The 109,507-nt window shown below is 47.2% G+C and overlaps 6 protein-coding genes and 1 pseudogene across 19 annotated transcripts in view; all 7 read left to right on the plus strand.

Annotated features, from left to right (window-relative positions):
- Positions 1-1,873: 1,873 nt before the first annotated feature.
- LOC134729564 (killer cell immunoglobulin-like receptor 2DL3) lies at positions 1,874-16,724 on the plus strand (annotated as a pseudogene).
- A 2,156-nt stretch (positions 16,725-18,880) lies between these two features.
- LOC134728424 (killer cell immunoglobulin-like receptor 3DL2) lies at positions 18,881-33,496 on the plus strand. Of its 7 annotated transcripts, none has more exons than XM_063599645.1 (9): positions 18,881-18,977; positions 19,725-19,760; positions 20,504-20,788; positions 22,252-22,551; positions 24,307-24,606; positions 27,786-27,836; positions 32,096-32,200; positions 32,662-32,714; positions 32,813-33,496. In XM_063599645.1, the coding sequence occupies exons 1-9, from the start codon at positions 18,944-18,946 to the stop codon at positions 32,987-32,989; spliced, it is 1,341 nt and encodes a 446-aa protein (XP_063455715.1). In that variant the 5' UTR covers positions 18,881-18,943; the 3' UTR covers positions 32,990-33,496. The 7 variants fall into 7 exon arrangements, with proteins under 7 accessions (XP_063455715.1, XP_063455717.1, XP_063455719.1 ...); XM_063599647.1 differs by having other exon boundaries at positions 18,944-18,977; positions 22,468-22,551; positions 32,813-32,989; XM_063599649.1 differs by having other exon boundaries at positions 18,944-18,977; positions 22,519-22,551; positions 32,813-32,989.
- Positions 33,497-35,485: 1,989 nt separating this feature from the next.
- Positions 35,486-67,585, plus strand: LOC134729568 (putative killer cell immunoglobulin-like receptor like protein KIR3DP1). Its single transcript, XM_063599658.1, is given in 10 exon segments — positions 35,486-35,519; positions 36,210-36,245; positions 36,973-37,254; positions 38,709-38,788; positions 38,790-39,015; positions 40,544-40,837; positions 62,082-62,132; positions 66,468-66,572; positions 67,033-67,085; positions 67,186-67,585. Coding segments are annotated over 10 exon segments (1,431 nt in total). The 3' UTR covers positions 67,456-67,585.
- Positions 56,891-58,360, plus strand: LOC134729574 (killer cell immunoglobulin-like receptor 2DL4). The gene is made up of 3 exons (XM_063599675.1): positions 56,891-56,955; positions 57,155-57,190; positions 58,032-58,360. Exons 1-3 carry the CDS (start codon positions 56,916-56,918, stop codon positions 58,358-58,360), a joined length of 405 nt encoding a protein of 134 aa, XP_063455745.1. The 5' UTR covers positions 56,891-56,915.
- Positions 67,586-69,793: 2,208 nt separating the features above from the next.
- LOC134729569 (killer cell immunoglobulin-like receptor 3DL1) lies at positions 69,794-84,246 on the plus strand. 7 transcript variants are annotated; one of them, XM_063599662.1, is made up of 9 exons: positions 69,794-69,873; positions 70,412-70,447; positions 71,193-71,477; positions 72,942-73,241; positions 74,996-75,295; positions 78,479-78,529; positions 82,790-82,895; positions 83,407-83,459; positions 83,558-84,246. In XM_063599662.1, the coding sequence occupies exons 1-9, from the start codon at positions 69,840-69,842 to the stop codon at positions 83,563-83,565; spliced, it is 1,173 nt and encodes a 390-aa protein (XP_063455732.1). In that variant the 5' UTR covers positions 69,794-69,839; the 3' UTR covers positions 83,566-84,246. The 7 variants fall into 7 exon arrangements, with proteins under 7 accessions (XP_063455732.1, XP_063455734.1, XP_063455735.1 ...); XM_063599659.1 differs by having other exon boundaries at positions 69,840-69,873; positions 82,790-82,892; positions 83,405-83,459; positions 83,558-83,826; XM_063599664.1 differs by lacking the exon at positions 71,193-71,477 and having other exon boundaries at positions 69,803-69,873; positions 83,558-84,130.
- A 1,973-nt stretch (positions 84,247-86,219) lies between these two features.
- On the plus strand, positions 86,220-95,137 carry LOC134729571 (killer cell immunoglobulin-like receptor 2DL5A). The gene is given in 9 exon segments (XM_063599668.1): positions 86,220-86,253; positions 86,910-86,945; positions 87,708-87,992; positions 88,873-89,166; positions 91,341-91,391; positions 94,148-94,249; positions 94,812-94,864; positions 94,965-95,115; positions 95,118-95,137. Coding segments are annotated over 9 exon segments (1,026 nt in total).
- A 2,457-nt stretch (positions 95,138-97,594) lies between these two features.
- LOC117977013 (killer cell immunoglobulin-like receptor 2DS1) overlaps positions 97,595-109,507 on the plus strand; it is a 15,204-nt gene continuing 3,291 nt past the window's right edge. Inside the window, exons 1-6 of one of the 2 annotated variants that reach the window (XM_063599667.1) lie at positions 97,595-97,667; positions 99,260-99,295; positions 100,022-100,303; positions 101,738-102,037; positions 103,564-103,857; positions 107,063-107,113. In XM_063599667.1, the coding sequence (XP_063455737.1) occupies positions 97,634-97,667; positions 99,260-99,295; positions 100,022-100,303; positions 101,738-102,037; positions 103,564-103,857; positions 107,063-107,113 (997 nt within the window). In that variant the 5' untranslated portion in view covers positions 97,595-97,633. The remainder of the gene's footprint in view (positions 97,668-99,259; positions 99,296-100,021; positions 100,304-101,737; positions 102,038-103,563; positions 103,858-107,062; positions 107,114-109,507) is intronic. The other variant, XM_063599666.1, reaches the window with a different exon arrangement.

The raw sequence follows: 109,507 nt of genomic DNA on the forward strand, positions 1-109,507 counted from the left end.
GGGTAGAGCCTCATTTTTCTCTGGGACTCCAATTTCCATCCAAAGATGCAGCACATAGGAGGTTCCAAGGATCGTGAATCACATGAACAAGTGATATTCTTACTCTCTGCAACCTGGAAAGCTGGCAGAGTCACTCCACAATGAAACATTTGTAGAGTCATAGGCCTTGTTAGTCTCATCTCCATGGGGACACATATCAACACATCATCTTTCATACTATAAATATACAGTCGGTCCTCCATATCTGTGGGGTTTACAGGTGTTTATTGAACCAACTATAAATAAAAAATATTCAAAGAAAAAAATCCACAAACTTTCAAAAAGCAAAACTATGTTGAAGGGTCACAAATGAAGCAGTGTATAGGCCATATCAGGAATTATAAGTAATCAAGAGATGATTTCATGTATACAGGAGGATGTGCATGGGTTATACGCAAATGCTGTGCCGTTTCATGTAAGAGGCTTCAGCATCTGCAGATTTTGGTATCTGAGTGGAGATCCTGGAACCAATCACCCAGGAATAGTGAAGGATGACCGTATATGACGTTTATTTCTCAATTTTAAATATAAATCATAAAAAAATTATAATAACTAGATAAAAACAAGAAGTGTTTTTATAGTATGAGAATAAGTGTAGATTTATTTTATCCTATGTGTAACCCTTTGGTTTAATATTATTTATTGAGAAGACATTCTATGCCACCTTATACCACACGGCAGCCTTTGTCAACTCTAAAGGGACTGTGTGTACATGGATGTATTTTAGACACTGTTTCTGCTAAGGGGCTCTCTGTGTCCACTCTCTTGAGGATGCTGCACTTTATGTAGCCTTATAGAACCCTTTAAATTTAGTAGCCAGAGCCCTCTAATTTCTTATTATAGGCTATTTGCTATGTTTTTGGTTTTTTTCTAGAGGCGGAGTCTTGCTCTGTCACCCAGGCTGGACTGCAGTGGTGCAATCTCAGCTCACTGCAACCTCCGCCTCCCAGGTTCAAGCGATTCTCGTGCCTCAGCCTCTTGGGTAGCTGGCGTTACAGGTGCCTGACACCAGGCACAGCTAATTTTTGGATTTTTAGCAGAGACACGGTTTCACTCTGTTGGCCAGGCTGCTCTCAATCTCCTCATCTCAGTTGATCCGCCCACCTCGGCTTCCCGACGTGCTGGGGGAAACTTGATTTTCGATAGCATTATGTTACTGGATATTTCTGTAAAATTTAAAATGAGGGAGGGAAAGAGACAGAGAGAGAGCAAACTCCAGAGTTGGGACTCTGGAATCTTGGGTCATGAGACAAATTTTAGATAAAACTACAAAAATCCAGAATTTACATGTGTGGTTTTTGCTGATAACATACAATTCTAAGATTGTAAATAATTGCATAATCCTTCCCTGGGAATTTAAATCATTTTAACTGGTTCTGTTGTAATACTAGAAATACAAGCATGAACAATTCTAATGAGGTTTATTAGTCACAGTGACTCTGAAAACATTAATAATACCTATTAGATATTTTGCATATTACACAGGAAGAAGACTTTGAATCTCAGATAAAAACAATAAAAATACATGAAAAGTCTTTCACGTTAGCACAGATTTTAGTCATCTCGTGTTCAGGAGGTTGGATCTGAGACGTGTTTTGAGTTGGTCATAGTGAAGGATGCGAGGTGTCAATTCTAGTGAGAACAATTTCCAGGAAGCCGTGTTCCGCTCTTGAGAGAGCACCCACTGGGCCTCATGCAAGGTAGAAAGAGCCTGCGTACGTCACCCTCCCATGATGTGGTCAACATGTAAACTGCATGGGCAGGGCGCCAAATAACATCCTGTGCGCTGCTGAGCTGAGCTGGGGCGCGGCCGCCTGTCTGCACCGGCAGCACCATGTCGCTCATGGCCGTCAGCATGGCGTGTGTTGGTGAGTCCTGGAAGGGAATAGAGGGAGGGAGCGCGGGGATGGAGATCTGGGCCCAGAGGTGGAGATATGGGTCTGGAGGTGGAGTTATGGGCCTGGAGTGGAGATCTGGGCCTGGAGTGGATATATGGGCCTAGAGATGGAGTGATGGGGCTAGAAGTGGAGATATGGGTCTGGAGTGGAGATATGGGCCTGGAGGTGGAAATATGGGCCTAGAGTGGAGATCTGAGCCTGGAGTGGAGATAGGAACCTGGAGGGGAGATAGGAGCCTGGAGTGGAGATATGGGCCTGGGGTGCAGATATGGGCCTGGAGTGGAGACATGGGCCTGGAGGTGGAGATATGGGCCTGGAGGTGGAGATATGGGCCTGGAGTGGAGATCTGGGACTGGAGTGGAGATCTGGGACTGGAGTGGAGATCTGGGCCTGGAGTGGACATATGGGCCTGGAGTGGAGTTATGGGCCTGGAGTGGAGATATCGGACTGGAGTGGAGATATGGGCCTGGAGTGGAGTTATGGGCCTGGAGTGGAGATATGGGCCTGGAGTGGAGATATGGGACTGGAGTGGAGATATGGGCCTGGAGTGGAGATCTGGGCCTGGAGTGGAGATATGGGCCTGGAGTGGAGATATGGGACTGGAGTGGAGATATGGGTCTGGAGTGGAGATATGGGCCTGGAGGTGGAGATATGGGCCTGGAGTGGATATATGGGCCTGGAGGTGGTGATATGGGCATGGAGTGTAGATATGGGCATGGAGTGTAGATATGGGCCTGGAGTGGAGATATGGGTCTGGAGTGGAGATATGGGCCTGAAGAGGAGATATGGGACTGGAGTGGAGATATGGGTGTGGGGTGGAGATATGGGACTGGAGTGGAGATATGGGCATGGGGTGGAGATATGGGACTCGAGTGGAAATATGGGCATGGGGTGGAGATATGGGCCGGGAGTGGAGATATGGGCGTTGGGTGGAGATATGGGACTGGAGTGGAGATATGGGCCTAGGATGGGGATATGGGCCTGGAATGGAGATATGGGCCTGGGTGTGTAGATATTGGACTGGAGTGGAGATATGGGCCTGATGTGGAGATATGGGCTTGGAGGGGAGATATGATCCTGGAGTGTAGTTATGGGCCTGGAGGTGGAGATCTGGGCCTGGGGTGGAGATATGGGCCTGGGGTGGAGATATGGGACTGGAGTGGAGATATGGGCCTGGGGTGGATATCTGGGCCTGGAGAGGAGATATGGGCCTGGAGTGGAGATATGGGCCTGGATTGGAGATATGGGCCTAGGGTGGAGATCTGAGCCTGGATTGGAGATGTGGGCCCGGATTGGCTATATGGGTCTAGGGTGGAAATATCGGCCTGGAGTGGAGATATGGGCCTGGAGTGGAGATATGGGCTTGGGATGGGGATATGGACCTGGAGGCTGGGTCTCTGCACAGCCGAGGGCACTGCTCTTGGGTGCAGGTAGGCACTGAGGATGAGTTTACCTTCAGCCCAGGAAGGGGCTGACTACCAAGACTCACAGCCCAGTGGGGGCAGCAAGGAAGGCCTTGTTTCCCTGCAGATGGATCATCCATCATGATCTTTCTTTCCAGGGTTCTTCTTGCTGCAGGGGGCCTGGCCACATGAGGGTAAGTCCTTCTCCAAACCTTAGGGTGTCATCTCCCCACATAAGAGGATTTTCCTGAAATGGGAGGGAAGTCCTGTCAGGGAGTCTCTCATAAACTAGGAAGAGGGGACCCTGGGGTGCTCGGCCCACAGTTCCGAACTCGCCTCCCCGGCCTTTCATTTCCTTGGCAGAGTCAAGTTCTGTGGGGACCAGGGTTAGACTGGGGTGCTCAAAGCTGGGGTGTGTGGTGGGGAAGTGGTGGGAACAGCAGATCCTCTGAGGACAAAGGTGTTACTCACACACTTCAGCGTTTCCATGACGGTAGGGGCTGCAGTGTGGCTGCTGTCATTCTACCAGAAGAGGTGGGAAACCACAGCCATGGCCCTGACATTCCAAATCCTCTGATGGGGGCTCAGTTGTTTATTTTCGTTCAGGCATCCACTGATATCCATTCACAAAGGACATGCCCTCCACCTCATGTCTACCCTGTGTTGTTTTATGTGAGTAATCTTACAGTATTAAAATCTAGTAGGAGTCTCTTACTCAGCACTTGCTCAAAGTTCTCAGCTGACGCTTTTGTTGTAGGGAGACACCATGTCTTTGCGGGATGGGTCCTTCCTTCAGCCCTGGGCACCAAGGTGTGATAGTAGCCATAGAAACATGGAAAGCGAGGAGAATCTTCTGAGCACAGGGAAGGAGGGGTGACTCCATATCCTCCATTCTAAAGCGGCGCCTCCTTCTCCCCAAGGTGGTCAGAACAAGCCCTTGATGTCTGCCTGGCCCAGCCTTGTGGTGCCTCTAGGACATGTCATTCTTCGGTGTCACTCTTATCTTGGGTTTAACAACTTCAGTCTGTACAAGGAAGGTGGGGTGCCTGTCCCTGAGCTCTACAACAGAATACTCTGGAACAGCCTTTTCATGGGCCCTGTGACCCCAGCACACACAGGGACATACAGATGTCGGGGTTCACACCCACACTCCCCCAGTGGGTGGCCGGCATCCAGCAACCCCCTGGTGATCGTGGTCACAGGTCAGAGGGCTCCTGTCTGGGATTCTCCTTGTCCCACCTCCTGAATCCCAGAGCTTCTGGTGAGCGTGTCCTTGAGGGTCCCATCAGGAAGGCCCTGACTGTATTTGGGGTAAAGGGGGATTGAATACAGGGAAATGGGTGCTGTGCTGGGAAGAATAATTGTCCCCAATGATGACTACATACTAATCCCTGGAGTCTGTGACTATTTATGTTATAGGGGAAGGCACTGAAGGGGAAGATGGAGTTCAGATTGTTGATGAGTTGACCTTGAGATGGGGAGACAGCCTGGACTGTCCTGCTGGGCTCAGTATAATCACAAGGGTCCACATGAAAGGAGGAGGAAGAGGGGAGTGGGGATTAGAGCAGCGTAATGGGAGTCTCCACCAGCTTTGAAGGTGGAGGAAGGCCATGAGCCATGAATGCAGGTGGCCTATAGAGGCTGGAAAAGTCAAGGAACTGATTCTCCTGAGTCTCCAGAGGGAAAGAAGCCCTGCAGATGGCTTGATTTTAGCCCAGGAAAACCAGGGTCCGATTTCTGTCCCCAGAATAGGAAGGTGTCAGGGTGCTCTCTCCTGCTGCCATGCTTCTGATAATTTTCTACAGCAGCAACAGGAAACCAACACTGGAACCCAGGTCAAGGACAAGTTAAGAAAGGACACAAGGATAGCCGGGCATGGTGGCAGGTGCATGTAATCCTAGCGACTCGGGAGGCTGAGGGCAGGAGAATCACTTGAACCCAGGAGACAGAGGTTGCAGTGAGCCTAGACCATACCACTTCACTCCAGCCTGGGCGAAGGTGTGAGACTCTGTCTCCAAAATTAATTAATTAAAGAAACCAAACAAGGAGAAGGTTGGCTACCCTGAGATCACCAAGGGTGGGATGATGATGCCACCACCAGGCTCCATCCACATAGGGAGGGGTTGATACTCCTCCAACCAGCACCAGGAGCCAGCCTATGGAAGCTGGCACAGGCATGGCAAGAGTGGCTCCCAGTCCCCACCAGGAACAGGGTGTGTGGACACTGGTGCCTGCCTTACTGATCAGTTCATACCTCCTGCCAAGGATTCCAATTCGTCCAAAAGAGATTGAACCAGGCTGCAAAGAACCTCGACGTGCAGACTATCCTGGTTCTTCTTCCACCCCCACATGGAAGCAGGAAAGACATTAGTGTGAAATAGATACAACAGCCCAAGAGATGAGGCTGAGGCCAGTGGGAAAGGAATCAGAGGCTACTAGAGACAGAGGGACAGAGAAGAGCAGGGGAGACACATGGAAGGAACTGCACCAGGAGTTGTGGGCACAGAAAAGAACATGAAGACACAGAGAGGAAGGAGAGAGACAGACACCAGTGAGGGGAAGCCTCACTCATTCCAGGTGCCATGCATGGGATGATAAAGAGACACACCTTCTAAACTCACAAACTCTCTTCCTAGCAGTCCACAGGAAACCTTCCCTCCTGGCCCACCCTGGTCCCCTGGTGAAATCAGAAGAGACAGTCATCCTGCAATGTTGGTCGGATGTCATGTTTGAGCACTTCCTTCTGCACAGAGAGGGGAAGTTTAACGACACTTTGCGCCTCACTGGAGAGCTCCATGATGGGGTCTCCAAGGCCAACTTCTCCATCAGTCGCATGACGCTAGACCTGGCAGGGACCTACAGATGCTACGGTTCTGTTACTCACTCCCCCTATCTGTTGTCAGCTCCCAGTGACCCTCTGGACATCGTGATCACAGGTGAGAGTGTCCGGACATTCTTCTCATTGTCATTGGGACACGGAGTGAATGATCCAGGAATTGGAGGCCCAGGTGACTGTAAGGAAGATGAGCTTGGTATTCTTATGGAGAGAGACTGACTTGGTGAGGTCTGTACCAACAGAGACAGAGAAACAGGAGACACAAGTACAGACCAGGTGTCATAACAGAGGACAGACACAGGGGCCATACCGAGAGTTAGAAAAGACAGAAAGATTAAAGGAGACACAGACAGACATGTCCCAGAGAGAGGTGTCCCTCCATGCTGACTTTGCTCACAGACCTGGCACAGGTTAGAAGTTTCATTTCTGTTTTACCTCCACAAAGTGTTCTCTACCAGAAGAACCCAAGGACACCCATATTTCTGACCTGAGTTGGGCCCTGTGGCCTCAGGCCGTGTGGCACCTAAAGATGCCGTGTTTATTCTGACACCTCTGCCTTCCATGCAATGGAGAGTAATCGTCGCAGGATATCATGGCCCCAGAACACCAACCCCTGTATGCTGTGTGAACATGCGGTCCCCAGACTGGATTCTGAGGCTCACATTCCAAATAACCCCACATATGATAGGATCACTGAGAGACACAGAGAAAAGTCAGGAACACCAAAAAGCAAAGACATAAACCCACAGAGAATGAGCCACAGGAAGGAGACTGAGAGACTCACAGACACATAAAGGAGAGAAAAGAGGGCAGAGAAGTGGAGAGAATGATGGAAGGGAGCAGAGACAAAGCACTAAAATTAGAGTCCTGAGGGAGAGGCACAAGGACATAGAAAGATGGAGATGTGGGGATGAATTGCAGAGATTCCAAAGAGAACTAGAGAGACCGAGAGGCAGAGCAAGACAGATGATAGATGGATAGATATAGATAGATGATAAATAGGTAGATGATGGATAATTGGTTATAGATACATAGATGATGATTGATTTATTCATTAATAGATGATACATAGACATGATGATGATGAAGATAGATAATACAAAGAGATAGAGAGGCAGACAAAGAGAGAAATCATAGAGAGAGAGAGAGAGATGACACATAGATATAGATAATAGATGATTGATAGATAGATAGACAATTGACAGACAAATAGATGATAGATAGATATAGATGGCAGGTAGAGAATTTGTAGTTAGACACTGAATAGATAAATAGATAGATCAATAGATAATAGATAGAAATATGCAGAAAGTTATGAACAGGACACAAAGTGAGAAACTCAGAATTAAAAAAAGTAACATCAAGTCAACCAATCCAAGGAGAGTCAGAGAGAATAAAGCAATCCAAAAAGGGAAAACATATCTAGAGGTGGGGAAGTGAGGTCAGACACCTAGAGAGACAGAGAAGGTGGAAGGAGGAAATAGACATGAAGAGAGATGGGTGAAGGGTGAGAGAGAGCCAGAGAGCACTAGGCCATAGAGCAGGGGAGTGAGTTCTCAGCTCAGGTGGGAGGGGAGATGTGACAAGGAAGAACCTCCCTGAGGAAACTGCCTCTTCTCCTTCCAGGTCTATATGAGAAACCTTCTCTCTCAGCCCAGCCGGGCCCCACGGTTTGGGCAGGAGAGAGCGTGACCTTGTCCTGCAGCTCCCAGAGCTCCTATGACATGTACCATCTATCCAGGGAGGAGGGGGGCCGTGAACGTAGGCTCCCTGCAGGGCCCAAGGTCAACGGAACATTCCAGGCCGACTTTTCTCTGGGCCCTGCCACCCACAGAGGGACCTACAGATGCTTCGGCTCTTTCCGTGACTCTCCCTATGAGTGGTCAGATCCGAGTGACCCACTGCTTGTTTCCGTCACAGGTGAGGAAAGCCCATGCCTGTCCCATGTCCTATGATCCTAGAGCCTTAGCTGAGGAGCTTCCTGCTGATGATGGAGAGAAGCATGGACAGATGCAGAGAGAAGATGCAGCTTCGGTGTGAGGGAGGGATCAGGGCGCAGGATGGCAGACAGGGCACCTCCAAACCCTCCTGCACGGCCTGCATGGAGGCCTGCGGCCAGGGCTCCAGGCACCCAGGCAGATGGAGAAAGCGGTCAGGAGAGACCCAGAGAAGGGGAGACTGGGCTCAGTTTGGGGAGATCAGAGGTTCCCTCAGCCCCTCAACCTTACCCATTTCCCAGAAGCCCATCCTGGCCTCTCACCTACACAGAGATGTCATCACCAGCAACCCCTACACCCTTTTCTTTTTGTTTGAAAAAATATTTATTGAGGTTAAATATACCTATATAGCTTACCACCTTTAACATTTTTTTTTTTTTTTTTTGAGGCAGAGTCTAGCTCTTTCCCCTATGCTGGAGTGCAGTGGCACAATCTCAGCTCACTGCAACCTCTGCCTCCTGGGTTCAAGCGATTCTCCTGCCTCAGCCGCCTGAGTAACTGGTACTACAGGCATGCATCACCATGCCAGGCTACTTTTTGTATTTTTAGAGAGAGGGGGTTTCACCATGTTGGTTGAGATGGTCGCTAATTCCTGACCACGTGATCCACCCGCCTCAGCCTCCCAAAGTGCTGGGATTACAGGCATGAGCCACCACACCCGGCCACGTTTACCATTTTTAAGTGTAAGGTCTAGTGGTCATAAATACATACATATATATTTGTTTGTTTGTTTGTTTTATCCTCCACCCTTTTCTTCCTGGCCTCTGGTAGCCACCATTCTACTCTCTACCTTCATGAGATCCACCTTTTAGCTCCTGTATATGGGTGAGAAATGAGAATCTTTGTAATGACTTCCAGTTCCATCCATGTGGCTGCAAATATCAGGATGTTATTCTTTCTATGGATGAGTAGTCTCCACTGTGTGAATGTACTACATTCTCTCTATCCATTCATCCACTGACGGGCAGGTAGGTTGACTCCACATCTTGGCTACTGTGAACCGTGCTGCACCAATCAGACGAGTGCAGATATCACTTCGATATATTGATTTACTTTCCTTTGGATATAAACCCAGTAGTGAAATTGCTGGATACTATGAAAGTTCTCTTTTTAGTTTTTTGTTTGTTGTTTTGTTTTTGTTTTTGTGACAGTTTCCCTCTGTTCCCAGGCTGGAGTACAAGTGATGTGATCTTGGCTCATTGCAACCTCCGCCTCCTGGGTTCAAATGATTTTCCTGCCTCAGCCTCCCTAGTAGCTGGGATTACAGGTGCACGCCACCATGCCTGGCTACTTTTTGGTTTTTTTAGTATAGATGCGGTTTCCCCATGTTGGCTGGGCTGCTCTCAAACTCATGACCTCAACTGAGGTGCCCGCCCCAGTCTCACAAAGTGCTGGGATTACAGGCATGATCCACCTCACCCAACCTCTTTTTAGTTCTTTAAAGGACTTCCACACTTTTCTCCATAATGGCTGTACTAATTTACACTCCTACCAACAGGCTACCAGGGTTCTCCTTTCTCTACACCTTGCCAGCATTTGTTTTGCCTGTCTTCCAGCTAAAAGCCATTTTATATTATTTTATTTTATTTTATTTTATTTTATTTTTGTTTTTATTTTATTTTATTTTGAGATGGATTTTCACTCTTTTCACCCAGGCTGGAGTGCAGTGGCACGATCTCGGCTCACCACAACCTCCACCTCCCAGGTTCAAGCAATTCTCCCGCCTCAGCCTCCCAAGTAGCTGGGATTACAGGCATGTGCCACCATGCCCGGCTACTTTTTGTATTTTTAGTAGAGACAGAGTTTCTCCATGTGGGTCATGCTGGTCTCAAACTCCCGACCTCAGGAGATTCGCCCACCTCGGGCTCTCAAAGTTCTAGGATGACAGATGTAAGCCACCATGCCCGGCCTAAAAGCCATGTTAATGGGGTGAGATGAAAACTCACTTCAATTTTAATTTGCATTTCTCTGATGATGAGTGATAACGAGCACTTTTTCATATGCGGGTAAATTTCATGTCTTTCGCTCCTTTTTCAATTAAATCATTTGTTTTATTGAGTTGTTTGAGCTTCTTATATTTCTAGTCATTAATCCCGTCTCAGATGCATAGTTTGCACATAGTTGCTCCCAGTCTGTGGGTTGTCTCTTCACTTTGTTGGTTTATCTTTAGCGGCGCAGAAGTTGCTGAGTTTGATGTAATCCCAATGGTCTATTTTTGCCTCGATTACTTCTGTTTTGAAGGTTTAAAACAAAATGTCTTCCTTCAGACAAATGTCATGGAGCATTTCCCCAATATTTTCTTCTACGTGTTTCATAGGTTCTGGACTTAGACTCACATCTTTAATCCATTTTCATTTGATTTTTCTGTATGGTGACAGGTAGAGGTGCAGTTTCATTCCTCTGCATGTAGATGTCCACATTTCCCTGCACTGTTTATTGAAAAGACTGTCCTTTCCTAATTGTGAGTTCTTGACACCTCGGTCAAAGTCCATTGGATGGGCTGGGCATGGTGGCTAACACCTGCAATTCCAGCACTTTGGGAGGCCGAGGCAGGTGGATCACCTGAGGCCAGGAGTTCAAGATCAGCCTGGCCAACATGGTGAAATATCATCTCCACTAAGTATATAAAAATTAGCTGAGCATGGTGGTCAGCACCTGTAATACCACTACTCAGGAGTTTGAGTCAAGAGAATTGATTGAACTCAGCAGGCTGAGGTTGCAGTGAACCGAGATTGCACCTCTGCACTCCAGCCTGGGTGACAGAACGAGATTCCATCCTAAAAGGAAAAAAAAAAAAAAACCATTGGATGTAAATTCATGGATTATATCTGTGTTCTTCATTCTGCTCCATTGTTCTATGTGCCTTTCTTCATGCCAACATCATGCTGTTTTGCTTACTATGACTCTGTAATATATTTTGAGATCAGGTAGTGTGATGCTCCTGTTTTCTCTTTATACCTTGAAGTCTCAAGACAGTGGGCGTCACATACAAAAATTATGGAAAAAAGAATCCCAGGACTCCCAGGGCCCAACATTAGATAACAGAGTGTTGGCCATGAACCAACCTCAAAGATTTCCTTTGAGTAGAGGACAGGCAGCCTCATTTCCTGACCTCTCTACTGTCTCGTGTTCTAGAAAACCCTTCAAATAGTTGGCCTTCACCCACTGAACCAAGCTCCAAAACCGGTGAGTACAGAACCCTCTTATATCTGCTTTTGGAAACTTGGAGAAGTGGAAGCCTTGGATTCAGGCATTGACTCAGCATCTCGCAGATCTGACATTGTGCGCCTGTCTTCCACCATCTCTGAACTCCAGATTCTCCAACAGCAAAAGGGATCTGGGCCCAACACAGGGCTCAGTGAAATCTCTTCATCTCTCATTTTATGGAGCTCAGACCTCCTACAAGCTAGAAGAATGATTGCCAATCTGACATCCTTCTCAGGAAAAATGCAATGTTTTTTCTGCCTGCATTCCTAACTGGAGGATAAATTCCTGGGGACTTGAGAGAGGGAAGGGAAGGAAACATCTGATGAGGGCGAGGTGTTTTAGAGAAGTTGCACTTGCCAAGGAATGAGCTCCTGTTGGTCATGAGGCAACCCTGGCTGACACAGCAGAGCAAGAGCCTTGCCGTAACAGAGAACAGAGCTCATGCACACACACTTCGGCTCACTGACTCATTCAGCCACAGCCCCATGCTCAGGCTGTGCAGTGTGGAACCTTTTCCTATTGTTGCCATAACAAATTTCCACAAGATTCATGGGTGAAAACAAAACGGTTTTTTAATTATCTTACAGTGCTGTAGCTCAAAGTATGAAGTACATCTCACTGGGCTAAAATCAAGGTGACAGCAAGGCTGCCTTCCCTCTGAAGGTTGCAGGCGAGAATCTGCTTCTCACTTGTCCCATCTTATAAAGGTTCCCAGTTCCTTGGCTCCTGATCCCCTTCCTCCTTCCTCAAAACCCACAAAGACTGATCACATCTCACATGGCATCACTCAGACCCTTCTTCCTTACCACACCTCTTTCTCTGAATGCTGCTCTCCCTTCTTCCCCTTCTTTTGAAAACTTGGGGATTCTATTGGGTTCACCAAGATGAAAATCCATCATAATCTTCCGGAAATCATTCAGGAGACCCTTGTTTTAAGTTCAGCTGATAAGCAACCATAATTCCATCTGCAATCTTCATTCCTCCTTTCCATGTAAAATAACATATTCACAAGCTATGGAGGCTAGGACAGGGACATTTTGGGGTGGGACAGCATTCTCCTGCCTTCCACAAACAGTGAACAAGATGCGTTTGGCCTCTGCTCTTGGGACACTGATATTGCGGATGGTTAAATGGGAGGGCAGAAAATGAATGCACAAGTGGACCAATAAATGAATGATCCATTGGGAAGCATCTGTGCATGAAATCTATTTGTTTGTTTGTTTGTTTGTTCATTTGTTTATTGAGACAGAGTCTCCCTCTGTCTTCCAGGCTACAGTGCAGTGTCACGATCTTGGCTCACTGCAACCTGCACCTCCTGGATCCAAGTGATTCTCCTGCCTCAGCCTCTCGAGTGGCTGGGATTACAGGCAACTGCCACCATGCCCGGCTAATTCATTTTGTATATTTTTTGTAGAGAGGATGTTTCACCATGTTGGCCAAGCTTGTCTGAAACTCCCAACCTCAAGTGATCCGACCGTCTCAGCATCCCAAAGTACTGGGATTACAGGCGTAAGCCACTGTGCCCAGCCAGAATTTAAAATAAATAATACATAATGCTGAGTGTATGATTTTGGGTGACAGAGAAGGTCTCACTAATCAGATATTTGTGACATTAATGAAAAACACGGATTGAACCCCTGAAAGATTGGCGGAAGGATTTTCCACACACAGCTGTCAGCCGTGAAGGCACAAAGGTGAAAACAATCTGATGTGGAAGAAAGAGGCTCTGCGTGAAATGCTGGGAATGAGATGGGGAGAATGACAAGACGACTGTGGAGAGACGGAGAGCACACTGGGTACACAGGAAACTAAGGAGGAACAAGGGGTGTGTGTTTGATACTCACAGCCATTGGATTCACCTCGGGGTAACCAGGAATCCGTACATGATTAATAGTGACTGACATGAAAATAAGGGAGGCCCAGGTGTGTAACTGGAATCTAGGAGACTGTGGAAAAGGCAATTCCCGCCCCACTGGTGAAATGTGGTGCTGATTTTGACACTAAGTGGATGAAGCAGATGGATATAAGATATGCTTGTGAGGTAGAATCATTGGCTGGAAAGGCTTGCTGGGTTTGATTTTCCTACTTGTTCAATCCTCGCTTAATTAAATTCTTTCTGAGATTTATTCATCCTACACATAAACCAATAACTGGCAAAGGAGTGACAGATATATGAGGGGTGGTGGAAATGAAGAGACCTATTATAGCATAATATACAAGTCTCTGAGCAGTGGCTCACGCTTGTAACCCAGCACTGCAGGAGGCCAAGGCCGGTGGATTCCATGAAGTCAGGAGTTCCAGACCAGCCTGGCCAACATGGTGAAACCCTATCTCTACTAAAAATACAAAAATTAGCCGAGCATGCTGGTGCATCTCTGTAATCCCAGCTCCTACTCTGGAGGATGAAGCAGGAGAATGACTTCAACCCAGGAGGTGGAGGTTGCAGTGAGTGGAGATCGCATCACTGCACACCAGCCTGGGCAACACAAGGAGACTCCATCTCAAAAAATAAAAATAAGAAATGCATAAATATAATATAACACACACGAATGACAAAGGCACCTGAATTCCAATCATCATTTTTCTATTTCTCTATAATTACTTCTTTGATTCTTTATCTTATCCATTAGGCAATGAGCCTAAAACCTCTTCCCTATTTGGCTGTCTGTGAGTATGAGATCACACAGAAAATGTGAAAGCTCGCTGAATCCTCCAGCACAGATCCTGGAATAGAGAAAGTGCTCTGATCATCGCAACAAAAAACTTGCCCTCTCACCCAAATCCCCCACCTCACCCCTACTTCCAATCACCTGTGGAGATTCAGATAGGCCATGGGGAGGTAAACATTAATACTCCTTGGAGTGAGTCCAGATCTTGGAATCAGAGATCAGTGCCAGCACTAGCTCCTGCTCCCCTTTCCTACTAATTCACAGGAGGACAGGTGGTATTGAAGCAATAGATGGCCGAGGGTGTGGTCCTTCCCCCAGCCTCTCGGGTAGAACAGCAGCCTAACATGTGTCTCCCGAGATCACAAAGAATAGCACGTTTCACATGGGCTTCAACACTATTTCCTGGCCTTTTGACTTAAGAGAATTCTACTTCGCTTTTTTTATCTTGATTTCACTTTTGTTTCCTTTTCTTGGAGAATGCAAATTGTTTGACTCAAGAATGCTGTGGATGTAGAAATCCTAAAGCACATTCACTGTGCATCATTCCCAGTCCAGTCTTCCCAGAGAAGACTCTAAACACCTCCTGTACTGCACCTGGGCCTATGCCAATTCCTATCACTCACCGTCACTCCAGGGAGACAGAACACACAGAGAATACGTTACATAGGCAGGTTCATTACTAACAGATAAGCAGCGAGTGACAGCAGCAGCCTACATTTCAATGTGAGCCAGTCCCTCAAGGCTCAGAAAAGCTGCTCGGGACATATGGAGTCATCCCATTTGCAGTGTAGCTGGGGGAAGCCAGAAAGCAGCCCAGCCTGGGTTTTGTACCCTGGAGCCACAGGAAGCACTCAGCTAAAGCACTGCATGACGTCCTCCTCCAGGAAGAACAGGAAGACAGCCCAGGCTGTTCTGAGACATTCCTCCTGATCTCAGGACGTTGCTGTCTTAGTCCATTTTTGTTGCTCTAAAGGAACACTTGAGCCTGGGTAACTTCTAAAGAAAAGAGATTGGTTTGCCTCACCGTTCTGCAGGCTGTACTGGAAGCATGGCACCAGCATCTATTTCTTGTGATGGCCTCAGGCTGCTCCCACTCTGACAGAAGGGAAGGAGGGTCTGTCTGTGCAGAGACCACAGAGATCACACATCAAGAGAGGGAGCAAGGGGGAGGGGGAGCGATGGAGCTTCCAAGCTCTTTTTAACAACCAGCTCTCCAAGAACTAATAGAGGGGGAACTTGCTAACCCCGTCTCCTTGGGACAGCATTGATCTGTTCATGATGGATCCACCTCCATGACCCAAACACCTCTGAAGAGGCCCAACCTCCCACAATGGGGATGAAATTTCAATGTGAGGTTTGAAGGGGTCAAACATCTCAACTAAAGTAGTTGTATCCTCAGCACATTCTATGGTTACTATGAGAGCTATAACTGAGAAAGCAGGAGGAAGCTAGGTCTCCCGCCATCTGGGTGCTTGTCCTAAACAGACGTTGTATGTGGTTACCTGTCAATCAAGAAATGCGAGACAATTCATAAAGAGGAACTGCTATGATTAGCTTCTTATTGGTGTCTCCTCTTCTTCCAGGTAACCCCAGACACCTGCACGTTCTGATTGGGACCTCAGTGGTCATCATCCTCCTCATCCTCCTCCTCTTCTTTCTCCTTCATCGCTGGTGCTCCAAAAAAAAAAGTAAGTCTCACAAAGCAGAGGCCAGAGAGCTGAGGGCCATGTGGGGAAGCAGGATGGGAGCACTCAGGTGTGTGTTCCTCACCGGCAGGATGGTCCCTGGCCCAAGGCAGCAGCCACAGAGGCAGGACTTTCTAGAGAGAGCACCAGACACCCTGCCCCTGCCTTCAGCTCACAGACCATTGCCTGACTCTGAACTGTATCCTCACGTCCCCTGCAGCCACTCACATCCAGAAGGTTCCATGACAGGCAGAAAGTGGGAGACAGATCAATGGGATGGGAACTCAGAGCTATTCATGGGATGGGTCCTTGAGCTCAGAGAGATAGAATGTCTGAGTCTGCTGTTGGCAACTGAGGGACCTCAGGCACCTATGGCCTCCCCCTGTGTGTTGGTATCTGCTTATGAAATGAGGACCCAGAAGTGCCCTCTGAGCTGTTTTGTTGACTTCCGTCTTCTACAGATGCTGCTGTAATGGACCAAGAGCCTGCAGGGAACAGAACAGTGAACAGGGAGGTAGGTGCTCTTCGGTCCAGCCTCATGGCTAGTCTTATTCCCAAAGAGTCCTGAAAAACGTGAGCACCCTCCCTCACTCAGCATTTCCCTCTCTCCAGGACTCTGATGAACAAGACCCTCAGGAGGTGACATATGCACAGTTGGATCACTGCGTTTTCACACAGAGAAAAATCAATCCCCCTTCTCAGAGGCCCAAGACACCCCTAACAGATACCAGCGTGTACATGGAACTTCCAAATGCTGAGCCCAGATCCAAAGTTGTCTCCTGCCCATGAGCACCACAGTCAGGCCTTGAGGGCGTCTTCTAGGGAGACAACAGCCCTGTCTCAAAACCGGGTTGCCAGCTCCCACGTACCAGCAGCTGGGATCTGAAGGCGTCAGTCTTCATCTTAGGGCATCGCTCTTCCTCACACCATGAATCTGAACATGCCTCTCTCTTGCTTACAAATATCTAAGGTCCCCACTGCCTGCTGCAGAGAAAACACACTCCTTTGCTTAGCCCACAATTCTCTGTTTCACTTGACCCCTGCCCACCTCTCCAACCTAACTGACTTACTTCCTAGTCTACCTGAGGCACTGATCACACTGAGGAACTCACAATTCCAAACATACAAGAGGCTCCCTCTTAGCACGGCACTTAGACACGTGCTATTCCACTTTTCCTCGTACTGTTCCACCTCCCCTCAGACTATCTTTCAGCCTTCTGTCAGCAGTAAAACTCATAAATTTTTTAAAATAATTTCAATGTAGTTTTCCCTCCTTCAAATAAACATGTCTGCCCTCATGGTTTCGGTAATGGGACTCTTTTCTTGCCTAAGGCTTCCAGTGTTATCATTACCATGTCCACATAACCCCATCTGTTCTCCATTGGGTTCTCACCCCTGGACTCTGAGCTTCTGGAAGCAGAGTGGAGCCTGACTCGTCTCTGAGACTCCAATTTCCATCCAAAGGTGCAACACATAGGAGGTTCCAAGGATCGCGAATCACATGAACAAGTGATATTCTTACTCTCTGCAGACCTGGAAAGCTGGCAGAGTCATTCCACGATGAAACATTTGTAGAGTCATAGGCCTTGTTAGTCTCATCTCCACGGGGACACATATCAACACATCATCCTTCATAATATAAATATACAGTCGGTCCTCCATATCTGTGGGGTTTACAGGTGTTTATTGAACCAACAATAAATCAAAAATATTTTGAGAAAAAAATCCCCGAAGTTTCAAAAAGCAAAAAACTATGTTGAATCGACACAAATTGAGTGGCATGTAGGCTGTGTCAGGAATTATAAGTAATCAAGAGATGATTTCATGTATACAGGAGGATGTGCATGGGTTCTATGCAATTGCTATGCTATTTTTTTTTTTTTTTGACACAGTCTCACTCACTCACCCAGGCTGGAGTGTAGTGGCGCGATCTCAGCTCACTGCAACCTCCGCCTCCCAGGTTCAACCGATTCTCTTGCCTCAGCCTCCCCAGTAGCCTCCCCTAGGATTACAGGCACGTGCCACCATGCACAGATAAATTTTTTTTTTTTTTTGTATTTTTAGTAGAGACGGGGTTTCAGAATGTTGGACGGGCTGGTCTTGAACTTCTGACCTTGTGATCTACCCAACTCAGCCTCCCAAAGTGCTGGGATTACAGGCACGAGCCACGGTGCCCAGCTTCACTATGCCATTTCATGCAAGAGGCTTGAGCATCTGCAGATTTTGGTGTCTGAATGGGGATCCTGGAACCAATCACCCAGGGATAGTGAAGGACCACGGTATATAATTTTTGTTTGTCAATCTTAAAAATAAAGCATAAAAAATTTACAACAACAAGATAAAAAATAAGAAGCGTTTTTAAAGTGTGAGGATAAGTTTAGATTTATTTTTTCCTACGTGTAACCCTATGGTCCTATGTTATTTGTTGAGAAAATATTCTATTCCACCTTAAACTACATGGCAGCCTTTGTCAACTATAAAGGGACTGTGTATCCACAGATGTATTTTAGACACACTTTTCTGTCTAGTGGTTCTCTGTATCCCCTCTCATGAGGATGCTGCATTTTATATAAACTTACAGAACCCCTTAAAATTTGGTAACCTCAGTCCTCTGATTTGTTATTATAGGTTATTTAGTTTGCTTTCTTTTTTTTTTCTTGAGACACACTCTTCCTCTGTCACCCAAGCTGGAGTTCAGTGGCTCAAGCTCAGCTCACTGCAACCTCCGCCTCCCAGGTTCAAGCAGTTCTCGTGCCTCTGGTTTAGTACTAGAAACTCAAGCAGGAAAATTAGAAAGGCTTTTTGTCACAATTACTCTGATAATGTTAATAATACCTCTTAGATATTTTGCACATTACACATGAAGAAGAGTTTGAATCTCAGATAAAAACAAAAATGCACCAAAAGTCTTTAATGTAAGCACAGAATTCAATCATCTCGTGTATGAGAGGTTGGATGCGAGACGTCTTTTGAGTATGGTCACAGTGAATGATGCAAGGTGGCAATTGTAGTCACAACAATTTCCAGGAAGCCATGTTCCGTTCTTGAGCGAGCACCCACTGGGCCTCATGCAAGGTAGAAAAAGCCTGCATACGTCACCCTCCCATGATGTGGTCAGCATGTAAACTGCATGGGCAGGGCACCAAATAACATCCTGTGCGCTGCTGAGCTGAGCTGGGGCGCGGCCGCCTGTCTGCACCGGCAGCACCATGTCGCTCATGGTCGTCAGCATGGCGTGTGTTGGTGAGTCCTGGAAGGGAATAGAGGGATGGAGAGTGGGGATGGAGATCTCGGCCTAGAGGTAAAGATATGGGACTGGAGTGGAGATATGGGCCTGGAGTGGAGATATGGGCCTGGAGTGGACATATGGGCCTGGAGGTGTAGATATGGGCCTGGAGTGGAGATATGGGCCTGGAGTGGAGATATGGGCCTGGAGGTGTAGATATGGGCCTGGAGTGGAGATATGGGCCTGGAGTGGAGATATGGGCCTGGAGTGGAGATATGGGCCTGGAGGGGAGATATGGGCCTGGAGGGGAGATCTGGGCCTGGAGTGGAGATATGGGCCTGGAGAGGAGATCTGGGTCTGATGTGGAGATATGGGCCTGGAGTGGAGATATGGGCCTGGAGGGGAGATCTGGGCCTGGAGTGGAGACAAGGGCCTGGAGTGGAGATATGGGCCTGGAGTGGAGATATGGGACTGGAATGGAGATATGGGCCTGGAGTGGAGATATGGGTCTGGAGGTGGAGATACGGGCCTGGAGTGGAGATATGGGCCTGATGTGGAGGTCTGGGCCAGGAAGTGTTGATCTGGGCCTAGAGCCTGGGTCTCTCCACAGCTGAGAGCTCTGTTCTTGGCAGCAGGTAGCAGGGAGGCTAAGTTTACCTTCAGCCCAGTAAGGGCCTGGCTGCCAAGACACACACCACAGTGGGGGCAGCAGGGTGCCCTGGTTTGCCTGCAGATGGATCGTCCATCATGATCTTTCTTTCCAGGGTTCTTCTTGCTGCAGGGGGCCTGGCCACTCATGGGTGAGTCCTTCCCCAAACCTTAGGGTGTCATCTCCCCACATAAGAGGATTTTCCTGAAACAGGAGGGAAGTCCTGTCAGGGAGTCTCTCATAAACTAGGAAGAGGGGACCCTCGGATACTCAGACCACATTTCTGACCTCGCCCTCCCTGGCCTTTCTTTCCCTTTCCTGAGTCAATCTCTGTGAAGACTGGGGTGAGTCTGCGGTGCTCCAAGCTGGGTGTGCAGGGAGGAAGTGGTATCAGCAGCAGAGAAAGAGAGGGAAGCAGTGCTAGGAACAGCAGGTCCTCTGAGGACAAAGGTGTAACTCACACCCTCCAGCGTTTCCGTGACGGTAGGGGCTGCAGTGTGGCTGTGGTCTTTCTACAAGAAGAGGTGGGGAAACCACAGCCATGGCCCTGACATTCCAAATCTTCTGATGGGGGCTCAGTTCATGAATTGGCTGATATTCCATTCACATAGGACATGCCCTCCATGCTGTGTCTACTTTGTGTTGTTTTATGTAAGTAATTTTGAAACATTAAAATCAAGTAAGAGTCACTTATTCAGCACTTGCTCAAAGTTCTCAGCTGACACTTGTTGTAGGGAGATGCCATGTCTATGCGGGATGGGTCCTTCCTGTAGCCCTGGGCACCCAGGTGTGGTAGGAGCCTTAGAAAGTGGAAATGAGAGAATCTTCTGAGCACAGGGAGTGAGGGGCGGCTCCACATCCTCCTCTCTAAGGCGGCGCCTCCTTCTCCCCCAGGGGGTCAGGACAAGCCCTTCCTGTCTGCCCGGCCCAGTGCTGTGGTGCCTCGAGGAGGACACGTGGCTCTTCAGTGTCACTATCGTCGTGGGTTTAACAATTTCATGCTGTACAAAGAAGACAGAATCCATGTTCCCATCTTCCACGGCAGAATATTCCAGGAGAGCTTCATCATGGGCCCTGTGACCCCAGCACATGCAGGGACCTACAGATGTCAGGGTTCACGCCCACACTCCCCCACTAGGTGGTCGGCACCCAGCAACCCCGTGGTGATCATGGTCACAGGTCAGAGGCTTTCTGTCTGGGCTTCTCACTGTCCCACCTCCTGAATCCCAGTGCTTCCGGTGGGGGTGTCCATCAGGGTCCCATCACCCAGGCCCCATCTGTATCTGGGGTCAAGGGGGATTGAATACAGGGAAATGGGAGCTGTGGTGGAAGGAATAACTGTCGCCAATGATGGCTACATTGTAATCCCTGGAGCCTGTCACTATTTATGTTACAGGACAGGGGACTGAAGGGGAAGATGGAACTCAGGTTGTTGATGAGTTGACCTTGAGATGGGGAGACAGCCTGGACTGTCCCGCTGGGCTCAGTATAATCACAAGGGTCCACATGAGAGGAGAAGGAAGAGGGGAGTGGGGATTAGAGCAGTGTAGTGGGAGGGAGACGCTATCAGCCACTGCGGGCTTTGAAGGTGGAGGAAGGCCACTAGTCACAGAATGCAGGTGGCCTCTAAGGGCTGGAGAAGTCAAGAGAACTGATTCGCTGATTCTCCAGAGGGAACGCAGACCTGTAGATGCCTTGATTTCAGCACAGGGAGAACTGGATCCAATTTCTGTCCCCAGAAGTGGAAGGGGTCAGTGTGTTCTCTCCTGCTGCCATGTTTGTGATAATTTTCTGCAGCAGCAACAGGAAACCGACACAGGAACCCAGGTCAAGGACAAGCTAGGAAACCAAACAAGGATAGCCAGGTGTGGTGGTGGGCGCAAGTAATTCAACGACTGGGGAGGTTGAGGCAAGAGAATCACTTGAACCAGGGAGGCAGAGGTTTCAGTGAGCCAAGACAACACCACTACACTCCAGCCTGGGTGAAAAAGTGACTGTCTCAAAAATAAATTCATTAATCAATTAATTAAAGAAACCAAACAAGGAGAAGGTTGGCTACCCTGGGATCAGCAAGGGTGGGATGCTGATGCCACCACCAGGCTCCATCCACATAGGAAGGGGTTGATGCTCCTGGAACCAGCACCAGGGGCCACCCTATGGAAGCTGGGGCCATGGAGAAGGCACACACATGGCAGGAGAGGCTCACAATCCCCATCAGGAACAGGGTGTGTGGACACTGATGTCTGCCTTACTGATGAGTTGATACCTCTGCCAGAGACTCCTATTTGATCAAAAGAGATTGATTCAGGCTGCTGAGAGCCTGGACATGCAGCCTGTCCTCTTCCACCCCCACATAGACAGCAGGAAAGAGATTAGTGGGAAACAGATACAACAGCCCAAGAGATGAGGCTCTCTTCACAGTGGGAAGGGAGTCAGGGGCTACTGGAGACAGAGGGACAGAGAAGAGGGAGGAAGACAGATGGAGGCACCTGCACCAGGGGATATGGGCACAGAAAAGACATGGAGACGCAGAGAGGGAGGAGAGAGACAGACCTCGGGGAGGGGAACCCTCACTCATTCCAGGTGCCATGGATGGGATGATAAAGAGAGATGCCTTCTAAACTCACAACTTCTCTTTCTAGGAAACCACAGAAAACCTTCCCTCCTGGCCCACCCAGGTCCCCTGGTGAAGTCAGGAGAGACAGTCATCCTGCAATGTTGGTCAGATATCATGTTTGAGCACTTCCTTCTGCACAGAGAGGGGATCTCTGAGGACCCCTCACGCCTCATTGGACAAATCCATGATGGGGTCTCCAAGGCCAACTTCTCCATCGGTCCCATGATGCCTGTCCTTGCAGGAACCTACAGATGCTACGGTTCTGTTCCTCACTCCCCCTATCAGTTGTCAGCTCCCAGTGACCCCCTGGACATCGTGATCACAGGTGAGAGTGTCCAGACATTCTTCTCATTGTCATTGGGACACAGAGTGAATGATCCAGGACTTGGAATCCCCAGGTGGTCATGAGGAAGCTAAGCGTGGGATTCTTATGGAGAGAGACTGACTCGGTGAGGTCTGTACCAACAGAGACAGGGAAACAGGAGACATAAGTACAGACCAGGTGTCATAACAGAGGACAGACACAGGGGCCATACGGGGAAGTAGAAAAGAGAGAAAGAGGTAAAGGAGACACTCAGACAGACAGACATGTGCCAGAGAGCAGTGTCCTTCCATGCTGACTTTGCTCAGAGACCTGGCACAGGTTAGAATTTTCATTTCTGTTTTATCTCCACAAAGTGTTTCTACGAGGAGAACCCAAGGACACCCATATTTCTGACCTGAGTTGGGCCCTGTGGCCTCAGGCCTTGTGGCATCTACAGATGCCGTGTTTATTCTGACACCTCTGCCTTCCATGCAGTGGAGCCATAATTGTCCCAGGATATCATGGCCCCAGAACACCAACCCCTATATACTCTGTGTACTTGGGGTCCCCAGACTAGATTCAGAGGCTCATATTCCAAATAATCCTACATATAATAGGATTACTGAGAGACACAGAGAGAAATCAGGGACGTCAAAAAGCAAAGGCATAAACACACAGAGAATGAGCCAGAAGAAGGGGATTGAGAGACTCACAGACACAAAAAAAGAAAGAAAAGAGGGCAGAGGAGTGGAGAGAATGCTGGAAGGGAGGAGAGAAAAGCCCCAAAATCAGAACCCTGAGGGAGGGGCACAAAGACAGAGAAAGATAAAGATGTGGGGATGGATTGCAGAGATTCCAAATAGAATGAGAGAGACTGAGAGGCAGAGAAAAGGAGATGGAGAGAGACAGATGATAGATGGATAGATAGATACAGATAAATGATAAATAGGTAGATGATAGATAATGGATAGGTTATAGATACATAGATGATGATTGATAGATGATACATAGAGATGATGATGATGATGATGAAGATAGATAGATAGATGACACATAGATAGATATATAGATACATAGATGATACATAGATAGAGACAGAGAGGCAGACAGATAGAGAGGTAATAGAGAGAGAGATAGATGATACATAGATATAGATAATACATAGATAGAGACAGAGAGGCAGACAGATAGAGAGGTAATAGAGAGAGAGAGAGATGATACATAGATATAGATAATACATAGATAGAGACAGAGAGGCAGACAGATAGAGAGGTAATAGAGAGAGAGATAGATGATACATAGATATAGATAATACATAGGTGATTGATGGATAGATAGATAGACAATTGATAGAGAGATAGATAAATGATACATAGATACAGATGACAGATAATTTGTAGATAGACACAAAATAGATAGATGATAGATGATAGATAGATAATAGATAGAAATATGCAGAAAGTTATGAACAAGACAGAAAGTGAGAGACTCAGATTATAGAAAAAGGAAGATCAAGTCAACCAGTCCAAGGAGGGTCAGAGAGAATAAAACAATCCAAAAAGGGAAAGCATACCTAGGGGTGGGGAAGTGAGGTCAGAGACCTAGAGAGACAGAGAAGGTGGAAAGAGGAAATAGACATGAAGAGACATGGGGTGGAGGGTGAGAGAGAGAGAGAGCATTAGGTCATAGAGCAGGGGAGTGAGTTCTCAGCTCAGGTGGGAGGGGAGCTGTGACAAGGAAGATCCTCCCTGAGGAAACTGCCTCTTCTCCTTCCAGGTCTATATGAGAAACCTTCTCTCTCAGCCCAGCCGGGCCCCACTGTTCAGGCAGGAGAGAACGTGACCTTGTCCTGCAGCTCCCGGAGCTCCTATGACATGTACCATCTATTCAGGGAGGGGGAGGCCCATGAACGTGAACTTAGGCTCCCTGCAGTGCGCAGCGTCAATGGAACACTCCAGGCCGACTTCCCTCTGGGCCCTGCCACCCATGGAGGGACCTACAGATGCTTCGGCTCTTTCCCTCACTCTCCCTACGAGTGGTCAAACTCGAGTGACCCACTGCTTGTTTCTGTCACAGGTGAGAAAAGCCCATGGCTGTCCCATGTCCTATGATCCTAGAGCCTTAGCTGAGGAGCTTCCTGCCGATAATGGAGAGAAGCATGGACAGATGCAGAGAGAAGACGCAGCATGAGTGTGAGGGAAGGATCAGGGCGCAGGATGGCAGACACGGCACCTCCAAACCCTCCTACACGGCCTGCATGGAGGCCTCCGATCAGGGCTCCAGGCACCCAGGCAGATGGAGAAAGCAGTCAGGACAGACCCAGAGAAGGGGAGACTGGGCTCAGTTTGGGGAGATCAGAGGTTCCCTCAGTCCCTCAACCTTACCCATTTCCCAGAAGCCCATCGTGGCCTCTCACCCACACAGAGAGATGTCATCACCAGCAACCCCTACACTCTTTTCTTTTCATTTTCAAAAATATTTATTGAGGTTAAATGTAACTATATAATTTACCACCTTTACCATTTTTTAAAGTAAAATCTAGTGGTCATAAATACCTTTATATGCTGGGTGTGGTGGTTCACGGTTGTAATCTCGGCGCTTTGAGAGGCCAAGAAAGGTAGATCATTTAAGATCAGGGACTCGAGATCAGCCTGGCCAACATGCGGAAAATTCATCTTTACTAAACAGAAAAGAAAAATTAGCCAAGCATGCTGGCATGCACCTGTAGTCCTAGCTACCTGGGAGGCTGAGGCAGGAGAAGCACTTAAACCCAGGAGGCAGAGGTTGCACTGAGCCGAGATCATGCCACTGCACTGCAGCCCGGGAGACAGAGAGAGACTCTGTTTCTAAATAAACAAATACATCTATATTCTTTTTTTTGTTACCCTCCACCCTTCCCTTCCTGGCCTCTAGTATCCACCATTCTATTCTCTACCTTCATGAGATCCACCTTTTATCTCCTGCATGTGGGTGAGAAATGGGAATCTTTGTAATGACCTCCAGTTCCATCCATGTGGCTGCAAATGACAGGATGTTATTGTTTCTATGGATGAGTAGTCTCCACTCTGTGTATGTACTACAGTTCTCTATCCATTCATCCACTGATGGGCAGGTAGGTTGACTCCACATCTTGGCTACTGTGAACAGTGCTGGAACAGTCATATGAGTGCAGATATCACTTCGATACACTGATGTCCTTTCCTTTGGATATAAACCCAGTAGTGAAATTGCTGGATACTATGAAAGTTCTCTTTTTTTTTTTTTTTTTTTCTTTTTTGAGAAAGAGTTTCCCTCCTTAGTCCAAGCTGGAGTCAAAGTGGTGAGATCTTGGCTCATTGCAACCTCTGCCTCCTAGGTTCAAACGATTGTCCTGACTCAGCCTCCCTAGTAGCTGTGATTACAGGTGCACGCCACCATGCCTGGCTAATTTTTGTATTTTTTTAGCACAGACGGGATATCCCAGTTTTGGGCAGGCTGCTCTCAAACTCCTGACCTCAAGTGAGGTGCCTGCCTTGGTTTCCCAAAGTGCTGAAATTACAGGCATAAGCCACTATGCCCAGCCTCCTTTTAGTTTTTTAAAGAATTTCCATACTTTTCTCCACAATAGTTGTACTAATTTACATTCCTACCAACAGGGTACCAGGGTTCTCCTTTCTCTACCATCTTGCCAGCATTTGTTTTGCCTGTCTTGCCGATAAAAGCCATTTTACTTTACTTTATTTTATTTATTTATTTATGTTGAGATGGAGTTTCACTCATAGTCGCCCAGGCTGGAGTGCAATGGTGTGATCTCGGCTCACTGCAACCTCCGCCTCCCGCGTTCAAGTGATTCTCCTGCCTCAGCCTCCCAAGTAGCTGGGATTACAGGCATGTGCCACCACGCCCGGCTAATTTTTGTATGTTTAGTAGAGAGGGAGTTTCTCCATGTTGGTCAGGCTGGTCTCCCGACCTCAGGTGATCCACCCACCTCCGCCTCCCAAAGTGCTGGGATTATAGGCGTGAGCCACCAGCCTAAAAGGCATTTTAATGGGATGAGATGAAAACTCATCGCGATTGTAATTTGCATTTCTCTGATGATGAGTGATGCCGAGCACTTTTTCATATACGTGATCGCCATTTCTATGTTTTGTTCGTGGAGAAATATCTCCTCATGTCTTCTGCTCATTTTTTAATTAAATTGTTTTATTGAGTTGTTTTAGCTTCTTATATTTCCAGTTATTAATCCCGTCTCAGATGAACAGTTTGCAAATATTTGCTCCTATTTTGTGGGTTGTCTCTTCACTTTCTTGGTTTCTCTTTTGTGGTGTAGAAGTTGCTTGGTTTGATGTAATCCTAATGGTCTATTTTTTGCTTTGATTACTTGTGTTTTGAAGGTTTTAAACAAAATGTCTTTCCTCAGACAAAGGTCTTCCCCATTATTTTCTTCTACATGTTTCATAGGTTCAGGCCTTAGACTCATGTTTTTAATCCACTTTCATTTGATTTTTGTGTATGGTGACAGGTATAGATGCAGTTTTATTCCTCTGCATGTGGATATCCAGTTTTCCCCACACCATTTATTGAAAAGACTGTCCTTTCCTGATTGTAAGTTCTTGGCACCTTTGTCAAAGTCCATTGGATGGGCTGGGCATGGTGGCTAACACCTGCAATTCCAGCACTTTGGGAGGCCGAGGCAGGTGGATCACCTGAGGCCAGGAGTTCAAGATCAGCCTGACCAACATGGTGAAACATCGTCTCTACTAAAAATACAAAAATTAGCTGAGCATGGTGATCAGTGCCTGTAATACCACTACTCGAGAGTTTGAGGCAAGAGAATCTCTTGAATCCAGGAGGTGGAGGTTGCATTGAGCTGAGATTGCACCTCTGCACTCCAGCCTGCATGACAGAGCAAGATTCCATCACACACACACACACAAAAAAGCCATTGGATGTAAATGCATGGATTATATCTGTGTTCTGCATTCTGCTCCATTTTTTATCTGCCTTTCTTTATGCCAATGTCATGCTGTTTTGCTTACTACAGCTCTGTAACATATTTCTAAGTCAGGTAGTGTGATGCTCCTGTTTTCTCTTTATACCTTCAAGTCTCAAGACAATGGGCATCACACACAAAAATTATGGAGAAGAGGATCCCAAGATTCCCAGGGTCCAACATTAGATAACAGAGTGTTGGCCATGAACCAACCTCAAAGATTTCCATTGAGTAGAGGACAAGCACCCTCATTTCCTCACATCTCTCCTATCCCGTGTTCTAGGAAACCCTTCAAGTAGTTGGCCTTCACCCACAGAACCAAGCTCCAAATCTGGTGAGCAAAGGACCCCTCTTATCTCTGCTTTTGGAAACCTGGGGAGGTGGAAGCCTTGGATGCAAGCGTTGGCTCAAACCTCCCAGCTCTGTGAATGAGGGCCTGTCTTCCACCATCTCTGAACTCCAGACACTCCAACAGTGAAAGGGATCTGGGGCCACCAAAGGGCTCAGTGAAGTCTCTTACTCTTTAATTTTCTGCAGCTGAGACCTCCTACAAGCTAGAAGAATAAGTGCAAATCTGACATCCTTCTCAGGAAAAATGCAGTGTTTTTTCTGCCTGCATTCCTAACTGCAGGATAAATTCCCGGGGGCTTGAGAGAGGGAAGGGAAGGGAACATCTGATGAGGGTGGGTGTTTTAGAGAAGTTCCACTTGCCAAAGAATGAATTACTTTTGGTCATGAGGCAACCCTGGCTGACTCAGCAGAGCAAGAGCCTTGCCGCAACAGAGAACAGAGCTCACGCATGCACACTTTGACTCACTGACTCATTCAACCACGGCCCCATGCTCAGGCTGTGCAGTGTGGAATCTTTTCCTATTGTTGCCATAACAAATTTCCACAAGATTCGTGGGTGAAAACAAAATGGTTATTTAATTATCTTACAGTGCTGTAGCTCAAGGCATGAAGTGCATCTCACTGGGCTAAAATCAAGGTGACAGCAAGGCTGCCTTCCCTCTGAGGGTTCCAGGCAAGAATCTGCTTCTCACTTGTCCCTGCTTCTAAAGGCTCCCAGTTCCTTGACTCCTGGTCTCCTTCCTCCTTCCTCAAAGCCCACAAAGTCTGGTCACATCTCACATGGCATCACTCAGACCCTTCTTCCTTACCACACCTCTTTCTCTGAATGCTGCTCTCCCTTCTTCCTTATCTTTTGAAAACTTGGGGATTCTATTGGGTTCACCAAGATGAAAATCCATCATAATCTCCCGGAAATCATCCAGGATACCCTTGTTTTAAGTTCAGCTGATTAGCAACCGTAATTCCATCTGCAATCTTCATTCCTCCTTCCATGTAAAATAACATATTCACAAGCTATGGAGGCTAGGACAGGGACATTTTGGGGTGGGACAGCATTCTCCTGCCTTCCACAAACAGTGAACAAGATGCATTTGGCCTCTGCTCTTGGGACACTGATATTGCAGATGGTTAAATGGGAGGGCAGAAAATGAATGCACAAGTGGACCAATAAATGAATGATCCATTGGGAAGCATTTGTGCATGAAATCTATTTTTTGTTTGTTCGTTTGTTTATAGAGACAGAGTCTCCCTCTGTCTTCCAGGCTACAGTGCAGTGTCACAATCTTGGCTCACTGCAACCTGTGTCTCTTTGATTGAAGTGATTCCCCTGCCTCAGCCTCTCGAGTAGCTGGGATTACAGGCAACTGCCACCATGCCCGGCTAACTCTTTTTCTATATTTTTTGTAGAGAGGATGTTTCACCATGTTGGCCAAGCTTGTCTGAAACTCCCAACCTCAAGTGATCCAACCGCCTCAGCATCCCAAAGTACTGGGATTACAGGCGTGAGCCACTGTGCCCAGCCAGAATTCAAAATCAATAATAGATAATGCTGAGTGTATGATTTTGGGTGACAGAGAAGGTCTCACTAAACAGATATTTGTGACATTAATGAAAAACACGGATTGAACCCTTGGAAGATTGGTGGAAGGATTTTCCACACACAGCTGTCAACCGTGAAGGCACAAAGGTGAAAACAATGTTATGTGGAAGGAAGACGCTCTGCCTGATACGCTGGGAATGAGATGGGGAGAATGACAAGACGACTGTGGAGAGACGGAGAGCACACTGGGTACACAGGAAACTAAGGAGGAACAAGGGGTGTGTGTTTTATATTCACAGCCATTGGATTCACCTCAGGGTAACCAGGAATCCCTACATGATTAATAGTGACTGACATGAAAATAAGGGAGGCCCAGGCACATAACTGGAATCTAGGAGACTGTGGAAAAGGCAATTCCTGCCCCACTGGTGAAATGTGGTGCTGATTTAGACCCTAAGTCGATGAAGCAGATGGATATAAGATAAGCTTGTGAGGTGGAATCATTGGCTGGAAAGGCTTGCTGGGTATGATTTTCCTAGTTGTTTAATCCTCGCTTAATTAATTTCTTTCTGAGATTTATTCATCCTACACAGAAATCAATACCTGGCAAGCAGTGACAGATATATGAGGGGTCGTGGAAATAAAGGGACCTATTATAGCATAGTATACAAGTCTGTGAACGGTGGCTCACGCCTGTAACCCAGCACTGCAGGAGGCCAAGGCGGGTGGATTCCATGAAGTCAGGAGTTCCAGACCAGCCTGGCCAACATGGTGAAACCCTATCTCTACGAAAAATACAAAAATTAGCCAAGCATGCTGGTGCATTCCTGTAATCCCAGTTCCTACTCTGGAGGATGAAGCAGGAGAATGACTTCAACCCAGGAGGTGGAGGTTGCAGTGAGTGGAGATTGCATCACTGCACTCCAGCCTGGGTGACACAAGGAGACTCCATCTCAAAAAATAAAAATAAGAAATGCATAAATATAATATAACACACATGAATGACAAAGGCACCTGAATTGCAATCATCATTTTTCTATTTCGCTATAATTACTTCTTTGATCCTTTATCTTATCCGTTAGGCAATCAGCCTAAAACCTCTTCCCTATTTGGCTTTCTGTGAGCATGAGATCATATAGAAAATGTGAAAGCTCGCTGAATCCTCCAGCACAGATCCTGGAATAGAGAAAGTGCTCTGGTCATCACAAAAAAACATGCCCTCTCACCCAAATCCCCCACCTCACCCCTACTTCCAATCACCTGTGGAGATTCAGATAGACCATGGGGAGGTAAACATTAATACTCCTTGGAGTGAGTCCAGATTTTGGAATCAGAGATCAGTGCCAGCACTAGCTCCTGCTCCCCTTTCCTACTAATTCACAGGAGGACAGGTGGTATTGAAGCAATAGATGGCCGAGGGTGTGGTCCTTCCCCCAGCCTCTCGGGTAGAACAGCAGCCTAACATGTGTCTCCCGAGATCACAAAGAGTAGCACGTTTCACACGGGCTTCAACAGTATTTCCTGGACGTTCAACATAAGAGAATTCTACTTCGCTTTTTTTAATCTTGATTTCAATTTTGTTTCCTTTTCTTGGAGAATGCAAGTTGTTTGACTCAAGAAAGCTGTGGATGTAGAAATCCTAAAGCACATTCGCTGTGTATCAATCCCAGTGCAGTCTTCCCAGAGAAGACTCTAAACACCTCCTGGACTGCACCTGGGCCTATGCCAATTCCTGTCACTCACCGTCACTTCAGGGAGACAGAACACACAGAGAACACATTACACAGGCAGGTTCATTACTAACAGATAAGCAGCGAGTGACAACAGAAACCTACATTTCAATGTGAGCCAGTCCCTCAAGGCTCAGAAAAGCTGCTCAGGACATATGGATTCACCTCATTTGCAGTGTAGCTGGGGGAAGCCAGAAAGCAGCCCAGCCTGGGTTTTGTATCCTGGAGCCACAGGAAACACTCAGCTAAATCACTGCATGACGTCCTCCTCCAGGAAGAACAGGAAGACAGCCCAGGCTGTTCTGGGACGTTCCTCCTGATCTCAGGACGTTGCTGTCTTAGTCCATTTTTGTTGCTCTAAAGGAACACTTGAGTCTGGGTAACTTCTAAAGAAAAGAGATTGGTTTGCCTCACCGTTCTGCAGGCTGTACTGGAAGCACGGCACCGGCACCTATTTCTCGTGGTGGCCTCAGGCTGCTCCCACTCTGACAGAAGGGAAGGAGGGTCTGTCTGTGCAGAGACCACAGAGATCACACATCAAGAGAGGGAGCAAGGGGAGGGGGAGCAATGGAGCTTCCAAGCTCTTTTTAACAACCAGCTCTCCAGGAACAAATAGAGGGGGAACTTGCTAACCCCGTCTCCTTGGGACAGCATTGATCTGTTCATGATGGATCCACCTCCATGACCCAAACACCTCTGAAGAGGCCCAACCTCCCACACTGGGGGGTAAATTTCAATGTGAGGTTTGAAGGGGTTAAACATCTCAACTAAAGTAGTTGTATCCTCAGCACATTCTGTGGTTACTATGAGAGCTATAATTGAGAAAGCAGGAGAAAGCTGGGTCTCCCGCCATCTGGGTGCTTGTCCTAAAGAGGTGTTTAATGTGGTTACCTGTCAATCAAAAAATGTGAGACAATTCATAAAGAGGAACTGCTATGATTAGCTTCTTATTGGTGTCTCGTCTTCTTCCAGGTAACCCCGGACACCTGCATGTTCTGATTGGGACCTCAGTGGTCATCATCCTCTTCCTCCTCCTCCTCTTCTTTCTCCTTCATCGCTGCTGCTCCAACAAAAAAAGTAAGTCTCACGAAGCAGAGGCCAGAGAGCTCAGGGCCATGTGGGGAAACAGGATGGGAACACTCAGGTGTGTGTTCCTCACCGGCAGGATGGTCCCTGGCCCAAGGCAGCAGCCACAGAGGCAGGACTTTCTAGAGAGAGCACCAGACACCCTGCCCCTGCCTTCAGCTCACAGACCATTGCCTGATTCTCAACTGTATCCTCACGTCCCCTGCAGCCACTCACATCCAGAAGAAGGTTCCATGACAGGCAGAAAGTGGGAGACAGATCAATGGGATGGGAACTCAGAGCTATTCATGGGATGGGTCCTTGAGCTCAGAGAGATAGAATGTCTGAGTCTGCTGTTGGCAACTGAGGGACCTCAGGCACCTATGGCCTCCCCCTGTATGTTGGTATCTGCTTATGAAATGAGGACCCGGAAGTGCCCTCCGAGCTGTTTTGTTGACTTCTGTCTCCTACAGATGCTGCTGTAATGGACCAAGAGCCTGCAGGGAACAGAATAGTGAAGAGGGAGGTAGGTGCTCCTTGGCCCAGCCTCGTGGCTAGTCTTATTCCCAAAGAGTCCTGGAAAACGTGAGCACCCTCCCTCACTCAGCATTTCCCTCTCTCCAGGATTCTGATGAACAAGACCCTCAGGAGGTGACATATGCACAGTTGAATCACTGCGTTTTCACACAGAGAAAAATCACTCGCCTTTCTCAGAGGCCCAAGACACCCCCAACAGACACCAGCGTGTACACGGAACTTCCAAATGCTGAGCCCAGATCCAATGTTGTCTCCTGCCCATGAGCACCACAGTCAGGCCTTGAGGGGATCTTCTAGGGAGACAACAGCCCTGTCTCTAAACTGGGTTGCCAGCTCCCATGTACCAGCAGCTGGAATCTGAAGGCGTCAGTCTGCATCTTAGGGCATCGCTCTTCCTCACACCACAAATCTGAACGTGCCTCTGTCTTGCTTACAAATGTCTAAGGTCCCCACTGCCTGCTGCAGAGAAAACACACTCCTTTGCTTAGCCCACAATTCTCCATTTCACTTGACCCCTGCCCACCTCTCCAACCTAACTGGCTTACTTCCTAGTCTACTTGAGACTGCGATCACACTGAGGAACTCACAATTCCAAACATACAAGAGGCCCCCTCTTGACATGGCACTTACCCACGTACTGTTCCACCTACCCTCATGCTGTTTCACCTTTCTTCGGACTATTTTCCAGCCTTCTGTCAGCAGTGAAACTTATAAAATTTTTTGTGATTTCAATGTAGCTCTCTCCTCTTCAAATAAACATGTCTGCCCTCATGCTTTAGGTAATGTGACACTGTACTCACTGAAAGAAACCGCTGTTATCATTACCATGTCCATATAACCCCATCTGTTCTCTACTGCGTTCTCACCCCTGGACTCTGAGCTTCTGGAAGCAGGGTGGAGCCTCATTTGTCTCTGGGACTCCTATTTCCATCCAAAGATGCAGTACATAGGAGGTTCCAAGGATCGTGAATCAGATCAGCAAGTGATATTCTTACTCTCTGCAGACCTGGAAAACTGGCAGAGTCATTCCAAGATGAAACATTTGCAGAGTCATAGGCCTTGTTAGTCTCATCTCCACGGGGACACATATCAACACATCACATTTCATACTATAAATATACAGTCGCTCCTCCATATCTGTGGGGTTTACAGGTGTTTATTGAACCAAGTATAAATCAAAAATATTCAGAGAAAATATCCACAAAATTTCAAAAAGCATAACTGTGTTGAACGGACACAAATGAAGTTGTGTGTAGGCTGTATCAGGAATTATAAGTAATCTAGAGATGATTTCATGTATACAGGAGGATGTGCATAGGTTATTTGCAAACGCTGTGCCATTTCGTATAAGAGGCTTGAGCATCTACAGATTTTGGTATCTGAGTGGAGATCTCGAAACCAATCACCCACGAATAGTGAAGGGTGACCGTATACGACTTTTATTTCTCAAATTTAAATATAAATCATAAAAAATGTACAACAACTAGATAAAAACTAAGAAGTGTTTTTATAGTGTGAGAATAAGTTTAGATTTATTCTTTCCTACATGTAACCCTTTGGTTTAATATTATTTATCGAGAAGACATTCTATGCCACCTTAAACCACACGGCAGCCTTTGTCAACTAAAAAGGGACTGTGTGTACACGGATGTGTATTTTAGACACTGTTTCTGCTAAAGGGCTCCCTGTCTCCACACTCTTGAGGATGCTGCACTTTATGAAGCCTCATAGAACCCTTTAAATTTAGTAGCCAGAGCCCTCTAATTTGTTATTATAGGCTACTTGCTATTTTTTTTTTCTGGAGGCAGAGTCTTGCTCTGTCGCCCAGGCTGGACTGCAGTGGCGCAATCTCAGCTCACTGCAACCTCCGCCTCCCAGGTTCAAGCGATTCTCGTGCCTCAGCCTCTTGGGTAGCTGGCGTTACAGGTGCCTGACACCAGGCACAGCTAATTTTTGGATTTTTAGCAGAGACACGGTTTCACTGTGTTGGCCAGGCTGCTCTCAATCTCCTCATCTCAGTTCATCCGCCCACCTTGGCTTCCCAACGTGCTGGGAGAAACTTGATTTTCTATAGCATTATGTTACTGGATATTTCTGTAAAATTTAAAATGAGGGAGGGAGAGAGACAGAGAGAGATCAAACTCCAGAGTTGGGACTCTGGAATCTTGGGTCATGAGACAAATTTTAGATAAAACTACAAAAATCCAGAGTTTACATGTGTGGTTTTTGCTGATAACATACAATTCTAAGATTGTAAATAATTGCATAATCCTTCCCTGGGAATTTAAATCATTTTAACTGGTTCTGCTGTAATACTAGAAATACAAGCATGAACAATTCTAATGGTTTATTAGTCACAATGACTCTGAAAACATTAATAATACCTATTAGATATTTTGCATATTACACAGGAAGAAGAGTTTGAATCTCAGATAAAAACAATAAAAATACATGAAAAGTCTTTCACGTTAGCACAGATTTTAGTCATCTCGTGTTCCAGAGGTTGGATCTGAGACGTGTTTTGAGTTGGTCATAGTGAAGGACACTAGGTGTCAATTCTAGTGAGAACAATTTCCAGGAAGCCGTGTTCCGCTCTTGAGCGAGCACCCACTGGGCCTCATGCAAGGTAGAAACAGCCTGCGTACGTCACCCTCCCATGATGTGGTCAACATGTAAACTGCATGGGCAGAGCGCCAAATAACATCCTGTGTGCTGCTGAGCTGAGCTGGGGCGCGGCCGCCTATCTGCACCGGCAGCACCATGTCGCTCATGGTCGTCAGCATGGCGTGTGTTGGTGAGTCCTGGAAGGGAATAGAGGGAGGGAGTGCGGGGATGGAGATCTGGGCCCAGAGGTGGATATCTGGGCCTGGAGTGGAAATATGGGCCTAGGATGGAGATATGGGCCTGGGTGTGGAGATATGGGCCTAGAGTGGAGATATGGGCTTGGGGTGGAGATCTGGGCCTGGGGTGGAGATATGGGCCTGGAGGTGGAGTTACTGGCCTTCAGTAGAGATATGGGCCTGGTGTGGAGATACAGGCCTGGATTGGAGATATGGGCCTAGGGTGGAGATCTGAGCCTGGAGTGGAGACATGGGCCTGGATTGGAGATATGGGCTTACGGTGGAGATCTTGGCCTGGATTGGCGATATGGGCCTGGATTGGCGATATGGGCCTAGGGTGGAAATATCGGCCTGGAGTGGAGATATGGGCCTGGAGTGGAGATATAGGTCTAGGGTGGAAATATTGGCCTGGAGTGGAGATATGGGCTTGTGGTGGGGATATGGGCTTGTGGTGGGGATCTGGGCTTGGAGGCTGGGTCTCTGCACAGACAACAGCCCTGTTCTTGGGTGCAGGTAGGCACTGAGGGTGAGTTTAACTTCAGTCCAGGAAGGGCCTGGCTACCAAGACTCACAGCCCAGTGGGGGCAGCAAGGGAGGGCTGGTTTGCCTGCAGATGGATCGTCCATCATGATCTTTCTTTCCAGGGTTCTTCTTGCTGCGGGGTGCCTGGCCACATGAGGGTGAGTCCTTCTCCAAACCTTCGGGTGTCATCTCCCCACATAAGAGGATTTTCCTGAAACAGGAGGGAAGTCCTGTCAGGGAGCCTCTCATAAACTAGGAAGAGGGGACCCTGGGGTGCTCGGCCCACAGTTCCGACCTCGCCTCCCTGGCCTTTCATTCCCTTGGCAGAGTCAAGTTCTGTGGGGACCAGGGTTAGACTGGGGTGCTCAAAGCTGGGGTGCGTGGTGGGGAAGTGGTAGGAACAGCAGATCCTCTGAGGACAAAGGTGTTACTCACACACTCCAGTGTTTCCATGACGGTAGGTGCGGCAGTGTGGCTGCTGTCACTCCACCAGAAGAGGTGGGAAACCACAGCCATGGCCCTGACATTCCAAATCCTCTGATGGGGGCTCAGTTTTTTATTTTCATTCAGGCATCTGCTGATATTCCATTCTCAAAGGACATGCCCTCCACCTCATGTCTACCTTGTGTTGTTTTATGTGAGTAATCTTACAGTATTAAAATCTAGTAGGAGTCTCTTACTCAGCACTTGTTTATAGTTCTCAGCTGAGGCTTTTGTTGTAGGGAGACACCTTGTGTTTGCGGGATGGGTCCTTCCTTTAGCCCTGGGCACCAAGGTGTGATAGCAGCCATAGAAACATGGAAAGCGAGGAGAATCTTCAGAGCACAGGGAGGGAGGGGCGGCTCCACATCCTCCTCTCTAAGGCAGTGCCTCCTTCTCCCCAAGGTGGTCAGGACAAGCCCTTGCTGTCTGCCTGGCCCAGCCCTGTGGTGCCTCCAGGACATGTGATTCTTCGGTGTCATTCTTATCTTGGGTTTAACAACTTCAGTGTGTACAAGGAAGATGGGGTGCCTGGCACTGAGCTCTACAACAGAATATTCTGGAAGAGCCTTTTCATGGGCCCTGTGACCCCAGCACACACAGGGACGTACAGATGTCGGGGTTCACACCCACACTCCCCCAGTGGGTGGTCGGCACCCAGCAACCCCCTGGTGATCATGGTTACAGGTCAGAGGGCTCCTGTCTGGGATGCTCCTTGTCCCACCTCCTCAATCCCAGAGCTTCTGGTGGGGGTGTCCTTGAGGGTCCCATCACCCAGGCCCTGACTATATTTGGGGTAAAGGGGGATTGAATGCAGGGAAATGGGTGCTGTGGTGGGAAGAATAATTGTCCCCAGTGATGATGACATTCTAATCCCTGGAACCTGTGACTATTTATGTTATAGGGGAAGGGACTGAAAGGGGAAGATGGAGCTCAGGTTGTTGATGAGTTGGCTTTGAGATGGGGAGACAGCCTGGACTGTCCCACTGGGCTCAGTATAATCACAGGGGTCCACATGAAAGGAGGAGGAAGAGGGCAATGGGGATTAGAGCAGCGTAATGGGAGTCTCCATCAGCTTTGAAGGTGGAGGAAGGCCATGAGCCATGAATGCAGGTGGCCTATAGAGGCTGGAAAAGTCAAGGAACTGATTCTCCTGAGTCTCCAGAGGGAATGAAGCCCTGCAGATGCCTTGATTTTGGCCCGGGAAAAATAGAGTCCGATTTCTGTCTCCATAAGTGGAAGAAATCAGTGTGCTCTCTCCTGCTGCCATGCTTCTGATTATTTTCTACAGCAAAAACAGGAAACCAACACTGGAACCCAGGTCAAGGACAAATTAAGAAACGACACAAGGATAGCCAGGCGTGGTGGCAGACGCATGTAATCTTAGGGACTCGGGAGGCTGAGGGCAGAAGAATCACTTGAACCCAGGAGACAGAGGTTGCAGTGAGCCGAGACCACACCACTTTACTCCAGCCTGGACGAAGAATTGAGACTCTGTCTCCAAAATTAATTAATTAATTAAAGAAACCAAACAAGGGGAAGGTTGGCTACTCTGAGATCAGCAAGGGTGGGATGATGATGCCACCACCAGGCTCCATCCACATAGGGAGGGGTTGATACTCCTCAAACCAGCACCAGGAGCCAGCCTATGGAAGCTGGCACCATGGAGAAGGCACAAGCATGGCAAGAGTGGCTCCCAGTCCCCACCAGGAACAGGGTGTGTGGACACTGGTGCCTGCCTTACTGATCAGTTCATACCTCCTGCCAAGGATTCCAATTCATCCAAAAGAGATTGAACCAGGCTGCTAAGAGCCTGGACGTGCAGCCTATCCTGGTTCCTCTTCCACCCCCACATACACAGCAGGAAAGACATTAGTGTGAAATAGATACAACAGCCTAAGAGATGAGGCTGAGCCCAGTGGGAAGGGAATCAGAGGCTACTAGAGACACAGGGACAGAGAAGAGGGAGGGAGACAGATGGAAGGACCTGCACCAGGAGTTATGGGCACAGAAAAGAACATGAAGACACAGAGAGGAAGGAGAGAGACAGACACCAGTGAGGGGAAGCCTCACTCATTCTAGGTGCCATGGATGGGATGATAAAGAGAGATGCCTTCTAAACTCACAACCTCTCTTCCTAGGAGTCCACACAAAACCTTCCCTCCTGGCCCACCCAGGTCCCCTGGTGAAATCAGAAGAGACAGTCATCCTGCAATGTTGGACATCCTGCAGATGTCATGTTTGAGCACTTCCTTCTGCACAGAGAGGGGAAGTTTAACGACACTTTGCGCCTCATTGGAGAGCACCATGATGGGGTCTCCAAGGCCAACTTCTCCATCGGTCGCATGACGGAAGACCTGGCAGGGACCTACAGATGCTACGGTTCTGTTACTCACTCCCCCTATCAGTTGTCAGCTCCCAGTGACTCTCTGGACATCGTTATCATAGGTGAGAGTGTCCGGACATTCTTCTCATTGTCATTGGGACACGGAGTGAATGATCCACGACTTGGAGGCCCAGGTGATTGTAAGAAAGATGAGCTTGGTATTCTTAGGGAGAGAGACTAACTTGGTGAGGTCTGTACAAACAGAGACAGAGAAACAGGAGACACAAGTACAGACCAGGTGTCATAACAGAGGACAGACACAGGGGCCATACAGGGAGTTAGAAAAGACAGAAAGAGTTAAAGGAGACACAGACAGACATGTGCCAGAGAGAGGTGTCCTTCCATGCTGACTTTGCTCACAGACCTGGCACAGGTTAGAAGTTTCATTTCTGTTTTACCTCCACAAAGTGTTCTCTACCAGGAGAACCCAAGGACACCCATATTTCTGACCTGAGTTGGGCCCTGTGGCCTCAGGTCTTGTGGCACCTACAGATGCTGTGTTTATTCTGACACCTCTGCCTTCCATGCAATGGAGAGTAATCGTCGCAGGATATCATGGCCCCAGAACACCAACCCCTGTATGCTGTGTGAACTTCGGGTCCCAGACTGGATTCTGAGGCTCACATTCCAAATAACCCCACATATGATAGGATCACTGAGAGGCACAGAGAGAAATCAAGAACACCAAAAAGCAAAGACATAAACACACAGAGAATGAGCCAGAGGAAGGAGACTGAGAGACTCACTGACACATAAAGAGACAGAAAAGAGGGCAGAGAAGTGGAGAGAATGATGGAAGGGAGCAGAGAAAAGCACTACAATTAGAGTCCTGAGGGAGAGGCACAAGGACATAGAAAGATGGAGATGTGGGGATGAATTGCAGAGATTCCAAAGAGAACTAGAGAGACCGAGAGGCAGAGCAAGACAGATGATAGATGGATAGATATAGATAGATGATAAATAGGTAGATGATAGATAATAGGTTATAGATACATAGATGATGATTGATTGATTCATTGATTAATAGATGATACATAGAGATGATGAAGATGAAGATAGATAGATAATACATAGAGATAGAGAGGCAGACAAAGAGAGAAATCATAGAGAGAGAGAGATGATACATAGATATAGATAATAGATGATTGACGGATAGACAATTGATAGATAAATAGATGATATATAGATATAGATGACAGGTAGAGAATTTGTAGATAGGCACCTAATGGATAAATAGATATATCAATAGATAATAGATAGAAATATGCAGAAAGTTATGAACAGGACACAAAGTGAGAAACTCAGAATTTAAAAAAAGTAACATCAAGTCAACCAATCCAAGGAGAGTCAGAGAGAATAAAACAATCCAAAAAGGGAAAACATATCTAGAGGTGAGAAAGTGAGGTTAGAGACCTAGAGAGACAGAGAAGGTGGAAGGAGGAAATAGACATAAAGAGAGATGGGGTGGAGGGTGAGAGAGAGAGAGAGAGCATTAGGCCATAGAGCAGGGGAGTGAGTTCTCAGCTCAGGTGGGAGGGGAGCTGTGACAAGGAAGAACCTCCCTGAGGAAACTGCCTCTTCTCCTTCCAGGTCTACGTGGGAAACCTTCTCTCTCAGCCCAGCTGGGCCCCACAGTTCAGGCAGGAGAGAGCGTGACCTTGTCCTGCAGCTCCCGGAGCTCCTATGACATCTACCATCTATCCAGGGAGGGGGAGGCTCATGAACGTAGGCTCCCTGCAGAGCCCAAGGTCAATGGAACATTCCAGGCTGACTTTCCTCTGGGCCCTGCCACCCATGGAGGGACCTACAGATGCTTCGGCTCTTTCCGTGACTCTCCCTACAAGTGGTCAGACCTTAGTGACCCACTGCTTGTTTCTGTCACAGGTGAGGAAACCAGTCTGTTCCCCAAATAGTGGGACTCAGACGGACTACAATGGCCACATTCAGGGGAGCCTCAGATGGAGGAGGTGGCCATGGGGGTGTCAGCCAGAGATGCTGGATAGAAGAGACATAAAGCAAACATACAGAAAGAGGCATAGACAGACAGACAGAGCGAGGCAGACAGATCACATTAGGGTTTGGGGTGGTAACTGCAACCCTACCTGAAGCTTGCAGATAGAGCGCAGGCCACATAAACCACTTCCCAGTCTTTGTACAGAAGCCCACCTGGGACACATGTAAACAGCATCAATGCTGACTCAGGAGCATGAAAGGCCAGGCTCAGATTGGAAAGACTAGAGGTAGAATTGGCCGCCCACCATTGCCCATTTCCAGAAGCCCCCACCTCTCACCAAAGAGTGATTTCCACATGGGGGGCACAGATGCAACCATCGTTGGGGGAGCCCCAATGTCTCTTGATGGGAGGCATTTTCCACCCTGGACATCTCTTGCTCTCTCCACACCTTGGAGACTCAGTGGGGGAGTCTTCTCTGGGGACTCGGGGAGGGCCTCCCCGGGACTCGCAGGATTTCCAAGCTAGATGACAACATGACAGGTGGAAACAGGCCCATTCCTTCACCAGGGGCCCCAAGCTCCATCCCAGGAGATGAGAAGAGGCTCTTCTCATTGGTCAGTGGATCCCTGAGGGGACAGAGGCTCAGCACTGAAGGCTGAGAAGGATCTGCCACTTCTCCGCTCAGTGGCCTCAAGCCAGACATCTTCCCTACAGACTTGCAGTGATTCTCCATCAGCATTTAGGGCTGTGGCCACCAACCTGGGTGTTGGTCTGTAGGAACTTTTCATTTCTGACCTTCCATAACTGAGTTCTCTTCCTAAATGTGGAATGCCTTGTCCTCCATGTTACTCTCTCCCCAGAAAGAATGTGTGGCTTGTCTGCTCTCCAGCCCTGTCATGGAGATTGATAATCCTTAGGGAGCAAGAGGAGAGGGAAAGAACAAAGTATGGGACCACCTAGGTGCTACTGGTTGAGGTTCCATTTGCCAGTGAAGGGACTTCACTCAGCCGAGGGGGCAACTCAGGGAAGTCAGCCGAGGGAGGGCATTAGAATAGAGAGAACTGAGCTCACCCAGTAAATGACTCCTTCACTAACTCATTCATCTAATATTTATTTCACACCTACCATCAGTTCTCTCTGTTTCATGGCCAGGAGTAAACAGCACGGCCAAGCTCCTTGGTTCATGATGCTCACATTGCTGTGGGGTGGGAGAGAGAGGCAGAACATGAATGAATGAATGAATGAGAGAATGAATGAATGAGTGAATGATGGAATGAGTGAATGAATGAATGAATGTATGAATTAGTGAGTGAATCCTTAGCACTTGGTGAAAGTGCCGTGCACAGAATGAAATGAATGAACGTGGAACGTTGTCATTTGGAGTGTACAGGAGGGAACGTCTCACTGAGACCTCATCAGAGAGATCACATTTAAACTCCGATCTTAGAGACAAGAGGGAGTGAGCCCTGGAGAGTGTGTTGAAAGGAACTTTCATGGACTTAGGACATTGGGGATGACCCTAATGTGAGAATGAGCTTGGTGTGTTCCAAGAAGTCCATGGACCTGCCATATGGTGAGGGCTGGTCAGAATCCAGACAGATTTCTAAATGCCCTTGTGCTTGTAAGGAAAGTGAGTCCTGTGGTTGGGAGTGGACTTATACCTTGGGTCAGGTCCAGCAATTATCTTTCTAAATCCTCTCTAATTGCCTGAACCACTTCTATCAACAACTGAGAAAAGAGGAGTGTTAAACACCCCACTGTGGCCGTGGATTTGCCTACCTGTCCATTTATTTCCGTGACTCTTCCTCCATGTATATTTGCAGGAATGTTACTGGGAGTGGTTAAGTGTAAACTGATTATATATTCCTGGTAAATTTAAAATGCTATAAATTTACCTGCTTTTTTCCTACATTTTATGCTTAATGTTTTCCGCTGATTTTTCCCAAAGACTAATTTTGTCTAATTTTAATATAGTTATGCCACATTTCTAACAGTTAGTGATTGCTTGGTATATTCCTACATTGTTTAATTTCAAACTCTGTGAATTGTTAAGATTGAGATGTGTCCTTTGTAAATTTCAAACAATTCGCCTTAGAAAGTAAGACTTTCTGACAATCTTTTGTTCATGTTTGAGCAGTTCTTCCAATCATATTTTTGTTATTATTACGTTGTGTTTTCCTGATTCCCTTTTTTTCCCACTGACTTCTGTGGTTTTCTATTTCAAACATTCTATTTTTGATCTATGTCGTTTAGGAATATATATATGGTGTACTCATCCTGAAGTTGTTACATATTTTTTAAATTGAAATTAATCATTTCAGAGATTAAACTGCAAATATAAAAACATATTTCCACTCTTCCTGTGTAAGAACAGGATTTTAGAGCATATTTAGTATGTATGTTTGTATTTACTTATATGATGTTTTGTTTTGTGGTATACATAATTCTATCTTTTTCAGAAATTACACAGGGGCATGTTTTCATACACTATTTTATGGTCCATATTCATTTTTGGCATAGCCATATTTTTAGTTCTTCCTCTGCTCTTAGTTATTGTCAGAATCTTCGACACCCCATCTGGTTTCACTTTCTTTATCTTTGAGGCACGGTCATCAGAATTTCCTTTAGGGTCAGTGAGAAAAGCTTTCTTTGCCCTTTTGTCTTTCAGTGCTGTTTCTTTCCTGCGTTGATCTTGGACAGTAACTGTACTATGTAAGGAATTGTCGGTGGCTGGCGACGGTATCTTAGCTGGGTAAAGATGCTATTCAACTGGCTTATGTTTTCCTTTTTTCTGTGGGGAAGACAATGCTTGGCTCCCTATAAATCCTTACCAGCTGATCCTTTCCCTCTGGCTAATTTTAAGGGTTGGTTGTGCTTTTATGCTGCTTTTCTGTAATGTTGAACGTGAGGTGTGTTTACTTCATTCTGCCTGGCATTCACTGGATTTCTTGAACCTGTGGATTGATGGATGTGTCTACTTCCTCCAAATAATCAACAATTGCCTCTTTAAAGATTGCTTCTGACCTGTTTTCTCGTTCTTTCTTTTTGGAACTCAAGTTGGGAGCATTCTAAAACTGTTGTCAATTTTTACCCTGTCACAAAACTGCTCTTTCTTGTTTCAGTTATTTTCTTTTTCTCTGCATTAATATTGACGGTTTCCTCTGTCATAGAGGATAAATACTCTCTTCACTGTTGTGTACACAACATTTTAACTAGTTATTCTGGTTTAAATTTAATATTGACTTGAGAAGAATCACTTGAACCTGCCTCTCCCCTCTCCCCTCTCCCCTGTCCCCTGTCCCCTCTCCCCTCCCCCCCTCCCCTCTCCCCTCTCCCCTCTCCCCTCTTTCCACGGTCTCCCTCTGATGCCGAGCCGAAGCTGGACGGTACTGCTGCCATCTCAGCTCACTGCAACCTCCCTGCCTGATTCTCCTGCCTCAGCCTGCCGAGTGCCTGCGATTGCAGGCGTGCGCCGCCACGCCTGACTGGTTTTCGTATTTTTTTGGTGGAGACGGGGTTTCGCTGTGTCGGCCGGGCTGGTCTCCAGCTCCTAACCGTGAGTGATCCGCCAGCCTCGGCCTCCCGAGGTGCCGGGATTGCAGACGGAGTCTCGTTAACTCAGTGCTCAATGGCGCCCAGGCTGGAGTGCAGTGGCGTGAACTCGGCTCGCTACAACCACCTCCCAGCCGCCTGCCTTGGCCTCCCTAAGTGCCGAGATTGCAGCCTCTGCCTGGCAGCCACCCCGTCTGGGAAGTGAGGAGCGTCTCCGCCTGACCGCCCATCGTCTGGGATGTGAGGAGCCCCTCTGCCTGGCTGCCAAGTCTGGAAAGTGAGGAGCGTCTCTGCCCGGCCGCCATCCCATCTAGGAAGTGAGGAGCGCCTCTTCCCGGCCGCCATCACATCTGGGAAGTGAGGAGCGTCTCTGCCCGGCCGCCCATCGTCTGAGATGTGGGGAGCACCTCTGCCCTGCCGCCCCGTCCGGGATGTGAGGAGCGTCTCTGCCTGGCCGCCCTGTCTGAGAAGTGAGGAGACCCTCTGCCTGGCAACCGCCCTGTCTGAGAAGTGAGGAGCCCCTCCGCCCGGCAGCCACCCCATCTGAGAAGTGAGGAGCGTCCTCCCTCCTCGTCTGGGAGGGAGGTGGGGGGGTCAGCCCCCCGCCCGGCCAGCCGCCCCGTCCGGGAGGTGAGGGGCGCCTCTGCCCGGCCGCCCCTACCGGGAAGTGAGGAGCCCCTCTGCCTGGCCAGCCGCCTCGTCCGGGAGGGAGGTGGGGGGGTCAGCCCCCCGCCCGGCCAGCCGCCCCGTCCAGGAGGTGAGGGGCGCCTCTGCCCGGCCGCCCCTACCGGGAAGTGAGGAGCCCCTCTGCCCGGCCAGCCGCTTCGTCCGGGAGGGAGGTGGGGGGGTCAGCCCCCCGCCTGGCCAGCCGCCCCGTCCGGGAGGTGAGGGGTGCCTCTGCCCAGCCGCCCCTACTGGGAAGTGAGGAGCCCCTCTGCCTGGCCAGCCGCCTCGTCCGGGAGGGAGGTGGGGGGGTCAGCCCCCCGCCCGGCCAGCCACCCCGTCCGGGAGGTGAGGGGCGCCTCTGCCCGGCCGCCCCTACCGGGAAGTGAGGAGCCCCTCTGCCCGGCCAGCCGCCTCGTCCGGGAGGGAGGTGGGGGGGTCAGCCCCCCGCCCGGCCAGCCGCCCCGTCCGGGAGGGAGGTGGGTGGGTCAGCCCCCCGCCCGGCCAGCCGCCCCGTCCGGGAGGGAGGTGGGGGGATCAGGCCCCCACCTGGCCAGCTGCCCCGTCCGGGAGGGAGGTGGGGGGATCAGCCCCCCACCCGGCCAGCTGCCCTGTCCAGGAGGTGAGGGGCGCCTCTGCCCGGCCGCCCCTACTGGGAAGTGAGGAGCCCCTCTGCCCGGCCAGCCGCTCTGTCCGGGAGGGAGGTGGGGGGGTCAGCCCCCCGCCCGGCCAGCCGCCCCGTCCGGGAGGGAGGTGGGGGGGTCAGCCCCCCGCCTGGCCAGCCGCCCCGTCCGGGAGGGAGGTGGGGGGGTCAGCCCCCCGCCCGGCCAGCTGCCCTGTCCGGGAGGTGAGGGGTGCCTCTGCCTGGCCGCCCCTACCGGGAAGTGAGGAGCCCCTCTGCCCAGCCAGCCACCCCGTCCGGGAGGGAGGTGGGGCGGGTCAGCCCCCCGCCGGGCCAGCCGCCCCGTCGGGGAAGTGAGGGGCGCCTCTGCCTGGCCGCCCCTACTGGGAAGTGAGGAGCCCCTCTGCCCGGCCAGCCGCCCTGTCTGGGAGGGAGGTGGGGGGTCAGCCCCCCGCCCGGCCAGCCGCCCCGTCTGGGAGGGAGGTGGGGGGATCAGCCCCCCACCCGGCCAGCTGCCCTGTCCGGGAGGTGAGGGGTGCTTCTGCCCGGCCGCCCCTACTGGGAAGTGAGGAGCTCCTCTGCCCGGCCACCACCCCATCTGGGAGGTGTACTCAACAGCTCATTGAGAACGGGCCATGAAGACAATGGCGGTTTTGTGGAATAGAAAGGAGGGAAAGGTGGGGAAAAGATTGAGAAATCGGATGGTTGCCGTGTCTGTGTAGAAAGAGGTAGACATGGGAGACTTTTCATTTTGTTCTGTACTAAGAAAAATTCTTCTGCCTTGGGATCCCGTTGATCTGTGACCTTACCCCCAACCCTGTGCTCTTTGAAACATGTGCTGTATCCACTCAGGGTTGAATGGATTAAGGGCGGTACAAGATGTGCTTTGTTAAACAGATGCTTGAAGGCAGCATGTTCGTTAAGAGTCATCACCACTCCCTAATCTCAAGTACCCAGGGACACAAACACTGCGGAAGGCCGCAGGGTCCTCTGCCTAGGAAAACCAGAGAACTTTGTTCACTTGTTTATCTGCTGACCTTCCCTCCACTATTGTCCTGTGACCCTGCCAAATCCCCCTCTGCGAGAAACACCCAAGAATGATCAATAAAAAAGAAAAAATAAAAAATAAAAAAAATAAATTTAATATTGACTTTATCTACATATCACAATTGATTACTGTGTACAGACTTTCTTTTCTATTAGTATAAATTTATGAGGTACACTTGTAATTTTGTGACATGAGTATGTTGCAGAGTGGTGAAGTCAGGACTTTTACTATATCCATCACCCAAATACCGTACATTGTACTCATTAAGCAAATTCTCATCACTCACCCACGTCCCGCCACCTTCCAGCCTTCTAGCCTCCGCTGTCCGTCATTCCACACTCTACGTCCATGTGTACACAATATTCACCTCCCATGTAGAGTGAGAAGATGTGGTATTTGTCTTTCTGAGTTGTTTTATGTAAAATAATGGCGTCCAGCTCCATCTATGTTGCTGCAAAAGACATGGTATTATTTTTATGACCAAATAGTATTTCGTTGTGTATACACGCATCCTTTTTTAAATCCAATCATTCATTCACAGACACTTAGATTGATTTCATATCTTTGCTATTGCAAACAGTGCTGCAATAAACATACAGGTGCAGGTATTTTTTGAGTAGATACCCAGCAGCGGGACCCCTAGATCGAATGGTGTTTCTATTTTTGGTTCTCTGCCAAATTTCCATACTGTCTTCCATAGAGGCTATACTAATTTACATACCGGCCAACAGTGTATAAGAGTTTCCTTTTCTCTGCATCCTTGCCAACACCTGTTATATGTTTCACTTTTTCTTTTTTTCTTTTTGAGATGGAGTCTTCCACTGTCACCCAGCCTGGAGTGCAGTGGCGCCATCTCCACGCGCTGCAACCTCCACCACCCGGGTTCAAATGATTCTCCTGCCTCAGCCTCCTGAGTAGCTGGGATTACAGAACCACTCCACCACGCCCAGCTAATCTTTTGTATATTTAGTACAGACGGGGTTTCACTATGTTGGTCAGGCTGGTCTCAAACTCCTGACCTCATGATCCACCCGCCTCAGCATCCCAAAGTGCTGGGATTACAGGCGTGAGCCACCACTCCCCACCAGCATTTTTAGTAATAGCCATTCTGACTACTGTAAGATGATATCTCTTTGTGGTTTCAATTTGCATTTCTCTGATGATTAGTGATGTTGGACATTTGTTCATATGCTGTTTGGCCATTCGTATGTCTTCTTTTGAAAAATGTCTGTGTATATCCCTTTGCCCACTTTTTAATGCTATTATTTGAGGGGTTATGTTTAGTTGTTTGAGTTGCCTAGAAATTCTGGATGTTAGTCCCCTGTTGAGTGCATAGTTTGCAAACATTTCCATTCATTCTGTGGGTTGTCTGTTCACCCTGCTACTATTTCCTTTGCTTGGCAGAAGCTCTTTCGTTTATTAAGTCCCATTGGTCTAGTTTTATTTTTATTGCCTGTGCTTTTGAGGTCTTAGTGATGAATTCTTTGCCCAGACCAATGCCCAGAAGAGTTTCTCTTTGGGTTTCCACCAGTGATTTTATAGTTCTGGATTTACATTTAAGCTGCTAATTACCTTAAGTTAATTTATGTGTATAATGACAGATACAGGTCCAGTTTTATTCTTCTGCATATGGCTATTTAGTTTTCCCAGCACCTTTTATTGAAAAGGAAATCTTTCTCCAGTGTATGTTTTGTTAACGTAGTCAATGATTATTCACTGTAGATATGAGGCTGTATTTCTGGGCTCTCTATTCTGGTCTATTGATCTCTGTTTCTGTGTCTATACCAGCACTGTGCTATTTAAGTTACTATAGCCTTACAGCATAGTTTGAAGTCAGATAGCGTGATGCCTCCAGGTTTCTACATTCACCTAGAATTGCTTTCTCTATTAGGATCTTTTTTGGTTCTGTATGAATTTTAGGATTGCTTTTTCTAATTCTGTGAAAACTGGTGTTACTATTTTCATATAAGAATTGCACTGAATCTGTAGATTGCTTTAGGCAGTATGGTCATTTTAACAATATTAATTCTTATGATCCATGAGCGTGGGATTTTTTTTTCTTTTTTTTTGTATTATCTATAATTGCTTTCATTGGTGTCTTACACCTTTCCTGGTACAGATCTTTCACCACCTTGGTTAAATGTATTCCTGAGTGTTTTAATTTTGCGTATCTATTGTAAACGGCATTGCCTTCTTGATTTGGTTCTCAGCTAGATCATTATAGGTGTAGAGAAATGCTACTGGCTTTTACATATTGATTTTGTATTCTGAAACTTTACTTAGTTCATTTATCAATCATAAGAATTTTTGGCAGGGTCTTTAGGATTTTCTAGATTTAAGATCATAGCATCAGAAATAAAAATAATTTTACTTCCTCTTTTCTAATTTGGATTTTTACTTCTTCCTGTTGCCCGATAGCTCTGACAAGGCTTCCAGTACTATACTGATAGGAAGTGGTGGATGTCCGTGTCCTTGTCTTGTGCCAGTTCTCAGAGGAGTGCTTTTAACTTTTCCTGTTCAGTATGATGTTGACTCTAGATATGTCATCTATGGCTTTTATTATTTTGAGGTATGTTCTTTCTATGCCTAAGTTTTTGAGGGTTTTCATCAGGTAAGGATGTTGAATTTTTTTCAGATGCTTTTCTTTATGTCTATTGAGATGATCATATGGTTTTTGTTCTGGATTCTGCTCGTTCTTCTAAGTGGATGAGACATGCCAGAAAAGCATTTAGTCAGCCATCTTGGAAACAAGCATCTCAGATGTTTTCTTTCTCTATAGCTCATTCTTTCTTACCAGTGTTTTCAATTTTGTACTTAATTTTGTAAAGAGAGTAAATGATATAATTTCCACATATGTTTCCTCTGCCAAATCAGACTCACTATGCTTCCTTTACTTGTATGCATAACCTACACAGCAATACACACAAACATTTATTGCTTTGGAGAATTAGTTTGGGAACATTTTTGAAATGTACAGAAAAATGTATATCTTCAAAAGAAATTTCTTTTTGTGGCAAAAGACTTCTGAAGGTGCTCATGATGATATAGGGAGAAGAGGGGTTCTGGACAGGAAGAATTTTATGAAGGTGAGATGGGGAAATAGCTCCATTTCAGAGCTTCTGGGGAGAGAGGGGCCTGGCCCACATGGAAAGGTCTCTGATCTTACCCCCACCCTCCAGCCCCTGTTCTCCAGAACTATACTGTGGAGAGTTCCATCAGGATTGTTGTGGCTGGTCTGGACTTCCTGGCTCTTTTGGCAATGCTGGCTAAGACCTGGTGGAGCCATGAGGGGCCACAGGTGGAAATGGAAGAAACATGACTGAAGCTGGCTGGAGTGAATGGGGCGACATTCTGTCTGTGGGAGATTGGCCAGATGGGTTTCAAGTGTTTTGTATCAGCTGTGACTTTTAGTGATGTTCTTGCTACCACAATATCCACTCGTCCATCCCGAATAATTGTGACGAAATATTGTCCTTGGGATAATATTCATTTGCTAAAGACAGGAATGATACCTCAAGGTGCCACTATATACATCGAGGGGATCCACAAAAGTCCATTCAGTAAAATGTAGTTGGCATCTTAGGGTAGGTTGATTCCACCTCTAAAAAAGTAGGTACAACATCAGGTTGATTTTTCCGAAGAAAAGTGGTGATTGGCCATCTTTAGTCTCAATGTAAACTGTAATACTGATGAGTGTGGAAAAGGCAGGGAAGAGGATTGACAATAAGTGACACTCGTTTTCATCTGAGCTTTGAGACTGAAAGAGGAACACAGGAGTGAGATGCAGGGGAACAAACCCCTTCTTTTTCCAGCTAAACAGAGTGGAAGTTGGACACTGAGTTTTGGCGTACAGCAAAATCCTAAGTCCATTGTTGGGTTGAACGTGGTCATGTTGTACATCCTGGTTTCACAGCAGACACTGGAGGAAAACAGCCTGTATTCATAAGAGGCTGTCCCTCGGGTCACTGCCCAGAATATCCGGAGTTGGTGCTCACAGGGTTGGGAACTCTCCTGGACCAGACAGGCTCTGGATATGGGGGGCACCAAGCTCCCCGGGGCCATGCCTCCACAGCTCTCTTCTCACCTCATTCTTGACCATTTCCCAAACCTCTGACCTCACCTTCATTCATCCATGGTGAACACATTAAATCTGGCCTTCAAAGCTTGAGACAGAGGAGAATTGGGCTTCATCTCTGGGAACTAAAGTGGGGAGTGGAGACTCAGTTCTGGCCTGAGAGGAGGGAGAAGACCCTGGATCCCCGCATGGATGGGAAGAAGTACGTGTTTCTCTTTTGTGCTTGGACCCTGTGTCCAAGCATGTCCGAGATATGATGAAGATGAATCTTCCTTTCCTTGTCTATTTTCTCATGCCAGAGAATTGGAATCTTATATTCCATTAACTCTTTCTGTTCTGTTCATCCAGATTCTATGAAGGAGAAAGGAAGAGATGTGATACTGTAATTTTGCTCCATTTGTCTAAAATGGGTAGGCTGCAACTCCTCTTGAAGTGATACCTTTTCTAACTCTTGTTGGAGGTGTCTCAGGACTCATTACTTCGGGGAACCTGCAACTGTGTCAGTCTAGGGAAACTGCAAATATTCTTGTCTTACATTTGTCTCCAGCCAATTGTGATGGACTCCAGTGACCTGCAATTGCTGTTACTGCAGGTAAAATGTACCTGAGTCAGGCCACAGTTCTCCTGGACTATGAGCCCCTGGCCATGTTCCTGAGGCAATTCTGTTCATCTAAATATAATAATAATAACACACTAAAAATGGCAAGCCATTGTTAATTCCTGAAGTCTCATTTGAAAATTACTAAATGTCTGTTATTTTTTGGTGTTTACATTATATGTAGACAGATAAACTACACACACACACACACACACACACATGCACAAAGAAGAATGGATTGGTTCATGTAGAAAAGTAAATAATTCAAGATGAGAGGATGAAATGTCATGGCACCTACTATTCTATTTTAGATAAAAGGTCTATGAAAAGATTGATTTCTTTTCATGTTTTATTTGTTGACATTTGAACACAAACTATGTAAGTGAGGGAGTCGATTTGAAAGGGAGAAGAGCAAGTTCAAACACATTCAGGTGAGGTCATGTTTTACATGTTTTAATTGAAATGATCCATCTTGGGAGTAGATCAATAACTGAGATGGTGCCAGGAATGTTAAAAAAACTTTTGTCAGTCCTAAATATTGACAAATAAAATGTAATTAAACTCTTAGAAGAAAACACAAAGGAAAGCTTCACAACATCGGATTTGGCAGTGATTCTTTAGATGTGACAACAATGGCACAGGCTACTACAGAAAAAATAAACAAATTAGACTTTATGAAAATTTTGAAATATTGTGACTCAAAAGACAACATCGGTTACTTCACATGCCAAGGAAAAAGAACTTTTAAGACGATATTATCAAAGTAAAAAGACAACCCACAGAATGGGAGAAAATGTTTTCAAACCATACCACCTGTAAGGGATTAACATCCAGAATATACAGACAACTCCTAAAACTCAGTCACAATAAACTCAATTCAAAAATGGGCAAAGTACTTAAACAGACATTTCTCCAAAGAACATACACATGAAAAGATATTCAGCATCACGAATCATTAGGGAAATACTAACTAAAACTACACCAGATGCCATTTCATACCCCTTAGGATGGGGATCATCAAAACAACAACAACAACAACAAAGTTTCTATACATTAACAACAAACTATCCAAAAAATTCACAAGAAAATAAGCCCATTTACAATAACTACAGAAAACAAAACATGCAGGAATAAATTCACCCAAGGAGTAGAAAGATCTGTACACAAAAGCTATAAAACATTGATGAAAAAACTCAAGAAAAAAACAAATAAATCGAAAGATATTCCATGTTCACGGATCAGAAGGATTAATGTTGTTAAAATGTCCATTCTATCCAAAGTGATTCAATGCAACCATTATCAAAAATCCAATGACTTTTTTTTACAGAAATAGAAAAAACAGTCCTAAAATTCATGTGGAACCACAAAACATCTCAAATAACCAAAGCCATCTAAAGGGAAAGGAACAAAGTTGGAAGCATCACATTACCTAAACACAAACTACATTACAAAGTTACAGTAATTAAAACAACACAGTACTTGCATAAAAACAGACACATAGACCAATGGAAGTGATTTGTAGCCCAGGAAAAAAATGCATGCATTTAGGGTCAAACAATTTTTGGGATGTGTCAAGAACACACAATGGAGAAGGAACAGTCTCTTTAATAAATGGGATTGGGAGACTGCATGTCCACATGCAGAAGAATGGAAGTGGACATTTGTCTCACAAAACATACAAAGTCAACTCAAGATAGATTAATGACTTAAATGTAAGATGAAAGACTATAATCCCAGCAATTAGGGAGGCCAAGGCGGGAGGATCACCTAAGGTCAGGATTCCAAGACCACCATGGCCAACATGGTGAAATCCCGCGTCTAATAAAAATACAAAAACAGCTGGGTGTGGTTGTGGGTGCCTGTAATCTCAGCTACTCGGGAGGTTGAGACAGGAGAATCACTTGAACCCAGGAAGTAGAGGTTGCAGTGAGCCGAGATCGCACCACTGCACTCCAGCCTGGGCAACAGAGTGAGACTCCATCTTAAAAAAAAAAAAAAACTACTAAAAGAAATCAAGGGAAAACTCCACTGGCTTGGGCAAAACCATTTTGGATATTAACCCAAAGGCCCAGGCAACAAAAGCAAAAGTAGACAAATGACATTATATCAAATTGAAAGTTTCTGCAAAGAAAAAAAAAACTCAACAAGTGGAAAGACAACCTATGGAATGGGAGAATATATTTGCACCCATACATCTAATAAGGAATTAATATCCAAAATATATAAGAAACTCAAACAACTCAATGGTAAGAAATCAAATAACCCAACTTAAAAAAATGGACAAAGTATCTGAATAGACATTTCTAAGAATAAGACAAATCACCAAAAGGTATATGAAAAAATGATTAGCATTACTAAACATCAGCTAAATAAAAATTAAAACTAGAATGAGATATCACCTCACACCTCTTAGAATGACCATTAACAGTCTGGGCATGGTGGCTCATGCCTGTAATTCAGGCACTTTGGGAGGCCGAGCCAGGGAGATTACCTGAGGTCAGCAGTTCGAAACCAGCCTGGCCAATATGGTGAAACCCCATCCCTACTAAAAATACAAAAATTAGCAGAGTTTGGTGGCGTGCACTTGTAGTCCCAGCTACTCTGGAGAATGAGGCAGGGGAATCGCTTGAACCCAGGAGGCAGAGGTTGCAGGACACCGAGATTGTGCCACTGCACTCCAGCCTGGGTGACACAGCAAGACTGAGTCTCAAAAAAAAAAAAACCATTATCAAAAACATAAAAAATAACAAGGGTTAATGAGGATGTGGAGAAAAGGGAACATTTGTATGCAGTTGATGGGAATGTAAATTAGTACAACCATTATGGAAAACAGTCTGGAAGTTCCTGAAAAAATTAAACATAGAATTCCCATATGTGTCTGCAATCCAACTACTGCACATATATCCAAAGGAAGTGGAATCAGTATGTTGAAGAGATATCTGCATTCCTATGTTTACAGTCGCATTATTCATAACAGCCAAGATGTGGAATCACCCTTACTGCCCATCTATGGGTACATGGACAAAGAAAACGTGGTATACAATAGGAACGTAACGAAGTATTATACAACCTTTACAACAAAGAAGGAAGTCCTGTCATTTGTGACAATGTGAAAAAACTTAGAGAACATTATGTTAAGGGAAACAATCCAGGCACAGAAAGACAAATGCCACATGATCTCACGTGTGGAGTGTAAGAAGTGGAACCTAGAGGAACAGTAAAATGGTCGTCGAAAGAACCTGGGAAGGAGAGGGATTGAAAAGATGTTGGTCAAAGGATGCAAAATTTCAGTTAGAAGAAATCGGTTCAAGAGATCTATTGTATGTCTTGGTGACTCCAGTTAATAGCAACATATGGTGTATTGAACATTACTAAGAGATTAGATTTTAAGTGTTCTCACCACACACACAAAACATACAAGTATGTGAAAAAATAAATATGATAAAGAGGTTGTTTCATCCATTCCACAATGTGTACCTATATGAAAACATCATGATGGACACCACAAATACCCTTTTCCTCATTAATTAAATTTGTTTTGGTTTTTTTTTTGAGACGCAGTTTTGCTGTTGTTGCCCAAGCTGTGGTGCAATGGCGTGATCTCCGCTCACTGCAACCTCTGCCTCCCAGGTTCAAGCGGTTCTCCTGACTCAGCCTCCCAAGCAGCTGGGACTACAGTTGCGTACCACCCCATCCGGCTATATTTGTGTTTCTAGTAGAGACAGGGTTTCGCCATGTTGGCCAGGCTGGTCTCAAACTCCAGACCTCAGGTGATCCACCCGCTTCGCCCTCCCAAAGTGCTAGATTTCAGGCTGAGACACCACGCCCAGCCTGTACATTGACTTTCTGCCCTTAAACTGTGCTGAAGTTTGTTTCTCAGATGTAGGAGCCTTTGGGCAGAGACTATGGGGTTTCTAGGTATAGAAATTATCTCATCTTCAAACAGAGGTAATTTGACTACCTCTCTCTGCTACTCTCTTCTTACTTGGATGCCTTATAATTCTTTCTCTTTCCTGATTGCTCTGTCTAGGACTTCAAGTACTATGTTGAATAGGATGGTGAGAGTGGGCATTCTTGTCTTGTTTCACTTATGAAGGGAACTTCTTCCAGCTTTTACTCATTCAGTATGATGTTGGTTGTGGGTTTGTCATAGGTGGCTCTTATTATATCGAGTTATGTTTATTCAATGCTTAGCTTGTTGAGGGCTTTTAACATGAAGAAATGCTTAGTAAAAAGCATGTTCTACATGTGTGTTGAGAAGATCATGTGGTTTTTGTTTTTAGTTTTGTTTAGGTGATGAATCACATGTATTGATTTGTGTATGTTCAACCAACATTGCACCCTAAGAATAAAGTCGACTTGATCATGGTGGATTCACTTTTTGATATGCTGCGGGATTCGGTTCTTAGTATTTTTTGTGGATTTTTGCATCTATGTTCATCAGGAATATTGGCATGTAGTTTTCTTTTGTTTAATGTTCTTTTCTGTCTTTGGTATCAGGGTGATGCCAGCCTTATAGAATGAGTAAAGGCCACCCTGGGCAAACAGTGAGACCCATCCCTTTTTAAAAATTATGAGTTTTACAAATTTAAAATGCATAGTGAAAAAGTTCTTACAAACTCCAGAAAGGTAGGTGTAAATAAGAGACATTTGTAAGAATGACAGCACATTAAATGTGTAGATTTCAACCTTCAGTTATTGCAATATTCCAGTATCAAGTTGGAGGATGTTATCAGTCTGATATTTTTTCCTCAAATGAGAGAGAGAAAGAAAGACACACGAACAACACAGGGAGAAAAAAAGCACACGTTACAGAGAGACAAAAAGGGAGACAGGGAACTGTGAATTTGGACTCTTGTGTCATAAGACAAATTCTAGATAACACGACCAGACCCTCAATTGACTTGTTGTGTTTTTGCTAATAAGGTGGAATTCTATGATGCGAAATAACTATATAGTCTTTTCTACTGGGATTTAAATCATTTTATCTGTTTCTGGCTTAACAGGAAAAATACAACCATGGAAAATTATGATGATTTATTTAATACAATTGCTCTATAGTGTTAATAAAACCTATTAGGTATTTTGCATATTACATATCAAGGAGAGTTTGAATCTCAGGTAGAAACAAAAAAAATACATCAAAAGTTCCTCATGTGAGTGCAGAATTCAATCATCCTGTGCAGGGGTAAGTGAGTCGGAAATGTGTTTTGAGTCTGGCCGTTGTGCATGATGTGAAGTGACAAGTCTAGTCTGCAGTTTTCAGAAACCCTCATTCCTCCCTTGACTGAACTCACCACTTGAACCTCATATGACGTAGAAGAAGCCTACCTATGTCCCCTTCACATGTTGTGGTCAATGTGTCAACTGCACGATCCAGGCCCCTCACCACATCCTCTGCACCAGTCAGTCGAGCGGAGTCACTGCGTCCTGGCAGCAGAAGCTGCACCATGTCCATGTCACCCACGGTCGTCATCCTGGCATGTCTTGGTGAGTTCTGGAAGGGAAGGAGCACCAGGGTTACACTATGGGCCTGCAGATTGGGTGTCTCCCCAGCAGAGAGCCATGTTCTGAAGCAAGTGAGTGGAGAGGATGAGTTAATTTTCAGTCCAGCGTGGCGCCCAGTGGCTCAGGAGGAAAGGATAGGTTGGTGCCAAGATGAATAGTTCATCATGATCTTTCTTTGCAGGGTTCTTCTTGGACCAGAGCGTGTGGGCACACGTGGGTGAGTCCTTCCCCAAATGATGGGTTGCCATCTTCACCCCAATACAAGTGAATTTTCCGGAAATGGGAGGGAGGCAGCACAGAGGGTGGGCTGATGGGCTGACCATGGAAAGGCCTGGGGGGAGTCTCTCATGAAGTAGTAAGAGGAGATCCTGGGAGTCTCTCATGAACTAGTAAGAGGAGATCCTGGTATGCTCAGCCCTCTGTTTTGTCTTAGCCCTCCCCGGCCTTTCTTCCCCATGGCTGAGTTGAGCTCTGTGTGGCCCAGGCGGGATACTGAGGTGCTCAAAGCTGGGGTGTGTTGGGGGATGTGGTGTCACCGACAGAGGAGGGAAGGGTAGCAGCGTTAGGAACAGCAGGTCCTCTGAGGAGAAGAGGGTAACTCACACCCTCCAGCGTTTCCATGACGGTAGGGGCTGCAGTGTGGCTGCTATCATTCTACCAGAAGAGGTGGGGGAACCACAGCCACGACCCTGCCATTCCAAATCCTCTGAAGGAGCTCAATTGTTTATTGTGGTTCAGGCATTAGCTGATATCCCATTCACAAAGATCATACCCTCCACCCCGTGTCTACTTTGTGTTGTTTGGTGTAACTAATCTTGCAGTATTAAAATCTAGTAAGAGTCCCTTACTCAGCGCCTGCTCAAAGTTCTCAGCTGACACTTTTGTTGTAGGGAGACACCATGTCTATGCAGGATGGGTCCTTCCTGTAGCCCTTGGCACCCACGACCCAGGTGTGGTAGGAGCCTTAGAAAGTGGAAATGGGGAGAATCTTCTGAGCACAGGGAGGGAGGGGCGGCTCCACATCCTCCTCTCTAAGGCGGCATCTCCTTCTCCCCAAGGTGGTCAGGACAAGCCCTTCTGCTCTGCCTGGCCCAGCGCTGTGGTGCCTCAAGGAGGACACGTGACTCTTCGGTGTCACTATCGTCGTGGGTTTAACATCTTCACGCTGTACAAGAAAGATGGGGTCCCTGTCCCTGAGCTCTACAACAGAATATTCTGGAACAGTTTCCTCATTAGCCCTGTGACCCCAGCACACGCAGGGACCTACAGATGTCGAGGTTTTCACCCGCACTCCCCCACTGAGTGGTCGGCACCCAGCAACCCCCTGGTGATCATGGTCACAGGTCAGAGGGCTCCTGTCTGGGCTTCTCCTTGTCCCACCTCCTGAGTCCCAGAGCTTCTGGTGGGGGTGTCCACCAGAGTCCGATCATCCAGGCCCCAACTGTATTTGGGGTAAAGGGGGATTGAATACAGGGGAACGGGTGCTGTGTTGGGAAGAATAACTGTCCCCATCGATGGCCACATTGTAATCCTTGGAGCCTGTGACTATTTATGTTATAGGGCAGGGGATTGAAGGGGAAGATGGAGCTCAGGTTGTTGATGAGTTGACCTTGAGATGGGGAGACGGCCTGGACTCTCCCACTGAGCTCAGTGTAATCACAAGGGTCCATATGAGTGGAGAAGGAAGAGGAGAATGGGGATTAGAGCAGCGTCGTGGGATACTCCACCAGCCACTGTGGGCTTTGAAGGTGGAGGAAGACCACGAGCCATGAAGGGGCTGGAGAAATCAATGGAACTGATTCTCCCGAGTCTCCAGAGGGAATGCAGCCCTGCAGATGCCTTGATTGTAGCCCAGGAAGAACAGGGTCTGATTTCCGTCTCCAGAAGTGGAAGGGGTCAGTGTGTTCTCTCCTGCCGCCATGTTTGTGATAATTTTCTCCAGCAACAACAGGAAACCAACACAGGAACCCAGGTGAAGGACAAGTTAAAAAACCAAACAAGAAGGTTAGCTACCCTGAGATCAGCAAGGGTGCACTGCTGATGCCACCACCAGGCTGGAACCACATAGGGAGGGATCGACAGGAAGAGTTGGGGGTGGAGGGTGAGAGAGAGAGAAAGAGAGCACTAGGCCATAGAGCAGGGGAGTGAGTTCTCAGCTCAGGTGTGACAGGAGCTGTGACAAGGAAGAACCTCCCTGAGGAAACTGCCTCTTCTCCTTCCAGGTCTATATGAGAAACCTTCACTCACAGCCCGGCGGGGCCCCACAGTTCGCACAGGAGAGAATGTGACCTTGTCCTGCAGCTCCCGGAGCTCCTTTGACATCTACCATCTATCCAGGGAGGGGGAGGCCCATGAACTTAGGCTCCCTGCAGTGCCCAGCGTCAATGGAACATTCCAGGCCGACTTCCCTCTGGGTCCTGCCACCCACGGAGAGACCTACAGATGCTTCGGCTCTTTCCATGAATCTCCCTACGAGTGGTCAAACTCAAGTGACCCACTGCTTGTTTCTGTCACAGGTGAGGAAAGCCCATGCCTGTCCCATGTCCTATGATCCTAGAGCCTTAGCTGAGGAGCTTCCTGCTGATGATGGAGAGAAGCATGGACAGATGCAGAGAGAAGATGCAGCATGGTGTGAGGGAGGGATCAGGGCACAGGATGGCAGACAGGGCACCTCCAAACCCTCCTGCATGGCCTGCATAGAAGCTTGCAGTCAGGGCTCCGGGTACCCAGGCAGATGGAGAAAGTGGTCAGGAGAGACCCAGAGAAGGGGAGACTGGGCTCAGTTTGGGGAGATCAGAGGTTCCCTCAGCCCCTCAACCTTACCCATATCCCAGAAGCCCACCCTGGCCTCTCACCTACACAGAGATGTCATCACCAGCAACCCCTACACTTTTTCTTTTCCTTTGAAAAAATGCTGATTGAGGTTAAATATACCTATATAATTTACCAACTTTACCATTTTAGGTGTAAAATCTAGGGATCATAAATACCTTTATATGCTGTGTGCAGTGGCTCACGCCTGTAATCTCAGCATTTTGAGATGCCAAGGCAGGTGGATCATTTAAAATCAGGTGCTGGAGACCAGCCTGGCCAACATGGGGGAACCAATCTTTACTAAAAAGACGAAAAAATAAAATTAGCCAGACATGGTGCTGGGCGCCTATAATCCCAGCGACTTGGGAGGCTGAGGCGGGAGAGCGGCTTAAACCCAGGAGGAGGAGGTTGCAGTGAGCTGAGATCATGCCACTGCACTGCAGCCTGGTGACACAGAGAGACTCTGTCTCTAAATAAACAAATAAATACTTTTATATTCTTCTTTTGTTACCCTCCACCCCTTCCTTCCTAACCTCTGGTATCCACCATTCTACTCTCTACCTTCATGAGGTCCACCTTTTACATCCTGCATGTGAGTAAGAAATGGCAATCCTTGTAATGACCTCCAGTCCATCCATGTGGCTGCAAATGACAGGACGTTACTCTTTCTATGGATGAGTTGTCTCCATTGTGTGTATGTACTACATTCTCTCTATCCATTCATCCACTGATGGGCAGGTGGGTTGACTCCACATCTTGGCTACTGTGAACAGTGCTGGAACAGTCATGGGAGTGCAGATGTCACTTCAATACACTGAAGTCCTTTTCTTTGCGTTTACACCCACTAGTGGAATTGCTAGATCCTCTGGATGTTCTCTTTTTAGGTTTTGTTTTATGCTTTTTGTTTTTTTGACATAGCGTTTCACTCTTGTTGCCCAAGCTGGAGTGCAATGGCACCATCTGGGCTCACTGCAACCTCTACCTCCAGGATTCAAGCGATTCTCCAGCCTCAGCCTCCCAAGTAGTTGGGATTACTGGTGCCTGCCACCACGCCTGGCTGATTTTTGTATTTTTAGTACAGATGGAGTTTCACCATGTTAGCCAGGCTGGTCTCGAACTCTTGACCTCCAGTGATCTGCCCACTTCAGCCTCCCAACGTGCTGGGATTACAAGCGTGAGCCACAGTGCCTAACCTCTTTTTAGTTTTTGAGGAACTTCCGTATTCTTCTCCTTTGTAATGGCTGTATTAATTTACATTCCTATCAACAGTGTATCAGAGTTCTCCTTTCTCCACCACCTTGCCAACATTTGTTTTGTCTGTCTCTGAGATAAAACCCATTGTAATGGGGTGAGATGATAGCTCATTGTGACTTCATTTGCATTTCTCTGATGATTAGTGATACTGAGCACTTTTTCATATATGCAAGGTATATATGTTCATTTGTATGTTTTGTTCATTGAGAAATGTCTGTTCAGGTCTTTTACTAATTTTGTAATTAAATTATTAGTTTTATTGAGGTGTTTGAGCTTCTTTTATATTCTAGTTATTAATCCCCTCTCAGATGCATAGTTTGCAAATATTTGCTCCCATTCTGTGGGTTGTCTCTTCTTCACTTTGTTGGTTGCTTCCTTTGCGGTGCAGAAGCTGCTTAATTTGATATAATCCCAATGGTCTATTTTATTGTTGTTGTTGTGATTACTTGTGTTTTTGAGGTTTTAAATAAAATAAAATGTCTTCCCTCAGACAAATGTCCTGGAGCATTTCTCCAGTGTTTCCTTTTAGACGTTTAATGGATTCAGGTCTTAAGTCATTAATCCATTTTCATTTGGTTTTTGTGTATGGTGAGAGGTAGAGGTGCAGTTTCATCCCTCTGCATGTAGATATCCAGTTTTCCCTGCACCATTTATTGAAATGACTGTCCTTTCCAGATTGTAGATTCTTCGAACCTTTGTCAAAGTCCATTGGATGTAAATGGGTGGATTACATCTGTGTTCTTCATTCTGCTCCATTGTTTTATGTGCTTTTCTTTATGCCAATGTCATGTTGTTTTGCTTACTACAGCTCTGTAACATATTTTTAAGTCAGGTAGTGTGATGCTCCTGTTTTCTCCTTATACCTTGAAGTCTCAAGACAGTTGGCGTCACCTACAATGATTATGGAGAAGGGGATGCCAGGACTCCCAGGGCCCAACATTAGATAATAGAATGTTGGCCATGAACCAACCTCAAAGATTTCCATTGAGTAGAAGACAGGCATCCTCATTGCCACACCTCTCTCCTGTCCCATGTTCTAGGAAACCCTTCTAGTAGTTGGCCTTCACCCACTGAACCAAGCTTCAAAACTGGTAAGTGAAGGACCCCTCTTATCTCTGCTTTTGGAAACCTGGGGAGGTAGAGGCCTTGGATTCAAGCGTTGGCTCAGCACCTGCCAGCTCTGTGATTGTGGGCCTGTCTTCCATTGTCTCTGAACCCCAGACACTCCAACAGCGAAAGGGATCTGGGCCCAGCACAGGGCTCAGTGAAATCTCTTAATCTCTAATTTTCTGCTGCTGAGACCTCAGGGTAGAAGGATGAGTGCAAATCAGACGTTCTTCTCAGGAAAAATGCGGTGTTTGTTCTGCCTGCATTCCTAACTGGGAGGACAAATGCCTGGGGGCTTGAGAAGGGGAAGGAAGGGGAACATTTTTGAGGGTGGTGTGTTTGTAGAGAAGTTCTACTTGCCAAGGAATGAGCTCCTGTCTGTCATGATCCAACCCTGGTTGACTTAGTGGAACAAGAGCTTTGCGGTAAGAGAGAACATAGTTCATCCATGCACATGACACTTCCACTCACTCGTTCAGCCACCGCCCCATGCTCAGACTGTGCAGTGTGGAACCTTTTCCTATCTTGCCATAACAAATTTCCACAAGCTTCGTGATGGAAACCACATTTTTAAAAAATATCTCATGGTGCTGTAGCTCAGAAGTATGAAATGCATCATCTCACTGGGCTAAAATCAAGGTGACAGCAAGGCTGCCTTCCCTCTGAAGGCTCCAGGCAAGAATCTGCTTCCTCACTTTTCCCAGCTCCTAGAGGCTCCCACATTCCTCGGCTCCTGGTCCCCGTCTTCCTCCCTCGAAGTCCACAGAGGCTGGTCACATCTCACATGGCATCACTCAGACCCTTCTTCCTTGTCCACACCTCTTTCTCTGAATGCTGCTCTGCCTTCTTCCTCATCTTTTAAGGACTTTGGCATTCTGTTGGAAACACCAAGATAATCCATCATAATTTCCCTAAAATCATCTAGGATACCCTCCTTTTAAGGTTAGCTGATTAGCAACCGTAATTCCATCTGCAATCTGCATTCCTTTTTTCCATGTAAAATAACATATTCACAAGATATGGCGACTAGGACAGGAACATTTTGGGGTGGGGCGGCATTCTTCTCCTTTCCACAAATGGTAAACAGGGTGCATTTGGCCTCTGCTCTTGGACACTGATATTGCAAAGGGCAGAAAATGAATGCACCAGTGGACCAATAAATGAATGATCCATTGGGAAGCATCTGTGCGTGAGAATGATTGATTGATTGGTTGTTTTTATGAGACAGTGTCTCCCTCTGTGCCCCAGGCTGGAGTGCAGTGGCGGGATCTCGGCTCACTGCAACCTCCACCTCCCAGGTTAAAGCGATTCTCTACACTCAGCTTCCCGAGAGGCTGGGATTACACCCATGTCCCACCACGCCTGGCTAATTTTTTTGGTATTTTTTTTTAGTACAGACAAGGTTTTACCATGTTGCCCAGGCTATCTCAAACTCCCAACCTTAAGGGATCCGCCCGTCTCAGCCTCCCAAAGTGCTGAGATTAGAGGCGTGAGCCAAGGCGCCGAGCCGTATTTTAAAAGAAATAATAGATAATGCTGAGTGTATAATTTCGGGTGACAGAGAAGTTCTCACTGATCAAATAATACTTGTGACCTTAACGAAAAAAATAGATCAACCCCTGGAAGATTGGCGGAAGGATTTTCCACACAGCTGTCAGCCGTGAAGGCACAAAGGTGAAAACAATGTTATGTGGAAGGAAGAGGCTCTGCCTGAAATGCTGGGAATGACATGGGGAGAATGACAAGACGACTGTAGAGAGACAGAGAGCACACTGGGTACACAGGAAACTAAGGAGGAACAAGGGGTGTGTGTTTTATACTCACAGCCCTTGGACTTACCTCGGGGCTAACTGGGAATCCCTACATGATTAATAGTGACTGACATGAAAATAAGGGAGGCCCAGGTGCATAACTGGAATCTAGGAGACCGTGGAAAAGGCAATTCCCGCCCCCCTGGTGAAATGTGGTGCTGATTTAGACACTAAATGAATGAAAGATGGACACAAGATGTGTTTGTGAGGTAGAGTAATTTGCAGGGAGGGCTTGCCTGGTTTGATTTTCCCTAATTGTTTAATCTTCACTTCATTGATTTCTTTCTGAGATTTATTTTTCCTACATGTAAATCAATACTTGGCAGAGGAGTGATAGATACATGAGGGGTGGTGCAAAGGAAGAGACCTATTATAATATAACACACAAGGTTCTGAACGGTGGCTCACACCTGTAACCCAACATTTTGGGAGGCTGAGGAGGCTGGATCAAGTGAGATCAGGAGTTCGAGATCAGCCTGGACAACATGGTGAAACCCCATCTCTACTAAATATACAAAAACTAGCTGGGCGTGGTGGCGTGTGCCTGTAATACCAGCTATTCGGGAAGTTGAAGCAGGAGAATGGCTTCAACCAGGGAGGGAGAGGTTACAGTGAGCCAAGATCGCGTCATTGCACTGCACCCTAGGTGACAGAGTGAGACTCCATCGCAAAAAATAAAAATAAAAAGTACATAAATATAATATAACATGCACGAATGACAAAGGCACACAATTCCAATCATGTTTCTATTTCTCTATAATGACTTCTTTGATCCTTTATCTTATCCGTAAGAAAATCAGGTGAAAACATCTTCCTTATTTGGCTTTCTGTGAGCATGAGATCATATGGAAAATGTGAAACCCACCAGCACAGGTCCTGGAATAGAGAACGTGATCTGTTCATGGCACAAAACTTGCCCCTTCACCCAAATCCCCCACCTCACCCCTACTTCCAATCACATTAAGTGATACAGATAGATCATGGGGAGGTAAAAACTAATATTCTTTGGAGTTCAGATCGTAGACTCAGAGACCAGTGCCAGCACTTTCTCCTGGTCACCTTTTGGAGTAATTCACAGAAAGACAGGCTGTATTGAAGCAACAGATGATGGAGGGGGTGGTCTTTCCCCCGGACTCTCGGGTGGAACAGCAGCCTAATATCTGACTCCCAAGATGACAAAAGTAGCATGTTGCCCACGAGCTTCATCATTATTTCCTGGCTGTTTGATATAAGACAGCTCAACCTCACTTATGTTGATTTCAATGTCACTGTTTTTTCCTTTTCTTGGAGAATGTAATTTGTTTGAGTCAAGAGGGTTGTGGATATAGAAACTGTAAAGCACATTCACTGTGTATCAATCCCCGTCCAGTCTTCCCAGAGAAGACTCTAAACACCTCCCATACTGCACCTGGGGCTGTGCCAATTTCTATCACTCACCGTCACTCCAGGGAGACAGAACACACAGGGAATACATTACATAGGCAGGTTCATTACTTATAGATAAGCAGAGAGTGACAACAGAAACCTTCCTTTCAGGGTGAGCCAGTCTCCCAAGGCTCAGAAAAACTGCTCAGGACACATGGAGTCACTTCATGTGCACTGTAGCTGGGGGAAGCCAGAAAGCAGCCCAGCCTGGGTTTTGTACCCTGGAGCCACAGGAAGCACTCAGCTAAAGCACTGCATGACGTCCTCCTCCAGGAAGAACAGGAAGACAGCCCAGGCTGTTCTGAGACGTTCCTCCTGATCTCAGGATGTTGCTGTCTTCACCTATTTTTGTTGCTATAAAAGAACACTTGAGCCTGGGTATCTTCTTTTTTTTTTTTTTTTTTTTTTTTTGAGACGGAGTCTCGCTCTGTCGCCCAGGCTGGAGTGCAGTGGCGCAATCTCGGCTCACTGCAAGCTCTGCCTCGAGCCTGGGTATCTTCTAAAGAAAAGAGATGTGTTTGGCTCACTGATCTGCACGCTGTACTAGAAGCAGGACACCAGCATCTATTTCTGGCTGCGGCCTCAGGCTGCTCCCACTCTGACAGAAGAGAAGGGGGTCCTGCGTGTGCAGAGACCGCAGAGATCACATGGCAAGAGAGGGAGAAAGGGGGTGTGATGGAGCTTCCAAACTCTTTTTAAGAATCAACTCTCCAGGGTACTAATAGAAGGAGAACTTGCTAACCCCGTCCTCTGGGGACAGCATTAATCTATTCATGATGGATCCACCCCCATGACCAAAACACCCCTCCCAATAGGCACAACTTCCCACACTGGGGATTAAATTTCAAAGTGGGGTTTGGAGGGGTCAAACATTGAAACTATAGCAGTTGTATCATCAGCACATTCTATTGTTATTATGAAAACTATAACGGAGAAAGCAGGAGAAAGCTGGGTCTCCCGCCTCGTGGGTGCTTGTCCTAAAGAGGTGTTTTATGTGGTTGCCTGGCAACCAAGAAATGAGAGACAATCCACAAAGAGGAACTGCTATGGTTAGCTTCTTATTGGATTCCCATCTTCCTCCAGGTATCGCCAGACACCTGCATGCTGTGATTAGGTACTCAGTGGCCATCATCCTCTTCACCATCCTCCTCTTCTTTCTCCTTCATCGCTGGTGCTCCAAAAAAAAAAGTAAGTCTCATGAAGCAGAGGCCAGAGAACTCAGGGCCCTGTGCGGAAGCAGGATGGGAGCAGGCACATGTGTGTTCCTCACAGGCAGGATGGTCCCTGGCCCAAGGTGGGAGCCACAGAGGCAGGGCTTTCTAGAGAGAGCACCAAACACCCTGCCCCTGCCTTCAGCTCACAGACCATTGCCTGATTATGAACTGTATCCTCATGTCCCCTGCAGCCACTCACATCCAGAAGGTTCCATGACAGGCAGAAAGTGGGAGATAGAATGAATGGGATGGGAACTGACAGCTATTCATGGAATGGGATCTTGCACTCAGAGAGATGGAATGTCTGAGTCTGGCTGTTGGCAGCTGAGGGACCTCAGGTACCTATGGCCTCGCCCTGTGTGTTGGTATCTGTTCATGAAAAGGGGACCCAGAAGTGCCCTCCCAGCTGTTTTGATTGCTTCCGTCTCCTACAGATGCTGCTGTAATGAACCAAGAGCCTGCGGGACACAGAACAGTGAACAGGGAGGTAGGTCCTCCTCAGCCCAGCCTCATGGATACAGTCTTATTCCCTAACAGTCCTGAAAAACGGGAACACCCTCCCTCACTCAACATTTCCCTCTCTCCAGGACTCTGATGAACAAGACCCTCAGGAGGAGACATGCGCACAGTTGGATCACTGCATTTTCACACAGAGAAAAATCACTGGCCCTTCTCAGAGGACCAAGAGACCCTCAACAGATACCAGCGTGTACATAGAACTTCCAAATGCTGAGCCCAGAGCATTGTCTCCTGCCCACAAGCACCACAGTCAGGCCTTAATGGGATCTTCTAGGGAGACAACAGCCCTATCTCAAACCCAGCTTGCCAGCTCCAATGTACCAGCAGCTGGAATCTGAAGGCGTGAGTCTCCATCGCAGAGCATCGCTCTTCCTCACACCACAAATCTGGTGCCTGTCTCTTGCTTACCAATGTCTAAGGTCCCCACTGCCTGCTGCAGAGAAAACACACTCCTTTGCTTAGCCCACAATTCTCTATTTCACTTGACCCCTGCCCACCTCTCCAACCTAACTGGCTTACTTCCTAGTCTACTTGAGGCTGCAATCACACTGAGGAACTCACAATTCCAAACATACAAGAGGCTCCCTCTTAACACGGCACTTAGACACATGCTGTTCCACCTTACTTGATGCTGTTCCACCTTTCCTCAGACTATTTTTCAGCCTTCTGTCATCAGTAAACTTACAAAATTTTTTTATGATTTCAGTGTAGTTCTCTCCTCTTCAAATAAACGTGTCTGCCCTCATTCTTTAGGTGACTCTTTTTTTGGCTGAAAGTTTCCAGTGTTATCAGTACCATGTCCATATAATCCCATCTGTTCTGCACCGGGTTCTCACCCCCGGACTCTGAGCTTCTGGAAGCAGGGTGGAGCCTCATTTGTCTCTGGGACTCCAATTTCCATCCAAAGATGCAGCACATAGGAGGTTCCAAGGATCGTGAATCACATGAACAAGTGATATTCTTACTCTCTGCAGACCTGGAAAGCTGGCAGAGTCATTCCACGATGAAACATTTGTAGAGTCACAGGCCTTGTTAGTTTCATCTCCTCCACGGTGACACATGTCAAAACGTCATCTTTCATACTATAAATATACAGTTGGTCCTCCATATCTGTGGGATTTACAGGTGTTTATTGAACCAACTATAAATCAAAAATATTCAGAGAAAAAATCCACAAACTTTCAAAAAGCAAAACTATGTTGAATGGACACAAACGAAGCAGTGTGTAGGCTGTATCAGGAATTATAAGTAATCAAGAGATGATGTCATGTACACAGGAGGATGTGCATGGGTTATATCCAAATGCTGTGCCATTTCATGGAAGAGGCTTGAGCATCTGCAGATTGTGCTATCTGAGTGGAGATCCTGAAACCAATCACCCACGAATAATGAGGGATGACTGTATATAACTTTTATTTCTCAATTTTAAATATAAAACATAAAAATTACAATAACAAGATAAAATAAACGAGTGTTTTATAGTGTGAGAATACATTTAGGTTTATTTTTCTCTATGTGTAACCCTTGGGCCCATGTTATTTATTGAGAAGACATTCTATTCCACCTTAAACCACATGGCAGCCTTTGTCAACTATAAAGGGACTGTGTGTACACGGATGTATTTTAGACACTGTTTTCTGCTCAGTGGCTCTCTCTGTGTCCACTCTCCTGAGAATGCTGCATTTTATGCAACCTTATACAACCCCTAAAATTTGGTAGCTGGAGTCCTCTAGTTTTTTATTATAGGCTGTTTGCTGTGCTTTTTTTATTTTTCTTGAGGCAGAGTCTTGCTCTATTGCCCAGGCTGGAGTGCAGTGGCACGATCTCGGCTCACTCGCCTCCCAGGTTCAAGGGATCCCATGCCTCAGCCTCTTGAATAGCTGGCATTGCAGGTGCCTGCTACCAGGCATGGCTAATTTTTGTATTTTTAGCAGAGACATGGTTTCACTATATTGGCCAGGCTGGTCTCAAACTCCTGACCTCGGTTGATCGCCCACCTCAGCTTCCAAAATGCTGGGGAAATTGATTTTCTATAGCAATATGTTACTGGATATTTCTGTAAATTTTAAAATGAGGGAGGCAGAGAGTCAGAGAGAGAGCAAACCATGAGTTGGGACTCTGGAATCTTGGGTCATGAGACAAATTCTAGATAAAACTACAAAAATCCAGAATTTACATGTTGTGATTTTTGCTGATAAATTACAATTCTAAGATTGTAAATAATTGCATAATCCTTCTCTGGAAGTTTAAATCATTTAAACTGGTTCTGCTGTAATACTAGAAATACAAGCATGAACAATTCTAATGGTTTATTAGTCACAATGACTCGGAAAACATTAATAATACCTATTAGATATTTTGCATATTACACATGAGGAAGAGTTTGAATCTCCAATAAAAACAATAAAAATTCATGAAAAGTCTTTCACGTTAGCACAGATTTTAGTCATCTCGTGTTCGGGAGGTTGGATCTGAGACGTGTTTTGAGTTGGTCATAGTGAAGGACACCAGGTGTCAATTCTAGTGAGAACAATTTCCAGGAAGCCATGTTCCGCTCTTGAGCGAGCACCCACTGGGCCTCATGCAAGGTAGAAAGAGCCTGCGTACGTCACCCTCCCATGATGTGGTCAACATGTAAACTGCATGGGCAGGGCGCCAAATAACATCCTGTGCGCTGCTGAGCTGAGCTGGGGCGCAGCCGCCTGTCTGCACCGGCAGCACCATGTCGCTCATGGTCGTCAGCATGGCGTGTGTTGGTGAGTCCTGGAAGGGAATAGAGGGAGGGAGCGCTGGGGTGAAGATCTGAATCTGGAGGTAAAGATATGGGCCTAGAGGTGGAGTTATGGGCCTGGAAGTTGAGTTATGGGCCTGAAGTGGAGATCTGGGCCTGGAGTGGAGATATGATCCTGGAGTGGAGATCTGGGCCTGGGGTGGAGTTACAGGCCTGGAGCAGAGATACAAGCCTGGAGTGGAGATATGGGCCAGGAGTGGAGATCTGGGCCTGGAGTAGAGACATCAGCCTGGAGTGGAGATATGGGCCTGGAGTGGAGATAGGGGCCTGGAGTGGAGATCTGGGCCTGTTGTGTAGATCTAGGCCTGGAGGTGGAGATCTGGGCCTGGAGGCTGGGTTTCTGCACAGCCGAGATCCTTGTTCCTGGGGGCAGGTAGGCACTGAGGATGAGTTTCCCTTCAGCCCAGCAAGGGCCTGGCTGCCAAGACGCACAGTGCAGTGGGGGCAGCAGGGTGCCCTGGTTTGCCTGCAGATGGATCGTCCATCATGATCTTTCTTTCCAGGGTTCTTCTTGCTGCAGAGGGCCTGTCCACACATGGGTGAGTCCTTCCCCATATCTTAGGGTGTCATCTCCCCACATAAGAGGATTTTCCTGAAGTGGGAGGGAAGTCCTGTCGGGGAGTCTCTCATAAACTAGGAAGAGGGGACCCTGGGTGCTCGGCCCACAGTTCTGACCTCGCCCTCCCCGGCCTTTCTTTCCCTTTCCTGAGTCAAGCCCTGTGAAGACTGGGGTGAGACTGGGGTGCTCCAAGCTGGGGTGGGCAGGGAGGAAGTGGTGTCAGCAGCAGAGAAAGAGAGGGAAGCAGTACTAGGAACAGCAGGTCCTCTGAGGACAAAGGTGTAACTCACACCCTCCAGCGTTTCCGTGACGGTAGGGGCTGCAGTGTGGCTGCTGTCATTCTACCAGAAGAGGTGGGGAAACCACAGTCATGGCCCTGACATTCCAAATCCTCTGATGGGGGCTCAGTTCATGAATTGGCTGATATTCCATTCACATAGGACTTGCCCTCCATGTCATGTCTACTTTGTGTTGTTTTATGTGAGTAATTTTGCAGTATTAAAATCTAGTAGGAGTCACTTATTCAGCACTTGCTTAAAGTTCTCAGCTGACACTTTTGTTGTAGGGAGATGCCATGTCTATGCGGGATGGGTCCTTCCCGTAGCCCTGGGCACCCAGGTGTGGTAGGAGCCTTAGAAAGTGGAAATGGGAGAATCTTCTGAGCACAGGGAGTGAGGGGCGGCTCCACATCCTCCTCTCTAAGGCAGTGCCTCCTTCTCCCCCAGGTGGTCAGGACAAGCCCTTCCTGTCTGCCCGGCCCAGTGCTATGGTGCCTCGAGGAGGACACGTGACTCTTCGGTGTCACTATCGTGGTGGGTTTAACAATTTCACGCTGTACGAAGAAGACAGAATCCACGTTCCCATCTTCCACGGCAGAATATTCCAGGAGAGCTTCATCATGGGCCCTGTGACCCCAGCACATGCAGGGAACTACACATGTCGGGGTTCACACCCACACTCCCCCACTGGGTGGTCAGCACCCAGCAACCCCCTGGTGATCATGGTCACAGGTCAGAGGCTTTCTGTCTGGGCTTCTCACTGTCCCACCTCCTGAATCCCAGAGCTTCTGGTGGGGGTGTCCATCAGGGTCCCATCATCCAGGCCCTGACTGTATTTGGGGTCAAGGGGGATTGAATACAGGGGAAATGGGTGCTGTGGTGGAAAGAATAACTGTCCTCAATGATGGCTACATTGTAATCCCTGGAGCCTGTCACTATTTACGTTACAGGGCAGGGGACTGAAGGGGAAGGTGGAACTCAGGTTGTTGATGAGTTGACCTTGAGATGGGGAGACAGCCTGGACTGTCCCGCTGGGCTCAGTATAATCACAAGGGTCCACATGAGAGGAGAAGGAAGAGGGGAGTGGGGATTAGAGCAGTGTAGTGGGAGGGAGACGCTATCAGCCACTGCGGGCTTTGAAGGTGGAGGAAGGCCACTAGTCACAGAATGCAGGTGGCCTCTAAGGGCTGGAGAAGTCAAGAGAACTGATTCGCTGATTCTCCAGAGGGAACGCAGCCCTGTAGACGCCTTGATTTCAGCACAGGGAGAACTGGATCCAATTTCTGTCCCCAGAAGTGGAAGGGGTCAGTGTGTTCTCTCCTGCTGCCATGTTTGTGATAATTTTCTGCAGCAGCAACAGGAAACCGACACAGGAACCCAGGTCAAGGACAAGCTAGGAAACCAAACAAGGATAGCCAGGTGTGGTGGTGGGCGCAAGTAATTCAACGACTGGGGAGGCTGAGGCAAGAGAATCACTTGAACCAGGGAGGCAGAGGTTTCAGTGAGCCAAGACAACACCACTACACTCCAGCCTGGGTGAAAAAGTGACTGTCTCAAAAATAAATTCATTAATCAATTAATTAAAGAAACCAAACAAGGAGAAGGTTGGCTACCCTGGGATCAGCAAGGGTGGGATGCTGATGCCACCACCAGGCTCCATCCACATAGGAAGGGGTTGATGCTCCTGGAACCAGCACCAGGGGCCACCCTATGGAAGCTGGGGCCATGGAGAAGGCACACACATGGCAGGAGAGGCTCACAATCCCCATCAGGAACAGGGTGTGTGGACACTGATGTCTGCCTTACTGATGAGTTGATACCTCTGCCAGAGACTCCTATTTGATCAAAAGACATTGATTCAGGCTGCTGAGAGCCTGGACATGCAGCCTGTCCTCTTCCACCCCCACATAGACAGCAGGAAAGAGATTAGTGGGAAACAGATACAACAGCCCAAGAGATGAGGCTCTCTTCACAGTGCGAAGGGAGTCAGGGGCTACTGGAGACAGAGGGACAGAGAAGAGGGAGGAAGACAGATGGAGGCACCTGCACCAGGGGATATGGGCACAGAAAAGACATGGAGACACAGAGAGGGAGGAGAGAGACAGACCTCGGGGAGGGGAACCCTCACTCATTCCAGGTGCCATGGATGGGATGATAAAGAGAGATGCCTTCTAAACTCACAACTTCTCTTTCTAGGAAACCACAGAAAACCTTCCCTCCTGGCCCACCCAGGTCCCCTGGTGAAATCAGGAGAGACAGTCATCCTGCAATGTTGGTCAGATATCATGTTTGAGCACTTCCTTCTGCACAGAGAGGGGATCTCTGAGGACCCCTCACGCCTCATTGGACAAATCCATGATGGGGTCTCCAAGGCCAACTTCTCCATCGGTCCCATGATGCCTGTCCTTGCAGGAACCTACAGATGCTACGGTTCTGTTCCTCACTCCCCCTATCAGTTGTCAGCTCCCAGTGACCCCCTGGACATCGTGATCACAGGTGAGAGTGTCCAGACATTCTTCTCATTGTCATTGGGACACAGAGTGAATGATCCAGGACTTGGAATCCCCAGGTGGTCATGAGGAAGCTAAGCGTGGGATTCTTATGGAGAGAGACTGACTTGGTGAGGTCTGTACCAACAGAGACAGGGAAACAGGAGACATAAGTACAGACCAGGTGTCATAACAGAGGACAGACACAGGGGCCATACGGGGAAGTAGAAAAGAGAGAAAGAGGTAAAGGAGACACTCAGACAGACAGACATGTGCCAGAGAGCAGTGTCCTTCCATGCTGACTTTGCTCAGAGACCTGGCACAGGTTAGAAGTTTCATTTCTGTTTTATCTCCACAAAGTGTTTCTATGAGGAGAACCCAAGGACACCCATATTTCTGACCTGAGTTGGGCCCTGTGGCCTCAGGCCTTGTGGCATCTACAGATGCCGTGTTTATTCTGACACCTCTGCCTTCCATGCAGTGGAGCCATAATTGTCCCAGGATATCATGGCCCCAGAACACCAACCCCTATATACTCTGTGTACTTGGGGTCCCCAGACTAGATTCAGAGGCTCATATTCCAAATAATCCTACATATAATAGGATTATGAGAGACACAGAGAGAAATCAGGGACGTCAAAAAGCAAAGGCATAAACACACAGAGAATGAGCCAGAAGAAGGGGATTGAGAGACTCACAGACACAAAAAAAGAAAGAAAAGAGGGCAGAGGAGTGGAGAGAATGCTGGAAGGGAGGAGAGAAAAGCCCCAAAATCAGAACCCTGAGGGAGGGGCACAAAGACAGAGAAAGATAAAGATGTGGGGATGGATTGCAGAGATTCCAAATAGAATGAGAGAGACTGAGAGGCAGAGAAAAGGAGATGGAGAGAGACAGATGATAGATGGATAGATAGATACAGATAAATGATAAATAGGTAGATGATAGATAATGGATAGGTTATAGATACATAGATGATGATTGATAGATGATACATAGAGATGATGATGATGATGATGAAGATAGATAGATAGATGACACATAGATAGATATATAGATACATAGATGATACATAGATAGAGACAGAGAGGCAGACAGATAGAGAGGTAATAGAGAGAGAGATAGATGATACATAGATATAGATAATACATAGATAGAGACAGAGAGGCAGACAGATAGAGAGGTAATAGAGAGAGAGAGAGATGATACATAGATATAGATAATACATAGATAGAGACAGAGAGGCAGACAGATAGAGAGGTAATAGAGAGAGAGATAGAGGATACATAGATATAGATAATACATAGGTGATTGATGGATAGATAGATAGACAATTGATAGAGAGATAGATAAATGATACATAGATACAGATGACAGATAATTTGTAGATAGACACAAAATAGATAGATGATAGATGATAGATAGATAATAGATAGAAATATGCAGAAAGTTATGAACAAGACAGAAAGTGAGAGACTCAGATTATAGAAAAAGGAAGATCAAGTCAACCAATCCAAGGAGGGTCAGAGAGAATAAAACAATCCAAAAAGGGAAAGCATACCTAGGGGTGGGGAAGTGAGGTCAGAGACCTAGAGAGACAGAGAAGGTGGAAAGAGGAAATAGACATGAAGAGACATGGGGTGGAGGGTGAGAGAGAGAGAGAGCATTAGGTCATAGAGCAGGGGAGTGAGTTCTCAGCTCAGGTGGGAGGGGAGCTGTGACAAGGAAGATCCTCCCTGAGGAAACTGCCTCTTCTCCTTCCAGGTCTATATGAGAAACCTTCTCTCTCAGCCCAGCCGGGCCCCACTGTTCAGGCAGGAGAGAACGTGACCTTGTCCTGCAGCTCCCGGAGCTCCTATGACATGTACCATCTATTCAGGGAGGGGGAGGCCCATGAACGTGAACTTAGGCTCCCTGCAGTGCGCAGCGTCAATGGAACACTCCAGGCCGACTTCCCTCTGGGCCCTGCCACCCATGGAGGGACCTACAGATGCTTCGGCTCTTTCCCTCACTCTCCCTACGAGTGGTCAAACTCGAGTGACCCACTGCTTGTTTCTGTCACAGGTGAGAAAAGCCCATGGCTGTCCCATGTCCTATGATCCTAGAGCCTTAGCTGAGGAGCTTCCTGCCAATAATGGAGAGAAGCATGGACAGATGCAGAGAGAAGACGCAGCATGAGTGTGAGGGAAGGATCAGGGCGCAGGATGGCAGACACGGCACCTCCAAACCCTCCTACACGGCCTGCATGGAGGCCTCCGATCAGGGCTCCAGGCACCCAGGCAGATGGAGAAAGCAGTCAGGACAGACCCAGAGAAGGGGAGACTGGGCTCAGTTTGGGGAGATCAGAGGTTCCCTCAGTCCCTCAACCTTACCCATTTCCCAGAAGCCCATCGTGGCCTCTCACCCACACAGAGAGATGTCATCACCAGCAACCCCTACACTCTTTTCTTTTCATTTTCAAAAATATTTATTGAGGTTAAATGTAACTATATAATTTACCACCTTTACCATTTTTAAAAGTAAAATCTAGTGGTCATAAATACCTTTATATGCTGGGTGTGGTGGTTCACGGTTGTAATCTCGGCGCTTTGAGAGGCCAAGAAAGGTAGATCAGTCAAGATCAGGGACTCGAGATCAGCCTGGCCAACATGCGGAAAATTCATCTTTACTAAACAGACAAGAAAAATTAGCCAAGCATGCTGGCATGCACCTGTAGTCCTAGCTACCTGGGAGGCTGAGGCAGGAGAAGCACTTAAACCCAGGAGGCAGAGGTTGCACTGAGCCGAGATCATGCCACTGCACTGCAGCCCGGGAGACAGAGAGAGACTCTGTTTCTAAATAAATAAATACATCTATATTCTTTTTTTTGTTACCCTCCACCCTTCCCTTCCTGGCCTCTAGTATCCACCATTCTATTCTCTACCTTCATGAGATCCACCTTTTATCTCCTGCATGTGGGTGAGAAATGGGAATCTTTGTAATGACCTCCAGTTCCATCCATGTGGCTGCAAATGACAGGATGTTATTGTTTCTATGGATGAGTAGTCTCCACTCTGTGTATGTACTACAGTTCTCTATCCATTCATCCACTGATGGGCAGGTAGGTTGACTCCACATCTTGGCTACTGTGAACAGTGCTGGAACAGTCATATGAGTGCAGATATCACTTCGATACACTGATGTCCTTTCCTTTGGATATAAACCCAGTAGTGAAATTGCTGGATACTATGAAAGTTCTCTTTTTTTTTTTTTTTTTTTTCTCTTTTTTGAGAAAGAGTTTCCCTCCTTAGTCCAAGCTGGAGTCAAAGTGGTGAGATCTTGGCTCATTGCAACCTCTGCCTCCTAGGTTCAAACGATTGTCCTGACTCAGCCTCCCTAGTAGCTGTGATTACAGGTGCACGCCACCATGCCTGGCTAATTTTTGTATTTTTTTTAGCACAGACGGGATATCCCAGTTTTGGGCAGGCTGCTCTCAAACTCCTGACCTCAAGTGAGGTGCCTGCCTTGGTTTCCCAAAGTGCTGAAATTACAGGCATAAGCCACTATGCCCAGCCTCCTTTTAGTTTTTTAAAGAATTTCCATACTTTTCTCCACAATAGTTGTACTAATTTACATTCCTACCAACAGGGTACCAGGGTTCTCCTTTCTCTACCATATTGCCAGCATTTGTTTTGCCTGTCTTGCAGATAAAAGCCATTTTACTTTACTTTATTTTATTTATTTATTTATGTTGAGATGGAGTTTCACTCATAGTCGCCCAGGCTGGAGTGCAATGGTGTGATCTCGGCTCACTACAACCTCCGCCTCCCGCGTTCAAGTGATTCTCCTGCCTCAGCCTCCCAAGTAGCTGGGATTACAGGCATGTGCCACCACGCCCGGCTAATTTTTGTATGTTTAGTAGAGAGGGAGTTTCTCCATGTTGGTCAGGCTGGTCTCCCGACCTCAGGTGATCCACCCACCTCCGCCTCCCAAAGTGCTGGGATTACAGGCATGAGCCACCAGCCTAAAAGGCATTTTAATGGGATGAGATGAAAACTCATCGCGATTGTAATTTGCATTTCTCTGATGATGAGTGATGCCGAGCACTTTTTCATATACGTGATCGCCATTTCTATGTTTTGTTCGTGGAGAAATGTCTCCTCATGTCTTCTGCTCATTTTTTAATTAAATTGTTTTATTGAGTTGTTTTAGCTTCTTATATTTCCAGTTATTAATCCCGTCTCAGATGAACAGTTTGCAAATATTTGCTCCTATTTTGTGGGTTGTCTCTTCACTTTCTTGGTTTCTCTTTTGTGGTGTAGAAGTTGCTTGGTTTGATGTAATCCTAATGGTCTATTTTTTGCTTTGATTACTTGTGCTTTGAAGGTTTTAAACAAAATGTCTTTCCTCAGACAAAGGTCTTCCCCATTATTTTCTTCTACATGTTTCATAGGTTCAGGCCTTAGACTCATGTTTTTAATCCACTTTCATTTGATTTTTGTGTATGGTGACAGGTATAGATGCAGTTTTATTCCTCTGCATGTGGATATCCAGTTTTCCCCACACCATTTATTGAAAAGACTGTCCTTTCCTGATTGTAAGTTCTTGGCACCTTTGTCAAAGTCCATTGGATGGGCTGGGCATGGTGGCTAACACCTGCAATTCCAGCACTTTGGGAGGCCGAGGCAGGTGGATCACCTGAGGCCACGAGTTCAAGATCAGCCTGACCAACATGGTGAAACATCGTCTCTACTAAAAATACAAAAATTACCTGAGCATGGTGATCAGTGCCTGTAATACCACTACTCGAGAGTTTGAGGCAAGAGAATCTCTTGAATCCAGGAGGTGGAGGTTGCATTGAGCTGAGATTGCACCTGTGCACTCCAGCCTGCATGACAGAGCAAGATTCCATCACACACACACACACAAAAAAGCCATTGGATGTAAATGCATGGATTATATCTGTGTTCTGCATTCTGCTCCATTTTTTATCTGCCTTTCTTTATGCCAATGTCATGCTGTTTTGCTTACTACAGCTCTGTAACATATTTCTAAGTCAGGTAGTGTGATGCTCCTGTTTTCTCTTTATACCTTCAAGTCCCAAGACAATGGGCATCACACACAAAAATTATGGAGAAGAGGATCCCAAGATTCCCAGGGTCCAACATTAGATAACAGAGTGTTGGCCATGAACCAACCTCAAAGATTTCCATTGAGTAGAGGACAAGCACCCTCATTTCCTCACATCTCTCCTATCCCGTGTTCTAGGAAACCCTTCAAGTAGTTGGCCTTCACCCACAGAACCAAGCTCCAAATCTGGTGAGCAAAGGACCCCTCTTATCTCTGCTTTTGGAAACCTGGGGAGGTGGAAGCCTTGGATGCAAGCGTTGGCTCAAACCTCCCAGCTCTGTGAATGAGGGCCTGTCTTCCACCATCTCTGAACTCCAGACACTCCAACAGTGAAAGGGATCTGGGGCCACCAAAGGGCTCAGTGAAGTCTCTTACTCTTTAATTTTCTGCAGCTGAGACCTCCTACAAGCTAGAAGAATAAGTGCAAATCTGACATCCTTCTCAGGAAAAATGCAGTGTTTTTTCTGCCTGCATTCCTAACTGCAGGATAAATTCCCGGGGGCTTGAGAGAGGGAAGGGAAGGGAACATCTGATGAGGGTGGGTGTTTTAGAGAAGTTCCACTTGCCAAAGAATGAATTACTTTTGGTCATGAGGCAACCCTGGCTGACTCAGCAGAGCAAGAGCCTTGCCGCAACAGAGAACAGAGCTCACGCATGCACGCTTTGACTCACTGACTCATTCAACCACGGCCCCATGCTCAGGCTGTGCAGTGTGGAATCTTTTCCTATTGTTGCCATAACAAATTTCCACAAGATTCGTGGGTGAAAACAAAACGGTTATTTAATTATCTTACAGTGCTGTAGCTCAAGGCATGAAGTGCATCTCACTGGGCTAAAATCAAGGTGACAGCAAGGCTGCCTTCCCTCTGAGGGTTCCAGGCAAGAATCTGCTTCTCACTTGTCCCTGCTTCTAAAGGTTCCCAGTTCCTTGACTCCTGGTCTCCTTCCTCCTTCCTCAAAGCCCACAAAGTCTGGTCACATCTCACATGGCATCACTCAGACCCTTCTTCCTTACCACACCTCTTTCTCTGAATGCTGCTCTCCCTTCTTCCTTATCTTTTGAAAACTTGGGGATTCTATTGGGTTCACCAAGATGAAAATCCATCATAATCTCCCGGAAATCATCCAGGATACCCTTGTTTTAAGTTCAGCTGATTAGCAACCGTAATTCCATCTGCAATCTTCATTCCTCCTTCCATGTAAAATAACATATTCACAAGCTATGGAGGCTAGGACAGGGACATTTTGGGGTGGGACAGCATTCTCCTGCCTTCCACAAACGGTGAACAAGATGCATTTGGCCTCTGCTCTTGGGACACTGATATTGCAGATGGTTAAATGGGAGGGCAGAAAATGAATGCACAAGTGGACCAATAAATGAATGATCCATTGGGAAGCATTTGTGCATGAAATCTATTTTTTGTTTGTTCGTTTGTTTATAGAGACAGAGTCTCCGTCTGTCTTCCAGGCTACAGTGCAGTGTCACAATCTTGGCTCACTGCAACCTGTGTCTCTTTGATTGAAGTGATTCCCCTGCCTCAGCCTCTCGAGTAGCTGGGATTACAGGCAACTGCCACCATGCCCGGCTAACTCTTTTTCTATATTTTTTGTAGAGAGGATGTTTCACCATGTTGGCCAAGCTTGTCTGAAACTCCCAACCTCAAGTGATCCAACCGTCTCAGCATCCCAAAGTACTGGGATTACAGGCGTGAGCCACTGTGCCCAGCCAGAATTCAAAATCAATAATAGATAATGCTGAGTGTATGATTTTGTGTGACAGAGAAGGTCTCACTAAACAGATATTTGTGACATTAATGAAAAACACGGATTGAACCCTTGGAAGATTGGTGGAAGGATTTTCCACACACAGCTGTCAACCGTGAAGGCACAAAGGTGAAAACAATGTTATGTGGAAGGAAGACGCTCTGCCTGATACGCTGGGAATGAGATGGGGAGAATGACAAGACGACTGTGGAGAGACGGAGAGCACACTGGGTACACAGGAAACTAAGGAGGAACAAGGGGTGTGTGTTTGATACTCACAGCCATTGGATTCACCTCAGGGTAACCAGGAATCCCTACATGATTAATAGTGACTGACATGAAAATAAGGGAGGCCCAGGCACGTAACTGGAATCTAGGAGACTGTGGAAAAGGCAATTCCCGCCCCACTGGTGAAATGTGGTGCTGATTTAGACCCTAAGTCGATGAAGCAGATGGATATAAGATAAGCTTGTGAGGTGGAATCATTGGCTGGAAAGGCTTGCTGGGTATGATTTTCCTAGTTGTTTAATCCTCGCTTAATTAATTTCTTTCTGAGATTTATTCATCCTACACATAAATCAATACCTGGCAAAGGAGTGACAGATATATGAGGGGTGGTGGAAATGAAGGGACCTATTATAGCATAGCATACAAGTCTGTGAACGGTGGCTCACGCCTGTAACCCAGCACTGCAGGAGGCCAAGGCGGGTGGATTCCATGAAGTCAGGAGTTTCAGACCAGCCTGGCCAACATGGTGAAACCCTATCTCTATGAAAAATACAAAAATTAGCCGAGCATGGTGGTGCATCCCTGTAATCCCAGCTCCTACTCTGGAAGATGAAGCAGGAGAATGACTTCAACCCAGGAGGTGGAGGTTGCGGTGAGTGGAGATTGCATCACTGCACTCCAGCCTGGGTGACACAAGGAGACTCTGTCCTAAAAAATAAAAATAAGAAATGCATAAATATAATAAAACACATATGAATGACAAAGGCGCCTGAATTCCAATCATCATTTTTCTATTTCTCTATAATTACTTCTTTGATCCTTTATCTCATCCGTTAGGCAATCAGCCTAAAACCTCTTCCCTATTTGGCCTTCTGTGAGCATGAGATCACATAGAAAATGTGAAAGCCCGCTGAATCCTCCAGCACAGATCCTGGAATAAAGAAAGTGCTCTGTTCATCACACAAAAAAATGCCCTCTCACCCAAATCCCCACCTCACCCCTACTTCCAATCACCTGTGGAGATTCAGATAGACCATGGGGAGGTAAACATTAATACTCCTTGGAGTGAGTCCAGATCTTGGAATCAGAGATCAGTGCCAGCACTAGCTCCTGCTCCCCTTTCCTACTAATTCACAGGAGGACAGGTGGTATTGAAGCAATAGATGGCCGAGGGGGTGGTCCTTCCCCCAGCCTCTCGGGTAGAACAGCAGCCTAACACGTGTCTCCCGAGATCACAAAGAGTAGCACGTTTCACACGGGCTTCAACACTATTTCCTGGACGTTCGACATAAGAGAATTCTACTTCGCTTTTTTTAATCTTGATTTCACTTTTGTTTCCTTTTCTTGGAGAATGCAAGTTGTTTGACTCAAGAATGCTGTGGATGTAGAAATCCTAAAGCACATTCGCTGTGTATCAATCCCAGTGCAGTCTTCCCAGAGAAGACTCTAAACACCTCCTGGACTGCACCTGGGCCTATGCCAATTCCTGTCACTCACCGTCACTCCAGGGAGACAGAACACACAGAGAACACATTACACAGGCAGGTTCATTACTAACAGATAAGCAGCGAGTGACAACAGAAACCTACATTTCAATGTGAGCCAGTCCCTCAAGGCTCAGAAAAGCTGCTCGTGACATATGGAGTCACCCCATTTGCAGTGTAGCTGGGGGAAGCCAGAAAGCAGCCCAGCCTGGGTTTTGTACCCTGGAGCCACAGGAAGCACTCAGTTAAAGCACTGCATGACGTCCTCCTCCAGGAAGAACAGGAAGACAGCCCAGCCTGTTCTGAGACATTCCTCCTGATCTCAGGACGTTGCTGTCTTAGTCCATTTTTGTTGCTCTAAAGGAACACTTGAGCCTGGGTAACTTCTAAAGAAAAGAGATTGGTTTGACTCACCGTTCTGCAGGCTGTACTGGAAGCATGGCACCAGCATCTATTTATCGTGATGGCCTCAGGCTGCTCCCACTCTGGCAGAAGGGAAAGAGGGTCTGTCCGTGCAGAGACCACGGAGATCACACGGCAACCGAGGGAGCAAGGAGGAGGGGGAGCAATGGAGTTTCCAAGCTCTTTTTAACAATCAGCTCTCCAGGAACTAATAGAGGGGGAACTTGCTAACCCCGTTTCCTTGAAACAGCATTGATCTGTTCATGATGGATCCACCTCCATGACTCAAACACTTCCCAAGAAGCCCACCCTCCCACACTGGGGGGTAAATTTCAATGTGAGGTTTGAAGGGGTCAAACATCTCAACTAAAGTAGTGGTATCCTCAGCACGTTCTATGGTTACTATGAGAGCTATAATTGAGAAAGCAGGAGGAAGCTGGGTCTCCCGCCATCTGGGTGCTTGTCCTAAAGAGACGCTGTATGTGGTTACCCGTCAATCAAGAAATGCAAGACAATTCATAAAGAGGAACTGCTATGATTAGCTTCTTATTGGTGTCTCCTCTTCTTCCAGGTAACCCCAAACACCTGCACGTTCTGATTGGGACGTCAGTGGTCAAAATCCCTTTCACCATCCTCCTCTTCTTCCTCCTTCATCGCTGGTGCTCCAACAAAAAAAAGTAAGTCTCATGAAGCAGAGGCCAGAGAGCTCAGGGCCATGTGGGGAAACAGGATGGGAGCACTCAGGTGTGTGTTCCTCACTGGCAGGATGGTCCCTGGCCCAAGGCAGCAGCCACAGAGGCAGGACTTTCTAGAGAGAGCACCAGACACCCTGCCCCTGCCTTCAGCTCACAGACCATTGCCTGACTCTGAACTGTATCCTCACGTCCCCTGCAGCCACTCACATCCAGAAGAAGGTTCCATGACAGGCAGAAAGTGGGAGACAGATCAATGGGATGGGAACTCAGAGCTATTCATGGGATGGGAACTCAGAGCTATTCATGGGATGGGAACTCAGAGCTATTCATGGGATGGGTCCTTGAGCTCAGAGAGATAGAATGTCTGAGTCTGCTGTTGGCAACTGAGGGACCTCAGGCACCTATGGCCTCCCCCTGTGTGTTGGTATCTGCTTATGAAATGAGGACCCAGAAGTGCCCTCTGAGCTGTTTTGTTGACTTCCGTCTTCTACAGATGCTGCAGTAATGGACCAAGAGCCTGCAGGGAACAGAACAGTGAACGGGGAGGTAGGTGCTCCTCGGCCCAGCCTCGTGGCTAGTCTTATTCCCAAAGAGTCCTGAAAAACGTGAGCACCCTCCCTCACTCAGCATTTCCCTCTCTCCAGGACTCTGATGAACAAGACCCTCAGGAGGTGACATATGCACACTTGGATCACTGCGTTTTCACACAGAGAAAAATCACTCGCCTTTCTCAGAGGCCCAAGACACCCCCAACAGACACCAGCATGTACACGGAACTTCCAAATGCTGAGCCCAGATCCAAAGTTGTCTCCTGCCCATGAGCACCACAGTCAGGCCTTGATGGGGTCCTCTAGGGAGACAACAGCCCTGTCTCAAAACTGGGTTGCCAGCTCCCATGTACCAGCAGCTGGAATCTGAAGGCATGAGTCTGCATCTTAGGGCATCGCTCTTCCTCACACCACGAATCTGAACATGCCTCTCTCTTGCTTACAAATGTCTATGGTCCCCACTGCCTGCTGCAGAGAAAACACACTCCTTTGCTTAGCCCACAATTCTCCATTTCACTTGACCCCTGCCCACCTCTCCAACCTAACTGGCTTACTTCCTAGTCCAATTGAGGCTGCAATCACACTGAGGAACTCACAATTCCAAACATACAAGAGGCTCCCTCTTAACGCAGCACTTAGACACGTGCTGTTCCACCTTCCCTCATGCTGTTCCACCTCCCCTCAGACTAGCTTTCAGCCTTCTGTCAGCAGTAAAACTTATATATATATTTTTTAAATTTCAATGTAGTTTTCCCTCCTTGAAATAAACATGTCTGCCCTCATGGTTTCGGTAATGGGACTCTTTTCTTGCCTAAGGCTTCCGGTGTTATCATTACTATGTCCATATAATCCCATCTGTTCTCCACCGGGTTCTCACCCCTGGACTCTGAGCTTCTGGAAGCAGAGTGGAGCCTCATTTTGTCTCTGGGACTCCAATTTCCATCCAAAGATGTAGCACATAGGAGGTTCCAAGGATCGCGAATCACATGAACAAGTGATATTCTTACTCTCTGCAACCTGGAAAGCTGGCAGAGTCATTCCAGGATGAAACATTTGTAGAGTCATAGGCCTTGTTAGTCTCATCTCCATGGGGACACATATCAACATATCATCTTTCATACTATAAATATACGGTCACTCCTCTGTATCTGTGGGGTTTACAGGTCTTTATTGAACCAAGTATAAATCAAAAATATTCAGAGAAAATATCCACAGAGTTTCAAAAAGCATAACTATGTTGAATGGACACAAATGAAGCTGTGTGTAGGCTGTATTAGGAATTATAAGTAATCTAGAGATGATTTCATGTATACAGGAGGATGTGCATATGTTATTTGCAAACTGTGTTCCATTTCATATAAGAGGCTTGAGCATCTACAGATTTTGGTATCTGAGTGGAGATCTCGAAACCAATCACCCACGAATATTGAAGGATGACTGTATATGACTTTTATTTCTCAAATTTAAATATAAATCATAAAAAATGTACAACTAGATAAAAACTAAGAAGTGTTTTTATAGTGTGAGTTAGATTTATTTTTTCCTAGGTGTAACCCATTGGTTTAATATTATTTATTGAGAAGACATTCTATGCCACCTTAAACCACACAGCAGCCTTTGTCAACTAAAAAGGGACTGTGTGTACGCGGATGTACTTTAGACACTGTTTCTGCTAAGGGGCTCTCTGTGTCCACACTCTTGAGGATGCTGCACTTTATGTAGCCTTATAAAACCCTTTAAATTTAGTAGCCAGAGCCCTCTAATTTGTTATTATAGGCTACTTGCTATTTTTTTTTCTTGAGGCGGAGTCTTGCTCTGTCGCCCAGGCTGGACTGTAGTGGTGCAATCTCAGCTCACTGCAACCTCCGCCTCCCAGGTTCAAGCGATTCTCGTGCCTCAGCCTCTTGAGTAGCTGGCATTTCAGGTGCCTGCCACCAGGCACAGCTAATTTTTGGATTTTTAGCAGAGACACAGTTTCACTCTGTTGGCCAGGCTGCTCTCAATCTCCTCATCTCAGTTCATCCGCCCACCTCGGCTTCCCAACGTGCTGGGGAAACTTGATTTTCTATAGCATTATGTTCCTGGATATTTCTGTAAAATTTAAAATGAGGGAGGGAGAGAGACAGAGAGAGAGCAAACTCCAGAGTTGGGACTCTGGAATCTTGGGTCATGAGACAAATTTTAGATAAAACTACAAAACTCCAGAATTTACATGTGTGGTTTTTGCTGATAACATACAATTCTAAGATTGTAAATAATTGCATAATCCTTCCCTGGGAATTTAAATCATTTTAACTGGTTCTGCTGTAATACTAGAAATACAAGCATGAACAATTCTAATGGTTTATTAGTCACAATGTCTCTGAAAACACTAATAATACCTATTAGATATTTTGCATATTTCACAGGAAGAAGAGTTTGAATCTCAGATAAAAACAATAAAAATACATGAAAAGTCTTTCACGTTAGCACAGATTTTAGTCATCTCATGTTTGGGAGGTTGGATCTGAGACGTGTTTTGAGTTGGTCATAGTGAAGGACGCGAGGTGTCAAATTCTAGTGAGAACAATTTCCAGGAAGCCATGTTCCGCTCTTGAGCGAGCACCCACTGGGCCTCATGCAAGGTAGAAAGAGCCTGCGTACGTCACCCTCCCATGATGTGGTCAACATGTAAACTGCATGGGCAGGGCGCCAAATAACATCCTGTGCGCTGCTGAGCTGAGCTGGGGTGCGGCCGCCTGTCTGCACCGGCAGCACCATGTCGCTCATGGTCGTCAGCATGGCGTGTGTTGGTGAGTCCTGGAAGGGAATCGAGGGAGGGAGCGCTGGGGTGGAGGTCTGGACCTGGAGGTAAAGATATGGGCCTAGAGGTGGAGTTATGGGCCTGGAGTGGAGATCTGGGTCTGGAGTGGATTTATGGGCCTAGAGATGGAGTGATGGGCCTAGAAGTGGAGATCTGGGTCTGGAGTGGAGATATGGGCCTGGAGGTGGAAATAGGAACCTGGAGGGGAGATAGGAGCCTGGAGTGGAGACATGGGCCTGGAGGTGGAGATATGGGCCTGTAGTAGAGTTATGGGCCAGGAGTGGAGATATGGGCCTAGGATGGAGATATGGGCCTGGGTGTGGAGATATGGGCTTGGGGTGGAGGTATGGGCCTGGATTGGAGATATGGGCCTAGGGTGGAAATATCAGCCTGGAGTGGATATATGGGCCTGGAGTGGAGATATGGGCTTGGGGTAGGGATATGGGCTCGGGGTGTGGATATGGGCCTGGAGGCTGGGTCTCTGCACAGCTGACAGCCCTGTTCTTGGGTGCAGGCAGGCACTGAGGGTGAGTTTCCCTTCAGCCCAGCAAGGGCCTGGCTACCAAGACTCACAGCCCAGTGGGGGCAGCAAAGGAGGCCTGGTTTGCCTGCAGATGGATGGTCCATCACGATCTTTCTTTCCAGGGTTCTTCTTGCTGCAGGGGGCCTGGCCACATGAGGGTGAGTCCTTCTCCAAACCTTAAGGTGTCATCTCCCCACATAAGAGGATTTTCCTGAAACAGGAGGGAAGCCCGGTGGGGGATTTTCTTATAAACAAGGATGACGAGACCCTGGGGTGCTCATCCCACAGTTCCGACCTTGCCGTCCCCAGCCTTCCTTTCCCTTGGCTGAGTCAGGTTCTGTGGGAACCCGGGAGGGTAGACTGGGGTCCTCCAAGCTGTGCTGTGCGGCGGGGATGTGGTGTCACTGGCAGAGGAAGGGAGCAAAGCAGTGCTAGGAACAGCAGGCCTCTGAGGACAAACGTGTAACTCACACCCTCCAGCGTTTCCATGACTGTAGGGGCTGCAGTGTGGCTGCTGTCATTCTACCTAAGAGGTGGGGGAACCCCAGCCATGGCCCTGACCTTCCAAATCCTCTGTTGGGGGCTCAGTTGTGTATTGTGGTTCACACATTGGCTGATATTCCATTCACAAAGAACATGCCCTCGACTCCATGTCTATTTGTGTTGTTTTATGTGAGTAATCTTGCAGTATTAAAATCTAGTGGGAGTCCCTTACTCAGCACTTGCTCAAAGTTCTCAGCTGACACTTTTGTTGTAGAGAGACGCCAAGTCTATGCGGGGTGGGTCCTTCCCGTAGCCATGGGCACCCAAGTGTGGTAGGAGCCTTAGAAACAAGGAAAGTGGGGAGAATCTTCTGAGCACTGGCAGGGAGGGGCGGCTCCACATCCTCCTCTCTAAGGTGGCGCCTCCTTCTCCCCCAGGTGGACAGGACAAGCCCTTGCTGTCTGCCTGGCCCAGCCCTGTGGTGCCTCGAGGAGGACATGTGACTCTTCTGTGTCGCTCTCGTCTTGGGTTTACCATCTTCAGTCTGTACAAAGAAGATGGGCTGCCTGTCCCTGAGCTCTACAACAAAATATTCTGGAAGAGCATCCTCATGGACCCTGTGACCCCTGCACACGCAGGGACCTACAGATGTCGGGGTTCACACCCGCACTCCCCCATTGAGTGGTCGGCACCCAGCAACCCCCTGGTGATCGTGGTCACAGGTCAGAGGACTCGTGTCTGGGATTCTCCTTGTCCCACTTCCTGAATACCAGAGCTTCTGGTGGGGGTGTCCACCAGGGTCCAATCATCCAGGCCCTGACTGTATTTGGTGTCAATGGGGATTGAATACAGGGGAATGGGTGCTGTGGTGGGAAGAGTAACTGTCGGCAGCATGGCTATATTGTAATCCTTGGAGCCTGTGACTATTTATGTTATAGGACAGGGGACTGAAGGGGAAGATGGAGTTCAGGTTGTTGATGAGTTGACCTTGAGATGGGGAGATGACCTGGACTCTCCCACTGGGCTCAGTGTAATCACAAGGGTCCACATGAGAGGAGGAGGAAGAGGAGAGTGGGGATTAGAGCAGTGTAGTGGGAGGGAGACTCCACCAGCCACTGTGGGCTTTGAAAGTGGAGGAAGGCCAGAAGCCACGGAATGCAGGTGGCCTTTAGGGGCTGGAGAAGTCAATAGAACTGATTCTCCCGAGTCTCCAGAGGGAATGCAGCCCTGCAGATGCCTTGATTGTAGCCCAGGAAGAACAGGGTCTGATTTCTGTCTCCAGAAGTGTTCTCTCCTGCCGCCATGTTTGTGATAATTTTCTGCAGCAACAACAGGAAACAACACAGGAATCCAGGTCAAGGACAAGTTAAAAAACCAAACAAGAGGGTTGGCTACCCTGAGGTCAGCAAGGGTGCACTGCTGATGCCACCACCAGGCTGGAGCCGCATAGGGAGGGATCCACAGGGAGAGTTGGGGGTGGAGGGTGAGAGAGAGAGAGAGAGCATTAGGTCATAGAGCAGGGGAGTGAGTTCTCAGCTCAGGTGTGAGGGGAGCTGTGACAAGGAAGAACCTCCCTCAGGAAACTGCCTCTTCTCCTTCCAGGTCTATTTGGGAAACCTTCGCTCTCAGCCCAGCCGGGCCCCACGGTTCACGCAGGAGAGAACGTGACCTTGTCCTGCAGCTCCAGGAGCTCATTTGACATGTACCATCTATCCAGGGAGGGGAGGGTCCATGAACCTAGGCTCCCTGCAGTGCCCAGCATCAATGGAACATTCCAGGCTGACTTTCCTCTGGGCCCTGCCACCCACGGAGGGACCTACACATGCTTCGGCTCTTTCCATGACTCACCCTATGAGTGGTCAGACCCGAGTCACCCACTGCTTGTTTCTGTCACAGGTGAGGAAAGCCCATGCCTGTCCCATGTCCTGTGATCCTAGAGCCTTAGCTGAGGAGCTTCCTGCTGATGATGGAGAGAAGCATGGACAGATGCAGAGAGAACACGCAGCATGGTGTGAGGGAGGGATCAGGGCGCAGGATGGCAGACAGGGCACCTCCAAACCCTCCTGCACGGCCTGCATGGAGGCCCGTGGCCAGGGCTCCAGGCACCCAGGCAGATGGAGAAAGAGGTCAGGACAGACCCAGAGGAGGGAGACTCGGCTCAATTTGGGGAGATCAGAGGCTCCCTCAGACCCTCAACCTTACCCATTTCCCAGAAGCCCATACTGGCCTCTCACCCACAGAGAGATGTCATCACCAGCAACCCCTACACCCTTTTCTTTCCGTTTGAAAAAACATTTATTGAGGTTAAATGTAACTATAAAATTTGCCACCTTTACCATTTTTAAAAGTAAAATCTAGTGGTCATAAATACCTTTATATGCTGGGTGCAGTGGCTCACAGTTGTAATCTCGGCGCTTTGAGAGGCCAAGGAAGGTGGATCATTTAAGATCAGGGGCTCGAGATCAGCCTGGCCAACATGTGGGAAATTCATCTTTACTAAACAGACAAGAAAAATTGGCCGGGCATGCTGGCATGCACCTGTATTCCTAGCTACATGGGAGGCTGAGGCAGGAGAAGTACTTAAGCCCAGGAGGCAGAGGTTGCACTGAGCCGAGATCAGGCCACTGCACTGCAGCCTGGGAGACAGAGAGAGATTCTGTCTCTAAATAAATAAATACATCTATATTCTTTTTTATTGTTGTTGTTACACTCCACCCTTTACTTCCTGGCCTCTGGTAGCCACCATTCTGCTCTCCACCTTCATGAGATCCACCTTTTAGCTCCTGTATACAGGTGAGAAATGGGAATCTTTGCAATGACCTCCAGTTCCATCCATGTGGCTGCAAATGTCAGGATGTTATTCTTTCTAGGGATGAGTACTCTCCACTGTGTGTGAATGTACTACATTCTCTCTATCCATTCACCCACTGACGGGCAGGTAAGTTGACTCCACATCTTGGCTACTGTGAACAGTGCTGCACCAATCATACGAGTGCAGATATCACTTCGATACACTGATGTCCTTCCCTTTGGGTTTACACCCAGTAGTGGAATTGCTAGATCCTATCAACAGGGTACCAGGGTTCTCCTTTCTCTACCACCTTGCCAGCATTTATTTTGTCTGTGTTTCAGATAAAAGCCACTTTAATGGGATGAGATGATAGCTCACTGTGATTTCAATTGGCATGATTAGTGATACTGAGCACTTTTTCATGTACATGTTCGCCATTTGTACGTTTTGTTTGTTGAGAAATGTCTGTTCAGGTCTTTTACTAATTGTTAAATTAAATTCATTGTTTTATACCGTTGCTTGAGTTTTATGTATATTCTAGTTATTAATCCCCTCTCAGATGCATACTTCACAAATATTTTCTCCCAATTTGTCTCTTCTTCACTTTGTTGGTTGCTTCCTTTGCGGTGCAGAAGCTGCTTACTTTGATGTAATCCCGAAGGTCTATTATTTTGTTTTGATTTCTTGTGTTTTTGAGATTTCAAATAAAATGTCTTTCCTCAGACAAATGTCCTGGAGCATTTCCCCACTCTTTCCTTTTAGACACTTAATGGTTTCAGGCCTTACGTGTTTCTTCCATTTTCATTTGATTTCTGTGTATGGTGAGAGGTAGAGGTGCAGTTTCATCAACTGCATGTAGATACCAGTTTTCCCTGCTCCATTTATTGAAAAGACCGTCGTTTCCTGATTGCAGGTTCTTGGCACCTACAATCGTCAAAGTCCATTGGATGTGAATGCATGAATTATATCTGTGTTCTTCATTCTGCTCCATTGCTCTATGGGCCTTTATGCCAATGTCATGCTGTTGTGCTTACTACAGCTTTGTAACATATTTTTAAGTCAGGGAGTGTGAGGCCTCCAGCACCTGTTTTGTCTTTATTCCTCGAAATCTCAGGACACTGGGCATCATTTAACAATGATGATGGAGAAGGGGATGCCAGGACTCCTAGGACCCAACATTAGATAACAGAGTGTTGGCCATGAACCAACCTCAAAGATTTCCTTTGAGTAGAAGACAGGCATCCTCATATCCTCACCTCTCTCCTGTCCTGTGTTCTAGGAAACTCTTCAAGTAGTTCATCTTCACCCACTGAACCAAGCTCCAAAACTGGTGAGTAAAGATCCCTCTTATCTCTGCTTTTGGAAACCTGGGGAGGTTGGTATCTTGGATTCAAGCATTGGCTCAGCACCTCCCAGCTCTGTGACTGTGGGCCTGTCTTCTAACATCTCTGACCCCCAGACACTACAACAGTGAAGGGTATCTGAGGACAGCAAAGGGCTCAGTGAAGTCTCTTCATTTCAAATTTCTGCAGCTGAGACCTCCTCCAAGCTAGACGGACAAGTACAAATCTGACATCCTTCTCAGGGATAATGTGGTGTTTTTTCTGCCTGCATTCCGAATTGGAGGATAAATTCGAGGGGACTTGAGAGAGGGAGGGGAAGGGAACATCTGATGAGGGCAAGGTGATTTAGAGAAGTTCCACTTGCCAAGGAATGAGCCCCTGTTGGTCATGATGCGACCTTGGCTGAGTCAGCAGAGCAAGAGCCTTGCAGTAAGAAGGAACGTAGTTCATCCACGAATATGACACTTCCACTCACTCACTCGTTCAGCCACTGCCCTGTGCTCTGACTGTACAGTGTGGAACCCTTTCCTGCTGTTGCCATAATAAATCTCCACAAACTTCATGGATGACAACAACACAGCTTTTAAAATTATCTTACAGTGTTATAGCTCAGAAATATGAAATGCATTTCACTGGGCTAAAATCAAGGTGACTGTGAGGCTGCCTTTTCTCTGAAGGTTCCAGGCGAGAATCGGCTTTTCACATTTCCCAGCTCCTAGAGGTTTCCACATTCCTTGGCATCTGGTCCCCGTCCTCCTTCCTCGAAGCCCACAAAGGCTCGTCACATCTCTCACGTGGCATCACTCAGATCCCTCTTCCTTACCTCACCTCTTTCTCTAAGTGTTGCCCTGACTTTTTCTTCCTCTTTTAAAGACTTTGGGATTCTATTGAGTTTACCAAGATAATCCATCACAATCTCCCTAAAATCACCCAAGATAACCTCCTTTTAAGTTCAGATGATTAGCAACCATAATTCCATCTGCAATCTTTATTCCTCCTTTCATGTAAAATAACATATTCCCAAGCTATGGAGGCTAGGACAGGGACATTTTGGGGGTGGGCCAGCATTCTCCTGCCTTCCACAAATGGTAAACACGATGCATTTGGCCTCTGCTCTTAGGACACTGACATTGCAGATGGGCAAATGGGAGGGCAGAATATGAATGCACAAGTGGACCAGTAATGATTGATCCATTGGGAAGCATCCGTGCATGAAATCTATTTACTTATTTATTTATCTATTTATATATTTATGTATTTATTTATTTGCAGCGAAGTCATTCTCTGTCCCCAGGCTGGAGTGCAGTGGCATGACCTCAGCTCACCACAACCTCCACCTCCCGGGTTCAAGCGTTTCTCCTGCCTCAGCCTCCTGACTAGTTGTGATTCCAGTCCCCTCCACCACACCCAGCTAATTTTCTATTTTTTAGTAGAGATGGAGTTTCACCATGTTGCGCAGACTGTCTCCAACTCCCAACCTCAAGTGATCCAACCGTCTCAGCATCCCAAAGTACTGGGATTACAGGCGTGAGCCACTGCGCCCAGCTGAAATTTAAAATAAATAATAAAGAATACTAAGTGTATAATTTCAGGAGACAGAGAAAGTCTCACTAATCAGATAATATTTGTGACCATAATGAAAAAAAAGGTAGATTCAACCCTTGGAATATTGGCAGAAGGATTTTCCACACACAGCTGTCAGCCGTGAAGGCACAAATGTGAAAACAATCTGATGCTGAAGGAAGAGGCTCTGCATTCAAATGCTGGGAATGACGTGGGGAGAATGACCAGACGACTGTAGAGAGACGGAGAACACACTGGGTACACAGGAAACTAAGGAGGAACAAGGAGTGTGTGTTTTATACTTACAGCCCTTGGATTCACCTCGGGGTAACTAGGAATCCCTACATGATTAATAGTGACTGACATGAAAATAAGGACACCCAGGTGCATAACTGGAATCTAGGAGACCGTGGAAAAGGCAATTCCCGCCCCACTGGTGAAATGTGGTGCTGATTTAGACACTAAATGAATGAAGTAGATGGATATAAGATATGTCTGTGAGGTAGAATCATTTGTAGGGAGGTCTTGCTGGATTTGATAATGCCTACTTATTTAATTTTGAATTTATTAATTTCTTTCTGAGATTTATTTTTCCTACATGTAAATCAATATCTGGCAGAGGAGTGATAGATAGATGAGGGGTGGTGCAAATGAAGGGACTTATTATAGCATAATATACAAGTCTGTGAACGGTAGCTTATGCCTGTAACCCAACACTTTGGGAGGCCAAGGCGTTTGGATCACTTGAGGTCAGGAGTTTGAGACCAGCCTGGCCAACATGGAGAAACCCCATGCTCTTTTTAGCAACCAGTCCTAGGGACCTCATGGAGAACTTGCCAACCACGTCTCATGGGGACAGCATTAATGTATTCATGATGGATCCACCCCCATAACTGGAACATCTCTCAATAGGCCCAACCTCCCACACTGCGAGATAAGTGTCAAAGTGAGGTTTGGCGGGGTCAAACATCCAAACTATAGCAGTGGTATCCCCAGCATGTTCTCTGATTATTTTGAGAACTATAACTGAGAAAGCAGGAGAAACCTGGGTATCCTGCCATCGGGGAACTTGTCCTAAACAGATGTTGTATGTGCTTAGCTGGCAACCAAGAAATGAGACACAATCCATAAAGAGGAACTGCTATAATTAGCTTCTTATTGGATTCCCACCTTCCCCCAGGTATCCGCAGACACCTGCACATTCTGATTGGGACCTCAGTGGCTATCATCCTCTTTATCATCCTCTTCTTTCTCCTTCATCGCTGCTGCTCCAACAAAAAGAGTAAGTCTCATGACGCAGAGGCCAGAGAGCTCAGGGCCATGTGGGGAAGCAGGATGGGAGGACTCAGGTGTGTGTTCCTCACAGGCAGGATGGTCCCTGGCCCAAGGCAGCAGCCACAGAGGCAGGGCTTTCTAGAGAGAGCACCAGACACCCTGCCCCTGCCTTCAGCTCACAGACCATTGCCTGACTCTGAACTGTATCCTCACGTCCCCTGCAGCCACTCACATCCAGAAGAAGGTTCCATGACAGGCAGAAAGTGGGAGACAGATCAATGGGATGGGAACTCAGAGCTATTCATGGGATGGGAACTCAGAGCTATTCATGGGATGGGAACTCAGAGCTATTCATGGGATGGGAACTCAGAGCTATTCATGGGATGGGAACTCAGAGCTATTCATGGGATGGGTCCCTGCTGTCAGAGAGAGAGAATGTCTGGGTCTGGCTGATGACAGCTGAGGGACCTCAGGCACCTACGGCCTCCCGCTGTGTGTTGGTGTCTGCTCATGAAATGAGGACCCAAAAGTGCCCTTCCAGCTGTTTTGATGACTTCTATCTCCTACAGATGCTGCTGTAATGGACCAAGAGCCTGCCGGGGACAGAACAGTGAACAGGGAGGTAGGTTCTCCTCAGCCCAGCCTCATGGATCGAGTCTTATTCCCTAATAGTCTTGAAGAATGTGAGCACCCTCCCTCACTCAGCATTTCCCTCTCTCCAGGACTCTGATGATCAAGACCCTCAGGAGGTGACATATGCACAGTTGGATCACTGCGTTTTCACACAGACAAAAATCACTGCCCCTTCTCAGAGGCCCAAGACACCTCCAACAGATACCACCATGTACATGGAACTTCCAAATGCTAAGCCAAGATCATTGTCTCCTGCCCATGAGCACCACAGTCAGGCCTTGAGGGGGTTTTCTAGGGAGACAACAGCCCTGTCTCAAAATCACCTTGCCAGCTCCAATGTACCAGCAGCTGGAATCTGAAGGCGCGAGTCTGCTTCTTAGAGCATCGCTCTCCCTCACACCACAAATCTGGTGCCTCTCTCTTGCTTACAAATGTCTAAGGTCCCCACTGCTTCCTGAGAGAAAACACACTCTTTTGCTTAGCCCACAATTCTCTATTTCACTTGACCCCTGCCCACCTCTCCAGCTGAACTAGCTTACTTCCTAGTCTACTTGAGGCTGCAATCACACTGAGGAACTCACAATTCCAAACATACAAGAGGCTCCCTCTTAACATGGCACTGAGACACGTGCTGTTCCACCTTCCCTCATGCTGTCTCACCTTTCCTCAGACTATTTTCCAGCCTTCTGTCAGCAGTGAAACTTATAAAACTTTTTGTGATTTCAATGTAGCTGTCTCCTTTTCAAATAAACATGTCTGCCCTCATTGCTTTAGGTAATGTGACACTATTCGCTGAAAGAAACCGCTGTTATCATTACCATGTCCACATAACCCCATCTGTTCTCTGCTAGGTTCTCACCCCTGGACTCTGAGCTTCTGGAAGCAGGGTAGAGCCTCATTTTTCTCTGGGACTCCAATTTCCATCCAAAGATGCAGCACATAGGAGGTTCCAAGGATCGTGAATCACATGAACAAGTGATATTCTTACTCTCTGCAACCTGGAAAGCTGGCAGAGTCACTCCACAATGAAACATTTGTAGAGTCATAGGCCTTGTTAGTCTCATCTCCATGGGGACACATATCAACACATCATCTTTCATACTATAAATATACAGTCGGTCCTCCATATCTGTGGGGTTTACAGGTGTTTATTGAACCAACTATAAATAAAAAATATTCAAAGAAAAAAATCCACAAACTTTCAAAAAGCAAAACTATGTTGAAGGGTCACAAATGAAGCAGTGTATAGGCCATATCAGGAATTATAAGTAATCAAGAGATGATTTCATGTATACAGGAGGATGTGCATGGGTTATACGCAAATGCTGTGCCGTTTCATGTAAGAGGCTTCAGCATCTGCAGATTTTGGTATCTGAGTGGAGATCCTGGAACCAATCACCCAGGAATAGTGAAGGATGACCGTATATGACGTTTATTTCTCAATTTTAAATATAAATCATAAAAAAATTATAATAACTAGATAAAAACAAGAAGTGTTTTTATAGTATGAGAATAAGTGTAGATTTATTTTATCCTATGTGTAACCCTTTGGTTTAATATTATTTATTGAGAAGACATTCTATGCCACCTTATACCACACGGCAGCCTTTGTCAACTCTAAAGGGACTGTGTGTACATGGATGTATTTTAGACACTGTTTCTGCTAAGGGGCTCTCTGTGTCCACACTCTTGAGGATGCTGCACTTTATGTAGCCTTATAGAACCCTTTAAATTTAGTAGCCAGAGCCCTCTAATTTCTTATTATAGGCTATTTGCTATGTTTTTGGTTTTTTTCTAGAGGCGGAGTCTTGCTCTGTCACCCAGGCTGGACTGCAGTGGTGCAATCTCAGCTCACTGCAACCTCCGCCTCCCAGGTTCAAGCGATTCTCGTGCCTCAGCCTCTTGGGTAGCTGGCGTTACAGGTGCCTGACACCAGGCACAGCTAATTTTTGGATTTTTAGCAGAGACACGGTTTCACTCTGTTGGCCAGGCTGCTCTCAATCTCCTCATCTCAGTTGATCCGCCCACCTCGGCTTCCCGACGTGCTGGGGGAAACTTGATTTTCGATAGCATTATGTTACTGGATATTTCTGTAAAATTTAAAATGAGGGAGGGAAAGAGACAGAGAGAGAGCAAACTCCAGAGTTGGGACTCTGGAATCTTGGGTCATGAGACAAATTTTAGATAAAACTACAAAAATCCAGAATTTACATGTGTGGTTTTTGCTGATAACATACAATTCTAAGATTGTAAATAATTGCATAATCCTTCCCTGGGAATTTAAATCATTTTAACTGGTTCTGTTGTAATACTAGAAATACAAGCATGAACAATTCTAATGAGGTTTATTAGTCACAGTGACTCTGAAAACATTAATAATACCTATTAGATATTTTGCATATTACACAGGAAGAAGACTTTGAATCTCAGATAAAAACAATAAAAATACATGAAAAGTCTTTCACGTTAGCACAGATTTTAGTCATCTCGTGTTCAGGAGGTTGGATCTGAGACGTGTTTTGAGTTGGTCATAGTGAAGGATGCGAGGTGTCAATTCTAGTGAGAACAATTTCCAGGAAGCCGTGTTCCGCTCTTGAGAGAGCACCCACTGGGCCTCATGCAAGGTAGAAAGAGCCTGCGTACGTCACCCTCCCATGATGTGGTCAACATGTAAACTGCATGGGCAGAGCGCCAAATAACATCCTGTGCGCTGCTGAGCTGAGCTGGGGCGCGGCCGCCTGTCTGCACCGGCAGCACCATGTCGCTCATGGCCGTCAGCATGGCGTGTGTTGGTGAGTCCTGGAAGGGAATAGAGGGAGGGAGCGCGGGGATGGAGATCTGGGCCCAGAGGTGGAGATATGGGTCTGGAGGTGGAGTTATGGGCCTGGAGTGGAGATCTGGGCCTGGAGTGGATATATGGGCCTAGAGATGGAGTGATGGGGCTAGAAGTGGAGATATGGGTCTGGAGTGGAGATATGGGCCTGGAGGTGGAAATATGGGCCTAGAGTGGAGATCTGAGCCTGGAGTGGAGATAGGAACCTGGAGGGGAGATAGGAGCCTGGAGTGGAGATATGGGCCTGGGGTGCAGATATGGGCCTGGAGTGGAGACATGGGCCTGGAGGTGGAGATATGGGCCTGGAGGTGGAGATATGGGCCTGGAGTGGAGATCTGGGACTGGAGTGGAGATCTGGGACTGGAGTGGAGATCTGGGCCTGGAGTGGACATATGGGCCTGGAGTGGAGTTATGGGCCTGGAGTGGAGATATCGGACTGGAGTGGAGATATGGGCCTGGAGTGGAGTTATGGGCCTGGAGTGGAGATATGGGCCTGGAGTGGAGATATGGGACTGGAGTGGAGATATGGGCCTGGAATGGAGATCTGGGCCTGGAGTGGAGATATGGGCCTGGAGTGGAGATATGGGACTGGAGTGGAGATATGGGTCTGGAGTGGAGATATGGGCCTGGAGGTGGAGATATGGGCCTGGAGTGGAGATATGGGCCTAGAGTGGAGATATGAGCCTGGAGATGGAGATATGGGCCTGGAGTGGATATATGGGCCTGGAGGTGGTGATATGGGCATGGAGTGTAGATATGGGCATGGAGTGTAGATATGGGCCTGGAGTGGAGATATGGGTCTGGAGTGGAGATATGGGCCTGAAGAGGAGATATGGGACTGGAGTGGAGATATGGGTGTGGGGTGGAGATATGGGCCGGGAGTGGAGATATGGGCATGGGGTGGAGATATGGGCCGGGAGTGGAGATATGGGCGTTGGGTGGAGATATGGGACTGGAGTGGAGATATGGGCCTAGGATGGGGATATGGGCCTGGAATGGAGATATGGGCCTGGGTGTGTAGATATTGGACTGGAGTGGAGATATGGGCCTGATGTGGAGATATGGGCTTGGAGGGGAGATATGATCCTGGAGTGTAGTTATGGGCCTGGAGGTGGAGATCTGGGCCTGGGGTGGAGATATGGGCCTGGGGTGGAGATATGGGACTGGAGTGGAGATATGGGCCTGGGGTGGATATCTGGGCCTGGAGAGGAGATATGGGCCTGGAGTGGAGATATGGGCCTAGGGTGGAGATCTGAGCCTGGATTGGAGATGTGGGCCCGGATTGGCTATATGGGTCTAGGGTGGAAATATCGGCCTGGAGTGGAGATATGGGCCTGGAGTGGAGATATGGGCTTGGGATGGGGATATGGACCTGGAGGCTGGGTCTCTGCACAGCCGAGGGCACTGCTCTTGGGTGCAGGTAGGCACTGAGGGTGAGTTTACCTTCAGCCCAGGAAGGGGCTGACTACCAAGACTCACAGCCCAGTGGGGGCAGCAAGGAAGGCCTTGTTTCCCTGCAGATGGATCATCCATCATGATCTTTCTTTCCAGGGTTCTTCTTGCTGCAGGGGGCCTGGCCACATGAGGGTAAGTCCTTCTCCAAACCTTAGGGTGTCATCTCCCCACATAAGAGGATTTTCCTGAAATGGGAGGGAAGTCCTGTCAGGGAGTCTCTCATAAACTAGGAAGAGGGGACCCTGGGGTGCTCGGCCCACAGTTCCGAACTCGCCTCCCCGGCCTTTCATTTCCTTGGCAGAGTCAAGTTCTGTGGGGACCAGGGTTAGACTGGGGTGCTCAAAGCTGGGGTGTGTGGTGGGGAAGTGGTGGGAACAGCAGATCCTCTGAGGACAAAGGTGTTACTCACACACTTCAGCGTTTCCATGACGGTAGGGGCTGCAGTGTGGCTGCTGTCATTCTACCAGAAGAGGTGGGAAACCACAGCCATGGCCCTGACATTCCAAATCCTCTGATGGGGGCTCAGTTGTTTATTTTCGTTCAGGCATCCACTGATATCCATTCACAAAGGACATGCCCTCCACCTCATGTCTACCCTGTGTTGTTTTATGTGAGTAATCTTACAGTATTAAAATCTAGTAGGAGTCTCTTACTCAGCACTTGCTCAAAGTTCTCAGCTGACGCTTTTGTTGTAGGGAGACACCATGTCTTTGCGGGATGGGTCCTTCCTTCAGCCCTGGGCACCAAGGTGTGATAGTAGCTATAGAAACATGGAAAGCGAGGAGAATCTTCTGAGCACAGGGAAGGAGGGGTGACTCCATATCCTCCATTCTAAAGCGGCGCCTCCTTCTCCCCAAGGTGGTCAGAACAAGCCCTTGCTGTCTGCCTGGCCCCGCCTTGTGGTGCCTCTAGGACATGTCATTCTTCGGTGTCACTCTTATCTTGGGTTTAACAACTTCAGTCTGTACAAGGAAGGTGGGGTGCCTGTCCCTGAGCTCTACAACAGAATACTCTGGAACAGCCTTTTCATGGGCCCTGTGACCCCAGCACACACAGGGACATACAGATGTCGGGGTTCACACCCACACTCCCCCAGTGGGTGGCCGGCATCCAGCAACCCCCTGGTGATCGTGGTCACAGGTCAGAGGGCTCCTGTCTGGGATTCTCCTTGTCCCACCTCCTGAATCCCAGAGCTTCTGGTGAGCGTGTCCTTGAGGGTCCCATCAGGAAGGCCCTGACTGTATTTGGGGTAAAGGGGGATTGAATACAGGGAAATGGGTGCTGTGCTGGGAAGAATAATTGTCCCCAATGATGACTACATACTAATCCCTGGAGTCTGTGACTATTTATGTTATAGGGGAAGGCACTGAAGGGGAAGATGGAGTTCAGATTGTTGATGAGTTGACCTTGAGATGGGGAGACAGCCTGGACTGTCCTGCTGGGCTCAGTATAATCACAAGGGTCCACATGAAAGGAGGAGGAAGAGGGGAGTGGGGATTAGAGCAGCGTAATGGGAGTCTCCACCAGCTTTGAAGGTGGAGGAAGGCCATGAGCCATGAATGCAGGTGGCCTATAGAGGCTGGAAAAGTCAAGGAACTGATTCTCCTGAGTCTCCAGAGGGAAAGAAGCCCTGCAGATGGCTTGATTTTAGCCCAGGAAAACCAGGGTCCGATTTCTGTCCCCAGAATAGGAAGGTGTCAGGGTGCTCTCTCCTGCTGCCATGCTTCTGATAATTTTCTACAGCAGCAACAGGAAACCAACACTGGAACCCAGGTCAAGGACAAGTTAAGAAAGGACACAAGGATAGCCGGGCATGGTGGCAGGTGCATGTAATCCTAGCGACTCGGGAGGCTGAGGGCAGGAGAATCACTTGAACCCAGGAGACAGAGGTTGCAGTGAGCCTAGACCATACCACTTCACTCCAGCCTGGGCGAAGGTGTGAGACTCTGTCTCCAAAATTAATTAATTAAAGAAACCAAACAAGGAGAAGGTTGGCTACCCTGAGATCACCAAGGGTGGGATGATGATGCCACCACCAGGCTCCATCCACATAGGGAGGGGTTGATACTCCTCCAACCAGCACCAGGAGCCAGCCTATGGAAGCTGGCACAGGCATGGCAAGAGTGGCTCCCAGTCCCCACCAGGAACAGGGTGTGTGGACACTGGTGCCTGCCTTACTGATCAGTTCATACCTCCTGCCAAGGATTCCAATTCGTCCAAAAGAGATTGAACCAGGCTGCAAAGAACCTCGACGTGCAGACTATCCTGGTTCTTCTTCCACCCCCACATGGAAGCAGGAAAGACATTAGTGTGAAATAGATACAACAGCCCAAGAGATGAGGCTGAGGCCAGTGGGAAAGGAATCAGAGGCTACTAGAGACAGAGGGACAGAGAAGAGCAGGGGAGACACATGGAAGGAACTGCACCAGGAGTTGTGGGCACAGAAAAGAACATGAAGACACAGAGAGGAAGGAGAGAGACAGACACCAGTGAGGGGAAGCCTCACTCATTCCAGGTGCCATGCATGGGATGATAAAGAGACACACCTTCTAAACTCACAAACTCTCTTCCTAGCAGTCCACAGGAAACCTTCCCTCCTGGCCCACCCTGGTCCCCTGGTGAAATCAGAAGAGACAGTCATCCTGCAATGTTGGTCGGATGTCATGTTTGAGCACTTCCTTCTGCACAGAGAGGGGAAGTTTAACGACACTTTGCGCCTCACTGGAGAGCTCCATGATGGGGTCTCCAAGGCCAACTTCTCCATCAGTCGCATGACGCTAGACCTGGCAGGGACCTACAGATGCTACGGTTCTGTTACTCACTCCCCCTATCTGTTGTCAGCTCCCAGTGACCCTCTGGACATCGTGATCACAGGTGAGAGTGTCCGGACATTCTTCTCATTGTCATTGGGACACGGAGTGAATGATCCAGGAATTGGAGGCCCAGGTGACTGTAAGGAAGATGAGCTTGGTATTCTTATGGAGAGAGACTGACTTGGTGAGGTCTGTACCAACAGAGACAGAGAAACAGGAGACACAAGTACAGACCAGGTGTCATAACAGAGGACAGACACAGGGGCCATACCGAGAGTTAGAAAAGACAGAAAGATTAAAGGAGACACAGACAGACATGTCCCAGAGAGAGGTGTCCCTCCATGCTGACTTTGCTCACAGACCTGGCACAGGTTAGAAGTTTCATTTCTGTTTTACCTCCACAAAGTGTTCTCTACCAGAAGAACGCAAGGACACCCATATTTCTGACCTGAGTTGGGCCCTGTGGCCTCAGGCCGTGTGGCACCTAAAGATGCCGTGTTTATTCTGACACCTCTGCCTTCCATGCAATGGAGAGTAATCGTCGCAGGATATCATGGCCCCAGAACACCAACCCCTGTATGCTGTGTGAACATGCGGTCCCCAGACTGGATTCTGAGGCTCACATTCCAAATAACCCCACATATGATAGGATCACTGAGAGACACAGAGAAAAGTCAGGAACACCAAAAAGCAAAGACATAAACCCACAGAGAATGAGCCACAGGAAGGAGACTGAGAGACTCACAGACACATAAAGGAGAGAAAAGAGGGCAGAGAAGTGGAGAGAATGATGGAAGGGAGCAGAGACAAAGCACTAAAATTAGAGTCCTGAGGGAGAGGCACAAGGACATAGAAAGATGGAGATGTGGGGATGAATTGCAGAGATTCCAAAGAGAACTAGAGAGACCGAGAGGCAGAGCAAGACAGATGATAGATGGATAGATATAGATAGATGATAAATAGGTAGATGATGGATAATTGGTTATAGATACATAGATGATGATTGATTTATTCATTAATAGATGATACATAGACATGATGATGATGAACATAGATAATACAAAGAGATAGAGAGGCAGACAAAGAGAGAAATCATAGAGAGAGAGAGAGAGATGACACATAGATATAGATAATAGATGATTGATAGATAGATAGACAATTGACAGACAAATAGATGATAGATAGATATAGATGGCAGGTAGAGAATTTGTAGTTAGACACTGAATAGATAAATAGATAGATCAATAGATAATAGATAGAAATATGCAGAAAGTTATGAACAGGACACAAAGTGAGAAACTCAGAATTTAAAAAAGTAACATCAAGTCAACCAATCCAAGGAGAGTCAGAGAGAATAAAGCAATCCAAAAAGGGAAAACATATCTAGAGGTGGGGAAGTGAGGTCAGACACCTAGAGAGACAGAGAAGGTGGAAGGAGGAAATAGACATGAAGAGAGATGGGTGAAGGGTGAGAGAGAGCCAGAGAGCACTAGGCCATAGAGCAGGGGAGTGAGTTCTCAGCTCAGGTGGGAGGGGAGATGTGACAAGGAAGAACCTCCCTGAGGAAACTGCCTCTTCTCCTTCCAGGTCTATATGAGAAACCTTCTCTCTCAGCCCAGCCGGGCCCCACGGTTTGGGCAGGAGAGAGCGTGACCTTGTCCTGCAGCTCCCAGAGCTCCTATGACATGTACCATCTATCCAGGGAGGAGGGGGGCCGTGAACGTAGGCTCCCTGCAGGGCCCAAGGTCAACGGAACATTCCAGGCCGACTTTTCTCTGGGCCCTGCCACCCACGGAGGGACCTACAGATGCTTCGGCTCTTTCCGTGACTCTCCCTATGAGTGGTCAGATCCGAGTGACCCACTGCTTGTTTCCGTCACAGGTGAGGAAAGCCCATGCCTGTCCCATGTCCTATGATCCTAGAGCCTTAGCTGAGGAGCTTCCTGCTGATGATGGAGAGAAGCATGGACAGATGCAGAGAGAAGATGCAGCCTCGGTGTGAGGGAGGGATCAGGGCGCAGGATGGCAGACAGGGCACCTCCAAACCCTCCTGCACGGCCTGCATGGAGGCCTGCGGCCAGGGCTCCAGGCACCCAGGCAGATGGAGAAAGCGGTCAGGAGAGACCCAGAGAAGGGGAGACTGGGCTCAGTTTGGGGAGATCAGAGGTTCCCTCAGCCCCTCAACCTTACCCATTTCCCAGAAGCCCATCCTGGCCTCTCACCTACACAGAGATGTCATCACCAGCAACCCCTACACCCTTTTCTTTTTGTTTGAAAAAATATTTATTGAGGTTAAATATACCTATATAGCTTACCACCTTTAACATTTTTTTTTTTTTTTTGAGGCAGAGTCTAGCTCTTTCCCCTATGCTGGAGTGCAGTGGCACAATCTCAGCTCACTGCAACCTCTGCCTCCTGGGTTCAAGCGATTCTCCTGCCTCAGCCGCCTGAGTAACTGGTACTACAGGCATGCATCACCATGCCAGGCTACTTTTTGTATTTTTAGAGAGAGGGGGTTTCACCATGTTGGTTGAGATGGTCGCTAATTCCTGACCACGTGATCCACCCGCCTCAGCCTCCCAAAGTGCTGGGATTACAGGCATGAGCCACCACACCCGGCCACGTTTACCATTTTTAAGTGTAAGGTCTAGTGGTCATAAATACATACATATATATTTGTTTGTTTGTTTGTTTTATCCTCCACCCTTTTCTTCCTGGCCTCTGGTAGCCACCATTCTACTCTCTACCTTCATGAGATCCACCTTTTAGCTCCTGTATATGGATGAGAAATGAGAATCTTTGTAATGACTTCCAGTTCCATCCATGTGGCTGCAAATATCAGGATGTTATTCTTTCTATGGATGAGTAGTCTCCACTGTGTGAATGTACTACATTCTCTCTATCCATTCATCCACTGACGGGCAGGTAGGTTGACTCCACATCTTGGCTACTGTGAACCGTGCTGCACCAATCAGACGAGTGCAGATATCACTTCGATATATTGATTTACTTTCCTTTGGATATAAACCCAGTAGTGAAATTGCTGGATACTATGAAAGTTCTCTTTTTAGTTTTTTGTTTGTTGTTTTGTTTTTGTTTTTGTGACAGTTTCCCTCTGTTCCCAGGCTGGAGTACAAGTGATGTGATCTTGGCTCATTGCAACCTCCGCCTCCTGGGTTCAAATGATTTTCCTGCCTCAGCCTCCCTAGTAGCTGGGATTACAGGTGCACGCCACCATGCCTGGCTACTTTTTGGTTTTTTTAGTATAGATGCGGTTTCCCCATGTTGGCTGGGCTGCTCTCAAACTCATGACCTCAACTGAGGTGCCCGCCCCAGTCTCACAAAGTGCTGGGATTACAGGCATGATCCACCTCACCCAACCTCTTTTTAGTTCTTTAAAGGACTTCCACACTTTTCTCCATAATGGCTGTACTAATTTACACTCCTACCAACAGGCTACCAGGGTTCTCCTTTCTCTACACCTTGCCAGCATTTGTTTTGCCTGTCTTCCAGCTAAAAGCCATTTTATATTATTTTATTTTATTTTATTTTATTTTTGTTTTTATTTTATTTTATTTTGAGATGGATTTTCACTCTTTTCACCCAGGCTGGAGTGCAGTGGCACGATCTCGGCTCACCACAACCTCCACCTCCCAGGTTCAAGCAATTCTCCCGCCTCAGCCTCCCAAGTAGCTGGGATTACAGGCATGTGCCACCATGCCCGGCTACTTTTTGTATTTTTAGTAGAGACAGAGTTTCTCCATGTGGGTCATGCTGGTCTCAAACTCCCGACCTCAGGAGATTCGCCCACCTCGGGCTCTCAAAGTTCTAGGATGACAGATGTAAGCCACCATGCCCGGCCTAAAAGCCATGTTAATGGGGTGAGATGAAAACTCACTTCAATTTTAATTTGCATTTCTCTGATGATGAGTGATAACGAGCACTTTTTCATATGCGGGTAAATTTCATGTCTTTCGCTCCTTTTTCAATTAAATCATTTGTTTTATTGAGTTGTTTGAGCTTCTTATATTTCTAGTCATTAATCCCGTCTCAGATGCATAGTTTGCACATAGTTGCTCCCAGTCTGTGGGTTGTCTCTTCACTTTGTTGGTTTATCTTTAGCGGCGCAGAAGTTGCTGAGTTTGATGTAATCCCAATGGTCTATTTTTGCCTCGATTACTTCTGTTTTGAAGGTTTAAAACAAAATGTCTTCCTTCAGACAAATGTCATGGAGCATTTCCCCAATATTTTCTTCTACGTGTTTCATAGGTTCTGGACTTAGACTCACATCTTTAATCCATTTTCATTTGATTTTTCTGTATGGTGACAGGTAGAGGTGCAGTTTCATTCCTCTGCATGTAGATGTCCACATTTCCCTGCACTGTTTATTGAAAAGACTGTCCTTTCCTAATTGTGAGTTCTTGACACCTCTGTCAAAGTCCATTGGATGGGCTGGGCATGGTGGCTAACACCTGCAATTCCAGCACTTTGGGAGGCCGAGGCAGGTGGATCACCTGAGGCCAGGAGTTCAAGATCAGCCTGGCCAACATGGTGAAATATCATCTCCACTAAGTATATAAAAATTAGCTGAGCATGGTGGTCAGCACCTGTAATACCACTACTCAGGAGTTTGAGTCAAGAGAATTGATTGAACTCAGCAGGCTGAGGTTGCAGTGAACCGAGATTGCACCTCTGCACTCCAGCCTGGGTGACAGAACGAGATTCCATCCTAAAAGGAAAAAAAAAAAAAAACCATTGGATGTAAATTCATGGATTATATCTGTGTTCTTCATTCTGCTCCATTGTTCTATGTGCCTTTCTTCATGCCAACATCATGCTGTTTTGCTTACTATGACTCTGTAATATATTTTGAGATCAGGTAGTGTGATGCTCCTGTTTTCTCTTTATACCTTGAAGTCTCAAGACAGTGGGCGTCACATACAAAAATTATGGAAAAAAGAATCCCAGGACTCCCAGGGCCCAACATTAGATAACAGAGTGTTGGCCATGAACCAACCTCAAAGATTTCCTTTGAGTAGAGGACAGGCAGCCTCATTTCCTGACCTCTCTACTGTCTCGTGTTCTAGAAAACCCTTCAAATAGTTGGCCTTCACCCACTGAACCAAGCTCCAAAACCGGTGAGTACAGAACCCTCTTATATCTGCTTTTGGAAACTTGGAGAAGTGGAAGCCTTGGATTCAGGCATTGACTCAGCATCTCGCAGATCTGACATTGTGCGCCTGTCTTCCACCATCTCTGAACTCCAGATTCTCCAACAGCAAAAGGGATCTGGGCCCAACACAGGGCTCAGTGAAATCTCTTCATCTCTCATTTTATGGAGCTGAGACCTCCTACAAGCTAGAAGAATGATTGCCAATCTGACATCCTTCTCAGGAAAAATGCAATGTTTTTTCTGCCTGCATTCCTAACTGGAGGATAAATTCCTGGGGACTTGAGAGAGGGAAGGGAAGGAAACATCTGATGAGGGCGAGGTGTTTTAGAGAAGTTGCACTTGCCAAGGAATGAGCTCCTGTTGGTCATGAGGCAACCCTGGCTGACACAGCAGAGCAAGAGCCTTGCCGTAACAGAGAACAGAGCTCATGCACACACACTTCGGCTCACTGACTCATTCAGCCACAGCCCCATGCTCAGGCTGTGCAGTGTGGAACCTTTTCCTATTGTTGCCATAACAAATTTCCACAAGATTCATGGGTGAAAACAAAACGGTTTTTTAATTATCTTACAGTGCTGTAGCTCAAAGTATGAAGTACATCTCACTGGGCTAAAATCAAGGTGACAGCAAGGCTGCCTTCCCTCTGAAGGTTGCAGGCGAGAATCTGCTTCTCACTTGTCCCATCTTATAAAGGTTCCCAGTTCCTTGGCTCCTGATCCCCTTCCTCCTTCCTCAAAACCCACAAAGACTGATCACATCTCACATGGCATCACTCAGACCCTTCTTCCTTACCACACCTCTTTCTCTGAATGCTGCTCTCCCTTCTTCCCCTTCTTTTGAAAACTTGGGGATTCTATTGGGTTCACCAAGATGAAAATCCATCATAATCTTCCGGAAATCATTCAGGAGACCCTTGTTTTAAGTTCAGCTGATAAGCAACCATAATTCCATCTGCAATCTTCATTCCTCCTTTCCATGTAAAATAACATATTCACAAGCTATGGAGGCTAGGACAGGGACATTTTGGGGTGGGACAGCATTCTCCTGCCTTCCACAAACAGTGAACAAGATGCGTTTGGCCTCTGCTCTTGGGACACTGATATTGCGGATGGTTAAATGGGAGGGCAGAAAATGAATGCACAAGTGGACCAATAAATGAATGATCCATTGGGAAGCATCTGTGCATGAAATCTATTTGTTTGTTTGTTTGTTTGTTCATTTGTTTATTGAGACAGAGTCTCCCTCTGTCTTCCAGGCTACAGTGCAGTGTCACGATCTTGGCTCACTGCAACCTGCACCTCCTCGATCCAAGTGATTCTCCTGCCTCAGCCTCTCGAGTGGCTGGGATTACAGGCAACTGCCACCATGCCCAGCTAATTCATTTTGTATATTTTTTGTAGAGAGGATGTTTCACCATGTTGGCCAAGCTTGTCTGAAACTCCCAACCTCAAGTGATCCGACCGTCTCAGCATCCCAAAGTACTGGGATTACAGGCGTAAGCCACTGTGCCCAGCCAGAATTTAAAATAAATAATACATAATGCTGAGTGTATGATTTTGGGTGACAGAGAAGGTCTCACTAATCAGATATTTGTGACATTAATGAAAAACACGGATTGAACCCCTGAAAGATTGGCGGAAGGATTTTCCACACACAGCTGTCAGCCGTGAAGGCACAAAGGTGAAAACAATCTGATGTGGAAGAAAGAGGCTCTGCGTGAAATGCTGGGAATGAGATGGGGAGAATGACAAGACGACTGTGGAGAGACGGAGAGCACACTGGGTACACAGGAAACTAAGGAGGAACAAGGGGTGTGTGTTTGATACTCACAGCCATTGGATTCACCTCGGGGTAACCAGGAATCCGTACATGATTAATAGTGACTGACATGAAAATAAGGGAGGCCCAGGTGTGTAACTGGAATCTAGGAGACTGTGGAAAAGGCAATTCCCGCCCCACTGGTGAAATGTGGTGCTGATTTTGACACTAAGTGGATGAAGCAGATGGATATAAGATATGCTTGTGAGGTAGAATCATTGGCTGGAAAGGCTTGCTGGGTTTGATTTTCCTACTTGTTCAATCCTCGCTTAATTAAATTCTTTCTGAGATTTATTCATCCTACACATAAACCAATAACTGGCAAAGGAGTGACAGATATATGAGGGGTGGTGGAAATGAAGAGACCTATTATAGCATAATATACAAGTCTCTGAGCAGTGGCTCACGCTTGTAACCCAGCACTGCAGGAGGCCAAGGCCGGTGGATTCCATGAAGTCAGGAGTTCCAGACCAGCCTGGCCAACATGGTGAAACCCTATCTCTACTAAAAATACAAAAATTAGCCGAGCATGCTGGTGCAT

The sequence above is a fragment of the Pan paniscus genome, chromosome 20, assembly GCF_029289425.2.
Source record: "Pan paniscus chromosome 20, NHGRI_mPanPan1-v2.0_pri, whole genome shotgun sequence".
In the NCBI taxonomy this organism is placed as follows: Eukaryota; Metazoa; Chordata; class Mammalia; order Primates; family Hominidae; genus Pan; species Pan paniscus.

Excerpts from the sequence above, each read along its gene's own strand:
- LOC134728424 (XM_063599645.1), top strand. The coding sequence starts at position 18,944 with ATGTCGCTCATGGTCGTCAGCATGGCGTGTGTTG. Across the intron at positions 20,789-22,251 it reads CGTGGTGATCATGGTCACAG|GAAACCACAGAAAACCTTCC; the intron begins GTCAGAGGCTTT and ends TTCTCTTTCTAG. Across the intron at positions 24,607-27,785 it reads ACTGCTTGTTTCTGTCACAG|GAAACCCTTCAAGTAGTTGG; the intron begins GTGAGAAAAGCC and ends CCCGTGTTCTAG.
- LOC134729574 (XM_063599675.1), top strand. The coding sequence starts at position 56,916 with ATGTCCATGTCACCCACGGTCGTCATCCTGGCATGTCTTG. Across the intron at positions 56,956-57,154 it reads CGTCATCCTGGCATGTCTTG|GGTTCTTCTTGGACCAGAGC; the intron begins GTGAGTTCTGGA and ends CTTTCTTTGCAG. Across the intron at positions 57,191-58,031 it reads GAGCGTGTGGGCACACGTGG|GTGGTCAGGACAAGCCCTTC; the intron begins GTGAGTCCTTCC and ends CTTCTCCCCAAG.
- LOC134729569 (XM_063599659.1), top strand. The coding sequence starts at position 69,840 with ATGTCGCTCATGGTCGTCAGCATGGCGTGTGTTG. Across the intron at positions 70,448-71,192 it reads GAGGGCCTGTCCACACATGG|GTGGTCAGGACAAGCCCTTC; the intron begins GTGAGTCCTTCC and ends CTTCTCCCCCAG. Across the intron at positions 82,893-83,404 it reads CGCTGGTGCTCCAACAAAAA|AGATGCTGCAGTAATGGACC; the intron begins AAAGTAAGTCTC and ends TCCGTCTTCTAC.